This window comes from Dermacentor andersoni, chromosome 2 (assembly GCF_023375885.2).
Source record: "Dermacentor andersoni chromosome 2, qqDerAnde1_hic_scaffold, whole genome shotgun sequence".
Classification (NCBI taxonomy): Eukaryota; Metazoa; Arthropoda; class Arachnida; order Ixodida; family Ixodidae; genus Dermacentor; species Dermacentor andersoni.
The window spans coordinates 142,073,372-142,217,550 of NC_092815.1; the positions used below are offsets into that span (position 1 = coordinate 142,073,372).

General features: G+C 47.1%; 2 protein-coding genes across 2 annotated transcripts in view; one reads left to right on the top strand and one right to left on the bottom strand.

The window, feature by feature from the left end:
* Positions 1-985: 985 nt before the first annotated feature.
* Positions 986-56,088, bottom strand: LOC126540650 (uncharacterized). Its single transcript, XM_055076488.1, has 5 exons — positions 55,747-56,088; positions 39,880-40,134; positions 18,619-18,689; positions 3,523-3,763; positions 986-1,263 (listed from the first exon to the last, which is right to left on the bottom strand). Exons 1-5 carry the CDS (start codon positions 56,033-56,035, stop codon positions 986-988), a joined length of 1,134 nt encoding a protein of 377 aa, XP_054932463.1. The 5' UTR covers positions 56,036-56,088.
* An 85,256-nt stretch (positions 56,089-141,344) lies between these two features.
* LOC129387457 (uncharacterized) overlaps positions 141,345-144,179 on the top strand; it is a 17,791-nt gene continuing 14,956 nt past the window's right edge. Inside the window, exon 1 of the mRNA XM_055076379.2 lies at positions 141,345-141,914. Coding sequence (XP_054932354.1) covers positions 141,786-141,914 — 129 coding nt within the window. The 5' untranslated portion in view covers positions 141,345-141,785. The remainder of the gene's footprint in view (positions 141,915-144,179) is intronic.

Below are 144,179 nucleotides of genomic sequence, written 5' to 3' on the forward strand. Positions count from 1 at the left end.
CATGAATACCCAAGAAGGTGAATGAGAAAACGGCGCCGCGGTAGCTCAGTTGGATAGAGCATCGCACGCGTAATGCGAAGAGGTGAGATTGTTCGCCACTTGCGGCTAGTTGTTTCTTCATCCACTTTCATTGCCAATAATTTATAGCTTCGCTGATTTAATTACTAATTACATGTGATTTCCTCTATGTCGCCTTTGGCGTACTTATTTGTTGGTTTCTTATGATATAAGAAAAATATAGTAATACGAAACAAAACGGAAAGAAATGTGTACTAATAAGAACATATACTAGGAAAAATAGATTTGTATCAATCAGGTGGGGCGCACTCACTCATGTGTCTCGTGTTGCAAGAGGGGCCGCAATAGTTGGCATGAAGGCCACGTCTATTTTTCTGAAGCAATGATACCGCAACTAAATAGTGCCGCGGTGACTAGATGAAACGGTTCACAGAATACTTTCTACTTCGGCGTGTGCGAAGCTTCCGAGATCGTTTTGTTTGCAGTGTTTGATTACGAAAGTGTTAAGCTTCAAACGCGCCCAGCTTGCTGTTTTCATGAAATGTGAAATGCGTTCAAGTCAAAGGCATGTCATGGCACACCGCCATTCAAAAGTAGCATAAGAAAAGTAACAATAGAATATGATATCTTTTTTGAACGTATATTTTAAAGAGAAATAATCCTTTTTATTTTATAATTCTATGTATTAGGCACGCTATTTAAATATTGCGAAGTTGTAGAAATGTATGATGTGAACTGACCTCAGCGAATACAAAATATAAGTGTGTCCCTTCTGCGGAAGTTTGGTCTTCTGGTAAGAAAATCCTTCACGTTGAGCTCATGGCTTGCAAATGAATCGTCCGGTTGAACACAGTACATATTTTATTGTTTTGATGCCAGTAATCAAAATCAATATAACCACATATGTTTAGCACGTTGAAACGCAGGCGATTGCATGTGACCTGCGTTACTTGAAGGAGGCGCCGGTTTAGCAGCTCAAATCCTCAGCATAATTTGTTAAATACCGAGAGGTCAGCAGAGCTTCCAACTTCTTGAAGCCTGAATGTAGTACGCTCTCACCGTGGTAGTCGTCAAAGATCGCAAGAGTTCTCAGCACTGTTGAGCATCCAATCTGTGGGTAGATGCAAAACATCAGCTTCGACCAGCGATCTTGAAACACGAACTTGCTGAGCGACGGTTGATCTGGCGCTGTGAACAGCGGAAGGAAGAAGCCCAAGAATACAGCACCAAACATGGCTCTGTTCCCTGCGACAAAGTCAAGGAGCAAACGTTAGGCGCCATTACAGGGACAGGCTTGCCTATAGCCGTAGTTCACAATTGGCACCTGTCGAAAATTTCCACAAGGGTGTCCTGAGTGCAGCGTGCGTGTAATAGGTTGCACTGGATGAAATAATGCTAAGTCCAAGCGGCCCGTCTCTTGTTATTTTGCTCCAGGTTTGAACGTTTTGTAACCTTACGTACCGATGCACCCGCGCAGGCGCACGATCGTTCTTGACAGAACACAACTCTTCTTGAACATCTGAGTTCTGCAAGTCCACAGTACAGCCAAGAAAACAACAATAAAAAAAGATGTCGCCAGGTATGGTGTACTAGTGCTGAATATCGCTAGCATTTCATGCTGTGTATCACCGCTAATTACGGTCCCACATCAAAAACGAAATAAATAAAAGATGTCACGGGCTAGAGCTTCAGCATCCTCTCACCGCCGGCGCTTTCTTCCGAAGAACAACTGCTCCTTCAAAACGCACACGTTTTCTTCGTCTGCGACTCCATTGCTTACTGTAGTCTCCAATATGCGCACACAGGAGCCAATACTATTCGTGTATACATAGATGTACATCGTGCATTGTGGTCTCATGCATTGTAGGCTGACCACAATGCTCGAATAGACGCTTGAGTTTATCGCTTACCCATGGACACCACCCAGTATCAATCGCAGGTTGCATTTAAAGCTGAATTTACGCATATTCGGAGAGTCGGAACTAGATGGGGCAATATCGAAGCCATCTTAACCTACCATCACCCATCGCAACAGCCCTATGCAGCGCAGATTGTCGCCCGTTAAGAACGTTTTGTTGTCTTTGCAGGTTGGTGATTTATTTTCATTTCGATGGGGGCGAAATGCGAAAACACCCGTGTACTTAGATTTAGGTGCACGTTAAAGAACCTCAGCTGGTCAAATTTCCGGAGTCCTCCACTACGGCGTGCCTCATAATCAGAAAGTGGTTTTGGCACGTAAAACCCCATAATTTTTTTAATTCTTATTTATTTTAAAAGTTTCGTGCAAAGGCAACGCTGATACTCCCACTGCTGCTTGCGGAGGTGTAGTGTGCTCTGCTGTGGCATTTACCTTAGTCTAGATATATTTGTAACTGAACTTGTTTAAGGTGGAGAGAAGATATGGTGTACTGGATGATGTACTAAAATTTTCCACTGAATAGACACCACTCAACATGATCACCCAGCATGTATTCTTGCAAATAACATTGATATGATACATATACATGACTGACTAATTAAATAAATAATTAATTACGTTTGAATGGGAGCGGTTGTTCTGCGCCCAGCGCTAAACATTAGGAATGCTTCTGTACGCATTCACTGAATGCGATAAATTTTGCTAGTCACCCGCCGTGGTTGCTCAGTGGCTATGATGCTGGGCTGCAGAGCACGAGGTCGCGGGATTGAATCCTGGCCACGACTGCCGCATTTTGATGAGGGCGAAATGCGACAACACCCGTGTACTTAGATTTAGATGAACGTTAAGGAACTCCAGGTGGTCGAAATTTCCAAAGTCCTCCACTACGGCGTGCCTCATAATCAGAAAGTTATTTTTTTTTTGCATTTCATTTTATTTAAGCATTCCTTTTTTTACAGCAAAAAAAGAACGCTAGGGCAAGAACAAAAAGCTGCAAAACAGCAGCTTGACTAGGTCCTTGCCCCTTTTCTTGGCAACAGGCACACATTCATACATACATTCAGAGTGCATATAATATACATATACACATACGCATACCAGAAAACTTCCTGTTAGTTTGTCAATGAGAGAGAGAAAAAAAGAAAAAAGAAGAAGTGCGCACATATTCACCAATAGAAAAAAAGGACATAAGTACATTTATAGCATTTTCTTGAAACGTTGTTCTTTAAACACTGTCACAGCATTCATATTTCGGAAACTTGCCATTGTAACTCATACAGCCACTCATAAGGGTATAATTTAGTACAGTAACATGCTTTCGTACGAAGGATATTCATCAAGAAAATTGCCACGTAAAACCCCATAATCTAATTAATTAATTTTGCTAGCCCAATGCATGTAAACAGAGGTTACGCAATAAAAGTCTGCCAAACACTACGCTATGACAGAAAAGTGGGAACGACACTCATCTCTCGATGTGGACTTATTTCTGACATGCAGTACTGCGTGTTGCAAGATAAGTGCTCTGTTCGCACATCACCTAGGATCGTGTATTTTGCTGACGACTAAACTTCAGCGCAACTTACCCTTTTTGAGTACAGCAGCGACAACCATGGCCAACAGTATATGTTCTGTATTGAAGAGAATCATGACGAATATGAGCAAGCTGACGTCAACATGCCGGTAGAAAGTTGTGTACGCATGGCTTTCCGCGAAAAACATAATGCCGATGATAATGGCGCTCTCGACCATCTGGACCGAAAAAGCCGAGAGGAAGTGGCCCAGCCAGAATGCCGGCGCTGGTAAGCCGTTGATTTGCTGCTGGTCCTACAAAAACACAAACAACGGCTCGTAACCAATAGTTCGGTTTCTATTATTAATGTTAATGCATTACATGACTAATGAGGCGGAAAATCCGACGTTGTCGGCTTTCGTGTGACTATCGATGGTCTAAAAAGTGAGCCAATCGAGGCAGCTGGTTACGCCAATTAAAAGAAAGTTAATGAAGGCAAAATTAACGCCGAGTGAGTTAAGGCAGAGTGAATTACTGTAATTTTAATAAAGGCCAATGTAATTAGGATAGAGTTGATTACGGCACTCGAAGCCACTACAATTGATAGGAGCCAAACACATGACCGCTGGTTTCAATCAAGGAGAAGGTAATTAATTTAAAGTCAATTAAGATATAGTTAATTAAGGCACCGGCACCCACGACCTCTGGTGGGAATCAAAACTTCGACCTATGGTGCTAAATAAAGCAAAGTTAAATTAACACGACTGAAAGAGCATGGGCATCGCTCGGTGGCCTGAATGCTTTCGCATTCATCTATGTAGGGATAACTAAGTGCCCCTTCAAATTTTCGGGTACTATATGTTCATGTTCTTTACGGATTTACAGAGGGATGATAGGCTGCAATATTAGCTCCTCATTTTATCATCATGTGGCACGTTTATTTCGAATGAACGAGAAGAAAAAGGGTTAACGGAAGGGCCCCATTTTTATTAATCATATCGTGAGAAGCCAACAAACAAAGACACCAAGGACAACATAGTGACATTACTTATACTTCCTAGTTGAGTTAGAGGAATGATAAATTAATGGCAGAAAAAGTGGATGAAAAAACAACTTGTCGCAGGGGGAAAACGACCTCACGTCTTCGAATTACGCGGGCGATGCTCTGCTAATGGAGCTACCGCGGCGCCGTCTTCTTATCCACTTTCTGGGGTATCTATGTTTTACTATTAGAACTAACCCTGGGAGTGTTAACCAGCACGACCACTCAGAAACCTTGGCGGGCGATGTGGAATATCCTTTTTGCCGCAGGCGTCACAAGTACGTGATGTTATTAAGTGAATGCATTTGTGAAATGCTTGCTGGAGAGTTTGCTGCCAGTGACGCCTGGAACAGTTCAGTGCCAGTGACGTTTCACATAGGAGGTCCACAAGAAGTTAAAGGGCAATATCTTTCGATCACAATTTAGGCTGTACATGTATCCTGAGTCTCGGGACCTGTCTCGAGGCAGGATGGAGGAATTATATTTGAACTTATATCCGCATATTTTGCGCTGTCAAAGGATATCATTCGTGTTAGAGGGCGTTCGTTATCACATGTGGTTGCTGGTTGGGTGCATCATTTAGTTAAAGCTATGAAGGGCTTCTGCGTCCCGTGGCCTATGTGCGAACCCTATTTTCCACGAGCGGCTGCACAGCAAACAACCAGCGAGGTCCGAAACCAACTTTACTGGGAGCCGCGCGGGCGGCAATTTAGTGAGAAAGGTCGCAACTTTTCCTTGCTGAAAAACGGTATGTATGCCGTCATGGCACTAGTTGCTGTCCCCAGCACATTTAGTAGTAGGTTGCTCATAGAAATCTCAAGGCGTTCTTGTTTGCAGTCAGGACGCTTGCAACTTTGAAACTCTTACAGGTGTAATAAGGGTGTTTGTTTTTCCCCCTTGTAAGCACCCTTGTGCCGGTCTTTTTTCGAGAAAACGGTGTTAAATTAGAAGACACCCTTGGAACACCCGAGTCCTAATTTACACCCTGATTTTATGGGTGTCAATGAGCAAGGCTGTAGTCTATGATAAATCAACGTTGGCAGGTTAGGCATTTATACTGGCGACACATGAAACGCGCGGTAGCTGCACTCGAATCAGGCAGCTCGAACGGTTAGGCCCGGGTATCTAAGCAGGAGCGCAGTAACTCCGAACAGCGCTTCATAAGCAAGTTTCCCGCGAATGGTTATTTCCAACGGCAGAGAGTAACGCACCGACTTCGCATAGCGAGATGTCTGCGAAATGATTCGAATGATCAAATGACACAATCGCTCCAATGCTATCACTGCACGCTTAAAAGTATTCAAGCAGTTAGACTAGAAGGGTTAGGAGTGAAGTTGAACGGTAAATAGCTAACCAACCTGCGGTTTGCAGATGCCATTACCATGGTCGGCAAAGCTGGAAACTATTTGCAACAAACCATTGAGCACCTTAGCCGATAAAATGTAAGAGTCTGGTTGAACGCTAATATGCAGAAGACAAATGTGATGTTCAATAGCCTGGCGAAACAACGATATTTCATGATGGGCAGTTAGCCTCTAGAACTTGCGGATGAATACCTTTATCTAGATAAATTACTCCCGGATCCCTTTGACCAAGAAAATTTACAAAAATAAAAATTAGTTGGAAAGCTTACGGCAGGCATTACCAAATTATGACAGGGAGCTTACCGCTGTTCTTGCAAAGGAAATCGTACAATGATTGCATTCTACCATCACTAGCATATGGGGCAGAAAATTGGAGGTTAACAAAGAAGCTTGCGCAGAATTTGAGGATCGCGCAACAAGCGATGCGACGAAAAATGTTAAACGTGACGTTATTGCACGGAAAAACAATGGTGTGAACTAAAAAGCGAACGGAGATAGCTGATATTCTGGTCGACATTGGGAGGAAACTTCACGCAGATATTCCTCTGGTTGTTGTCAAGGCATGCGCAAGCATTGTGCCACTTGCTCATCTTCACGCAGCACGCTGTCATTGTCAGTGTTATGTAACTTGATCCGATCAGTTGTACGACAGCGCTCCGTCGACACAAACTGCTGCGGACGGTGGCGCAAGGTGAATTGATCAAGCAAGCAAACTACTGAAGGTGGCGGCGCCAAATGCACGGATAATGTTTCCTGATCATCGCAAGCCGTTAGCGCTCTTTAGCGCATTATCCATTCCCGTCGAACGAATATCAACCGTGTTCAACCGTAGTCCGGCGTCGCCGGCGTATCACGCGACCGGGCGGGACCTATCTCGAAAGCGATCTGCGATGGGGATGGAGTGCGCCGAGCGCTGATACCTTCGTGCGCGCTGTGTTCTCGCCGCTTTCTTCTTCTATGACAGACAGACGTACGGGTTTCCTCGTTGGTTGGGCATAGAAATGCTTATGCATTTCAAAATTATACAGCCGCCGCACACGCCACCAGAACCGGCATAATTAACGTAGGAGCGAACAGTTGGCAACCTTGGTAATCCCGCTACCGCGTGTACTTCGGCTCCGCGACCAGCCGTCACCCCTATTGTTTGTTCTTCCGAAAGTTAGCGCACGACGCTCGGCGGTAGATGCATGGCTGCACGGCGTTGTATTGCAACCAGTGTCACTTCTTCGCGTTCCCACAGTCGGTGTGAGACAAGCCGCATGTGAAATGTTTGCTAGGAGTGCCTCACGTCAAGTCAAGCGGTCGTACACGTTAAGCGATGGCTCTTTCGAGGGCCTGTAAAGGGTCTTGAGCTTCCCCTCGGGCTTCGTGAAAAAAGTCGCAGATTCCCCCAAAAGGCCAAGCATCGATCGCGATAGCAAATTAGCGGACAGCTATACTAAGTAAAAATGGTAGTTTTCTCGACCCGTATAGACGTGCACACATAGGCTTGCTACCTAAATTAACAAGTATAGTGTAACGCGCGCACAAGCAACTACGAACACATATCTCACTCGATGACCGCGTAAACTGCATGTCAAAACGCTTGGGTGAGTAAGCGCGGCAGCCGCAGCGAGCGAATCAACCTTCGTGCTGCCGTTCGCATCATCGCGAACTAAGAGAATACAAAGCGCGCAGCGGACTCTACAAGTCGCAGATCGCTTTCAATACACAACTGCCCGTGCGAGTGCGCGCGACCGACTGCGCCGCCTCGAGTAGAACACCTCGCCACACCCGGCGGACCTTGTCACCGTCGCAGACGGCTTTCAAGACGCAGCGGCGCGGGTGAGTGCGTGCTAACGCACCCCCCTCCATGCACTGGCCCCGCAGTCTTGCGCGTGGCGGAAGACGGCGCGCTTCCTCCCTTTCGAGCGCGAGATTGAGTCCCTATCGCCAGCTCGCCCCTCGCACGCTTTCATTCGCGCATACAATACACGGCGCGCGGCGAAGATTTTATCGCCCTTGGACTTTGTACGGGACCTCACGGGTGACGGCGACGCCGACGGCAGATATGTGCTTGCAGTGTCTTTAAATTGCTACCTCAAAAAAAAAAAAACAATCCACGGATATCATAGGCTGCTGTGAATATCTCAACCAAGTTTTCAATGCGTGCGCGATGCGTAGAGCTAGCAGGCGGAGCGCGAAGTCACCTTTCTTTCAAACGCTCTCTCTTTAACGGAAGCCTGCGCCCCACTCTTATGTGGACGCTTTATTACTGCGATAGCAATTATATGGGCACTCCAGTCGCATTTCTGCCGTCGGCGTGATGTTCCGTGTAAAGTCCAAAGACTACAACATCGTCGGCGCGCGCCGTATGCTGCATGTGTGGGCTGTTCGGACATACAACCAGCGGCAGTGTGCTGTAAAAATTACCATTACTACGAGTACTCTAAATTACCATTAATCTAAAGCAATAAAGCATTGCATACCCCCCTCAGCCCTTGTGTGGTGGTTTTCCACAACTTGGCTGGACATCGACTTTCGTAGGGCCGGGATGGTGAGTCAATATTTTACTGCTCACATAGCAAAAATCATAATGCACATAAAAATTGCCCGGCTATGTTCTTCTCGTTTATCGTAGAGCGAATGCCTTGACTCCTGCGCTATGTTGATACCTTCAGGTAGCATACAAATTTTTGTTTGTGGCCTGGCTACTCTTAAATTTCACATGCCACGTGACTCCAGTAGTCAAAAGATGGTGCTACATTCACTGCCATGACCACGAGTGGCATCGGATAGTGCTCGCAAGGCTTGACCTTATACATATGCATAGCTACCGAATAATGCAGATATAGGAACGACCATCACCATAGCTCAATTTATGGAATAATGTGGGTTTGGCTGCCACCAGCGCCAGGTTTCTTTCTTTTTTTTTCATTTTCGCGGGACATTGTACTTGGTGTCCCACGTAACTTGCACCAAACTTTAAATATATGCAAATGCCATTGTAGCTGGACAAAACTAAGGGAATGCTATTTGCCGTCACTTGGAGCAAGTCAAACCGATTTTTCATTTCGCCTAATTCAATAATTAGGTAATTATAAACGATTATTCCACTGTTGAAATATTGTATTCCAAGCAATAGTGTCAATGAGGAAATTGTAGAGCATCCTCCAAATTTTGAATTCAGCTTTCTTTTGCTCAATACGAGTTATACAAAATTTCTTTTTTCCGAGCCCCGAGGAAGTCTGAACACACGCACATAGTACCGTGCAACTAACCGCTCGTGCACCTGAACACCCTTTGGCTGCTTCTTTCTGGCTTGAAAAAACACTTCTTGGGAAGAATATTTAAGAGTAGATTATTAGTAACTAGTTATTATGTTCTGCTAGTTATTATTACTTATTATTAGTCAAGTGAAGTTTTTCTTAAACTGAGGTATAACATGGCTTCCAAAAATAGCCTCTGTTCCCCGATATACGATTTAGTGCAATTAACAGGATAATTTGAAGAAGCAATTCTAACATAGTCTTATGGGTTTAAAAAACATTGGTTTAACCTAATTTCAGGCATAACTATTGGTGTTGGCATTGTTTTTACAGAGCACCAATATTTGTTTGATGAAAGTAGCCTCGTGTCATATGAAGCATGGCTTTTTGTTGAGTCGCGGAAATCTTCTAACCATGAGGTGCATGTGTCATATCCTCAGATGCTGTTTAAAGGCTGCTAACAAGAAAATTGCTTTGCTAGCCTTGCAGGGATTGCTGAGATTGCTTCAGCAGTATATGCTATACGATCATTACCAATTTAGCCAAAATGAAGTTTCATCGCAATTGGCATCGAAATTATTTTTATTTATTTATTTATTTTGAATACCCTAAAGGCCCCGAAAGGCATTACATAGGGGGGGGGATACAATTCACACATGATAAGTCAACGCAATAAAAACGACTGAAAACAACAATCAAGCACAGATTTCGGTAAAAGATACAGTAAATAGAAGAAAAAGAACGAAAGGAAATTAGGGTGAGAGTACAGGGTACATATCATATTTGCTATACGTGGCACGCTTCAATAAGACACACGCGGCAGGTTGGTGTTCGAAAAGTGCACATTTACAAAACACACACACACACACACACACACACACACACACACACACACACACACACACACACACACACACATATATATATATATATATATATATATATATATATATATATATATATATATATATATATATAACGTAACACAGGTCAGACAAGGAGTGGCAGCTGAACATTTTATACCTTTCAATATGTTTGCAAGGCAGGTTGGACGGCAGACGGGTCAGTGATTGTTACAATATGTTGGGGTCGGGCGTTCCATTCGTTCACTGATAACACCAAAGGGGAATTTTGGAATTTCTTTGTCCTAGCAAATATGGGAGACACTTTGCATACATGGTCATTGCGGTTGGACAGATAATGGGCGGGCAAGATGGGAGCAGATTAAAAAGATGAACCGCTATGGTAAAGGAAGTGAAAAAAATACAGACGGAAATATTTAAGTCGTGTGCCAAGATCCGAAAGATTAAGGGTCTGCTTTAACGCCGACACACTATGGTACGGAGAGTAGGAGTGCAAAATAAAGCGGGCAGCCTTATTTTGAATTGATTCGATGCAATCAGAAAGGTTAGCTGTGTGAGGGTTCCAAATAATTGAGGCGTAGTCGAGGGTTGCTCTTATAAGGGAAATGTATGCACGAAGTCTTGTGTCACTGTTTGCAAGGTACAAACGGCGCTTTAAAAAGCGATGTTTTTTTTGGGGGCCTTCTTAGTAATATGCTCAACATGCATGGCCCAGCTTATATCAGATGTAAAAATAACGCCCAGGTATTTAAAAGATGTTCATTCGAGTATGCAATTGCGTAGAGTGTATACGTTGGACGGAAAGCTTAGTGTTGAAGAAAATGTCATGACCTTAGTTTTATCTGAATTAATTTACATCTTCCGTACGCGACACCACTCAACTAATGTGGTTAACTCTTTTTATAATATGGTAACGTCATCAGGGGTGGTTATCTGTCTATAAATTACACAATCATCGGCAAACAGCCGCATTGTTGAATTTATATTCATAGCTCTGTCATTAATATATATTAGGAAAAATAACGGACCTAACACTCACTCTTGAGGCACCCCTGACCTAACGCGGCAGAAAGTAGATTGGTTGCTATTAATAGTTACTGATTGAGAGCGACCAGATAAATACTCGTTAATCCACTGGGTAGTTTTTTTCACCTAGCTTAAGGCTGTTTATTTTCATGATTAGACGTTTATGGGGAACAAGATCAAAGGCTTTCGAGAAGTCACTAATATTGCGTCAGTATAAAGCAAATTGTACAGTCATGTATGTCAGTGATTAGTTCGAACAACTGCGTTTGGCAAGACCGCTGGTTTTTGAATAACAGAATATTTGCATTAAGATGACCCATAATGTGGGAGTAAATTATGTGTTCAAGGAGCTTACAACAAACTGATGCCAGTGAAATTGGGCGGTAATTACATGAGGGCTCACGGGATATAAATATGGGTATGATACGGCCTGACTTCCAATCATCTGGAACACAGCCGGTATCCAGTGAATGTTAGAAAATTAAACACTGTAAAGACGATGATACGTGGGAAGTTAGTTTTAGTAGTTTTGAGCTGATGCCATCCGGTTCAGGACTGGAGCTAAGTGGAAGCCTGTCAATAGCCTGTGATACACCTGCTGCAGTAACGGTGATCGGCTCGCTTGGGTGAGTTATTGTAGAAAAAGAGACGGTGCAAAACTGGTCCAGTGGCGGTTCGTCGGTAAAAGCTTGACCGAAAGTAATCTTCAAGAGGTCACCACATGCTTCATTGGGCACCATGCAGCCATCTGCGTCCTTTAGTGTTATTACAGTGTCCGTATCTTTAGGGTTAATTACACGCCAAAACATTTTTGGATCAGATTTTAACAAAGTGGGCAAGGTATAATTGAAATAATGATCTTTAGCTTCTTCAATTGTTCTTTTGCGATTCACGAGCTAATTCGTTATATTTTTTCCACGCGTAGTCAGTTGTGGTTTGCGAGGACTTATTATACGCCCTTTTCTTTTTATTCAGGCAATGTTTGACTTTTTTTGTAAACCAGCGAGCATTTGTTCTTATGTGAATGGAATCTCAGGGTAGCACGTATTTTCGATTTTTTTAAGGAAGTCACGGAACGCTATCCAATTGTAATTAGTTGTACGATTTATAAATTCGTTTGAAAAGGAGCTTGCGAACTCGGTTAGTATGCTATTCATTATTCCACAATCTGCCGTTTTGTAATTAAGTACGCTTTGTAATTGTTGGCTTATTAGGAAGTGGGAGTGAGTGCAAACAATGTCCTACTCTATGGTCACTAATTTAGTCAAGAACGGGAACTACAGCATTAGTTGAATTGTTCGTTAGGAGTGAATCAAGGGTGCGTTCGCCTCGTGTCGGTTCCTTTTACCAATTGAGTTAAGTGAAACAGGTTCAATGTTTGAAGGAAGCGAAATACCTCGAGCAGGGCCGGTGTTAATGACGGTGATGGCGATGACCAGTTAATTAAAGTCGCCGCCAAGCATCAAAGCACACTGAGGAAATTTATTCTAAATAAATTCAAGCACACTGGTCATGTGATCAACAAAATCGGGTTTGCTGTCAGAAGGCCGAAAACATACGCCGATAATGCACGTGCGGCCTTCAAATTGGGTTTTTACAAAGAGCCACTCAAGAAGGGTATGAATTACTACAAGAGAAGGTTGATAAACGGTCCTTATTGCTATCAAGACACCACCTCCTCTGACAAAGTTCTATCTTTACGAAATATTGCGAAGTAATCAGGAAGCAATAACTCGCAATTGCGTATGTCACCCCGGAGCCAAATTTCTGTGTCTAGTACAATATCAGCAGAGCACGTGTGAACTATTGAAAGTAATGAATCAACATTATTTATAATGCTGCGAAAGTTAGCCAGAAGAATAGATAAGTTATGTACCCTTCTTCTAACAGGCTCGATTCGTAGAGTTTGTCAATCTGAGGTGCGTGGTTGCGGTGTGTCTGCTTGAATTACACGGGCCGAAACCGCGTCATAGCAGTAGTTGTGCCCTTTAAGCTTCAGTTTGTGGTATCGTATCGTGTAGCGGTCATCCTTCCCTTTATTTTGTTTAGCGCAGTCACGCAGCACTACAGGCATAAAAAAACAAATTGCACTTGCATTTCAGTGGACAAAGTGTCCAGCATGTCTGTCACGGAACGTGTTTCAGAGGCAACTTTGACTCTACAGGTAATTAATTGCACACTGGATGCTCTTCGCATGATGTAGAGTCAGTGCATTTGTCTGGTGAGCTTGAATGCTGTGCTTCGGACTGTACTTGAACTTGTCTACTGATGATACATGGTTACATAAAGCTAGCAACATAGCATGTGCCGCCACACTGAAGGAACTGCCCTAATTTGTTTTGTCAATGTGGTCGAGGCTTTAGCGGCTGCAATGAACAAATGTGGGCGTCATAGCATTGCCGAGCTAGAGCACAAATTACACACCTCGAGTCTCGCAATGCACTCTGAAAGTTCTGCTACGTGGTATACCTGTTTTTGCTACCTGATCGTGTGGCACCTTTACAAGCAGTCACAGGTTATCGCAGCTGCTGAAGCTTTCGTAATTGGCAAGGTGAAAAACAATAATGTTATGCCATCATTCTGGCTGCACATGCTAAGATACAAAATATCTTGAACCAGTAATAATAAATATGGGGTTTTACGTGCCAAAACCACTTTCTGATTATGAGGCACGCCGTAGTGGAGGGCTCCGGAAATTTCGACCACCTGGGGTTCTTTAACGTGCACTTAAATCTAAGTACACGGGTGTTTTCGCATTTCGCCCCTATCGAAATGCGACCGCCGTGGCCGGGATTCGATCCCGCGACCTCGTGCTCAGCAGCCCAACACCATAGCCACTGAGTAACCACGGCGGGTATCTTGAACCAGGTGTTCGGTAAATGGCACCTGTGCAGCCAAAACATGGTGTTCGAGCACTATGACGAGTACGTTGACAACTGCACACAATTGTGCTATCACTACAGAAAGTTGAAAACAAGCAGCATTTTTACCGGTTTTTCTTCAAAACATCGGTACTTCATTTTCCACCAAAGCTGATTATCATGCATAGGCATTGGTGGGCATTGTAGGCGTTGCATAGGCATCATGTGTATGTTTTGGGAACAGGGCATTCGTGACGCATAAGGGGTCGTCATGTGTGTAAAGTTCAATTAGAACCAGCACTCTAGGATACGGATTGATAAAAGCTGTACTTTGTTGTTTCCCAGCGGTTTCTCTTGCACAGGTATGTCAATGTTTCAGGTACTTTAATTATAACTTGTTTTATTTGCCTATTTTTCATGTGTACATTGCAAATATGACTGGTATTCAGTACTGTTTCCTGCCAAGATTTTATGCTGTTTTGGGGATATTTGCAATGTTTTGCAATTAATTCAGTTGAGCCAAGTATATGACTATTATTGCTAGCTTTCATGTTCAAGTTGTGCAGTGCTCACTAGTGATTACTAGTAAAGTTTTGCTCTCACAGACACAGTCAGACTTGTATGTCTTATGTGGTAGTTTAGTTTTGTACTTTACGTCATAAGATGCGGTGTTACTATAATGAAAATGTTCTGTGACCAGTTTGTAGTGAGGTTATTTAAATAGAAATCGTCTTCTGCTTAAAATTTAATTCAACAAGCCTGCGCCGATTTCGCTATGTAAGGAACAATATCATTCTTCTTTCTCCTCTTCCCGTTTTTTGACCCCTTGCATGGTACCTGTGTTAATATTTAAACTAAATATGTAATGCACTTTAGAATTGCATACGTGTAGCGTCATTGCACGCCAGTGCAGTGCTTTTCAAAGACTTGTAGAATCGCTGGTAATCAGCGTTTTTATTCCAAGAACTACCCTAAGGACTATCACTTGACTTCTGTCGCTCCACCTGCAGATCTGCAGTGATTTCTTTACCGCAACTTTACTCTCGCAGAAAGCAATGGAAATACAAGTAGCGGCCTTGCCGTCAGTGGCCGCTAAGGCCTGTAGTAGTCGTGGCGTAAGCAGCGTAGTGACAGCCTGTCCGAAGACGGCTTTATAACCATAGGCGGTCACGATATGGCATCGGCCTATTACAGACTTCTAGGGAAAATCCAAACAATGAATGACTCACCTTCATTCCCGAAGCCAGCTCGGCTGCTATGGCGGATACTCGACGCAGAAAAGGGATACAGAAGATCACGAGCGTGACCGCAACAATGCTCTTTCGAAAGCTTTTTTGATCTCGGAAGGGTGGCGCATCGGGCAGTCGTCGGAGCAACACCTTCGGCAGCTAAAAAAAAATGTGTAAGGTGATAACTAAATTTGATGTGAAGTCTTGTTGGTCGTGCTATCGAGAGCCACGTCAAGTGGCTCGAGACTTTCGCGAAGCGTTTGTAAGGAAGCGCCTGACATCTCGGCCTCGTCTTTGTAAGGAAGCTACAAACAGATTGGTCTCCGAGAACTGGCAAGATGCTGCTCTCGAATGCCGTTTTTAGAAATTTCCCACTTTCGGCGCCTGTCACTGGGCCAAAATGTATTGACGGCCCGTCCGATAGGCTCGGAAGACAGTATCTCTGGTGGTATTTTTACACTGTACGAAAAGCACTCCTTTCGCAGCCTATGTACAGGTGGCCGATTCTTAAATGGTGGAGCTTTGTGGTGTACCTAGATCAGGGCTCCAATTAGCAGCCCCATCCAGTAGCCCGGAAGGAGCATTGGGCGAACTTTACTCGGAGAAACAATAATAATTTCCAGCATCTCTTCACGGAAGCAACGGAATAACTCAAGGAAAAGAAACTCAACGCATGAAAGCTTTCATCACGCATATTTTTTGTCGGTAAACACGACCTTAATTTAAAAATCGGAGCCACCTGAAGCTATCCATACTCGGGCGAACTTTTGCGCAGTAACGACGATTGGTGACGAAAGTAACCCGTGATCTGTGGAATTCTGTCGCGATACTCCGATCAAAACAACGACGTTGACCGTTGTGAGGGAGCTGGCAAAAGGAAGCTTTGAGGATAGACTGTGCGCTCTCTTCACTATATTGCCACACTCTGTAAATACTCTCTATATTTACGTTTATATTTCTACCCTTAACAATGTTGTGTAGCTCCAGGCTTTAGTGCAAGACGGAACTCCGCCCCAGACGTATCTTGGCCCGCTAATTCCGCCATGCCGACAGAAAGGGATACTGCTTCTACCACGACGCCAGCATAGCCTTACCCTTACCCATGCAGCGCGACCCTGGCTCCTCCTCTGGCACTGACGGCATCGATGAGTACTGTCGGTGGGGCCCCAACAGCGATGCGCTCTAATGCCATTTTCTGGCTAAATGAAACAGCACGCTGTAAGAGTTGGGGTCGGGCATGAAATAGGTGGCAGCTGGCCAATGCCGTCGTCCGACTCATCCACGCTAAGGACGTTGTTCAAGGGATCGACTTTTTCTCGTCGAGAACGAGGACTATGGGATTTATTTACGATATCTACATGAAGGGTGGAGAACGTTACATTTCATCAGTCTAGCATGACTGAAAAAGAATGCACACCGAAAAGCCAGAAATGGCTGCTTAAAAACACTCTGTCCTCCCTAGATCCCTTAGTGAGGGAAAACTGCTGTTCAACCTTCGACCAATTACAGCGTCCAAAGTCATCGTCATCGACCCGCCTTTGAGGGAGAGAGTTCACACACTCACTTCGGCACTTTGGTTTCACTGAACACACCGACGTGAGAGGGTTCTCGTAGACAGAGGCCTTCACCCGAGCAGGCGCCTCTTGATCCCAGAGCTGACCCCGCAGTCAGTCAGTAGCCGCCGCGTCTGTCCATTGCCTGTGACGACCTCTGGGGCCCGTAGGAAAGCAACGCAAAACATCCCCTTCCAGGAGTTCCTCCGCTCCAAGCAAACCGTGAAGCCGACAGCGAATCGACTAACAATACTCGGCCCACCGAACGTGGCGAGACAGGCCGGCGCCGTCGGGCTGTTGAGTCGGCGCATTGTTATCTTTAAAAAGCGAGTCGTCGCAGTGGGCTGGGAAGGGTTCGGAGGTCGCTTGTCCGAAGATCGTCAGCCCCCGCAGGCAGGTCGTAACAACGCACCTTTTTTTAGACTTACAAGGAAGACCTGATCAGCTTGCATGTATGTAAGCGGAAACTTCGTGCCCTATTTGGCAAACCGGCTGGTTGCCGGCACGCCGCTTCGAAAGAACTCCCCTGTCGGTTGCAAACTTTCACAAAGTCGCAGGTGATCCGGCGCAGTGGAAAACGCGGGACGGCAAGCCCATCTGTTATAACAGCAACTGTGAGGGATACATTTCCCGCTAGTACCCGCCATCATCTCCTCGCCCTGTTTTTGACTACCGACATGACAGCAACCGGCCCGCACAGTTTGCCGATCGTAGTATCCCACCGTTCCATGATGTTGCTGCGTTAACGCGGCGCTAACGCCGTGCGCTTTTCCCGCACGATATTCATTCCCCATAGCCTCTGTCCCGCTGTGTTTCATCGGCGCAGCGCTCCTGACGCTCTTCCTTGGGTACCTGAACAATTCAAATCCTCTCCTATGCTTGCCGATGCGGCAGAAACAATCATTCTTGCACTTCAAATAAAAGAAAAAATAACTTCCCTATGCTTTCTTTGGCTTCATTATCTATTGAACTCATGTAAAATTCGGGCCCATCGGTTCCGCTCCTTCTCGTTTATTGCATAGCAAGGGTCTCGTTTCTGCCAGCGTTGATACCTTCAGGTAGCATACGGGGGTTTATTGATCAGCTGCTTGCTTTTATAGTTTGCGTACAATGTGGCGCCACCGGTAAAATGATGTTCCACATCTGCCGCCATGATCATGAGTGCCGCTAACTGCTGATCTACGGGTTAGATTTTGTACGCCTACATAAATAACCAAGAATGTTGACGTGGTATTAGTCGCCGCCATCGTTCGATTGGTATAACCACGCACGCATAACGGTTAAGGTGTGGGTTCGGCTCCCACCAGCGATAACTTGTTTTTCACTCCACTTTCATTTCCGCTTAGGTTATCATACCTAAACTTTAATTAACGCAACAGATAATTTCCCGTTTGCTTTACATGGTTTCATTATCTGTTGATCTCAATTGGTTGTGACAAGAAATAAGTAGGAGTTTATCAGTATCATTCACAAGAACCACTATCCCGTATTCACTTGCTTACCAGGCATGCCAGCTGGTATTCTTGGTTAACATAGTAAGAACTATTTGAAAGCTTGTAAGAAATACAGATGCGCTTCATTAACGATGATTTAGCGTTACACTCAACTCGTGAGCACCCACTAACTTAGCATATATGACAAGCAACACAAGTAGAACCAGAAATACGTTTTTAGATCACAGTGGCTTTTTCAGTTACTTTGCTGTTGCCGATTTTCCCTGTTTCCGGGATTTCTCTGTATAAACTTGCTCGAAACAAATGATTCACGCGTTCTTTCATCATTAGAAGACTTGCAACGGAACCTTCGGTGATAGAAGAGCGAATATGGGCGAACAAAAGTGTTTTTCTTTTCTTTCGTAAAACTTGACACAACATTATTAAAATCGTAAAATGAGCCCAAATTCGGAAACATTACGAAACATTCGGGAGAATTTGCTGGCACGCTTTACGCATCCGCGAAGACAACAAACTGTTGCCCTCTTACCTGAGCCGTAGTCTTCTTCGACTTTTTCAGGAAGTGATGGTCAATCTTTGCCTGCTCCACCAAAATTAAGTCTGCGAACAGATTGCCGGTGTTTAAAGGAGAACTAGTATCCTCAGTGACGCAAAACTTTTGCGGTACGACACAATCAAGGAAACAGCTTTTTTTTTCTACTACACAGATTACACGCACTGATGGAATCGATGTTACGCGAAGCACGTTGCAGATAACTGCCTATCCTGCATTGTTTCGTGTTCCGCATATCGTTGCCAGACCAACGTTTTTGTGTAAGCTGAGCAATTGTGTATGTGAAGCGAGCGACTCTATGATGACAGAAGAAAGGGGATGACATCAGTTGCGCTGACGACGGTGATAAAATGGCCGCTGATTTAATGTAATTAAGCAAAGAAACCTTAGAACATGTTGTTGTTACGACTTGAACCGACCCCTGAAGGTGGTACAATTAATATGGGGAAAAACTGTAGCGCTCTTTGCGAGGAGCTTGTTTCTATATGCGACGCGTCGAACGCGGCAATTATGCAGGCGTCCCAACCGTATGGCTTCGAGGCACGCGCGCACGTTCTCTCGCTTTCTTAAAGAAATTCTCGCTTTCACACATGAAAGTACGCATCTATCCCCCCAGAGGTTTAGTTAGCGTTGGCACGAAACAAGTAGGCATGCACCTTTTGACATATTCGGGAGAGCATTGAGCTTTTGTGTGGGGGAGCCCGTTTCGGTCCCGCCCATCGATGTGTAATATTAAAGCAAAACTTTCTTCGTGTTTCTTCCTGCCTTGCCTCCGCCGTTTCTCCCGCCTTTCGCATGGCCGCTTGGTGGGTCGAAATTAAGAGGCCCTGAACCACTTTTTATCGAAGCGTAGAAACGCATTTGAAGCGAAAATAGGCTATTTCAGAAATGCTTTGCCGCTAAAAGAATATCAGTACGTTCAGCAAAAGCGGAGTTACTGTCAATGAAATACCCCCTTCACGCTACTTCGGCTCCTTTTCTTGAATGCCTGGCACTGCGAAGGCTACAGCGGAAAGAGGCGTGCCCCCAACGCTCCGCCTTACTTACCGTCACCAATGCGCGCAGCTCAAGTTTGATTTTCGATGTTCACGTAGACGCCACTACTTCCCGATTTCGGTGCCGACGACTCCCTAGCGTTAAAACCTGACGCGACTCAAACGTGGTTGTCGTCACCGAGCCGCAGTGCGCTCTGCCAGCGGATTGGTCACGGCACCCCGCGGTGGCTGTAGTATCTATACGCTACGTATACGCTACGTAGCAGACCGCTAATACATGCAACTGCAGCGTTTGCTTTCTGCACGACAGGGCTAGAGTGCGCGCTCGCGCTTATGTGCTCCTGTCTGGCTGTGCTACGCGATGCGAACCGGCTTTGACCTGCACCAGTTTGACTGACGGATCCACCTTGCGCATTTTTGAAGCGCTATCAACAGCTCGATCTGCCAAGTATGCCAACGCGTCTTACTCGGAGCGGCCAGGAGTGAGCGCGCGCTAGCTCGAGGTCTGCTATCTAAATAGATGGGAAAGGAGAAATCGTTTTTCTCGGCAACTACAGCACCAAATTGGATGACGCTTGTTGCATTTAAAAGAAAAGTTAAACCTATTTACTGTGGGTAGCGAATTTTTATTTAGGTCGTCAATTATTTTCATAAAAAGTGACAAAAATCGCAAATTTTCGGGAAACGAAACTAATAAGTTTGCAATTCTAACTCATCAATGAAAAACGATATCACCATTCTCTTAATTGCACCTACTAGTACACCTAAAGCGCACAAAATTGATATATTATACTTGGCTCTCAAATAGACCTCTAAATTGTGAATAGCACTCTTGCAAAACCCTTTTAAACAATGTAACAAATTCACATAAGACATAAATTGGCCTATCAAATTTGTCCTCTTTGGATACTGTAATGGATGCAGTTTACAGAAATGCGGTATCTGTTCTAGGTGCAGGGCTATGAATTTGTAAACATCGTGCTGCTATTGTTTTCAAACTTAGAAATTTTTGAATATGCCATTAAAAAGTTCATGCCCTGAGTCAAAATTATGCTTGCAACAGTCTCTAGAATTTACCTTTCTCTCTCAAATGCAACAAATTTTATTTCAGAGGTTATCTCAGAAAAGCGTTTCTGTGTTTTACATGTGTTTGAATCGGCAGCATCGGAGTTGAGCCAAAGCAAAAGCTTCGTCTTAGTTTAAAGTGGTTCGAGACTAGTTGAGTTCTCATTACTAATCGAAATCAGCGAGACCCGACGGTTACGACACCAACAACAAGGGTGGCGAAAGTTTAATTCCTGCGCGGGTTGCCGCGGCCGAGCGTGAGCAGAGGATAGTTGGCTTCGACCTGAAGCAATTATTATCGAAATTGGAAAGCGGATTTTCACTTACTTCATCCTGTTTAATAAACTTCGTCAATAAATACACACAGTAACAATAGGAAGAAGTGGACTGGTCGAAACATCCTAATTTTTGATGTCAGTTATTGGCCGATAGCAGCCGCGTATCGAAATCGGCTTCATTACACAAGAAAGCGTCCAGAAGAGCTTGAGGAGCACGCTTCTGTTGACAACAGAGCGTTAGAAAGGTGACTTCGCGTTCCGCTTGCGAGCTCCACGCAGCGGGCATGAAAGCAAAACTTGCTGAGATATCCACGACACCGTACGCTACCCGCGGACTATACTTTTACAGCGATGCTGTATACGGCCAGGGTTCCGTGTATTCTTTCGTGTGCGTCAGCAAAATTTATCATCATCAGCAATGGCTCGTACCTCCCTAAGCAAGCAAATATGCGGTGTTTTATCCCCCTCGCAATGGAGAGGCTACAGGCACTCAGCAAAGTGAAGCGAGCAGTGCATGCAGTCATTGGAATCACGCGTACAACGTAGCGAGCAGCGCACGTTTCATTAAAGAACATCCTCAAAACAAGCATCTACAATTATCAGCAATGGCTCATACCTCCGTAAGGCAGGGGCTACCACCGATCAGCAAGCAAGGCTACAAGCGCTCCTACAACTTGCAAAAGTAATTGTGATATATTGGGTCCAAATAGAATCCGCATCACATATTAAGCTAGGAACACATGCTACACTGTAACCAGCATCGGTCATGTCTACGTTCGCACTGCCCTCTGTTTGTCGGCGTTGTAAGCGCTTGCGTGTCTATTTGTCTTTTCTTTCGCTGTCCCGTGGTGGCGGTCCCATCGAAACATCACGTGTGTCTAGTTTCCTCCGGCTCCTCGGGGCGGCGGTCGCGTCGTCAACGCGAATGTATTAAAATCGGGGTAAATGAGTTCGTACCTTTGTTCAATATTCTGTGTCTACTCTGTGTCGTGTGCTAAACAGCTTCGCTGGCCATCCAGCTTCACAGAGTGGAATAGCTCATGATTCTTTTACCAAGCCTGAGGGGTGGTTCAGCACCCTTTAAAGTGCGTCGTCCCACGGATCTCCTGCCTCCAAAATTTGTCGAATCATTCCACAAGTGCAGTTATCGCACAGATACCCGGCTTTCTCTCTATTTTCGTCTTCGCTAGTGCGCAGGAAGCTACAGAGCAAAGCCAAGAGGGCAAAGCCCTGGCCAAAAGTTGAGCGTCGCGGTGGCGGAAGGGCCCGTCGCGGCCCCCAGTGGCGGCCGCGATAGACTATGCTACGCAGCATGCATCTCGGAGGCCACGCACAGCGTAAACAATAGATGATTTTTCTGTATTTTTAACGTGGTAGTGTTGAGGATCCCGTGTCGCAGAAAACCTGGCGTCGGCGGCGGTGCCCCGCGTCGGCGTGATGTCTCGCATGTCGTTTCGGCAAGGTAATTCTCGAACCACACATAGCCAGGCCGTTCATGTGACGCAAGCCATTCGCTGAACTAATTGAATTTTTCAAGCTAAAATACGTGGAAAAATCGTAAACTATGACTTACACACAACCTGCAGACATGATAGCTCTCGGATTGCAATTTGAATATACGAGAAAACATAATTCTGTTACGCGAAAACTCAAACAAACCGTTTTTCCAGCGTCTCTACAATGCACAGACCGGAGACGGCGTCCGCCATTTGCGCACGCCAGCGCGTAACTTTCTCACAGTCCATGGAGCGGCGCGCCCGCTTCCTTGAAACACTTCCAGATGGCGCTCGCCTCCACCGCATCGCGGCCCATGGAAGAGGCCGCATTTCGACTAGAAAGCCCGCCTTCGTGCATAGCGTTCGACGCGAACGTTTCGCCTAAACATTACGGTTAGATACGCTGCAGTTGTCGGGAAGCGTGAGAAGCACTCAGGGATCTCTGAATGTCATTGCGTTCCACCCTTAAAAGCCAGCTTAAGCGTCCTCCAATTTCTTTTTCTTTTTTTTTTTTTTTTTTTGAGATAGCAAACGTCTTCACCTGCTCTACTTCTATACTGTACTTATTCTACATTCTCTTGTATTCTACTCTACGTTCACTATATCGTCTGCTCTAGGTTCCCTCTCTATATTAGGTGTGCGAGTTAACCTTTGTCAAGCTGCCTAACGGGAGAGAAAATAAAAGAAATTCGCAGTTCCGCACGAAAGGCGAAGCACCTTTTACGGCAGCAAATGAGCTGATAGTTTTATCGGCCGTATAAACTTGTAAACGTTCGCTTACTAACTAAATTAACAATGATAGAAGAAACAGACACACAGAGACAGCGCTGTCTTTGTGTGTCTGCCTTTTTCTACGTCCTCAATTCTTGAGTCTCACACCTGCTATCATGCATTCAAACCAACCGCCCAATCAACTTGTCTTAACTAAATTAACCAGCACGGCGTCAGGCGCGCAAAGGTAAACGTGAAGGCATATCACTCGATGACAGCGGAAACTGTCAGTGAAAACGCTGGAGTTAGAAATTACGCCAGCAGCCGCGAGCCAATTGAGCTCCGTGCATCTGTCGCTTCAACGTGAACGAAACGTCGAAAGCAAAGTGCATACGAAGTTACCGGCACTTCGCGCACTCTACAAACATCGAAGATTGCTTTTAAGATGAGGCCGGCGTGGGCGCGCACTTTGGCCACGTCGCAGATCTCTTTCAGGATACGCAAGCGCCGGCAAAGTCTACTACGGCGTCCGCCAGTCGCGTGGTCAACGCCATAGAAGACGCCGCGGTTGTCTCCACTCTGTACGTAGCGGCGGGGGAGCAGGACATCGAGCCACTCTAGCAGCCGCCGGAGGCGTAGTCCCTTCCGCCCTCGCCTGACCTTCCTGCCAGAGAGTGTTGCTCCTGTTCCGCGCACGACCGGAGAGGGCACGCATCCAGGCCTCGTTCTTCGCTCGCGCACGCGATATTGAAACGCATTCGCCAGCTCACCCTCAAAGCTTTCACTGATACAGAACCTCACGGTGACAAAGACGCCGATAGCAGAAATTCGCATGGAGTGTCATTGCTATCGCAATAAAATCACGGTGCAAGATGTGATCTGAAGACCTACGTAAGTTGGGTCCGCAGACTTCTGGCAACCTAACACCGTAAGTTTTATCATGGTATCCAGCGCCATCCTTTTTTTACCTTTTGTTTCTTTGAGCACCTTAGCTAACGTTAGCTTGGAAGTGCGGTATATTTTTATTTATTTATCTCAAAATTAGTAATTATGTATTCTTGAGAATGTTCTCGCGATCACGAAATCAGCCAATAGCGTATGGTGGGTCAAGTGCTTTCGACAACGACATTGCGGATGCTTTTGACAGGAGCCTGTAAATTCCCTGTGGCATGCAGTGGGGAAAATTTACCATCACTTAAATATCCTCACGTGATTTGAATGCGAAAGCATTGTGACTTCTCTAAGTAATTGGTCACGTCGATAATTAAAATTATAAATTAAATTAGGGGGTTTTGCGTGCCTAAGCAACTTTCTAATCATGAGGCATGCCGTAGTGGGGGACTCCGGAAATTTTGACCACCTGGGGTTCTTTAACGTGCACCTAGATCTAAGGTTGAGGACTGGGCGTGTTGGTATAGCATATTAGAGGCTCGATTTCGCAACATTTGGATGACACACACAGAAGAGAAACACACACCACTAGAGCACTACTTGCAACTATCGTTTTATTCCCTTGTCAATGGGATAAATACTGGAAGATACTCGGGGGAGGGGGGAGGAGGGCAGCAACAAAAACAAAAAGATTTTTACAAACATAGCCATCCACCAATGCCAAGCCAGCTTTGCCATCTTTGTCAACAAAACACAGAAAAAAGTTCGTCGACTGCACTAAGCGAGTGGTATATTCTATTCCACTTCAGTGCGGCAGAAACTATATCGGACAGACTGGACGATGTTTGAATGAAATATTAAAGAAGCCTGACTTTAACGTTTCAAAAGCAGTCGCCGGACACCTTGGGATACTTCAGCACAATGCGTTGGCGGGCTAGTTGGTGCGAATCCATGGATACTTTGTTTACCGCAAAACGACAGACACAAGAAAGAAAGTTTTGCGCTAAACAAGGTATGCATGGTAACCTTGGGAAACATTGTAGAGATTGCGGATGTCAGCCGTTCTTTAAGAAATGCAAGATTCGGAGCAAAGATGGCTGCCAAATGACGCGAGAAATAATCAAAGCCGCTGAGATTGCATGTTTGGAAAGTATGTGCGTGAGCATGCTATCAGTCTCCCTTAGTGCAAAGAAAATAGATTTCCTCACGCGCTAATCTGGAATTTTGTATCGTGGTTCTTTTTTTGCGATGCCAAAAATGATCGCATGACAAAGCTGGCTTGGCATTGGTGGATGGCCATGTTTGTAAAAATCTTTTTGTTTTTGTTGTTACCCTCCTCCCCCTCCCCCGAGTATCTTCCAGTATTTATTCCATTAACAAGGGAATAAAACGATAGTTGCAAGTAGCGCTCTGTGTTGTGTGTTTCTCTTCTGTGTGTGTCGTTGAAATGTTACGCAATCGAGCCTCTAATACACCTATATATCTATGTACACAGGCGTCTTCGCATTTCACCTTCATCGAAATACGGCCGCCGCACGTCTATGATACGTGGCGTCATACATTGTCACGTGTCCTCCACAACTCTAATCCACCTTGCTCTAATACGTACCAACCTTAATCCACATTATTCCACCTTTGTTCACCTTGCTCTAATTTGTACCAACCTTAACTGACCTTCGCCCCATCATGAGCATATTTTATTTACACTGCAGGAAGAAGTCCTCTCACTGCGATCTCCAATTACCTCTGTTCTGCGCAAACCAATTCCAACTTGCGCCTGCGAATTTCCTAATTTCATCACCCCACCTAGTCTTCTACCATCCTCGACTGCGCTTCGCTTCTCTTGGCAACCATTCTGTCCCCCTAATGGTCCAACGGTTATCGAATCTGTGTATTACATGGCCTGCCCAGCTCGACTTTTTTCTCTTAATGTCAATTAGAATATCGGCTATCCCCGTTTGCTCTCTGGTCCCCACAGCTCTATTCCTGGCTCTTATCATTACGCCTATTATTCTTCGTTCTATCGCTCTTTGCGCGGTGCTTAACTTGCTCTCGAGCTTCTTTGTCAATCTCCGTTTGTGTCCCATATGTTAGCACCGGTAGAATGCATTTATTACACCTTTCTTTTCAATGATAGTGGTAAGCTGCTGTAAGTACTCCAACTCATTTTTAATCTTCTGTAAATTTCCTTCTTGTGATTACGGTCCCCTGTGACAAATTGACCTAGATAAACTTACTCCTTCACAGACTCTAGATGACTGACGATCTTGTTCCTTTGACAGAGTATTGATCCTTATCTTTGTCTTCTGCATATCAACCCTGCTGTTACACTCTCTCTTCTAAGGTCCTCAATCATTTGTTTTAACTCGTCACCAGTGTTGCTGAACAGGACAATGTCATCTGCAAACCGAAGGGTGCTAAGCTATTCGCCGTTGATACTCACTCCCGAGCTTTCCCACTTTAATAGCTTGAATACTTCTTCCAAGCATGCAGTGAATAGCATTGGAGAGATTGTGTCTCCTTGCCTGACCCATTTCTTTATAGGTATCTTTCTACTTTTCTTGCGGAGAATCAAGGTCGCTGCGGAATGTTTGTTTATATTTTCCAGGATATTTACGTAAGCCTCCTGCACTCCTTGAATACGTAATGCTTCTATGACTGCTGCTATCTCTACTGAATCAAATGCCTTTTCGTAATCTATGAATCTATGAAAGCCATATAGAGCAGCTGATTGTACTTTGCAGATTTCTCGATTACCTGATTGATGACATGGATGTGATCCATTGTTGAGCCTCCCTGTCTAAAGCCAGTCTGTTCTCTTGGTTGATTGAAGTCAAGTGTTGCCCTTATTCTGTTGGAAATTGTTTTGGTGAATATTTTATAACCTACTGGAAGTAAGCTAATGGGTTTATAATTTTTCAATTCATTACCGTCTCTCTTTTTGTGGATTAGTATAATGTTAGCATTCTTCTAGTTCTCTGGGACGCCTGAAGTCGTGAGACATTCCGTATAAAGCGCCGCAAGCAAGCATGATGTCTCCTTCATCTTTGATTAAATCGACCGTTATTCCATCTTCTCCTGTCACTTTTCGACGTTTCATGTGTTGCAAGATCCTTCTTACTCCTACTCTAGATATAGAAGGAGCCTCTGTAACATGTTCATTACTACTTCGAATGGAGGCATTGTGGCTGCTCTGGGCAATCTATAGGTCAGTATAGAATTCTGCTGCTTTTACTATATCTTCGAAATTGCTGATGATATTACCTTTCTTGTCTTTAAGTGCACACATCTTGGCGTATCCTATGCCCAGTTTTCTTTTTGTAGATTTCATGCTGTGTCCATTTTTTACTGCTTTCTTAGTCTTTCTTATGTTATAATTTCTAATATTCCTTACTTTCTCCTTGTTGATCAGTTTTGACAGTTGCGCGAATTCTGATATATTGAGTTGTATACTTCCAATATTAGTCGTTTCTTTGCGAGGCCTTTGGTTACTTGGGATTGCTTACCTACTAGTTGGCTTGACGCCTTACCTTTTACAATTGCTGCTCCTGAAGAAACTGTAGTTACGCTTTCGTTCATTGCCTCTGTCATCTTCATCCCTCTATTCTAAGGCTGAATATTTGTTATTCCCTAATCCACTTAATCACCTTAATGCACATTAATCCGTCTTGTCGTAATTCGTACCAACCTTAATCTAACTTAATTGACCTTAATTCACCTTCATTCCCTTTACTTCACCTTAATTCCCTTTACTCTAACTTGTTCCAACTTTAATTCTGTATTACTACTGACGTGATACAAGACGCTGATGACGTCACTGATGATGATGATCTTTGGTACCATTCTTTGCCTACAAGGCCGGCGTTTGTGCCTTATAGGACATGTAATGCTTTGGCATTAATATTTGGCATACATGTACACAGGAGCCTCATTAACAGGCCGGCAACGTTTTTATAGAGAAAGCCTTACATGCTCACATGAAGCGAAGATCAGGCGTCAGTCTTGCGTTGCCATCCTATGGCGCCAAAACACACACGATCAAGTGATCACGTCATTTTCCCGGCGCTGGATCTGCTGCAGCTCGCACTGCGGAATTGCACGGTGAACAGCCGTGACCCACACCCCAAAAAAGCCGACCTGGCCAAATATCAAAATAGTATTAAGGTGGATTAGGACGGATTTAGGTGGATTAAGGTTGGTACAAATTATAGCAAGGTGGATAAAGGTGGAATTTTAATTTAAGGTGATAACTTAGACAACTACTCATCTTTTTGCCTTGAAATCAAGTAAGCGTACTTAAGTGACTGTCAACCCCCCCCCCCCCCACACACACACACATGATGTTCAAAAAATTTAATCATCTAAGTATCCTTAAGTGATTTGATTGCGATATCATTATGACTTTTCTAATGGCTTACGCCCGTGATATATGACGTCATACATTGCCACGTGTCCTCCACAACTCTACCTCAATCCGCCATAATCCAGCTTGCTCTAATTTGTATCGCCAACGCTCGGCTCGCGCTGCTGGTCGCTGGTGTGTTTCGAGACGGTGTGTCTCACTGCATCGCCGCTCTTTGAACTCGTAGCTCCCTTGAAGGACACCTCCAATGAATCACTTATCTATTGGTGGAGGCTGTTGGAATCGCCCCGTCGCTTGCACCCTGGAACTTCTAACCCAAGCTCTACCGCCCATCATCGCCACCAGAGACCCGCCGACGCCTTCGGCCCGGTCCGTCGTCTGCATCAGGGTTCCTTGGCAACGCTATCCGAAGGTCTTCAGCGGTTCAGATGACACCGACATGGATGAGTGGTTTACGTCGTACGAAAGGGTGAGCGCACATCACAAGTGGGACGACGCCGCGAAGTTCACCAACGTCATGTTTCATCTCACTGGCGTTGCCCAACTCTGGCACCATAACCACGAAAGCGACATCCCGACCTGGTGAATTTTCAAGACGTCATTCACTTAAGTGTTTAGGTGACCTGCTGTCCGCCGACTACGCGCTGAATTGTGCTTGCGAGCCCTTGCACAGCAGACTTGTGAAACTTTCACGAGCCACATTGAAGAAGTCGTCGACCTTTGTAAACATGTCGACGCCGCCATGGCCGAAGCTGATAAAATTCAGCACATCCCCAAAAGCATCGATGACGGCACATTCCAGGTGCACCTGGCCAGGAATCCGCGCACCGTTTCTGAAGTCATCACCTTATGTCAGAGCTACGATGAGTTGAAGCAACGCACCCAGACTCGGCAGCCTCAGTCAACCGCAGATCGCTGTCGAGTGTCGTTACCGTTTCCGAACACCCTCTACTGCTTCAGCAGATTAAAGATCTTGTGCGCGAGGAAGTTGCCCGTCAACTTTCCTTGATCCCCTTGACTAAGAAGCCGTCCTGTCGTCTGCCTCCAATTATCAGCCCTGTCATTAACGATGAGGTCGCACAAGCTGTTCCCGCCGCTCACCAGCAGCCATCTGTGGCCGCGCCTCCTACCTACACGCGGGCAGTACAGCCTGTAGCTATGCCTCATCCCTATGCGCAGATAGTGCGCAGGCCTCACCAGCGGCCTTTCTCGACCCTACAACAGTTAGCTACACCTCTCCCTCCTACTGCATATTGGGCAGAGCCGAGAGTAAGCAATATTTGGCGCACGCCTGACAATCGTCCCATTTGTTACGCCTGCTGCACTCCTGGTCACGTCGCTCGCTATTGCCGCCGTCGCCTTCAAACTTCCAGCAACGCTTCCCGGCCGTTCCAGTATGGCAGTTAGCACATGCGCCAATCAGTCACGGGTCCATCCCAGTGGTATGTTTGTGCTGACCTCACTGAATTTCCGTCGCGCCGCTCACCATCTCATCAAATATCGCTCACCGCAATGCGTCACCGAACCGCACCGTCCGACCAGGAAAACTAAGTGCCGCAGTTTAAGAAGCAAGATTGCGCCGTCTTCGAACTGCCCTAGGAGGATATCAAAAAAATATACTGGAGTGGACGCCACCGATACCTACTCATAGACGACAGTGAAAGCGCCCGCAGCCATTGTGCGGTGGGCAGGATCGAAACCGGCCAGGTAGCATAGCGTGCGCCTTCGTTGCCGTTTTTCCCGGCAAATGATCACTACTACTAAAATGAAATTTGGGCGTGGGCCAACGTGACCATTCCGGGTGGACTAAGTAAATTAGGGGGTGGCCCATCTTGACAATTGTGGGTGGGCCAACTTGAAATTTAGGGGTGTGCTAACTGAAATTTGGGTATGGGCCAACTTGAAATTTGGAGATGGGCCAACTGAAATTCGGGAGTGGCCCAACTTCGCAATTGAGGGTGGGCCAACTTAAATTTTGTGCTGGCGAGCATAGTGCATCCAACACGCAGGATTAAACCATGCTCGTTGCAATCGGGCTGCACGCATACGAAGGTGCTGCAGAGGCACCTTTGTCCAGGAAACATCCCCGTGTACTGCCGTCGCTGCGCCCGATCCGGCGACCGCCGAGCTTTCTGCCCATTACAATATGGCGGCGCTGGCTTCACTTGAAGAGCATCCCTTCCACTCCAGCAAACTTTTTTTATATCCTCCTAGGAACTGCCCAAGTCCTCGCTCCTCTCCTGCTAACATGGTGGCAATATTTGTAGAAGGCGTTTCTACTTTTTGCGTGTCGACACCAGCGCCTCCATTCCTGTTATAGCCGCCAAGCTCTGCCGCTCGCTGCAGAAGGTGACGACGACGCTCTCTCGACTGTCGCTTCACACGGCCAGCACGCAGGAAGTTACACCTCGTGCAGCCCGTACTGCCTGTGTGCTTATACAAGCAATTCTGTTCACTGTCGAGTTTATTGTGTGTTTTTTCTGTCTGATCACATGACGTCATCCTTGGGTGGGACCACCTATCCCGTCATAATGCCGTCATTGACTGCGCGAGGGCTGAAGAATTTTCGCCGCTGTGTGACGCACCATTCCACGACGCTCTTGATGAGCCGCCTAAACTGGTCGTGCGCGAGGACACCGACATTCCGCCTGGCTCTTTTGCCCTTGTACCAGTCTTCAGTGCCGCCATCACCGATGCTACGGTCTTCTTTACACCGTCTGCCATCATTATGAGTCGCAAAGCCATTCCACTGCCTTTGGAAACGCTTCACATCGCCGCCGGCCTCAGCAATATTTTTGTATACAATCCCGTTTCTGCGTCTGTTACGTCGCGCTGCTTATCGACGAATGTCTCGGCCGCGTGAAACACCTTGACTCTTCGTGCTTGGTTACCGTGCCAGACGAATCTTGCCATATTGATTCCACCGAACTACATGCGCTTTCAACCTTTGAAGAGTCGTCGAGTGACATGTTCTCGAGTTCCATCGCCATTACACTAACCTTTGTCGAACATTCCGAGTTTTTCAACTTCTACACCACTTTAGAAATTATTTCGATATCTCTCAGCCGCAACGGGGCCGAACGTTGGAAGGGCAGGACTACATTGACACCGGTTTACATCAGCCGTTGCGTCAAAGACCGTACCCCGTCTCTGCCGAACAACGACGCGTCATTAACAACCAAGTCTACGATATGATGCTCCATGCCGTTATTCAACCATCCTCCACTTCCTGGGCATCTCCTATTGTTCTCGATCGCAAAAGGGGCGGGTCTATTCGCTTTTGCGTTGACTTCCGTAGATTAAATAAGGTAACGCTCAAAGACGTCTATCCCTTGCCGCGCATCGACGACACCCTTGTCAGCCTTCAAGGAGGATAATTATTTTCGTCTATAGACTTGCGTTCTGAATACTTACAGGTTCCGATGGCCGAAGCCAATCGCGAAAAAACTGCATTTATAACACTTGACAACCTATATGAATTCAACGTGATGCCCTTTGGACTTTGCAACGCGCCTGCCACGTTTGAACAGCTCATAGATAATACGCTGCGTGTCCTCAAGTGGCCTGTGTGTCTGCGTTACCTCGACGATGTCGTGGTTATCTCTCCTCATTTTCCGACCCACCTAATTTGCCTTAGACATGGTTTGACGTGTCTAACCAACGCTGCCTTGCAATTCAAACTCAAAAACTGCCGCTTCTCTGCGAGGGAGCTGACTGCGAAACTTCGTGCAGTCGTTGAGTTCCCGAAGCCTACTAACATCAAAGGACTTCGCAGTTTTGTGGACATCTGCTCATATTTCCAGCTCTTTGTACACAATTTCGCATCGATCATGGCACCCTTGACCCATCGCCTACGCGGTGGCGCAGACCTCTCCTTCTGGTCCCCTGCATGCGACGACGTGTTTCCTACGCTGCGTCGTCTTGCCTCTCAATCTATTCTGCGCCATTTCCACCTAACAACTGGCGCCATCCTCGCGCAACAAAGCCCGGCTACTTCGAATACGTTGTCGCCTATGCTAGTCGTACGCTGACAAAAGCAGAAGCCAAATACATTGTGATTGAAAAAGGGCACTTGGCTATCGTTTGGGCACCTGACAAGTTCCGCCCATATTTATACGGCCGCCCATTTAACGTAGTAACGGATCACCACGCGCTTTGTCGGCTGGCCACGTTGAAAGATCCATCTGGCTGCCTAGCACGCTGGGCACTCCGAATCCAGCAGTACGATATTCGCGTCGTCTACCGCTGTGGACGCAAGCACACTGACGCAGACGCCTTGTCCCGTTCGCTTCTACCTACTGATTTGGCCAGCGGCATCACTTTCACACACTCTATGTCATCTCGTTTCAACTGTTGTATGTCAACTCAATTGGCACCGAACAAAGCCGTGACCCGTGGATTGCTTCTCTTTTTGCCTATCTTTGTGCATCATCGACCATCCCTGTATCCCGATCCCTTCGACGCCAAGCTGTTCTTTTCGGCATTCGTGAGCGGGTGCTCCACTGACACAACTACGCTTCTTAAGGCCATAGACGCCTACTCGTCATTCCCCGCTGTTTAAGATCACAAATTTCTGCCTCCTTTCACGACGATCCGCAATGTGGCCGCGCCGGAGTATTTAAGACACACGAATGGATTCGCCATCGCTACTAGTGGCGAGGAATGTACATTTTTGTACGAACGTTGGCCAGGTGCTGGCTTGATCCTCAGTGTCGCAAATCACCTCCTTTACGTGAGTCTGGCGCCTTGCAGCCGCTTCCGTGTCATGCCAAACCCTTCGATCATGTCGGCGTTGACCTCTATGGCCTCCTTCCAATGACACCGGAGGGCAATCGATGGATCATGGTTCATGCAGACCATTTGACACGCTACGCCGAAACTGCTGCTTTACCAAATGCTGCAGCGCGGGATGTAGCCTCTTTCGTCTTACATCGCTTCATCCTTCGACATGACGCACCTCAAGAGCTCCTTAGTGATAGAAATCGCGCCTTCCTGTGCGAAGTTGTCGAAGCTCTGCTTTCGGAATGTCACATCATTCTACCAGCAGGCACGGCATACCTTCCGCCGACTAACAGGCTCACAGAACGGTTTAACCGAACTCTCGGTATTATGCTCGCGATGTACTGCGTGGCACCTGATCATGGTGACTGGGACCGCGTACTTCCTTTTGATACGTTCGCATACAGCACCGCGATACAAGCTATACTACGAGATTTTCACCTTTCTTCCTCCTGTGCGAACGGGAGCCTTCGCATACCATCGACACTCTTGTTCCATACATTCCTGACGCTTCCGAGTGTCCACCTGTGTGCGAAGCAGCCCGACAAGCCCAAGAGTGCCACCAGCTCACGCGCATGTTTACATCACAGGAACAACAGCGCCGGAAGGAAGGCCGCGCCGACTCATCTCCGAAGCCCACGTATGCCCCAGGGTCTTTTGCATGGCTGGCTGTTCCTGGCCAAACTCCCGGCCTTTCCTCGTAACTTGTCTCAAAGTACGAAGGGCTTTACCGTGTCCAGACCACAGACTACCTAGTGACCCAGGAATGCAGAAAGGTTAGATGCAAACATAGATAGATAGATAGATAGATAGATAGATAGATAGATAGATAGATAGATAGATAGATAGATAGATAGATAGATAGATAGATAGATAGATAGATAGATAGATAGATAGATAGATAGATAGATATAGATAGACCCAGAAAGTGCATGAAGTACCCTAAGAATGCTAACGCATTAAAAAGAGTGACGGTCCATGCTTCCTACGTCCCCTCTGGTGGGTGCCCCTTGCAGGTGCCTGGAACTCCCATAGTTCCAGAACGGCAAGCCGGTAGTGGCGCGCTTGTACCTACTTTACTAGTAGGTATCCTCCTACAGCCGTGGCGGATGCACTACTATTAATGCGATAGCATTCTTAGGGTATTTCACGCATTTTCTGGGGAACTATGTATGTATGTATGTATGTATGTATGTATGTATGTATGTATGTATGTATGTATGTATGTATGTATGTATGTATGTATGTATGTATGTATGTATGTATGTATGTATGTATGTAGCCGCCGTGGTTGCTCAGTGGCTATGGTTTTGGGTTGCTGAGTACGAGGTAGCGGGATCGAATCCCGGCCATGGCGGCCCCATTTCGATGGGGGCGGAATGCGAAAAGAAACCGTGTACTTAGATTTAGGTGCACGTTGAAGTACCCCAGTTTGTCGAAATTTCCGGAGTCATCCGCTATGGCGTGCCTCATAATCAGAAAGTGGTTTCGGCACGTAAAACCCCATAATTTATGTATGTATGTATGTATGTATGTATGTATGTATGTATGTATGTATGTATGTATGTATGTATGTATGTATGTAACCGTCTTCCCGCCTACCTGGGTCACTGAGTAGTGCGTAGTCGCGAACCTTTAATGAACCTCTTCGATGACAATTTAGATCACTGTGTATGTGCAGTAGGCACGTGCCGCTGTTCAATTAATATCTTGGACGCCAGTTTGGGTAACTAGGTATGTGCCACTGGGAATGTGCCCCTCGACAATAACGAAAAAGATCCCGTAAACTTATCCGACGTTGAGCGGTATCGCACCAACGTCGCAAGGGTTCCTCAAGGAAAGAAACCCGACGCATTAGCAGGCTCCGCCACAAGTGTAGTCGGTCTGTGCTACTTTTCAATGAACGCCTTTTACCCCAACGCTTTGGCGAGCTGCGCCAATGCACTAGGTATGACCCGCTCTTGAATGACCCTTTCGCCAATATGGGTCACTGAATGTGTCACTGAGTGAGCGGCAAGCATAGAGGAAGGAAAAAACTGAGAAGCCCTACCCCCTCCGCGCGCTAGGAGGAACGTGAGGCGAAAGTGACGTGTATTTACCTTTTTTTCCTTTACTTTGTTTTCGCTGCTGCGGCCATGTTCTGGGACCACAATCGCGGCTTTGTTATGGTTTTGTGCGCTCACACGTGTTACTTCGTGGGTTTAGTACGGTGGCCAAGGCGTCGTGTGTGCTGGATTGCGTTAGTCTCCGTGTTTTGTACCACTGTATTATGTAGATTGTTCTCTCCCAGCTATTTGTTGTGGCCAGGTAGGACTGGAAGAAGTAAAACGCGTGAAATGAGTGTGCGTGCAATGCCGTACACCACGCCACGAACGAAGGACGACGTGGGTATATATTAAGGCGGAAGCCTTCAATGGCTCATTGTCAAGGTCATGTGCCGTTAGCAAAACTGTCACAGCTTTCCGGCCTCCTTATTGGTCTCCTCTGTGCCATGACGTCACTGTCGCTAGGCGCAGGTGCCCGCCTCCTGATTGGCTCGCGTGCGTGACGTCACTGTCGTCAAGTGCGAGTGTCGGGGTGGTTCGGCGCCGCGCAGGATGGCTTATCATATCAGCACGCGTGGCGGCCGTGCGTTCGACGGTGCGCCCTGAAGTCACTGTCGTAAGGCGCTTGAGGTGGCCTCCCCATTGGGCGCTGTTTGCCCTGACGTCACTGTCGCGAGGAGCGCGTGGCGACCGTCTGCTTGGGTGTGGCGTGGCAACGGCGGTGGCGGCAGTTTACTTTGCGGTATCGTGTGGGAAGAATGCCTCGTCTCGCCAAACAAGTGTTTCCCAACACGCGACGTGCGGCAGCCGCTGAACGCAAGCGGCGCTCAAGAGAGGCTGAGCGTATGCGTCGCATGCATCAGGGCGGCGGGGCGCGTCCGACATCACAGAGTCCAGGGACGCAACGGGCCAATGCAAGAGGGGCAATACGTTTGAAGCGACTCGCTCCATCTCCGGGTACCAAGGCAAATTAAGCTCAGAAGCGCCGTGACCGCCATCTTGCCGCGGCAAGCCGAGCAAGTATACAAGTCAATCGAGCGAAGTTGATGATGAGGATGGCCAACTACACCCAGACAACGCCATGGAAGACGCGTCTCCTCCTGATCCACAAACGGCGCTACAACAGTTCGGCGCTGCTAAGCAGCCATCCTGGATGTGGACCCACTAAAGCACAACGAGTTCACCGGCCATGAGTTGCAAGCCGACATCCTCCCAGATGACAGCTTTGAAATGATGGACTCAGAAGACATCGAAACGATAGGCATAGGCGTAAACGACGTTGCAGGCATTTAATAAACAAACAAACATTCCCATAACAGTGTACGAGTTGTGTGCCACCGTGGTGTTTCCGGCGCAACAAATTGCCATTGGCAAAGGTGTCAGGCTTCCGCCGTTTCACACTTTAGCCTCGACAAAGTATCTTCCGTTTCTTGTTTCCCATCTTCGGTGGATTCATTCTAACGTATCATTACAGTTTGAAACCGCTGTGCTTCAGATTATGTACGATAAACACCTTGCACGTCAGCGACAGCTGTGCAGTGTTCCTGCTTTTGACAACGGACGATGCATTTGTTGCACGTAAAACAGCCATGTGGAAGGATGGGAATGAAGCGGCTGCTGTGAGTAATAAAGGGACGAACGCCCTTCACTGCAGTAATCCTATAAGTGTGCTCGGGGGGTGCAGGGAAGTGAAGGTTGGCGGATGCGGTGCAAGAGTGAACAGGGCACGACAGAAGAGCCCACGCCTGCACGCACGTATGTATGATCAACGCGCTAGCCACACGCATACGCGCTTACTTTTCGGCACCGCAGAACTTTCGTTTTCGTGAAGCTTCACTTACCGTGGGAACAACATACATCAGGCCACAATTGGTGTACTTAAACGCGTAACGACGTTCTCCTCTGTCGGATTGTTCGTGGGCGCGCTGTGGCTCATGACACTTCCGCTGTGAGTGACCGCGCGAAACGTGTTCAATACAGCAAAACGATTCCGATGAAGCCACTACCAGCATATGCGTTAGTTCTCATAAACTGCAGATGGGCTTGCCATAGGCGCTATCGCAACGGACACACACCGCGCTTGGTCAGATCGCTACGGCGCGCAGCCCGGTGTGGTTGCGCCTGTGATAGCGCGCCGAAGGCGAGAAATGTAAACAAAAGAGGAGAATCTGGCCCTGCACGATGGCGGAGTAACGCCGACTACGCCCACTTCCGGCGTCACTTTGCTTCACAAAAAAAAAGTGACGTCAGGGCCCCTCCAGTTTTCCTTCCTCCAGGGCGGCAAGCCAGGAAACGATTCTCAGCGCTTGCGAGCACCGGCGCGCCACGCTTCTCGTCTCAGAAGTCACGCGTGGACTTCTTCGGCAGTGGCACCAGATGGCGCAGCGAAACCAGAAGGGTGCGCGAAAGAGGAACCCGATTGCCGCATAAAGAGTTCGCACGCACACCCGCACCATACATTTCGGGGAACACGCGCGTTTCTCGCGGCGCCAGAGCCAGATGGCGCCAAGGGTTCTGAGGGAAGCGCGTAAGAGGAATCCCGCCTGACGTTCACGCGTCGTACATAACTCGTTTCGACGGTGTCAACTCTTTGTGCCGATATACTGATTCAGTCTAAGCGCACTACCGTCGACAGGTATCGTGCGATGGGCTCCGTGAAATTTTTACCACTTAAGATGTGATGGGAAATGCCGTTGTTGGAAATGCTGCGGTACCAAATGCAGTTGTGGGACATAGATGAAGAACGGACATACTTCCTTCCGTTGGTATGTCCGTAGGTCTGTCTTTCTGTTTAGCCACCTACGCCGACTCATTGAGCCAAGTTACCTACTACCACGAGTCACTAGGTATTATGTTTGGCCCATTCGTTTCCACTGAGTCAACGTGGATACTGAGATGCTGACAAATTCAACACTCCTACAAGAGGGCGCGTATCGCACCTAAGAAAATTTCCCGTGACGTTACTGTGAAGCCATCTTCGGAAGCACGTGTTATTGCTGGTGTGGATCAATTGCCGAAAAAGTGCGCGTGCGTAATGAGCAAGCAGCCCAAGCCGACCGCATCAGAGGCTGCTTATTACCAAAGCCAAGGGCGCTATAACGTAACACTATTCCAAACGTTTCTATCCCAATTCTGCAATCAGCCCTCCGCGGTTGGTCAAAAACTTTTTGAACCACCCCCACCATACCTGTTTGTCACGCGACGTCACAAAAACCGCGATGGCTCCCCATCTGATATGACATATATACACTGATTATGCATGATTTGACTGAACAAAAGAAAAGCAGTTATTTCTGATTCGGCGCCTTCTCGCTATTAGCCCTCGGTTATTGGTCAAAAGTTTTTGCGCTGCACCTACTTCACCTTCCTGTCAGCGACGCCACAAAACCGTAATAATTCACCGCGTCAAAGTGACGTGTATGCGTTAAAGATGCATTAATATGCCGAACAAAAGTGAACTTCCTTCTGAATATCCGCAGGCTGCCCCATTCCGAAAGGAATAAAAGATGTCTGCCGCCGATCGCTCAGGCACTGGCTACTCGCACCTGCCGGATACCATGGATTTATTTGTTTTCGAGCACTTTCCGCACGTTTGCAACATCGTTCTGGCAACTATTCTTTGATGAGGATCCGTTTTAGCGCCATTCTTAAGCTTCCTTTGCACGCCGCCGCGATTTTCGACCAGCCAGCGCAAGCTAAGTAAAGGAAAGCCGACCAATCGCAGACACCCGCACCACCCTCTTCATCTTGTTATCAATTTTCAGTGCAGTGGCTCGGCCCATCGAATCCCTCTCCACTTCAGCGTGCTCCTCAACTCTTGTCAGCCAATTGGATAAGGCAAGCCGCTCAGTGTAGGCTTGCCTACACTGAGCGACTTCGTTTTTGAAGCCAACAAAAGTTACCTACTATGAACGAGGTGAGCGTTTGATTGGTCTGTTCAGACAACCTTGCGGGTGACCACCCGATGCTTGCGTCGGCTGTTACGCAAATTTGACGTCAGGAGATTGGAATAAAAACATATTGGAATAGTTTTACGTTATAGGGCCCCAACTGTCGAACGTGATACCGACCTATCAAGCCAGTCAAAAACAGTTTGGTAATATTGGGGAGCGGCTTTCCTTCTGGCTGTTTGTGTTGTTCCCCTCTCCTGGCCATCGCTAGTATAGCATGATATATGGTGTACTGGTATCCCTCTTACCACGATCTTAAAGGGGTGCTGAACCACCCCTCGGGCTTGGTGGAATAACATGCTCCGCGGATAGCACAGACTGCTGTGAACATCTCAGCCAAATTTTGCACTCGTGCGTGGTACGTTTGGCTCACAAGCAGACAGCGCAGTCCCCTTTTTCTCGACCACTCTCTTTTCAACAAAGGCCTTCTCCTCCCACGTTTCGGGGTGGTCGAAGGCTGCCCCTTGACGTCAGCGGGCAGATTCCCATAGGGCAATGCCGTTGGCCGACGTCTCATATCAGTCAAGAAGCGCGTTTCAATCAGTGCGCTTCTTCCTGCTGTTACTGCTTGTATTCATTAGGACAGTTTAGGAAACAGGCAGAAGTAACCAAAATCTGCGTCTCGAATTTCTATAAGAAATAATGACACAGCTGCGCCACTTACCGAAGTAGTTCTTAAGGCTGTCTGTCGCCTCCAGACTGAAGCTCTTCGGACCGGTAAGTGGGAAGTGGTCTGGCACTACTTGTGGCGCCGCCTGCAGCAACTCGTAATCCAGGCTGCCGCCACCGGTGACGCCGAACACGTCCGCGAACTCGACGCAAACGACCTGACCACGCGTCCCGTACTTGGCCCACTCCTCACGGCACTTGGGCTCCACCTCAGGCTTCTTCGTCAAGGGTGTCACGGTTGTTGAGCGGCCTGCATTGTCCAGTCGCATGCGCTAAAGCGTGGAACCTCTCCGCCTCGTCTATACAAGCGCCTTGGTCGACGCAGGCCGCTTGCTGCTTCCTGAATCACTTGCTACGCCTGCTTTTCATGCTTCCGCGCTTCAGTAAACTAGTTCTTCCGTAAACAGTTTCGCACACTAAGAGGAGACGACCTAGAGGATCAGCGACAACTAACACACATCTCTGGCTCACCGCACACACGGATAGCCAAAATCTACAAGTGCGGAGCAGCAAATACGGCTCGCACCGTAAACACACAGAGTATTTTGGGAACACTAAACATAGATTAGAAGGTTTCTGTCTCTCCTTACCTTCCATCCAAGGGCATCCTCACGCGCAGTTTGGTAAACTGCATTACAGAAGTAACCCTCCTCTAAACAGTGACCTGGGGCTCTGTAACGTAAAACTATTCCGATATATTTTATTCCAATCTCCTGACGTCAAATTTGCGTCACCGCCGACGCAAGCATCGGGCGGTTACCCGCAGGGTTGTCTGAACAGACCAATCAAACGCTCTCCTCGTTCATAGGACGTCCCTTTTGTTTGCTTGAACAACGAATAACATTGCTTACAATGAGCGGCGTGTCTTATCTAATTGGCTGACAAGAGGCGAGGAAAACGCTAAGTGGAGAGGGATTCGATGGGGCCGGGCCACTGCACTGAAAATCGATAACCGGATGAAGAGCGTGGTACCGGCGTCTGCGGTTGGTCCGCTTTCCCTTACTTAGCTTGCGGTGGCTGGTCGAAAATCGCGGCGGCATGCAACGGAAGCTTAAGAATGACGCTAAAACGGATCCTCATCAAAGAATAGTTGCCAGAACGATGTTGCAAACGTGGCGAAACTGCTCGAATACGTTACACGTCCGCGCAAAAAGTTTTATTATACACAAATAAATCCATGGTATACAGCAGGTACGAGTAGCCTGTGTATGAGTGATCGGCGGCAGCCATCTTTTATTCCTTTCGGAAAGGGGCAGCCTGCGGTTATTCAGTAGAAAATTCAGTTTTGTTCGGCATATTCATCATCAGCCTGGTTACGCCCACTGCAGGGCAAAGGCCTCTCCCATACTTATCCAACTACCCCGGTCATGTACTAATTGTGGCCATGTTGTCCCTGCGAACTTCTTAATCTTATCCGCCCACCTAACTTTCTGCCGCCCCCTGCTATGCTTCCCTTCCCTTGGAATCCAGTCCGCCACTTTAAATGACCTTCGTTATTTTCCCTCCTCATTACATGTCCGGCCCAGGCCCATTTCTTTTTCTTGATTTCAACTAAGATGTCATTAACACGCGTTTTTTCCTCACCCAATCTGCTCTCTTCTTATCCCTTAACATTACACCCATCATTGTTCTTTCCATAGCTCGTTGCGTCGTTCTCAATTGAAGTAGAACCCTTTTCGTAAGTCTCCAGGTTCCTGCCTCGTAGGTGAGTACTGGTAAGACACAGCTGTTATACACTTTTCTCTTGAGGAATAATGGCAACCTGCTGTTCATGATCTGAGAATGCCTGCCAAACGCACCTCAGCCCATTCTTCTTATTCTGATTATTGCAGTCTCATGATCCGGATCCGCGGTCACTACCTGCCTTAAGTAGATGTATTTCCTTACCACTTCCAGTGCCTCACTACCTATCGTAAATTGTTGTTCTCTTCCTAGACGGTTAAAGATTACTTTAGTTTTCTGCAGATTAATTTTTAGACCCACCCTTCTCCTTTGCCTCTCCAGGTCAATGAGCATGCATTGCAATTGCTCCGCTGAGTTACTAAGCAAGGCAATATCGTCAGCGAATTGCAAGTTACTAAGGTATTCTCCATTAACTCTTATCCCCAATTCTTCCCAGTCCAAGTCTCTGAATACCTCCTGTAAACACGCTGTGAATAACATTGGAGAGATCGTATCTCCCTGTCTTTGCCTTCCTTTATTGGGATTTTTGATTTTCTTTATGGAGGACTACGGTGTCTGCGGAGCCGCTACAGATATCTTTCAGTATTTTTACAGACGGCTCTTCTACACCCTGATTCCATAATGACTCCATGACTGCCGAGGTTTCGACTGATTCAAACACTTTCTCCTAATCAATGAAAGCTATATATAAGGGTTGCTTATATTCCGCACATTTCTCTATCACCTGATTGATAGTGTGAATATGGTCTATTGTTGAGTAGCCTTTACGGAATCCTGCCTGGTCCTTTGGTTGACAGAAGTCTCAGGTGTTCCTGATTATATTTGCGATTACCTTAGTAAATACTTTGTAGGCAACGGACAGTAAGCTGATCGGTCTATAATTTTTCAAGTCTTTGGCGTCCCCTTTCTTATGGATGAGGATTACGTTAGCGTTCTTCCAAGATTCCGGTACGCTCGAGGTCATGAGGCATTGCCTATACAGGGTGACCAGTTTTTCTAGAACAATCTGCCTACCATCCTTCAACAAATCTGCTGTTACCTGATCCTCCCCAGCTGCCTTCCCCTTTGGATAGCTCCCAAGGCTTTCTTTATCTCTTCCGGCGTGACTTGTGGGATTTCAAACTCCTCTAGACTATTCTTTCTTCCATTATCGTCGTGGGTGCCACTGCTACTGTACAAATCTCTATAGGACTCCTCAGCTACTTGAACTATCTCATCCATATTAGTAATGATATTGCCGGCTTTGTCTCTTAACGCATGCATCTGATTCTTGCCAATTCTTAGTTTCTTCTTTGCTTTTAGGTTTCCTCCGTTCTTGAGAGCATGTTTAATTCTATCCATGTTATACTTCCTTATGTCAGCTGTCTTGCGCTTGTTGATTAACTCCGAAAGTTCTGCCAGTTCTATTCTATCTGTAGGGTTACGGGCTTTCATACATTGGCGTTTCTTGATGAGATCTCTCGTCTCCTTCGATAGCTTACTGGTATGCTGTCTAACGGAGTTACCGCCGACTTCTATTGCATAGTCTTTAACGGTACCCATAAAACTGTCGTTCATTATTTCGACACTAAGGTCCTCTTCCTGAGTTAAAGCCGAATACCTGCTCTGTAGCTTGATCCAGAATTCTTCTATTCTCTCTCTTACCGTCAACTCATTGATCGGCTTCTTATGTACCAGTTTCTTCCGTTCCCTCCTCAAGTCTACGCTAATTCGAGTTCTTCCCATCCTATGGTCACTGCAGCACATCTGTCCACATCTTTTATGATGCGAGGGTTAGCTCAGAGTATAAAGTCGATTTCATTTCTAGTGTCGCCATACGGGCTCATCCACGTCCACTTTCGTCTATCCCGCTTGCGGAAGAAGGTATTCATTATCCGCATATTATTCTGTTCTGCAAACTCTACTAATACCTCTCCCCAGCTATTCCTGGAACATATGCCGTATTTCCCCATTGACTTGTCTCCAGCCTGCTTTTTGCCTACCCTGGCATTGAAGTCACCCATCAGTATAGTGTATTTTGTTTTAACTTTACCCCTCGCCGATTCCACGTCTTCATAGAAGCTTTCGACTTCCTGGTCATCATGACTGGATGTAGGGGCATAGACCTGTACGACCTTCAATTGGTACCTCTTATTACGTTTCACGACAAGACCTGCCACCCTCTCGTTAATGCTATAGAATTGCTGTATGTTACCAGCTATATCCTTATTAATCAGGAATCCGACTCCTAGTTCTCGTCTCTCCGCTAAGCCTCGGTAGCACAGGACGTGCCCGCTTTTTACACTGTATATGCTTCTTTTGTCCTCCTAACTTCAGTGAGGCCTATTATATCCCATTTACTGCCATCTAATTCCTCCAATAGCACTGCTAGACTCTCCTCACTAGATGACGTTCTAGCGTTAAACGTTGCGAGGTTCAGATTCCAATTGCGGCCTGTTCGGACCCAGGTATTCTTAGCACCCTCTGCTGCGTCACAGGTCTGACCGCCGCCGTGGTCAGTTGCTTCGCAGCTACTGGGGACTGAGGGCTGGGGTTTTATTGTATTCATATAAGAGGTTGTGGCCATGTACTGCACCAGGGTGACCACTCCTGCTCTGGTGAGGGAGTGCGTTACCGGTTCTGGTCACCGGGATCAGGTCGCACTCCAGGCTTGTTTATGCAACTTTATCAACACACGTATTTTTAGTCCGTTTGTTTATATTTTTTTCGGCATATTAATGCATCTTTAACGCGTACACGTCACTTTTATGCGGTGAGTTTTCACGGTTTTGTGACGTCGCGTGAAAGGCAGGTGAAGTGAGTGCAGCCCGAAAACTTATGACCAATAGCCGAAGGCTAATGGCGGGAAGCCGTGGAATTAGAAACGACTATTTTTCGTTTGCTCAGTCAAATCATGCATAATAAGTGTGTACGCTTCATATGAGGTGGGGCGCCATCGCTGTTTTCGTGACGTCACGTGACAGACAGGTGAAGTGGGGGTGATTCAAAGACGTTTTAGCCCAATAGCGAAGGCCTGATTGCAGAATTGGAATAGAAAAGTTTGGAATAGTTTTACGTTATAGCGCCCATGGTTTGTATCTCACGAGAACAATTCATACTCCAGCTGTAAGGACACGGCACCTTCTAAGATGCGAGGACGTGATCCCAAGAAACGTTGAGGAAAGGGATAATCAGAGGATGTGCTTCGCTGGCGCATGCGTACACTCTACCTCTGAAAGTCGAGCGTGGGCTTCTGCTGCAATCCTGGCCTGGCTGTCACTAGCTACACTTACATGAATGCCACAAAATCAGGTCGGGTCGCGTTGTCATGGCGAATCCTGTCACCGGGGCCGCTATAACGTAAAACTATTCCAAACGTTCCTATTCCAATTCTGCTATCAGCCCTCCGCGATTGGTCAAAAACTTTTTTCGACCACCCCCCCACTTCACCTGTCTGTCACGCGACGTCACGAAAACCGCAATACCTCCCCAACTGATATGATTTGTACACACTGATTATGCATGACTTGATAGTAAAAAAGAACAACAGTTATTTCTGATTCGACCCCTTTTCGCCATTAGCCCTCGGCTATTGGTAAAAATTTTTCGGGCTGCACCCACTTCATCTGCCTGTCACGCGACGTCACAAAACCGCACGAACTCACCGCGTCAAAGTGACGTGTACGCGATAAAGATGCATTAATATGCCGAACAAAACTGAATTTTTTTCAGAATAGCCACAGGCTGCCCTGTTCCGAAAGGAATAAAAGATGGCTGCCGCCTATCGCTGAGACGCTGGCTACTCGCACCTGCCGGAGAGCATGAGTGTATTTGCGTATAACAAAACTTCTTGCGTGACTGTGTAACGTTTTCAAGCACTTTCGGCACATTTACTACCTCATTCTGCCAACTCTTCTTTGTTGAGGGTCAGTTTTAGCGTTATTCTTAAGCTTCCGTTGCATACCGCCGCGATTTTCGACCAGCCACCACAAGCTAAGTAAGGGAAAGCCGACCAATTGCAGACGCCGGCACCACCCTCTTCATCCGGTTACCGATTTTTAGTGCACTGGCTCTGCCCCAGTGAATCCCTCTCCACTTGAGCGTTCTCCTCGCCTCTTGTCAGCCAATTAGATATGACAAGTCGCTCAGTGTAGGCAATGTTATTCGTTTTTCAAGCAAACAAAAGTGATCTCCTAAGAACGAGGATATGGTTTGATTGGTCTGTTCAGACAACCCTGTGGGTGACCGCCCGGTGCTTGCGTCGGTGGTTACGCAAATTTGACGTCAGGAAATTGGAATAGAAACATATTGGAATAGTTTTACGTTACAGGGCCCCGGGTTTGTGTGGCCGTTATAGGCGTCGTGAGCTGGTATGGTGATGCTGCCCCACAACACCGAACGTCACCTCCCGGGGACAACGCTTCTATTCCCTTCGCAACGTGACGCGCCTTTAGCGCAGCCACGTCAGCCCGCGATTCTAGATAACATACAGCCGGGTAATTCGGGTAACATACAGCCAGTAACTTCGGGTAATCGAAGACATTGCCCAACATTTTAGAATATTGCAGTATGCTACGGGACGAAGCTCTGTCTGCGGGCAGGCAATATCTGAGACTTGAAAAAAAAAAAAAAAACATTTATTGCGTCAGTTATGGTCGCTGACGCTGGCTACTGCTGCGCGCTCGACTGCTTATTATATTCTTCCTGTCACAGCCCCTAGGGCGTGAGCAACGTTACGTTTCCGATGACTGCTGCTGTTGTGTAAATTTTGTAATTATCGCCGTCCCAACGAGATATTTTTCGGAGGCCACTCCCTTCGCCGTCTACATCTATGGTCACCTGTGGCGCGCACTGTATCCTTTCGTGTACCTCTGGGAGCCCGAATATTTTCTCCTCACTGAATGAAATCTAGTATGATCTCTCTTTTTTTCAATGCGGAACCTTTCTTGGCGAACATTTACAACTTTCGCAGTACCTGTTCATTTATCTAGCCGCCTACCTCTTGGTGCTCTTATGTTCGTTTCGTTAACTTGGCACGTATCAAAATTGGCATAATATGACCAAGGGTGTATGACGGACATAAACGATCGGTCATGACACGAATATCATGACACGAATATCATGACACGAATATCATGACATGTGTGTCATGTAGGTCAGGAAAAAGAGCCGCCTACGTCTTGGTATACACCAAAATTGGCATAAAAGATTAAATTATAGGGTTTTACGTGCTAAAACGACATTCTGATTATAGGGCACGCCATAGTGGAGGACTCCGGAAACTTCGACCACCTGGGGTTCGTTAACGTGCACCTAAATCTATGTACACGGGTGTTTTCGCATTTCGCCCCCATCGAAATGCGGCCGCTGTGGCCAGGATTCGATCCCGCGACCTCGTGCTCAGCAGCCCAACACCATAGCCACTGAGCAACCACGGCGGGTCAAAATTGGCATAGTATGACAAGAGTGCAATACGAACATAAACGACAGGTCATGACATGAATGTCATGACATGGCTGTTATGTAGGTACTCTCATGGTCATTTCCTTCATTTGGCAGGCACCCCGCCCACTGCTTCCCATAACATTGATTCTCACAGGGCATGGGATCTGCCGTTACGTCTTTGAGATCTATTTTAAAAATCCTCGAAATATTCTTAAAAGACTCAGGTTATAAAACTGCCCCACGGATATTGTACAATGCTAAGCTTTTCGGGGTGCAGGCGATGCGCATTTCTGTTAATGTCTTCAGCGGCAAAGTTCTTTAAAGTCTCTTCGACTGCCGTTCTTGCTGAGCTTATAAAGAAAATTTGTGAACACGTCTTATTCTAAGCCAGAATCATCTGTTTCGTTGCAGCATTGTTCTCCCAAGTAGCGATGTCAAGTCCAAGTGGCAGATTATACGATCGGGTTTAGATAATCAGATAATGAGTATTATCGCACGGAAAACTATTACGATAGGTGAAGAAAATGAAGCAGAGGCAAGAAAACTGCTCGATCTATTTTGCGGCTAATGCGGTGATTAGAATTTCGAGAGATCTATTTTTCACAGCTCTCAGCTAAGCTTGTATCCACGTCTAAGCAGCAAACATATGTCTTTGAAAGGTACTGCTACGACAGAAGTCATTTACAATAACATGGTAAGCCTCGAAATCGCCCGTACTCCTGTCATCTTATCAAGAAAGTTTTAACCGTAGGGCCAAGCTCTTTTCGAGGAAGTGATAACACATCGTTAAATCTCTGTAAATAAATGAGAAACACTGGGCCATAGATTTTAATCCTTGGAACAGCATAACATTAGCACGAGAACTATTTTTTATTTATTACGTACGTCCGTCGCTCAAGTTTAGTTCTCGCTTCGATGTTTTTGCTGCGACTTCTGGGGAGTTTTAATCGTGGTCGCACCTTCTGAATGTTCTTTCAGCTGTTTTTCGAGGCATTAATGTGAGAACAACGTGGCGCCGCACATTTTTGCCCGGGGGAACACGTCGGGAGCGTCGACGAGGGCGGACGTGCTTCCATGCGCTCCGTCAATATTTCATATTTTTGTGCTGGAACGTCTTTATGGTACCGATATTCTGAACTGTAATGGATCCGTGAAGTGCTCTTGCATCGGGAAAGATAACTCTCAGCCATGAGTGACTGATTTTTCTCTTTCCCCGGACTTACATAATATAGCGATGGGCAAAGCCTATAATTAATTAGCCCTAGCGAGTCGCTAGACGTGGTCAGGCCTCAGCCACCAGGACCTCAATCAGGGGCCACTAATGGCCCCAACGAGTAAATCGTTGGGAACAACACCCAACCAAATGGATTACGAGGATATTCCATCTCGGTATTCAACGTACGGAGGCAACAACGCAGACGCGACAGGCGGCCAGAACGCACGCACGTCCCGGAGGATGGCTGGCGGGCGGTCCTTTCCCAACGCCAGAAGAAAGAACACATGCGGCAGGAAAAAGAGGAAAAATGTGGCCGCCCAACGCGACACCACTACCAATACGTTGAGAAGTACATTGCCGCAGAAGACCCAGCAGAACAGTACACATCATTCGCGAAGACGACCGCTCCACTCCCTGCCTAGGGACGATATCAAAGTTGTGATGAGGTCGTTCAAAGGCCTAGCTGCGAAAGACTTACTCTGTCTGGAACTGTCTACGGCCGTGATCGACGTCTGCCTACGGCAATTCGACAAAATATATTTTCTACTGCGCATTTGTTCCGGCTCCAACGTGGCTGAAGAGATGAGGAAGATCACCCACACTAATATTCCGATCCAACCGCATCGATTTAACGTGCATGTGGAGTACCCAGAGGATTCCATCCGAGGTATCGTACATGGCATCCCGCCCAATATCACGCCTGCAGAAACCGTGGCCAACGTACGACTACGTACCCAGTGGGTAGTGATCGAGCTGGCGCGAATGCTTGGTTTGTCCAAAACGGCTGTCGTCACCTTCATGGGCCGTGTTCTGGCCAGGAGTGTTTACTTCATAGGGGTGGAATCCCTGTGCTACCCCTACAAACCAATGAACCAAGTGTACAAAGTTTGAAACCAAACCGAGCATCGTACGGACATGTGCCCAACATCGAGCGTTGCAGTGCGCCACACGTGCGGAACGCGAGACCCGACCGAAGGACACAAACGTGCCCCCAAGTGTGTGGCGTGTGATGGAATCCACGTTACCGGGGACAGACAGTGTAAAAAACAACTGAAACTGGTTCCCCCCAAGAAGACGACCTAGCAAGGAGGCGCAGTCGAAGAAAACATCTGCCGCACTGGTTAAGGTCTAAGAGGGAATCGTCGGTGGAGCCGCGCTCGTGATCGAGGTCGAGATCGCGAGCAAGGTCAAGGGAGAGGACTCCGTCCATAATCCGCGTGACCAAACAGCAGAAGCACGTTTGTGGACAGAGGCATACCTCTAAATAGAAGACGACAGCCGCCCACCCGGCTACCAGTCAGATGAGCTGGACTGGTGTTGTCGCGTCCGCTGCTCCGATAACAGCTAATCCAGATTACCAAAGAATTGTTGATGAATACAAGTAATTTTCCTTGACAATAAGCAACTTGAAGAAGCGTTTAATGAGTCTGAAAACGAAATTGCAGCCCTAAAAGCTAGACTTGCGCCCTGGAGAGGTCCAAAATTGGTGTCGGCCCTAACGCCACGCCAGCGGCAACTCTTTCCTCAATAGAGGCAGAGGAACAAAGCGGCATGACGCAGGGCATTATGCACCAACAACAATTTCAGTTCTAGCCGCTGCAGTTGCAGAGGCAAATGCAACAGACGGCCTCTGAGCTTCAGCAACGGAGAAAGTGTGTAGACGAGACGCTCGCGAATATGAGGAGGCCGATTCATAAGCGTACTCAACGCTTCCGCGGTTGGTTCGCGGCCAACGGCCTTCCGCCGCCGCGGGGACAAATCCGATACAACTGACAACGAGAGAGGCCGAAATGGCGCAAACTAAACTAACACCAAATTCCCAACGACGAGAAATCTGACAGTGGAACAGCCGCACGTGTCGCTCTCGAGTGGCATGACTCCAAAATTATATTCATTCGGCACTCATTCCACCAGATATATGCTTGCAGAAAGTTGGAAGCGACATGTTAGACTGCTAAAATATTACACCCTTTGCAATTCAAACTACCTTCGCGCGGCAACGCTGGTAGCCAAGTCTATAACTGTGACTGATAGATATCACAACCAACTAGAGATCAATCACCACATTATTAGCATCTTCCCCCAAAAGAGGAAGAAGACACGTACTCACATCATAAGCATATATGTCCCGCCAAAAAGCAAACGTGAATATTTCGCCGAGCTTTTCTCGGAAGCGAAATCGTCAGCGGGCGCCAAGGATCAACTTGTGACGTGGGTAATTTCAATGGTCCCAACGCCTACTGGATATATGCCGGAGACTCCCCCAAGGGCACTTTACTAGAGCACATGACAGACCAGCTGGGCTTTCGACTGGTGACTCTGCCAACGGCACCCACAAATTTGGGAAACAGCGTAAGCAGGGATACATTCCCAGACCTAACTTTCACTTATAACATTAAGAATGTGACGTGGACGAACATCGAAGAAAATTTAGGAAGCGACCACTTCATTACATGCACCTCAGTTACTTCGGCGAAGCTGCGGAGGACCGCGGGTGATGTATTTACAAACTGGGAGACCTTTCGGAAGTGCCCCCTGCCGGAGGAGATACCGAATCACGTCAACGGCTGAGTGACGTTCATCCTAGAGACGCACGAGCAATATTCTGAGAAGGTCGCGCGCCCGACGGAAACCCTCGCGAACGATCAACCTGCTGCACTTGTGGGACAGTAAGCGGAGCCTGTTGAAAAGATGGAAGAGGTCGAGCCTCAAAAGAAAATTTTATAGCTGCGCAGCTGCCCTGTCGGAGGAGGCAAATGGTTACCTAGCGCAGCTGGCCACCGACGGTTGGACTCAATTCTGTAGCGCTTCTAATGAGCTAAAGAAGTGAATCTGGCGTGGACGGTGCTCAGGGGTTTGCTGGAGCCGGATAAGTCCAACTTCGCGGTAAACTGTACACCACACAGACTAGCTGGTCAATTCCCGAAAAAAGACCAGGAATTAATCAAGGCCCTAATCGAATGATATCTAGGATATCGTTTGATTGTATCACAGATATCATACCACCGTGCCACATGAGGTTTGAGGATACCGACAACCCTGAACTAGATGCACCACTAACCAAGGCGGAGGCGTTTGCGGTGGCCCAAGCTGCCCACAGAAACTCCGCCCCGGGGTCGGTTAAGATCACCTGCTCGATGGTCCGGAATCTCCACGACGAGGTCCGAGAACACCTAACTCTGTTCGTTAACGAACAGTGCTGAGAGACGGGTAAAGTTCCTCCGGAATGGAAGTAAGCCAATATTATAACTATCCCTAAACCAGGCAAACCACCCACCCTAGGAGCATTAAGACCCATATCACTAATATCATGGGCAGGCAAACTCTGCGAGCGGGTTAGTCAAACTCGGCTTCAAAATTACATTGAGAGAGAAAACTTTTTTCCCGGTTACCATGATATGCTTTCACGCCGGACTCTCGACTCAGGGCGCTTTCTCCTACTTAGGGTGGAGGTCCTCGATTGCGTGCCCAAAGGCGGGAAAGTCTAATACTTGGCCCACGTATTAAAGATGCTTTTGATTCCATCACTCACCAGGAAATTCTTTCGGAGCTCAACGCAATTGGCTACGGAGAGCGTACTTTTAGAATCCTTTCTTTCTGGTAGAACGGCGACCATCGGGTTAGGCCAGAGAAAATCGCATCAACTTAACATGCCAAGTAAGGGTACAGCGAAAGATGCCATAATCTCTCCGCTACTCTTCAGCATTGGCATGCGCAGACTCGCTCACGCCCTAGAGAATACCTTGCACCTTGGTTGTACCCTTTATCCGGACGACATCACAATGTGGGCGAAGATGGGTTCGCTGGCGCAGAAAGAACAGACACTACAGGAGGCCGCGACGGCCGTGGCAGAGTTCGCTAGAAATATAGGACTTAGAGGTGCACCACATAAGTCTTAACGCTTCAGAATACGTGAAAAACATAAATGTAACTGCGATATTGCGCTTGCGGTGGACGGCCACGTCATCGCTGAGATCACCCGCGCCAGAGTTCTGGGTTTGTGGTTACAGAACAACGACAAGGCAAAACACACCATCACCACCTAAAGACCACCGTGAAGCAAATAGCCTGAACTATACGTCGTATCACGAAATACAGAAAGGGTATGCGCGAAAAATATACTATAAGGATCGTCCAGGCCCTAGTCCTGAGTAGAATGAAGTATGGCCTGCCGTGCTACTCGCTCGACAAGGGCGAAGAAGACCTAGATGACACCTTACATAGAAGCGCCTACAAATCGGCCCTCGGGCTACCACCCAGTACACTAACGAAAAGGCTCCTAGCGTTAGGTCTTCATGACAACTACGCAGAGCTTCGCGTAGCGGTACTCATCTCAGAGCATCCATCTAAAGTAATACCCAAGCGGGTAGAGAAATCCTCACCAGGTTAAGAGCCCCGCCACACCCCCAGCATCTAGACGAAGTGTTGGAAGCCCGACGCTCGGCTGCACCGGTGCCCCAAAACATGCACTACGACCACCACGAGGCCAGACGTACAGCGAGAGTCAAATGCCACCGTAAACAATTTGAAACCGCCTCCAGTGTCGTGTACGTCGACGCAGCCAGCTACTATAGGCAACGCCACCTAATCACGGCCGCAAACAAGGATTTACAATCAATCACTATCGTTTCCTTACGCCCCAGCTCGACTACGACGGCATAGGTGACGGCTATAGCCCGAGCCGTACGGTTTCAGGAGTTTGAGGGTGTGTCGTCCGTAACATTATCGGACTCGCAAAAAGCCTGCCAGCTCTTCATGGCCGGTAGAATACCCGCCTTAAGGCTACTCGATACCCGCACCCACCAACGGCCGCAGGTTGATCTGGCGCTCGGGCCACGCCGGGCTCGAGGGTAACGAGAGGGCGGACGCGTTACATCGCGAGAGACCGAGCGGCGCTCTCTGATCCCCGGTCGTCGTCCGTTCCATTTCTAGCCATAGATATTCTTGCTCACCAGGGTTTCGTGCGCCAAAAGTCCCTATGCGTAGAAGAGTCCCTAACACAAACACAAGTCCCTAAGCGCAGAAGAGGCGACCGACCTAAGAAGGATACATACGGACGTGTATCGCATCTCTTAACATTACACGCTATACACCCAGCGCTCTACCCGGCCAAATGTCCGTGGTGTGGAGGTATAGTTTGACACTCTATAACGTTTCGTGAGGATGCACTCCGAAGCCCAGAGAACTGAACTCTAGTTAATGCAATCAGACGATAATTAGTACAGATCAGTGGAAGGCACAGCTCGCCCGTTCGGACCTCGTAGTGCAACTAGCACTTCTGGATCAAGTCCGGCGGGCGGCGGAAGCCAGTGCAGTGAATAAAGTATTTCATTCATTCTTATCTGCCCTCTCTTCGGCGCAGACCCTGCGAAGTGTTATGCTTTTCCCGTACGAGAACTTGCTTTGAGATAACTGCGGATTTCTCACTCCCCGCCGGCAGTGGCGTCAGTTGGTTCGTTCAAAACTGCAGCGAACGAGGCTGATATCGGTCGGCCTGAGGGAGCGTCGGATCAATTTGGATAACCTCGACTTCTGGCTAGACCCGCTTGTGTCAAGTTCATGTAAATGAAGCTGCTGATTAGAGATGGATTCGAAATTCGCAGAATGCTCGTTTTGACTCTTTTGTTGCAGCAGTTCAACCAAAGTCAATTCAAAAGACATTTACAGAAATATATCTTACGTGTGGTGTGTTATAGCGGCGTCTTATCAGCGGTTAATGAAATGCTATAAAACTGTTTATCTTTTGCAACGCCTTGTCCAGCATAGCGACTTCTTACTTGCCCGGCAGATAAGATACACATGGAAAGAACTATCGCGTTACCCACGTGATGCATGCACCAATGCACTACACTTTGTGGAGGATCGAACAACTTCTCATCAGTTTTCCTCCTCTCCAGAATCTGGCCATTTTACTATTGCACTATCTCCATAACTGGCCCACTTTACTCGGCAAGAAGCCGACTGAGGAGGCGCGTCGAACTCCGAGAAAGCAGGAGGTAGAAAGTTTCGCTCATTAAAGGAATAATGTGTTACACTAAGGATATGTAGGTGCCATTAGCTATTTTAGCGTGGAACATACCTGTTCTGGAGTGGCACGTACCAGCTCTGGAGGATTAGCCAACAATGGGCACACATCCAGTGGCACGTCCTTAATGGCCAAATGAGGGAAAAAAGGTTGGTGAATTTAATGGGCTATACTGCAAAGAGGTCGGCGTGCTTTAGAGTTTCATATGAGCCAAATATTACGTGTTCAGGTTTTATATCGGAATTCATTTCTTCGCTATGTATAAGAGAGTTGAGCTGATACGCGCTAGTAGTCGCTAACAGGACATGGTGTATATTAGCCCGTTCGCTGGCAATTGCATTCGGAGCACATGTAAGCTTGATATATATATATATATATATATATATATATATATATATATATATATATATATATATATATATATATATCGGCGTCTTCCGGCTCCCGCCGGAAGGCGGCGAAAATGCATGCTGCTCGCCGAGCGCTCCTGCTGAGATAAAGAACGCCCTGCCGCTTCCTCATCCCCAGTCACGACACAGCCGACCTTGTTCAGCGAACGCACGCTTGAGAGCAGCACAATACCACTGCGCAAACGCTCGGTCACGTGCTTTTTTTTTTTTCATATTTCGTAGGCTTTCTTTGCAACCCGGAAAAAATGACTATGTGAAACGTATCGTAAAGGAAACAACCCGATCGGTGGTTTCTGAAGGTGCTCTACAAATAGTTGGGGTCCTCAGCCAATAATTAAATGTTGGGTAATTGAACTTATTTGAAGGGAAAGCAAAAAATTGTCTGATTCACTATAGGCTATTGCGAATAGCGTTCGTTCGGTTCAATTTGCTTCCTACGCACCTTTCATTTTTGAATGCGTGGCTCAGGTTATGTGGGACACCCTATATGCATGCATGTATGTATGTATGTATGTATGTGTGTATGTATGTATGTATGTATGTGTGTATGTATGTATGTACGTGATATATATATAGATATATATATATATATATATATATATATATATATATATATATATATATATATATATATATATATATATATATATATATATATGCGCACAAGCATTTCTGGCGCTAAATGAACGCATGCGAAATAACGGCGAGGAGGCGAAGGAAGCTATCCTTCAAAGCGCGAACTGTGGAAAGCTGGTGAAATTGACAGCTTTCTGTGTTTTTATGATAAATTCTGGAAAGCCAGTAGATATAGTTTTTTTTTCCTCTCTTTTCCGTCTCGCACTTGCACTGAAATAAAGGCAGCATATCTAAAGTGATTCGATCCAGCGCCATTTAGTTTGATTTTTGATGAGGTGGCATACTCAGTATGCCCTTTCCCAGATTGTTCACTCACGCCTAAGTCATCGTCATTTATTGCTCTCTCATTTTCCTTTGCCCCCACTCAGTCGCACTGCTCTAATAATTACGAGCAGCTAGTCTTCGCGACTCCTGGTGGAATCTGTCCGCTGAGGAAGCAGCGAGCCACCGTATCAAAAGCTGGCCTACCCTGGCCGAAGGCCTTCTGGATGAGATTGTCGGTCTCGGTATTCTTCGGCCTGTACACCACGGCCAACACGTGCAGGATTTGCTTGTCCGCTTCGTAGGCGTCGTAGATTATGGGTTCTGGTCGCGCCGTCAGCCTTTGCGGGTCCACTCCAGGTGTGTCAGAGGGAATTATGATTCGGGACAGCCCGGCCACGCTGATCACCTCCAGCACCAGGGCAAAGTAGTGGCGCTGCACTGACTGCAGCCACAGCCGACGCCTGACGACGTGGAACACCTTCGTCAGAGTCATGTCCGGCACAGGTAACGAACGAGTCGGCGCTCGATGCTCCTTGTCACCGGGAGGGTGGACGGTAGATAACTGTTGGCAGTGTATTGCAAAAAAAATCTTGGGCTTATGCACTGCTACGCAAAGCCCAAGTCGCGGTTTGTGTTAAACGCTCCATTAATGCGTTCTTTACATTATAGACAAGAGCGCAGAAAGGCAAAGCATCCTACTTTATGTCCAGTGCCATACACTTAGAGTAGAGTGATTTGCCTTTCAATTCAATTGAGTTGAAGTTTATGTTATCTTGTTGACAACAAGGCACTAACGCTAAAGGCACTAAACAGCTTGACGGAGGCTGCAGCCCCTGTGTCTGGCAGCAATGAACAGCTTTTACATCAGACGTGAATCACACAGGAACCTTATAACAAAAACGAAAAGGGACATACTTTTGAAGGACTTACCTTTCTTTGTTTAAAAATCTTGAAGGCTGTGCTGAAATAGAAACCGTTAAGTGTTTCGACGAATTGTGATGAATGCACGGTTGACCAAGAATTCATCATCTGCGCCAAACATAGATATTCTAGAACCTACATCTTAATGTTATGACGCCACAGCCTTAGGACGAAGCGGCAACCATAAGGAACATGTCCTGCCTAGCATGTTATTTCAGCATTAATGAACTTATTCAGCTCAGCAAAGTGCTCGATATTAGGACAGACCTGTGTCCTGCCACCAGAGGTGCGAAGAGATCTACGAGAGCATTAGAGTAGTGCAATGTTACAATATGGGACAGTATTGTTAGAGATATGCTTGTATTCTGTGAATAGCCTGGTCATTTAGCCGGTTGAGCAAACGTAATTCAATCTAATCATTTAAACAGCTCTTTGCACCGAGTACAAGCCACAAGCTGAACTAGTCGCTCTATTTACGAATGATGAAAAAAAAAACGACCGCTACACCTGTATCCGCATTTACCACGTCATTAGCAACTTCTCACAAACTCGCAAATGAATCTGCAAGCTGTGGCACGCACGTGTCAACTGCGCACTTACCAAGAATCCTGTGATAGGATGATCAACAGGAAGAAGCGTGTCTTGCTGCGGCCGGCGTATCGCTTTCTGTCGAATGGCGAGCAAAGCACATTGAAAAAAAAAGAAAAAAAAAGTAAGTGATCACATAGTCATGAAGAACTCGTTTACGAACTACCTGGTACGCATGAGTAGTGATTCAGACTCGAGCAGCTCCATCAGCAACGGTTAATGATGCATCAATTACTGAAAATATAGGTTGCAGCACAATTATTTAATGCCGGTACGTCGAGTTATTAGTGATTGCCAGATAATGGTACCGGCGCTGAATTCTTGTTCACAATGCTTTCCACACTACACACAGGGTACGCAAGCTTGACGGCAAGTGTTGCACAGTCGGAGGACGTATTAGATATCCTATTGAAAAACTAGTGAGATGAAAAAGGCTTCAAGTAGTCTCTTCTCGGGTCATTAGACAAATACAAAGCTCTCAACGAACTCAGTAATCAGTAATTCCGTAGAAAGCCCATATCGTAACTTCGCGTACGTTTAATCATCGGAACACTCCTCTTTCTTCGCGGGGTTTCGTCAAGGCTATACCGCATCCCATACGAAAAATGGAACAGTTTGCGGCCTGGATTTATTGACGTCTATCTGTACAAGATTGTGGTAACAGAAGTTCGAAGAACGTTCTGGTGGGGGCAACAACGCTATTTGATTTATGCGAGTGAACGTAGGCAACTAGGATGTCCGGGATACTTTAGGATACATGCAGGTCGTACAATAGTAGTTAATACGGCAAAGGGTTAACACACGGAATTCACGCACCTCCAAATTACAACTACCTTTAGCGCTGTGTCTTATTTATATTACATTCCTACAATTTCCAGCAGTTTCTAGTCAATTCTGTTTCATAGAAGTTGTGGTGATAATACTTTATTAAAATTATTTTTCTCAGGAAAAAATCCTATTTAGATGTATTGCTGAAACTAAAACAAAAATATGTGCCAATTTAGCGGTAAATGCGAGAGAAATGCGCTAGTTAGCATTACGTCGCATCTCCATTGGGTCCCAGATCCATTATTTAAATCGCATCCACCACATTGTAAAATGTTACTCAAGAGCTCACTAGACACGCCTCCTGCGTCTACGAGGATCAAAGTGCAACTGGCGGTGGTGAAGAGCGGACCACTATCATACGCAGTATACACATAAGTATATATTATAATGAGCGAGGGTGGAATAGCCAAACTAACTGCACTTCCGTTTCATCAAGGTGTTGCCAACGCTCGCAGTATCATCAGCCTAATCAGTGGACGTACAGAAGTACTGCTGACGAATTTTACCAATGACCGCCGGCATATCAGTAGAGGCACCGCTGTAGCCTTCTTTGACGAAGTTTACCACGTTCAGTACTGATTTGCTGTACAAGAGGAAAGAACAACCGATACAATGCCACGTCCACCCGTCGTTAGCGTGGTTGGGCACAGTTATGGATGTGGATATATATATATATATATATATATATATATATATATATATAGATAGATAGATAGATAGATAGATAGATAGATAGATAGATAGATAGATAGATAGATAGATAGATAGATAGATAGATAATAGATAGATAGTTAGATAGATAGATAGATAGATAGATCACGTTAAGGGTTAAGGCGTCACGTTAAGGGGGAGGAAGAGGGCGGTGCGTATCGGAGAGCAAACAGCGATCGCGGATATTCTAGTTGACATTATGGTAAAAATCAATGCAGCTGACCAGGCCATGTAACGCGTAGAGCAGATAACCGGTGGACCATTAGAGTTTCAGAATGGGTGCCAAATGAAGGAAAGCGCAGTCAAGGACGGTACAAAATTAGGTGGGGTGATGAAATCAGGAATAGACATAAATGTATGCTGACTATGATTATGATGATGATAATGTGTACAGACATACACACACGCTGTTCTAAGCTCTCCCCTCCCCTCTCCACCTCTACCACGCTACCGACTTCCCACACCTCACACACACACACTTTTTTCCACTTTGACATTCCTAATGCTAACGTTTTCAAAAAGTGGCGTTAACGTTGTAGTGCACGACCAGTAAGTTGATCAAAGAGACGAGAGAATATAAATTTAAGATAAATGTGAGAATCCCATGCAAATAGTAATTGGATTAATAAGCGAAGCTTTCCATTTCTGCTTGCGAAGAACGCGCTTCTTGTTTAGGGATCATTTGCAAGCTTCAACTGGACACATTTTCACAGGAGAACGCCACGCTAAACGAACCTGTGCTCCTCAAACATGCAGATCTCACGGATGACGACAAAGGAATGACGGCAAATAATGACGATGATGGAATGACAACGACGGTATGGTGACGACGTGGCCACAATGGGATGGCAGAGACGGAGTTACGACAATGAAAGTACACAACGCCATGACGGCTACAGCACGACGACGATGGAATTAGACGACGGTATGACAAAAATGAGACGACGACGACGATACGACGACGGCAGCTTGACGACAATGAGATGACGCTGCTTGGAATGATGACGGTATGACAACAACGGTGCGATGACGACGACACAAGGGGATGACGATGGCTGTATGACGACGGCATGGCTACAAAGGCATGACGAAGCTGGAATGATGACTCTATGAAGACGACAGCATCAGTATGATAGCAGGATGACGACAACAGTGACGACGACTGTACGAATACGACGGTGTGGTGACAACAGCGAGATCGTGTTGAAGCTCACGTCCACACTGAAGCACATCACCTGTCACCCTAGGCAACCTCGGCTGGCACTGTATTCGGCGCCGATTACCACTATGTGCGGTGCGGACCAGTCGTGCAAGACGGCAGCAGCAAGCACCCGTAACGCGGGCGAAGTGCGAAAGAAAGCTTCGTTCAAACATTTATCAGCCACTTGACCCTGTGCCCACATGACTGTACTCTTAAAACACCAACCGCATCGAGCGCATAATTGAGATATTTCCTGTGCGCCGTCGCATGGCAACATTGGGCACAACTTGCACTGCGCAGTAACAACACTAATGCCGGATGGCGTGTGTTCTCTGCGGTGACTAACCGAAGCGAGTAACCGGTGATATATACTCAACCATCATGTATGGCATGATTAGTCAAATCCGCGTATTATCGGTGCGCCTGCGCTGGGAAGCGGCAAGCCGAAAAATTTGCTGGAATCCATTACGTTTAAAAAAAAAACAGTAAAGCTGCAGCCGCAGACAAGAACTCCGAGTAAAGTTATAGCTACGCTGGTTAGTTGTGCCTGGCGTGCGGTGGTGCTACTATACCCGGATGTTTTCTTATCGATGATGTTCGGTAAGACAGACGACTCTCAGAGCGTGATGCTGCCTAATAACTGCAGACAAAAGCGACACGAGTTGCTCACTGCGAACCACTGCCCTGACCAGGCTTCAATTGCGAGTGTTTGCGTACGCGCCTTGTCAAGCGAGCGAGTCACGTGAAACCAGCCAACCAACGAGGAAACAGCTTGTAACTAGTGGCTCTTCTCAACTCAACCTAGTACAGCTCAACGCCTTGTTTCACGTAAGCAGCATCCACTACACAACTACAACGCTCCTCTGTAATTTATGCTATCAGTTATAGTTGTTTGAGACCTACTCCATGTAACTGCCAATAGGTGTTGACGGGATCTACATAACTTGACGTGACGAACTGTTGAGAAGGCGTCACGGACGCTTAACGAAAAGCTCCAGTTTTACGGGAACCCGACAGTCAAATTTCATCAGCCGAATGGTTTCAATTTAGTGGGGTTCGTACAAGTGCTGCGCGTATTTGCATGACGCAAGCTTTATCACGCATTACTAGAAACAGATAACCAGGCACGTTTTATCCCTTAAAGAAGATATCAGTGAAAACACCAGTTTGCATCCCGTTTCATGAAGCAAACAAAGGTGATGTTCCCACATGTAGAAGCATTGCGCGTGCTAACGTTGCAATTGCTTTTAGCCGCTTAGCATACAGGTCCTGTATTATCGTAAGTACTTCTGAAAACGATTGTTATCACTGATTTAAAATGTGAAGCACAATAAAATGCTATGCTAGGAACGCCGTGCTGAAAGAAGTTGTTTCAGGTCTTGCTCGCTAATGTGAAAACTTGCTCGCCGTGGTTGCTCACTGGCTATGGTGTTGGACTGCTGCGCATGAAGTCGCGGGATCGAATCCCGGCCACGGCGGCCGCATTTCTATGGGGGCGAAATGCGAAAACACCCGTGGTACTTAGATTTAGGTGCACGTTAAAGAACCCCCGGTGGCCGGAATTTCCCGAGTCCTCCACTACGGCCTACCTCGTAATCAGAAAGTGGTTTTAGCACGTAAAAGCCCATAATTTAATTAATTTTATTGTTGAAACTTGCGCTTGTTGTCAAAGTAGCTTGCCGAGGGATACCGGCCACAACCAGAAAACGCAAAACGAGCGCTAGAAACACGACGCCCCAACTTCTAACTGAAGATACGGTATGCGCGGTGGTGCGTAGTCAACGTTTCGTCATTATTTCCAGTTCGTCGTTTACAGTATGTACTTCCGAGGGCTTCAGTTGTAAGCTCGCGCTTGCTGTATGTGTACCTATAGTTTCTGTGTTTTGGACTATCCTTTGGCAAGACATTTTGCTGCACTTGAAAACGCTATCCTATAGCGACACGACACGAGGAAGAATGCTCCAGTTCGTGGAGCCATACTCACCGTTGCCCAGTATCTAGTAAATATTTTTGTAATCTAACGACGAGTACACAGCTCAGGAAGGCGGTCGATAGCCCATCTCAAGAACAGTAATTCCGCTGTCATTATAGAACTGCCACTCATATATCGCTTTGTAGGCATCTTTCCTGACTGTAGCTATCCTTTAGTTGACGCTTTCGGATATAAGTATCGCTTGAGAAAAGCAGGAGAGCGGCGCATAGAAATGTAGGAGCTCACCAAGAACACTAGGCATCAGCGTCCGCGGAACGTTCTTCTTCCAGTGCGCGCACAGAACGTGACTCGTGGACAGCAGCAAGAAATCTTCGTCTTTATTCATTTATGCTTTGTGCGTGCTCGTGGACAGCGCTACGTTATGCTGCTGATGATGATTATGAATAAACATTTATTTAGCATACGATTGTTTTCGTCCTATAGTGGGGTGCATCCCTTAGTCCAAGAAGCTTTGACGCCGGTCTCTTCGCCCTGTCCACCAGCTTGTGCTGGTGTCCTCCGGGTGGGTGGTGGTCAGCTGGCGCTCCCACTGCTCGATGGAAGCTTGGGAGTTGGGTGTTATGGGTATGGCATGTGGGCATTCCCACGTCATATATCGTAGTGTCCAGGGTGCTGTGCAGAGTTTGTGTTTGCCGTAATATTGCGTGGGGTATATAGCGTGTAGGAGCCTTTCGTTTCGTTGCGGCACTGTTTCTCGCTTAAGGATTGGGCATCAAAACGGTTACTGTCTGCGGTTTAGACGGTACTGACTTAGAATGTCTGTGTAACGCTGTGAAATAACGTCTAATGGATTCACTGGAACACGATAGCCTGAGCATAAGGCTGCCCGGTGTGCGACATCGCGTGCCGAGGTGTGTGCCTCATGTTGCCCTACCGTTATGCGTGTCCTGGGGGTCCAGACCAGGTGTATGTCTAGAAATTCAAGGGTTACTTAGTTTTCCCTACGTGGATGGATGCGAAAGCATTGCGACCGCCGCGCGATGCTTAGACATTATGTCACAACGCATTACGCCGCGGCGTGCCCCACAATCAGATCGTGGTTTTGGCACGTAAAACCCCGCATTTTAATTTTTTTTTAACCAAAAGGGCTCGACTCCCAACAATGCTCGTGAATTCAAGGGCCTTAGTGAACTGTACCTTAATCCTATGCGCCTTAATTAACACCTAAGGTCGGGGGTTCGACTCCCACCAAAGGTCGTGTGTACGGGTGCCTTAAATCACTATATCTTAAAGGGCCCCTGAAACGCTTCAGACAAATTTTGTAGACGCGTGGGGTACAGCTTAAGTAGAACATTCGCACCCCAATTTAAGTGAAGCGTTACGTATTAATGGAGCGACAAGCTATTACAAGTTGCCCTCCTCCCTAGCCATGCTTTTCTTCCTCAGCTCGTTCGCCGAGCGATCGCGGCCAAGCTCCGCCTTCACTAGTTCTGCGTCACGATGCGACGTCACATTGTCCACTACCGGTTGTTTTGGAGCCCTTCCCCGCCCGCGCGAAACCTCTCCGCTAGTCGCTTGGCCGTCGACCCCAAGCGAGAGCTATCGAAGAAGCGTGCGTTGCGAGCATTCTGTCACAGCTCCGAACATGTCTGTATTCCGTTAAGCTGAACGTTTTGACCCAACGGTGGAGGCATAAACTCAAGCTGTTGAAGGAAATTTAGCGTAGACGTACGTGAGCCAAATATACGTGAGCTAATGTACGTGAGCTGCCTGATCGGTCTCCACGGTCCAGCCACCCGTTGGCGTAGAGCTTAACCAGCCAAAGAAAGAGCTAATATTGCTCTAACCAAGTGTAATACATTTTAAACATTTACAAGAACAACGTCTTAACGATTACACTCCTGCGAAAATTTTACACCAGCAGCAAAGAAGAGTACATTTTGTTGCTGCTACTGTGTGTGGTTGAGCTCTATGCCGCCAGGTGGCTGCACCGTGCAGACCATTCACCTTTGCGCTTCTGTTCGTCCCGTGAAACGACACGCAAGGGGACACGGCCAGTCCCTGTCCCCTTGCCCTTGCGTTTACCCTAATACCGGACTCGCGAAGCGCTATTGCATTAGTAATCTTCCGGTGTAAAGTGACGGCCGCAATCACACAAATCCTGGCGCCGATCGGGTAGCGGCAGTCCGATGCGCTGCAGCCAGTCCGCTCGTCTACTGGCTTGCAGAGGGACACGATGCCGCAGCTTCACGTATTGCCAGTCGCTACGTTTTCAGTCCACAACGCAAAAAAGTCGAATCATAGCACGCGCGAAAAGACAGACCGACGCCGACAGCGGAGCTCTCGTCAAAGACGGAGCACATTGTAACACACGCAGACGGCACTTGCTGTGTGCCGCAAGTGCTTAAGTGTACTGAAAAATTGTTCTTGTGAATTCTTTTTATGTTACTTTCTCTTTACAAAAACAAATTAACTAACATTCCAACTATTACGAACATCATTTGTTTACCATAAAGTTGAAAAAATTATCAATCACGCGCCCTGGTCAGCCAATCGGATAGCTCGCCCCACAGACGTCATATGGGTGATTTCCGTCATATGGGTAGGGGCTGCTTAAAATTGCGCCGAGCAGTGTGCTGCGATCGGCAGCGATGTGCATTTTTAAAACCTTATAATAAATTACACGCTTTACGCGGAGCACTTAGATGCGTTAATTAATGATCACAAAGACCTACTCTAACGACGCAGTACGTTTGTAGAAAATCGTCAAAATCGTTTCAGGGTCCCTTTAATTAAGCATACCTTCATTAACCTCGCCTTAATTAACAACAGAGGTCGTGGGTTCGACTCCCAACAAAGGTCGTCGGTACGCGTGCCTAAAATAAGTCGATCTTAATTAAAGGTACCTTCATTAACCTCGCTTTAATTAACACCAAAGGTCGTGAGTTCGACTCGAACCAAAGGTGGTGGGTTCCAGTGCCATAACTCTGTCTTAAGTGTGCCTTAATTAACCTCACTTTAATTAACACCAAATGTCGTGGGTACCAGTGCTTTAATTAACTCTATCTTGACTACATGCGCCTTCATTAACTTCGCCTTAGATAACACGAAAGGTCGTGGGTTGGACTTCCACCAAAGGTCGTGGGCGCGACTCCAACCAAAGGTTGAACGAGAAGAAAGGGGGTTAACCGAGGGGCCCGATTGTTATTAATCGTATCATAAGGAGACAACAAAGACACCAAGGACAACACAGGGGAAATTACTTGCACTTACTAATTGCAATAACGAAATTATAAATTAATGGAATTGAAAGTGGGTGAAAGTACAACCTGCCGCAGGTGGGGAACAATCCCACGTCTTTCGAATTACCCATGCGATGCTCTACCAATTGAGCTACCGTGGCACCGTCTTACCATCCACTTTCCGGGGTATTCACATGGAGAAAGTAAAAGACTAAGAGCGGACACTCCGAGAAATCTGGCCTCAGGAACTACGTCACGGCTACGTAACGAACTAGTACTCTCACCAAACGCCAGATGACGCAGGCGCAAAAAAGAAAATGTTGTAATGAATTCTGCTCAATCGTTTTACAAAATAATAATTTACGCAATGCAAGAGTGAGAATGATAATTGTATATGTAAGATTTAAGATGTTTGTTTCTGAATGCAGTTCTTATCATTTGTGAATAAAGTATGTTATGTGTCTTCAATATGCAGTTTTCCTCCTTGTTTCTTTCCGTCTAAAAATAAAGTGACTAAGCAGCATGCAGTTTGCTTGTCTTAGCCCCGACCAAACATCACAAGGACAATAAGGCAGGTCATGTTGCGACACACGCAAAAAACAATGTCTCCAGTCAAGTAATCTAAGGAAGGTATGAAAGAATGTTGCTTTCTATGGTGGTGTTGACTGCAGTGAGCCGGCGGCTCCCCTTTATTTGTTGCGTCAGCTAAACGTGTCTTGCTTTGGAACCGAAGCATATGCATTTACAGGTTGCTGTCACTTTAAGGACAGCACTAATTTTCCGAAGCCATAGTATCCACGACGCGCAAAGAGACACCCTGCAAGCGCAACGAACCTAGGCGTGGAGACGCCGACGGCGTCGGCTGTCCGGCCCATCCGACTAGCATGACGTCACACCGGCGTGCGGAGGCCTTATATTTTTTCTAGGTGGCTTTGACCATAGAGTTTCCTACAAAATTACTAGAGGGAACTCTGGCCCTGCAGTCGTTGTCCTACCATGGGAATGATGGGAAGTACATGGATTTGTCTAATCTTCGTGCTTGTGGATTCAGACGTTCTTGTGGCTTTGTATATTACGCTATATAAATATTATTGTCGTATATTTCGGCGCAATCTATATTCTTCGAAGTGCAGAAGACGCCGGGAACGCGTACAGTTTCTAATAATTGCAACGATTGAGCTTGTCCACGTGGCCAAATCGAAACGCGCCAAGCGTTTCAAGGCACTGGCATGCCAGCGATGAATTCATAAGGGCGTTTCATTCGCTTGTCGATACGTTTGTCCGTGGCTTAATGGTTTCAATATCAGGCTTCTGTGCTAGAGTCCCTGTGTTTGAATCTTGCCGTCGGGCACTTTTAATGAGGTATATTTCAATTATTTCTTCCGCAATATACTGTTGAAAATGACGAGTTAACAAAGTCACAATGCCGTTTGAAGCCAAAAGGGCGAAGTTTAGGCAAATCCATGTACTTCCCATAATTCCCATGCTGGGACAACCGCGCCCATTGCAGCTCCCGTAGACACTAGCGCCAGAGTTCCCTCTAGTAATTCTTGTAGGAAACTCTATGGCTTTGACCGAGCCGCACCGGCCATGCATCCCAGCATATCTCGCGCGGAGAGGGCAGAATGACGCAACGCCGGGAGCGCACGAAAGCGCGCTCGCCGCTGCGGCTCAGTGCGCATGCGCGACGCATTCGCATCGCATCGCGAAACGCCGGCGCGGTTGCCGCCGATTGTTGTATAGAGTGTCCAACTTTTGCCCAGCTCACCATCGCCGACGCGACATAGCTAGCTTCGGCCAACGTGGTGCGCTTTAGGCGCCCGTTCCTGCGGCGAGCGTCGGTGTCGGCGCAACCGAGCGAACGAGCACAGTGAAAGTTGAAAGCGAACGTGGAGCGCAGCGGGGGATGAAAGACGCGAGGAGGAAAGCGGAGGAGGAGGGTATGGCGAAAGGATGAGAAGAAAAGCGTGGTGGGGCGACGATGACTACGAGATGGCGCCAGAGTATCGCGCGTAGTTTTAGAAGTCTGCCGGGGGCGGCAGCTGTGAATCGCACCCACGCGTAACTGCACGGGCTGTCTCTCACAATCTCCAGATTAGCGAGGCAGTAGCGCCACACTTCGCCCCGTTTGCAGCGTGCCGCACGAAACAGACTGTCCGCGCCAGACAATATATCATGAAATGAAAACACGCCAGGAGCTTCGCTCAGATTTCGTATTAGGGAATACCGTAATCATCGATGAATTTTTAGCTCCATATTGCGCGTTATTGCCTATGCCAGCAGAACCTTGTCGGCTGCTGAAAAAAACTACTCAGCAACTGAAATAGAATGTCTGGCAGTCATATGGGCTATTCAGAAATTCCGCCCATACCTATACGGACGCCCCTTCCGTGTCGTCAGCGACCACCACTCTCTCTGCTGGCTGGCGAATCTCAACGATCCTTCAGGCCGTCTCGCAAGATGGAGCCTTCGGTTGCAGGAATTTGATGTGACCATCGTCTATAAGTCTGGCCAGAAACACACTGACGCCGACTGTCTCTCCCGCGCCCCCGTCGAACCCGCACCACTAGATACTGATTACGATTCTGGTTTTCTTTGTACTCTTCCGTCTTTAAACCTTGCTCAACAGCAACGCCAAGATTCCGAGCTCGAGCCCTTGATTGAATACCTTGAAGGAAGCCGCTCACAACCCCCCCGGCAGTTCGCGCGTCACTTGTCCTCTTTCTGCCTACGTGGCGACATCCTATACAAGCGCAACTTTCACCCTACGGCAACCGTTTTCCTGCTCGTTGTTCCCGCTACTCTCCGCGACGACGTTCTACGTGCATGCCACGACGAACCAACGTCCGGGCATCTTGGTTTCACGTGTACTTTCGCGAGGATCAAGCAGAAGTACTATTGGCGAAAACTCGCAAAAACCGTGAAGCAGTACGTCAGAAGTTGTCGAGATTGCCAGCGTCGCAAAGTTCCACCACTGAAGCCAGCCGGTCTGCTTCAGCCTGTCCGACCTCCTTGTTCACCTTTTGAACAAGTCGGGATGGATTTACTCGGCCCCTTTCCCAAGTCTTCGGCTGATAATCGCTGGATCGTTGTCGCCACCGATTACCTCACTCGATACTCGAAGTCGAGGAAGAAGAAGTGCACGTGGTAGCTGCTGCAAAAACGAACTGTAAACGGCCGTTCGCTTAGAACTGACTGACTTGCTTTTCCTCTCGTGACAATATTTAGGCATTATAGCTACAGCTATATCTTGCATGCTGTATAAATTTTTTTTGAACATATATATTATTTAGCCTGTTATATATTTCCTTTCGTGTGCTTGTTATCGTCCTTCCAAATTGATAATTATAATCTTTCATTGAAGCTTCACTTTCTTTTAAATCTCCCCTTGACGCAAAGGTACCGGCTAGGCTAGTTGGTTAATCATTTTTATGTGGGAAAGCGTTAACAAAAAGCATGAGGTGAAGGGACGTAAGAGGCAATCAGCCACTGATCTCTACAAATATATAGTAGAGATCAGTGCAACCAGTCGTATTTTCACATATTCTGTATCCACGTGGTTTTATAACTCAGCTACACACTATTATTTTTCTCCGTTCATTCATTCTCTCCAACCTTTCAAGATATTTCTTATTTTAGCTCTTGTTCCTACCACCCGACTGATGTCCGGTCCCCTACAGTGGGTACGCGTATTATTCGAGGCTCAAGAAGAACAAGAAAACGAAGCATGGACCCCTACGTTCCTGGTAAGACCCAATCCACCTATTGCTGTTTGTTTATAGCGCAGAGTCCCTGTAGCCTCAGCGATTTTTCACAACTACCAATAAAAGAAGGAGCAGTGGGCGTTGAAGTTAACTCACAGGACGGTTAAACGTGTGTAACGCGAATGTTTAGGCGTTAGGCTGTGGTGTTGGCTAGGCATTTCCGCTCCCGGTCTCTAGCTCAATGAATCGCTCTGGGGTTTGAAATTCCTGCTTCTTCTACGGAATTTAAGCATAAAGGATGGTTATAGAGTTCTCGTTTAAACTGCAATGCCCCTCTCCTATTCTGGAACACTCGCCGGCTTTGCAGGCATACACTGACGCAGCAGACGGCTCTATGACGACGACGACAGCATCACAATCAAATGACGATCGATTCTTATTATCCATCTATGAAATAGTATCACGACAACAGCGAGATGACGGCGGCATGAGGACAAAAGGATGACGGTCGACGAGTATACGATGGCGATGGCGTAACGACTACAGTATGGCAACGACTGTATGACGACGATGGCGTCACCGCGATGGTACGACAACCATTGCATAACAATGACTGTATGACGACGACGTAATGACGACGATGGTATGAGAAAGCCGGAATAATCGCAGTTGCATGACGACAGCATGACTGCGATGGAATGAAGAATGAATGACCTCAACGGAGGAACGAAGGCGGTATGACGACGATGGCTAATACCCAGTGGCCTGAAGACGCATACCCAGTGCCATGATGAAGCGAAGGTAGCGCGGAAGAACAAGGAAAGAGAAGCAGAATAATTCACGAAGTTTTTCGTTCGTACATGCTGTTTGCCATTAGCCGACCACCTTCGCCAACATATTGGATTCACGACTGGCTGGCCTCTATTCTTACAAACAGCCTCTCGTCCGCTGCTTGGTGCACTACTTCCTTATTGTCTGTGGCGCGCGCCGTGGTCCAAGCTCTGGTGCGCGCGCTCCGAAAACCCAGCTGTTAGAGGAGCCTGGCTCCGCTAAAAAAAATAGCCTTGGCTGTTTGCGGTCTCACTCCCGTTCGTTAGGACAATGGCCGAGTCTAACCCCCGTGTTAAGCACCCACGACCCCACAGTACCATCCGACGTGGGACTGCGAAAGAATGCATTGACTGTCGTGTGACCTTTCGGCTCGGTATAGCGAAACGGTAGATGCACATCTTCCTCAAGTGTTGAGGAGCAGCTGAAATTAAAAGCCGGGCTACCATGACTGTCGAACTCTTTCTGGGTGGCACCTTGCGCGGGCATTCGGCCGCTAAGGCTTCACATGCGTTGAGGTCTACGCCCTGGCAGCCCCTCAGGTTAAGGACCTCGGTGCACCTGGAAGACCTGGCAAGGACCACATCTGACTGAGTATACCAATGAGCATCAAGCCAGGCTGTGAGGTGTCGGGACACAGGCGTCTGTCAGAAACCAGCGGCGTCTTCGAAGAGGGAGGGGCAGTATGGGAGCTCGGCTCCATTCAGAACAGTAACAGGAACATCACCACCAAAGAAGGAAGAATCTGGGACCGTACTCAATCACATAATGTTTTTACGCTAAAAGCGTTCGTGCGAGCCAATAGTGATGTAGGACATATTATAAGCGAACGCGATCAGCCAATGAAAAACAGCACTTAAGAGCGAAAAGCTTTGCGAATTCGGCCCCTGAAGCATAGCGCATGGCTGGCCGCGACCAGCTAGCCTGGCTTCAGACGCGGGGCTTGCCCACGAGTTATCTTGGGATAACGTTTTCAACACGAAAGTGTTCTACGCTGAACCCCACCGAAAATATATTCGGTGTAAGTAGGGCGATCATTATCAGACAATTCCATGAGATGTCAATACTTTGGATGCCTAATGGTAAAGATGGTAGGCATAGAAATATTAGAAAGGTTTGGTTTATTAAAGAAATTGTGCCCTTCAGGACGTGCATTTGGTTCAGGGATGATATTCAGCTATCATTTAGTTTATCCCCAAGTAATTTCGCAGACAATATGCCCGGCAGCCTGAAAACCTATGAAAGTAGTGAAGATGGTAGAGCTTAAAAGTGTATATATAGTCGTACTTTGCCGTTTTGTGCGTACCTAATGGTTAGAAAAGGATGCATATACGCATAAAAATGCTACATAGTTTCGCTTTATTAAAAACATTGTCGTCTTGACGACGTTCATTTGTTGCAATTAGGATATTTAGACGCACTCTCGCATCACACGGGCTGACCGTCGCGCGTCGTATGACGCCTGGTAGCCGCCGGGCTGCTCTTTACGCTGGGTAGCACCACATGCCGCGCGTGCTTGCTACCGGTGTATGTGCTTCGCCCCTGGAGCGTAACTTAATATAATCAAAGACCGCATAATTGTGGATTTGTATTTGTTTCACTATGCACGTTTCACTCTTGTGTTATGACCAATACTGTTCGAAGAGGCATGAACCAATGTTTTTGTGAAAATGGACCCCGGTTACCCAGATTATGACAGCGGGCCCCTGTCGAAACAAGTCAATGTGATGTCGCCGCCGCATAGAACGTTGCCTCTTCTTTAGCCCGCCGTAGCAACGGCTGTGCTATAAATAAGTACTGAAATCAACGCTCCACCAGTTTTGAGTGCGTGGATGGCACTGGCATGCTTCACGAGTCGAATTCACAAAACTCCTCAGTTTATCAGTCCTGCTCACCTGTGAGCTTTCGCTGACAATACATGTCCAGCATCACAATCAGCTCGGCTAACATTAGCCAGGACATCGTGTGTATATATGGCTACGCCTGTCACTTCCTCGCGTCTTCGTTCACTTTCCTGGGCGTGTAAACCGTGCAGGGTGAACATTTGTAAGTTTTACGGAATCTTTAAAACTCGCCTGCTGCCGATAACATGATTCTAGTCCTTGAGCTGTATTATTCAGAGAGCCGTAGACTACTGGCACGGGAAATTGAAACAAACATTGAAAGAATTGCCAAAATGCTCACTAATGAACTACTTAATTACTTTTCGGCACATCTGGCAATTTAAGAATTACAACCAGTGAGCTTGCAAACCGTATCCTCTTGAAATGAATTTCTGGAGCCTTACGCAAAGTGTCTCGAGCGGCCAGTCGCGTGGCAGTTCTGCGTGCATTCGCGGGCTTCTTTCACGCTCGGAAAAACACTTTCATGTAGCACGTATTGATCAATAGAAAGCTTCATCGGGAATCTTTCACGTTGCTATACAATTTTCTCCCTTACACCTTTCATCTAATTATAATATTTTAGAAGTTGATTAAATAATTAAGACCAATTAGGTAATAAGACGGTAATAAGACAATGCAAAAAATAATCTGCTTATCTCCAAGCGACGGCAAACAGCATTACCTTGGCTCTGTCCAGCTACGTGGCATTCGCATATTTTTAAATTTTGGTGCATGATAATTGAGGCACCCGGTATATAGTTTATGTATACATATCTATAATCTTTTATATAGTTTCCATAGTGTTGTATAGTAGTAGAGTAAACTGGTTTTTTTTTTCAGTATACTTGCTTGCTGATTTTTATCTCCATGCGATCATTGCATGCTTCTGCTCGTCGACCTGCGTGTTGAACAGCGTTAGGAGCAAACGCTTTCGTGAGGCTATATAGCCTTTAGCTTCTGCTCCCGCTGTTGTAAGTGACCAGAACAAGATCAACTGAAACTGAGTAGCATTTTCTTCGGGTGCATTGAACAAGTGACGTTTCTCCACGGACTGAGAATGTCCCGCAGCTGTACGCACGAGTCGTGGTGAAAGTGTAGCACGACATCCAAAGATTTTCGGTCGTTATTAGACGTGTACATTACCAGAAATCGCATGTAAAGCGTTACAAATATTCAGGAATACTGTTTTTTAGGCCACTGAAACGTGCGTGCGATATACCTCCAATATATTGCGGACTATATCAAAAAGCCACATCTGTGTTACGTCTATACACTCTTAAACAAAATTACACCCTTTGGGTCGTATCTTGCCACAAAATAATCGTCTTCTTCCTTGCTTGCATTTCCTTTTTTGAAAACGCTGCGCCGGCTACTTTGCTGTCGAGAATGCTGTGTCATGCTGATAACATACATGCCGTTCGTGACTTGGAAGTACCGGGCTCACGGCGTTAAAGAAATGAAAAATCAGACGAAACAGATGACGATTATCGTTGTGTAGCAAGATAAAACCCAAAGGGTGTAGTTTTGCTTAAGAGGGCATACACTCTAAAAAAAGTTTACACCCTTTCGGGGTGTATATCTCCCGCGCAACGATAACCGTCATCTGCCTTGCTTGCATTTCCTGTCTTGAAAATGCCGCGCCCGCCACTTTCCTGTCGGCAATGCTATGTCATGCTGATAACGCGCATGCCGTTCGTTACTGGAAAGTACCGGGATCGCAGCATTAAAGAAAGGAAATGCGGACGAGACAGATGACGTTTATTGTTGTGTGGCAAGATACGACTCAAAGGGTGTAAACTTTTCTTAGAATGTAAGCTCAACAATTCACATCCGCTAGGACTTCGTTCCACAACAAAAAATCGTCAGCCATCTTGCGTGTCATTCCTTTCGTTTAACGCTGCGCGCCCGGTACATTTAGGTCACGAACTGCATGAGTGTTATCAGTGCGATAACAGGAAGGCAGCGAGCACAGAGTTTACGCAGCTGTTTGCTGTTTTTAGATTTTATCAAAGGGACATCATAGGACTTTGATTTCACATCTGCATAAAGCCCATGCATGCTATCGAGATGGAGTGCAGAATGTATTGCTGAGATTAGAGTTAAGGCCCGTTTATAGTCCGGTACCGGCATACACCAAATTCGTTGCCTGTACGCCTTAGACTAAAATTTTGGCTGCTGTAGCAAGAACCCCCAAGTTGGCTGATAATTAATGTGCGCGAATCTGGATGAAATGGAGACCACAGAGCCCTGGAACCCGGTTATTAGAATGGACTCGTGTACTATAGGCTTTGCAATGTAAATGCCTAACATGTCAGTGGGCCACGTCATCATCCCTTTAATGACCTGCTGCTCACGTAGGAGAAGCCCACACACCAGCTTAGTCTTAGCGCCTTTCTCTGAAGGTTCATTTGAAGTAGTGGCCACCGGCAAGATCTGAAACCCGGTGGTTGCTTTATGGATAATGTTTCTGAATGTTTATCAACCGAATGTTGAAACTGCTTTTACCGTTGTGCATCCTTCTTTCTATCCCATCATCATCCCCCATGACACCTTTGTCCCCGTTCCCCCTGCCCCTGTGCAGAGTAACAGGTTAGATCGCGCTACCTCACGCCGACCTCACTGCCTTCTTTCAGATAAGTGCTCTCTATTTTTGTTCTAAGTACACGGGAGTTCTCCATCTTTCCCCAGGTGCAATTCGGTCGCAGATTGAACCCGAGTGACCTTGGCTATGCAACAAAACGCCGCAGCCACTGAGTCACAGTGACGCGTGCTTAATACTAGTTGTAATAAACAGCCGAAATTTAACTTGGGCGGCTTCCTTAACAAATGTTCTGAGCGTGAGAATAGTGTGCAGATAAGAAACACAGCCAGATTTCTTTATAACGACGTGCTCGGGACTTCCACAATACTTCGGTGTACATGTCACTTTGTTGTAAAGGTCGCGCACCTTACCACTCACGGCAGAGCAGGCTAAGCACGTACAACTAAAGAAAACCTTTCTGTAGCATGATTTGCAGCATTAAAAAGACTGAGTGAAAAAAAAAATTTTTTTGTGCCCACTTTATCTGACAAAGTGCGACTACAGCCAAAACCACAGCACCGAGGTTCACAGCATGTTCCGTGGTGGAAGACAGGAGCTACTCATAAAGCTGCAGATCGTCGAATGCCTCTATGGCCTCCCTGCCGTAGCAGTCTTTGGCACGCTTGCAGCATCTTCATCAATGTAGCCTTCGTCGACATTCGCGTACTTTGCGCCTTAGTTGGCTCTGAAGACGTCGTCGGTCGTAGGTTACGATTACATTATCGCGTGGTCATGAACTGCGACGTATTCGTCAGTCGTCGTACCCACTGATGCGTCACAAGTGACGTGCGAATTGGAAGACTCCTACAGCAGTGCAGCAGGGCTACTTCTGATATCGGCATGCTCGCCAACTGCGCCGCCAGAGTTGCCGATGACGCAAGCATATAGCGCCGCCCCCTTGGTGACGTCTGCGGAGGGCAGTAGCTCCACCGCACCGGTATACGTGGTCTTCATTATAAAGCAGCAAACCGGCCATCGGGGAAGCCGAATTTTCTTCTTGGTACAGGCTGCAAGTTCTTTGTAATGGTTTTCGCTGTAGCGCCGTTCACAATACATCTGAATAATAGGGATTCGGCCCAGGACATAATCAACCCTTCGCTATACAGGTCATTACACTGTGGATGCGGTAGACTGTATTCAAGCGAAGATGCAATATTATAATTTATTTTTTTGCTTAATAGTCATGTGGCTTTGTGTCTCGATCTTCACCTGTGTTGCCATATTGTGAACTGCTGGAATAAACGACTGCGGATGCTCTTTTCAATGTGGTTACCATCAGGTTAATGCTCCAGGATTTAGGCAGGAACGTTACCCGTTTACAAGCGCGTGCGTTTTGTAAAAGTGCAAGGCACGACCTGTCTACGTGTCGGCCTTTTGATGTTGCGTAACGGGTTCGTCGAGTCTCCGAGCCATCTTAGCAGAAAAGATTTTCTGGCCCCTTTTTCAGGCAACGCAAAAAAGTGATATTCGATTAATTAAACTATTTAGATTCGGGGGTGCTACGCGTCAAAACCACGATTTGATTATGAGGCGCACGCCGCAGAGGGCGGCTCCGGAATAATTTTCACTGCTTGGTCTTCTTTTTCCCGTGCACCCATTGTACGGTACGCAAGCATTTTTTGCATTCCGTCCTTATTGGAATGCGGCCGCCGCGGCCGGATTCGTATCCGCGGCCTCGGAATAAGCAGCGCAACGCCATAGCCGCTGGCTTACCCCGACCGGTATAAATATCGAATGACTATTCCTACGGGTGTCCGACCCTTGCCCTCAGTTCCTTTTTGGTCCCACAGAGGGATGCATATGCTTCTTTAGTTTAAATCAGGAAGCAGACAAACCTAAATACCCCACTTTGGTTATGAATAACCCATGCGTAAGGGTCCTGTGCTAGACTGAAGGCGTTCCGTCTTCGTTTATTTTGTTAATCGTGTTTAATTACGTATTGAATTGAATGGCAGGCATTCTCAGATCATAAACAGCAGGTTGCCACTATCCCTCAAGAGAAAAGTGTATAACAGCTGTGTCTTACCGGTACTCACGTACGGGGCAGAAACCTCGAGGCTTACGAAAAGGGTTCTACTTAAATTGAGGACGACGCAACGAGCTATGGAAAGAAGAGTGATAGGTGTAACGCTAAGGGATAAGAAAAGAGCAGATTGGGTGAGGGAACAAACGCGAGTTAATGACATCTTAGCTGAAATCAAGAAAAAGAAATGGGCATGGGCAGGACATGTAATGAGGAGGGAAGATAACCGATGGTCATTGAGGGTTACGGAATGGATTCGAAGGGAAGGGAAGCGTAGCAGGTGACGGCAGAAAGTTTGGTGTGCGGATGAGATTAAGAAGTTTGCAGGGACAACACGACCACAATTAGTACATGACCGGGGTAGTTGGAGAAGTATGGGAGAGGCCTTTGCCCTGCAGTAGGCATAACCAGGCTGATGATGATGATGATGATGATGATGATAATGCTGATGATGATGAATTAATCGTATTGAATTGATATAGAAATTTATTTCTCTTCGCAGTTTTCGGAGCAGACCTAGGACATGAAGAGGAGTTTGCACCTTCTGAAATCGAGTACGGGGATTACTTCAATTCATTCACCTAAGCTAGTCTTTTAGACTTACTAGTTTGGGCTAAGTGCATAGACTTATTTTTAGTGAGGCGTCACATGACACTAAGTTCCATCTTTTAAGAAATAACGGTTGAGGTTAATTGTCGCAGATAGCGTTATGAATAATGAAGTGGTTGTCATCGATGAATAATTTAACACTATTAGCCATTTCGCTAACCGCAAGTTGAGGCAAAATCTGTGTTCAGCGGAATATATCCAGTACAATGTATATTCAATACATCGTATATCAAGCAGTTATGACCGCGACAGAGCTTGATTTCATCACAATTGCTTTTTTTAGCGCGCCTCTTGGCGTCATCTCTCGACCATTCGCAGCTGGATGCCACGGCACATTAATAGCGAAGATGGAGAATACAAACGAATAGTTAACTCGGCGTGAAAGACGACTTCAATTGCCCTGTAGAAAATCGCTGCGAACTTATTGTGCCCTTTTATACCCTACAATTCAATGCAATGCAATCGCTGGTGCCAGCGCTTTGGTACAGAATTTCTCGTTGTTTTAGGGGCTTAATGCACGGCCTTCGAAAATGTGCTAGAAACTACGGGTGTTATGGCGTCTAACTATTCCAAACTGTTTCTATTCTGGTTCTGGAATCAGCGCTTCGCGATTGGTCAAACATTTTTCGGGCCACGCCCACTTCGCCTGCCTGCCACGCGACGTCAGGAAAACCGCGAAAACTCCCCATCGGATCAATGTGCACACACTGCATGATTAGACTGGACAAAAGAAAGCTAATTATTTCCTATTCTACACCTTTTTTGCCGTTAGCACTCCGCTATTGGTCAAAAGTTATGGAGCCGCACCAACTTCGCCTGCCTGTCTCACGCGACGTCCCAAAAACTGCGAGAACTCGCCACGTCAAAGTGACGTGTAGGCACTAAAAATCCATTAATGCGCCGAACAAAATTGGTCTTTTTCTTCGTGATTGCCGGAGGCTGACCCGTTCCGAAAAGAATAGAATATGTGTGCCCACCGATCGTTCGGGCACTGGCTACTCGGAGCTGCCAGGGACCATGAATTTATTTGCGTACAATAAACATTTCAGCATGGCAATATAACGCTGTTAAACCCTTTCGTCACGTTTACGACATTGCTCTGCCAACTCTTCTTCGCTGAGGATCCGTTTTAGCGGCGTTTTCAGCCTTCCGTTCGACGCTGCCGCGACTTTCGACCATACGCCGCAAGCTAAAGATGGGGGAAGCTGGCCAATCACAGACGCCGTCAACACCCTTCTCATCCAGTTATCTACTTTCGAAGCTCTAGCTCAGCCCTACCGAAACCTTCGCCAACACTGCGTACTCCTCGCCTCTTGTCAGCCAATTACATAAGAAAAACCTGTCAAGATAGGCAATGCTATTTGTTTTGCAAGCAAACAAAAGTGACCTCCTATAAGCGAGGATAGCGTTTGGTTGGTTGGTTCAAGCGACCCTGCGGGCCACCGCCCGATGTTTGCGTCGGCGGTTACGTAAATTTGAGGTCAGCAGTTTTGGAATAAAAACAGATTGTAATAGTTTTACGTTACAGGGCCCTACATCTGCTGTCGCAAAATGTTGGACGGGTTTTGTTTTTTGTTTATGTTTATTTTTTGGAGCAAGGTCTTGTGCATGCTGGCAGGCAGCGCAATGACTTACAGGGACACTAAACAAAGAAGCAAACGCCAAAAGCTCTAACCAAGTGAAATTGAATGCATGCATATAGGCCATGAAGACGGAAAAAAAGACGCGAAGCAAAGTTGTCACGTGCCATGCCAAGTGCGCCACCTATCCTACACTATCATTCACACCTGCTAGATATCTTATTTCTTTCCTTGTGAGCAAACTTGACGGTGCACTCAAGCAGACTAAATCATCACGCTGAATTTCCTCTGTCTCTACTATCAAGACTCATCTGTGTTACGATACCTATACATGTGCTATCGAAACAGTGCGTACAATCACACTCACGACAGTGAATCACTCAGTGCCCACCTGAGCACTTCTTCACCTTGCTGTCATGCTCTCTTAGACGCTCATTAACGCACCGCTTAATCTGCCCAAAGTAGACTAGACCACAGGATAGCGGAATTTTATGCACTACGCCCTGTGTACAAGCTACAAACTTATTGGGGTGTCTAGCGCTACACGCCTTTTTTTAACGCGATGGCGTTAAGGGCCATGTGTGGCAGAAAATCCGGTGTCGGCGTCGGCGGAGTTCTCCGTGAGCGAAAGTTGCCGTAAATATTTAGGTATACGCATATGCCACGCCTTGCTATATAACATGTGGTATGTGCGGGTTATATCGCCGCACCATTCTGTCATTAAAGGTGCTCATATACCTTGTCTTAAATTCTTGACAAAGTTATTCGTCGGAATTTTCAGAATGACAGCCCGCAAACGAATGTCACGACAGAAAATACCGACAGCGCACGTTCTCACGTTAAATCTCCTCAGACTCACATATTAAAAGTGCGAAACAATGACAAAAACCTCAAAATGATGTGGTTTTTATGGCGCGGTTGTGCGCTGCCTCCGGGATCAGCCCACGCAAGACGCCACGTTTCTGCCAGAAAGCTCGCCTTCGAGCACAGCGTTCGCCGCCAGCGTTTCTCGGCAAACATTACGGTTACATACGCTTCAGTTGTCGGGAAGCGTGCGAAGCAGTCAGGTATCTTTGAATTCTATCGCGTTTCACTGAAAGGCGAAGCTTAAGCGTTCTCAAATTTATTTTCCTTCGGAACTGGACGCGTTCTTCTGCATAGACAGGGCCACTATTTTGTAGCGATGCCTTATGCCTTATTCTATGCTATTCTTATCACCCACCACACACGGCCGCCTGATCCCGTTGATAATGTGGGCAGACCGTCGCTCTGACCACTGGCCAAGCGCGAAAAGCCTGAAAAAGCATAGAATCGGAAAAGGCATCGCTACAAAATACCGGCCCTGGACAGCTTTTCAGGCGCCGACATTACTACTTCAACGCCAGCTTTGTTGTTCCTAATCTACTTGACATTGTGCGCGACACCATGATTCTAAGGATTACAACAGTTTTTTTTTTTCTGTTGCGGGGAACGTTCGTCAATACATGAGCTCCTTCCCTTTCGGGTGTCCCTGTGCACCGCTTCAACCATAGCTTTGATGAGCCTCTGTGCGTAGCCCGCTTCCGCTAACCTGTAAGTCCCTGTAGGTGATTGCGCTGCCTACCAGCATGAATCTGTGCCAACTAGCCGGATCCAGTTGCTTGTTAAGGGACTGTGCTTCCAAACTTTTCAACCAGTTGGCGCCAGCACGAACCTTTCCCCTCAAAATAAGCAGGAGGAAAGACAGGAGGACCCCTCAAACTGTGCGGAACGAGGCTGCAGACTCGAGAGCCAAATGCGTACAAGCATAGCCGCCAAAATCGGGGGCAGCGTCCGCAACCTCTTGGACGCCAAGGCTTGAGTCGAAATTCTGGCCTGCAGGTTGAACACACACCGTGGGGAATTCGTTTATATTACCAGAAATCTTGCGTTTCGGATGTTAACATTGGTTAAATTGCTTAGGGAGGCACTGAAGAGCAGTACTAAATGATAGTCGGTGACAACCTAAGAATTACACGGTTATATGTACCTGCCCAACTCTAAATCAATTTGCGCAGATGGGCCAGCCAGTTAGGCTCGCTTATTTGCCCGATGTCAAGTGGTTTGACGTGTTTAAATAAGTACAGATCAGTCTTTGTGTAACTGGTTTCTGGATGAAACCTCAAGGTCTAGGGCAACTTTTATGGGCGATGTTGATATCACTTCCGAGCCATAGGTAGCATTTTAGCTTGCAACAGATAAGTTTTATTTTAGGATTAGCCTAGCACATCCATTAGCAGAGCAGGATCACCAAGCTGTGAGCGAACTCCTGCCTGCTCGGCTCTCTTTCAGAGGTGAAGGGCAGGTGCGCAACGCTTTTCTGGGAGGAACTTGTTTGTAATCCTTAGGTTGTCACCGACTATATAGTTTAGATGAGTAAAGCACTGCCTGTCAACAGTTTTCACCCATTTGACAGGAAAGGGCGTCGGTAATATATGCGGAACAAACAAATACCGGACTTCCACTCGCGAACCGCAGCATCAGTACAACAGTTAGACATCATATATTTAACAGTATCATTTTACACTTCATTTGGTTTATTGGCAGGAAATGGTTTCAAATCTTCCTGCAGGTTGAGTTGCTGATTTACTCTGAATGTAATACAGACCCCTCTTTGCCGACAAGAAATCAACCAGGTAGCAGGAGACGTGCCCGCAATCGAAGCAGCCTTTTAACCTAGGACACCTTTCTGATTTTTTATCTGGAAAAAATAGTGATTTGATGAAGCCACGGAAGGCTGGTGCGAGAACTTCAGTATCTCTAATACATTTCTGTATTTTAGATGCCACCTAAGTTATGAGCGCAAAGTTAGCTATAATGGAATCGTCCATTTTGCATTTGTAGCATAACGTTCATCATTAAAAAGGTAATTGGCGAAGCTTAGTTAGTCAGCATGCTGAATAATCCAACAGTAAGTTTTCTTTTGTCCAACCTTGTCGCGAATCTTTTCATTCAAGAAGTGTTATTGTTTCTTGGATACCCAATTTTTAATAATTACAAACAGCTACTGCTGAAACACCTGCTGTAGCCTTTACTGACAGTAAGAGTGAACGTTTCTATAGTCTAGAAACGTAATAAACAGCTTGACTTAGCAAGTCCTCTGGGTTTCGTTATATTTCAGTATGGTCCAATGTTTTAACAATTGGGCTTCATCCCGGAAGCGAGGATAATATCACCATTAGGCGGCGGTGTGGCCCACCTGCTATGGGTTTCGGGCAACCTAGACCCCATCCGTGGCATTCCTTCTTGATGTCCCGGTTGATACTACAGAAAAGAACTTTTCATCGCGGCAGGTACCACAGACGCCTCGGAGAATTTGAGCCACTTAAATCTGCCCGTTGCTAATCGGACGTTTCCACGCCCACCGGACATGAAGTTCCTGCAATTATACCTTGTTCAGTTATTTTTACCAATATAAACTTAAGAAAAAGGCCTACGAGTACCCAGGAACAGTGCTGAATAGTGTCTCTGTGGCGAAAAAAAATGGCCAGGCTTAGCTTGGTTAAGCCAAGAATGCGTTGCATATTGTGTTGGGGCCCAGCTTTTCCTCCGGCTGTCGTGACGGCACGTCACGTGGTTGCGCTAAAGGTCGATGGTGGCTGCCCGGCCGCGCCCAAGGGCTGAACTGAGTGTTGCAATATGCAACGCATAAAACTCTAGTGTAGGGGTATGAGCCACTATGGTGGCTCATACCCCCAATGGTGGCTGTCCGGCCGCGCCCAAGGGCTGAACTGAGTGATTGCAATATGCAACGCATAAAAGGTTTGAATAAAGATCCACAGTTCCTAGTAGCGCCCCGTCTAATGCGCATTCTCTTCCCTGTGATCCCGTGTTTGACGCTTCAACCTTTCCCAAACGTTCCTGACCAAATGGCCCAAAAGAATACTCTTCGACAGGATTCATCGTCCCACATTTGTCGTGTCAGCGAAGCGATGAGAAAACACCAGCGAATGCAGAGCATCTGCTATGGGAACTGGAAAATTAGAAGTCGCCCGAGTATGACGTCTTTGCGACGCTTTACCGCCACCGTTACATCTGAGCCCGCCAACGCACGTGAAGCCGATCTAGCCGAGAAAGGGGCCTGATCATGCGAGGGTAATATTTCGGAGCCTTAATTGCCTACTTCGTAATCAGCGAGGGGTTTGAGGAGTATTATCCATATTCTCAGACCACCCTCAATTCGAAGCTCTTCCGCCACTCTACCGAGTTGAGCTCAGCGCCATCTCTTGATTCAAGAAGGCGCTACGGTTATCCATAATTGACCGCGGACTGTCAATGAAGTGCAGCGACCACTCCTGCCGAGAAACGGCGCTGTGACCAACTTTCTTTGAGTCGAAGGGGAGAGTTGAGTGGAGGAACGTTCTGGAATCATCATCATCATCATCAGCCTACTTTATGTCCACTGCGCCAGGACGAAGGCCTCTCCCTGTGATCTCCAATTACCCCTGCCCTTCGCCAACCGATTCCAACTAGGACCCGCGAATTTTCTAATTTCATCGCTCCACCTTGTCTTCTGCCATCCTCGACTGCACTTCCCTTCTCTTGGTACCCATTCTATAACCCTAATGGTCCAGCGGTTATTTAACCTGTGCATTGCATGACCTGTCCAGCTCCAATTTTTTCTCTTAATGTCAATTAGAATATCGGGTATCCCTGTTTGCTCTCTGATCCACCCCGCTCTTTTCCTGTCTCTTAACGTTATGCCAAACATTCTTCGTTCCATCGCTCTTTGTGCGATCCTTAACTTGTTCTCAAGCTTATTTGTCAATCTCCAAGTCTCTGCCCCATATGTCAGCACCGGTAAAATTCGCTGATTGTATAAGTTCCTTTCCAATGATAACGGTAAGCTCCGAGTCAATAGCTCACGATGGCTGCCGTATGCGATCCAACCCAATTTTATTCTGTGAATTTCCTTCTCATGGTCAGGGTTCCCTGTTATTAGTTGACCTGGGTAAACGTACTCCTTCACAGACTCTAGAGGTTGACTTGCGATCTTGAACTCTTTTTCCCTTGCCCGGTTATTTATCATTATCCTTGTCTTCTGCATATTAATCATCAACCCCACTCTTACACTCTCTGTGTTAAGGTCCTCAATCATTTCTTGCAACTTGTCCCCAGTGTTGCTGAACAGGACAATGTCATCTGCAAATCGAAGGTTGCTGAGATAATCGCCGTTGATCCTTACTCCTAAGCCTTCCCAGTTGAATAGCTCGAATACTTCTTTCAAGCACGCAGTGAATAGCATTGGAGAGATTGTGTCTCCTTCTCTGACCCTTTTCTTTATAGGTATCTTGTTACTTTTAGGGAGTATAATCAAGGTAGCTGTGGAATCTCTGTAGACATTTTCCAAGATTTTTACGTAAGCGTTCTGTACCCCTTGATTACGCAATGCCTCTATGACTGCTAGTGTCTCTACTGAATCAAATGCCTTTTCGTAATCTATGAAACCGTATAGAAAGGCTGATTGTACTCTGCAGATTTTTCGATTACCTGGCTGGTGACATGGATGTCTTCCATTCTACACTATTCATTCTTAAGCCAGCCTGTTCTCTTCCTTGACTGAAGTCAAGTGTTGCGCTTATTCTATTAGAAAACATTTTGTCGCATAATTTATACAATAGTAGAAGTAAGGTAATCGCCCTCTAATTTTGGAACTCTTTAACGCCTGCATTTTGTGGATTAGTACATCTTTGGCATTCTTCCAGTTCTCTGGGACCCTTGAAGTCGATAGGCACTTCGTATAGAGAACCACCAGTTTCCGAGCATTGTCTCCTCCATCTTTGAATAAATTGACTGTCTCCTCATCACAAGTTATAGGAGGATTTTCTGTATGCTGTTCGTTACTGCTTCGAATGGAGGTATCCTGACTCCTCTGGGCGCTATACAGGTCAGTATAGAACTCTTACGCTGCTTTTACTATGCCTTCGAGATTGCTGATGATATTGTTACGTGTAGCTGAAGCTGAATGCAATTTACAATTTATGTACAAGGAAGCTAACGGAGGCCGAAATGGCGACGCTATATCAAGCCGGCACATACGTCGTCTTCTTTCTCCTCAGTGCAGCCACACTGTGGCGGCTGTTCCGTAGCATCACCCCCGGCTGTAGAAGCAACGTCCCGGTGCTTAATCTACACATCCGCGGTGAAATGTGCGTGGTATGGTTTTAGTCTCGCCACGTGAACGATGTCACTTGCAGCTGATGATGACGCTGAGAGGTCGGCGGGGATGATTTCATACGTGACATCGGTCACTTGTCGCACCACACGGTAAGGGCCAGTGTAGCGCGACAGCAGCTTTTCAGAAAGGCCCACACGTCGAATGGGTGACCAGAGAGGCACCAGAGAAACCGGAGAAAAGTGCACGCCGCGATGGTGGCAATCATAGAGGCGTCTCTGATGCTCCTGTGAGGCCTCGAGACGGGTGCGGGCGAGCTGGCGCGCGTGGTCGGCGTGTGCGATCGCGTCGCGGGCGTATTCAGTGGCTGAACGTGTGGCCGAGGGCGGCAAAGTGTCCAAGGGCAAGGCGGGTTCTCAGCCATATAGGAGATAGAATGGTGAATAGCCGGCGGTTTCGTGACGCGAGGAATTATACGCGAACGTCACATATGGTAAGTGAGGATCCCAGTCGTGGTGGTCGGTCGCAACGTACTTCGAAAGCATGTCGGTGATGGTCCGGTTGAGGCGCTCCGTGAGGCCGTTGGTCTGTGGGTGGTAGGACGTGCTGAAGTTGTGCTTTGTCGAGCAGGAGCGGAGGATGTCCTCGACGACTGCCGAGAGAAAGCTGCGGCCACGGTCAGTGAGTAATTGGCGCATGAATTGGCGCAAGCTGCATGGAGTAATCCATTCAGCCAAATGGCTTGGAGGCGGGTCCACAGGGTCGGCAAGAGGAGGCAAGTCAAGGCGAAGTGAACCGGCCGAACAGTCAATGAGGGCAGAATAATTGGCAAGAAAATCCAGACCGAGAATGATTTAGTGAGGACAATGCTCGATGACGGTGAAGAGAACGACGGTGTGTCTCTCAGCAGTGGTGAGTCGGGCAGAACGCATGCCAACAATAGCGACAGTCCCTCCGTCGGCGACTTGCACAACTCGGTTCGGGGCAGGCATCAGAACTTTCTTGAGCCGACGGCGAAGAGCAGCACTCATAATTGACACATGCGCTCCGGTGTCAATCAACGCGCACAAAGGAACACTGTCGACGAGAACCTCCAAAAGATTATTGTTCGTGGGTAAGGTGAAGCGAGGATTTCGTGCCAATGGCGTCATTGCAGCTGCACCTCCAGAAGCTGCCCTGTCTCGTTTTCCGGTCGGGGGTGCGGCGAGTAGGTCGGAGAAGGAACACGGCGTGACGGGGGCGAGCGAGATTGGCGGCGGGAGGGAGAAGGCGAGCGGGAGTAGCGGGGTCGTTTCAAAGATGCCGCAGGGTCAGATGATGGGGCGGGCATAGCAGGAGCGAAGGAAAAGGACGCGCTGGAGCGGCGAGGGTGGTAATCAGGAGATAGCGCGTCGGAGAAGTCCAGCGGCTGCGGCAGTGACGAGCGACATGTCCAATGCGTCGGCAGTTAAAACAGATCGGCTTGTCTCTGTTACGCAGTCCATAAAAGGAGTAAGAAGAGCGGGGTGGGGACGGGCGTGGAGAAGGAGGTTCTGAGCGTACGGGACGAATGGATTGCAGGCCGACGTTGAACAACTCTTGACGGACGACGGCCTGGATCAGAGAGATTGTCACCGGAGAATGATCAGGTAACGGGAATGAAGGGGCCGCCGGTTGTGCCGCTTCGACCTCACGACGAATGATGCTGGTCAACTTGTCACATCGCGACGGCTGGTGGAAGAGGTCGTCACAGGATGACGTAGCGGCTGTGTTGGGAAGTCGCGTGATGTGCTGGGATACCCGGCGGCTTTTAGCATGCTCGAGACGGCGGCACTCCTTGAGGATGGTATCGATGCTGGTGACGTTCGCAAACACCAGTAAATTGAAGGCATCGTCAGTAATGCCTTTGAGGACGTGATTAACCTTATCGTCCTGAGACATATTCGGGTCAGCCTTGGCACAAAGGGCCAAGACGTCGAGAATGTACGACACGTAGGACTCGGTCGACGTCTGTACACGTGTGGCAAGGGCTTTCTTGGCATTGACTTGTCGACCAAGCGGATTGCCAAAAAGATCGCGGAGCTCGTCTTTGAAGAGATCCCAGCTCGAAATCTCCTCTTCGTGAGTCTGGAACCACGCCAGTGGAGCTCCGTCGAGGTAGGAAAGAACGTTCGCAAGCATAATAGTCGGATCCCACCTATGACTGGTGCTGACACGTTCGTATACGCGGAGCCAGTCGTCAACATCAGGACTGCCGACTCCGTTGAAAACACCAGGATCCCGAGGTGGGGAAACGGCGACGTAGGTCGGGGCTGCAGGCGGAGACGCTTGCGTAGATGAAGTGCCGCCAGCAGGAGCCGAAGTTGTATTGTCGCCGTTGCGACCACTACGAAGCTCCATGATGGGTACGGGGAACGTCCACCTCCACCAAATTAATGTTACGTGTAGCTGAAGCTGAATGGTATTTACAATTTATTTACAAGGAAGCTAACGGAGGCCGAAATGGCGACGCTGTATCAAGCCAGCACACACGTCGTCTTCTTTCTCCTCAGTGCAGCCACACTGTGGTGGCTGTTCCGTAGCATCATTACCATGCTTATCTTTCAGTGCATACATCTTGGTTTGTCTTATGCCAAGTTTCCTTCTCACTGATTTCAGGCTGCGTCCATTTTTTACGGCTTTCTCGGTCTTTCTCACGTTATAATTTCAAATATACCTTAAATGTGCCTTGTTGATCAGTTTTGACAGTTCCGTGAATTCTATCTGATCTCTTGAGTTGGACACTTTCATTCTTTGTCATTTCTTTACTAGGTCCATTGTTACTTAGGAGAGCTTGCCTACTGGTCGACTAGGTGCCTTGCCTCCCACTTCAACTGCTGCCTCTGAAGCCGGCCTAGTTACGGTTTCATTCAATACCCCAATGTCAACTTCATCTCTTTGTTCTAAGGCTGCATATTTGTTTGCAAGTACCAGCCTGAATTTGTCTTTTACCCTTCCTTCCTCTAGGTTGGCCTGTCTCTTCTTGACCAATTTTACTCTTTCTCTCCTCAAAGTGAGGTGGATCCTAGCCCTCACTATTCAATGATCCCTGAACTTTACCTACATCTTGCACTATGCTGGGATCGGCAAAAAGTATGAAATCAATTTCATTTTTTTGTTTCACCATTAGCACTTTTCCAGGGGCACTTTCTGTCGCTACGCTTCCTGAAAAAGGCGTTCATTATTCGCAGCTTATTCCTTTCTGCAAATTCTACCAGCATTTCTCCTCTACCGTTCCTAGAATCGACGCCGTAGTTGCCAATTTGTTGTTCACCAGCCTGCCTTTCCCCCACTTTTGCATTGAAGTCACCCATCCCTACAGTACACTGAGTCTGCAATTTTCTCATCGATTATTCAACATCTTCATAAAACTGATCTACTTCATCATCGTGACTGGATGTTGAAGTGTAGGCTTGTACTACCTTTAATGTATACCTCTTGTTAAGTTTGATTACGACTACTGCTACCCTCTCATTAATGCTGTATAATTCGTCAATGTTGCCCGCTATGTCCTTATGGATTACAGAATGGATACATTTAAAACACGAGCCTCGTCTTCGCATACCGTCCCCTCACTTTATCCCCTCTGCCTCCAGACGCTATACAAGGGCGTGGCATCGCATTTCTTTCTAACGTATTTACCAAAAACGTGATATTTTTTTTTACCTAAAGCATAACTGCGAGTTGGCCTAGTTGGAACAGATTCATCATTTAAAAACGTTTTGTGCGCAAACAGACAGGGACAAAGAAAAGGGTAACACAAGGGCAAGCGCTTTTTACCTCTCTCTCTCCCCCCTGGCTCTGGTCAAGGGTCAAAGAAATCGACCTCGAGGCTACGCCTGTGGAGGAAGACGATGGCTGGGAGTGTCCGCGCATGATCACGGTGAGCTTCGTGTACCTCATCTTCCTGGTGCTGCTCGTCCTCATGTTGGGCCTCATGCTGTCTGTCGGTGAGTACAGTCCTAAATGGAGAACCCTCAACGTCCGCCGCCGTGGGCCTGTGTGCTTCCCTTATCGAAGAGTGTTTTCTCATTGGCTGGCGTTCCGGGGCCCGACACCCACGATAGCTGTGTCACATCGCACGCCGCGCATGCCACATGTCCATGGTGCGCATGCTCACTTTCACCTTCCTGTATATACATATATAAGAGTCACAATAAACTATAGGCAGTTCCTTCTGTGCACCCGTTGCTTCAGGCCACGCGTTCAACGCGGCAGGATACATGGAATCGGAAGTGCGGAATAGCGCTGCCACGCCATTTCAGCGACTTCAAAGCAACCCGAACGTACGAGCCAAATTGCTTTCGTGAGTCCGCCGGGACCTTGAACAACAGCTGAGGAAATTAGCCAGAATTAGCAGTCGATCGATCAGAGTTTTAAACACTGCGGCACCGCATGAAGGGTACACGTGAAGTTTCGCCCAGAATCGACGAAATGGCTTTGCTAAGCGTCGCAGGTGAACAGGCCGTCGACATTTTCAACACGTTCGACTTCCCGACGGGTGATATAACGGGATGACCGCGGCGTCAATAGCCAATAGCAGACGAGCGTTACTTAAAAGAAGCTTTGTGATTACAAGCCGTTCAGTTCGTGAGAGATATATACCTGCCACTCACGTTCGCTAATATTATGTTCAATATCCTAATCGGTTGGTGCATGCTCCTACGATGCACACTGTCGTACTTCCTGCTTGTGTCGCTTCTACTTATTCAGGTTGAACAATCGAAAATGCAACATTAAGTAATGCAAAGGGTCAGTGTATGTTAGAGAAGTGCTAAACGATGTTGTATGTAGCTGTGATTAAAAGAAAAGGCGAAGTCTGCGTGCTTGGGAAGAATAATTTCCGTGGTCAACTGTATGGTAATACGTATTACTTGTCACCGACGGTCAACCAGGGTAATGGAACGGACAGCGCCATTGCTACCGCGGCCTGTTAAGGAAAATCTGTGTGAAATAAACACTGTGTTTTGATTTCGCATCCCACTTGAAAGCTTTACGTATTTCAGCGCTCCCGGCATCTGTAGTTCGGCGTCACAGCATGACACTGCATTGTTTTGCAGGGTGTTATTGCGCACGATTACAAGCCACAAGGATTAAGCGTTCGCTTTTCATTTGAAACTTTACTTCTATCGAAATTTGAACCCGTTGAATTCGCTTAGCATGGGATTCCATGCGACTGCCATGTTACAGTTCACAGGCTTGCTAAACATCTCATTTCTTTTGCGTATTTTTTAGAGATGAACTTTGTGCCGAGTAAGTATTTAAAATATATCATTCGCAGCTTTGCAGTCAATGCACAAGTTCAAATGGCGATTGATTTCGGAGGGGAGCGGGGGGCGGATCAGCAGCACTATGTTGGCATTAAATAACAAATAATAATGATAATCACACAAATATATAAAGCGGTGGCGGCGTAAAAAATTGTTTCATCGTTGCTGTACATTATGGAGGGCATCATGGCGAATTCCTTAAGTGTCTTCGTGGGGTCACCATACGCCAACTTTAGAAACTTCGTGCGAAAAGCTAAGAACATAAGATCGAAAAGCTGGCTTCATAATTCTGCACCACTCATTCGCTGATCGTTGTACAAATGTGACCCACTATTACGCGTTCTCTCTACAGATACCATGGATAACGTGGAAACGACCACTAGCTTTGGTACGTCCTCGTGCTTTTTTATTTAATTGAACATACTTTTGGTAGTGGATATTTCCTTCTAATCAACATTCGAATCATCAGGAAGGTAGTTTCATATCAGTGACATGAGAGAGAGGTGAAATTACCAACTGCAACTATTGGGTCTTCTTATAAAGGATTTCGTTTAGTCGATACATTTCCTTTAAGACTATGTGCGTAGCGAATCTGGCGTTCTGCAAGCGGGTTGGTAGAGGAGGCAGGTATACTACGTCGATATTAACGCAAGCTTGAAACAGGTAATTATAAAAAAATGTGGTACGTTTTTTTATTCGAACCTTGGGGGAAGTTATTTACATGGTAAACTTTGAGGCATTCACATCTTGATGCAACCTCTTTTCTTGTGTATTCGAAATCGTTCTTGTTTGGAGACACTCATTCATCAAATTTCAACTCTCCATTCAGTCAATATCAAAACCGAGGTCCCGGGAAGTTCAAAAGAGCTAGGCGGCTCTGCTACTGCGTCCTTCGGAAGCGCCCCGCGACGATGAAAATCGCGACGAAGTTAGAATTTCTGCGCTCTGCGGCAGACAGTGGTACGGCGCGACAGATATTGGTTCGGCAACTACTGCTTGGCAAGCATCTCCCGCGACCTGCCGTATCGGTATCTGTTGCGACTTGCCATAATTCAAACTTCGTCACGCATTTTCTCAGCGGAGGTTTCCGTCTGCACTAATATAGTGAGACTGCAGTAACACGGAGGCTGTTAAGTTACAGTATTTCCTGTATGGAGAGTTCAAATTCAGTGATGAATGTCTCAAATAAAGCGCGATTATGAAGTACTTTTTTTTAAACGAGGTAAGTTAAAACGATAATGCCTCAAAATTCGCCCAATAAACAGGTGCCCGCAAGGTTCTCATCAGAAAGTTAAGAACATGATAACGACCCATATGACAGCCACACAAGTATAATGCCCACTAGTAGGGTCAATTCTCAATGTGTGTAGCGCTGTGAATTCACATGCAAATCGGTGTTATTCAGTTGGGTAACTGCCACAAAATAACTTACTGAGCATGTTACGACCTTGCGGACGTATCAAACTCAGTTAATGGCGCACTTAGCAACAGTAATAGAGTCCAATTAAAATGTATTGAGGCGCAGCGAAATTAACAAATTCTCATTCATTATCGCATCGAAGGTTTGTTCATGTAAAGCCTGATAAAAAGTTACGGCTATTCATGTATTTAGTGCATCACCGTCGTGCAAATAGTCGCTGTATGATGGTGTTAGAAGTAACCACGTCTCCATTTTAAATAAATACCCGTATATTCTTTTTTCAATGTTGGGTTTAACAATTTCATGTTTGTTGCCGTTACTTTTAGCGTTCTGTACTTAAAGTGCAGCACATTGTAATATTACTTGCGTGGAATATCGGAGCAAACATTCAAGAACTGTGTTTTATTTCATGTGGCAAAGTTATCGTTTTTGTTGCTGTTGTCCTTTTTGTCGTCATCCTCGTGATACTAATTCACTCTTGTACCTATCTGCGGCTTCTCGAGCAGAGCTAGCATCTTTTTGTCATTTGTTTTACTCTGTGAGAGATTATCGCCAGTAACAAAAGTGGTATTAAAAGTCAGCCACATATGTCAGCCACTGCGTAAAGAAACACGCTTTAATGCGCCTGAATAGTATGAGAGAGTTCAAACGCACACATTACATTTAAAAAAAGCAGGACCATATATTGATTATATCGACTTAATACGTATGGCTGCTTTTGGTGCGGCAACAGATTGAGCGCTTTGTGATCTATGGTGCTGGCGTTATTATTTATATACATCACAGCGAGTTTCAGGCGGTACAACGCATCTTTACTGAAAATAACGATGTGAAGGTAACCGGCTTTATCGAAGAGGCTGAAGTTGATGCTACTATAATGGCGACGCCATAATTTAAATGTTTCACGCAACCAATATTTCTTCAAGTTCAAAGCAAGAGTAATTGGAGGACGATTCAGGTGAATAATATTACAAACAGGGACAACTTGATTTGGACGAGTAGGTTAGTCTGACTGCCGACTGAAGTTTATTCCGTTGGCAGTCCGCGCTGGCGTTGTCATAGTTGTTTTCTTGTTTATGTTCTCGTTTCTTCGGGCTGCTTCAACTTATATTCATTACAAATAGTAATGACTATCTTGTAATCACCAAGAAATATTATCATAATGACTGAATTCCGTTAACACATGTTTAAATTTATTTGTGCTGATGTCGAACATTAAACTATGGACAACTAAACTATCTGAACACTGTAAGGTCTCACGTACTCCAATTGAGACCGGCTATGGTTGAGTTTGTGAAAATAGTTTGCATTCGAGATTAAAATGCCAGTTTAACGCAATACGGTAGGGTTATTTACTAAAAACTACTGTGTCTTTCTTTCCCATTTTTAATAACCCGCTCACTCTGGCAAGACTTCCGTATGCCCGACGTTGGAGGGAGTAAGTACCCTTATTTCTTTCTGATGCACGTTACAGCGACACCGTGACATACAGTACTACCGGGCTCAATATGATCAACGCGATAGGACGTGGCAGAGCGCTCGTACGTTAGAGCTCGCACGGAGCGGGATAGTACAGTGCAAGATGTCATTACAAAAAAATTGACGTATATAATACTGCGCACAACGTACCTTATTCCGCCTCACCCGGTTAGGGATAAATTCGTAGGTCGAATGAAATGCTCTAGATAATACAAAATATCACGGTGCCACAACCCTGTTTAATGCGATTAGCATTCTTAACCTATTTCCTGCACATTGCAGTTTGTACATTGTGTTTGTACACTGTTTACTCCAACGGCCTTTCTCGTAGCTGAATTGAATATAATTATTGATTTCTTTCTGCACATCAACAGAAATCGAAGCAAAAGCTTAAGGATATACAGCCTGACGGAGGATTTTGCTCCGAGATCCATTTCGGCACGCAGACATATATTTACAAGTAGGCGAACCGCAACAATGTGCAGTACTTAGAATCAGCTAATCAGTTAACAATCTCAATTGTCTTTATAGATATAAAAATATCAACATAAAATATTAACGCCGAGCAAAGAAAAGAATAAATCGGCATACATATATTGTCACGAGCAGGCCGAAATGCTTAAACAGTTATTAGAGCGGTAGGATGCTCTTCGAAACGAAATCCAAGAACTGCAAACGAATTTATTGAAAACTGAGAAGCTGGTTTTGGAACTCATTATCATCATCATCAGCCTGTTTTATGTCCCCTCCAGGACGAAGGCCTCTCCCTCCGATCTCCAATTACCCCTGTCCTGCGCCAACCGATTCCAAAAGCGCCCACAAATTTCCTATAGAAAATTTAATCGCCCCACCTAGGCTTCTGTCGTGCTCGATTGCGTTTTCCTTCTCTTGGTACCCATTCTGTCATCCTAATGGTCCAACGGTTATCTAACCGGCGCATTACATGACCTGCCCAACTTCATTTTTTTCTCTTGATGTCAATTAGAATATCGTATATACCAGTTTGCTCTCTGATCCAAACCGCTCCCTTTCTGTCTCGACAGCATATTTATTAAAATGCAGATAGAGATCACTCAAACCATAAATACCCATAGTTTACAGTCTACTAAACATATTGCTACGGAACAGTATTTGCAATGAAGAAGAGGCGAGCAGTGAGAAGACGACGACGACGATTGGAGGCTAGCGCGGGCTGTTGCCTCTTGGCCAAGTGCGACGTATTCCCTTGTAAATATACTTGTATATAGCTTTTCGCCTAAGTCTTCTTACATAACATATCTGGTGGAGGTGGACGTTACCTGTACCTCGTCACGGATCTTCGCAGTGGATGGTACGTCGAGCCTTGCTTCATGGCTCCCGGCGATGATAACTCGACTCAGCCGCCTCCGACACCTGCTGCCACTTCGACGACCTACATCACTCTCCCCGCTCCCCGTGATCATGGCGTATTCTCAGGCAAAAATGGGGAAGACGTCGAGGACTGGATCAGCCTGTACGAACACGTCATCCACAATAACCGACGGGACCCTACTATCATGCTCGCCAACGTAGTCTTTTACCTCGGTGGCACACCTCGAGTTTGGTTTCGGACGCACGAAAATGAGCTCACCAGTTGAGATTCGCTTAAGCAAAAGCTCCGAGACTTGTTCGGCAACCCATACGGTCACCAACTTGCCGCGCAGAGAGTGTTATCCAGCCGTGTGCAGACGTCAACGGAGCCCTACGTCACGTAAATTCAGGACGTCTTGGCTCTGTGCCGCAAAGTTGACGCATATATGACTGAGTCCGACAAGGTTTCCCACATCCTCAAAGGCATTGCCGATGACGCCTTCAACTTGCTCGTTTTCAACAACGTGGCGACGGTGGATGCAGTTATAAAAGAGTGCCGCCGCCTGGAAGTCACTAAAAGACGACGTATCAACCAGCAGTTTGCCCGACTGCCCAACACCCCAGCGACATCTTCATGTGCCGACGCTCCTCATCCCAACAACACTGGCGTTGTTACCAGGATCGTCCGGCGTGAGATCGAGGTCGCCTATCCGGCTGCCTTCGACTTCAGCCCCACCAACGCACCTGCAATCACGGTTTCCCTGATCCAGGCCGTTGTCCGCCAGGAGTTCGAAAACATGGGCCTTCACACCATCTGCTCGGCCCATCGACATGATACCCACCCGGCTTCTTCGATTCCGCCCCGTCCCGCATCTTCTTACCCATCACGTTTCCGCAACCCACCTGAATGGCGCACTGCTGATGACAAGCCGATTTGTTTTCACTCCCATCGAATCGGGCACATTTTTCGGCACTGTCGCAGTCGCTCGAGTTCCCCGACCCGGTCTACTTATACTGCCTACTCTCGTCCCCCACGTGGCCCTTCTCGTCCCTATGCCGCACGCTCCCATAATGCCGCCACTGATTCTCCTTCGCCGAACCGCCCCTATTCTCGTTCGCCTTCGCCCCAATGACGACAATCTCGCTCTCCCCAGCGCCGTCGCTCCTATTCGCCGACTCCCTTCGGACGCCGCTTCCAGCCGGAAAATTAGAGGATGCAGCGCCTCGAGGTGACGCTGCATTGCTCCCTACGCCGCCAAATGCCCACTCATCTGAACCTTCTTGACGTGCAAGTGGACGATGTTTCTGTATCTGCTCTTATAGACACTGGGCCGCATTCGTCGGTAATGAGCGCTGGCCTTCGTAACCGCCTGAAGAAAATCACGCCCGCCACGATGCCTGTTGTCCGTGTCGCCCATGGCGCAACAGCCCCCGTAATTGGTATGTGTACCGCCCGGGTCTCCTTCACCGATCGCTCAACAATCGTGCTATTCACAGTCATCGCCCACTGTCCCCATGACATCATCCTCGGCTTAGACTTCCTCTCCGCACATTCTGCTCTCATCGATTGTTCCGCCAGTACTCTCCGCCTTGACCTGCCTGTTCTGGATCCTGCTGAACCACACCCCAGTCGCCTCAGTTCCGTCGACTTCGTTCGCTTGCCACCTTCGGCACTGACCGACGTTGACCTAGTGTCTTCCCCACCAGTCCCCGACGGTCACTACATCGCGGCTCCTATGCAAGACGTCCTCCTTACACACGGGATCACAGTACCTCATACAGTTTTATCTATTACGGCGAATTGCGTCTGCCTGCCAGTGGTCAGTTTTGGCTTGACGACACAAGTGCTGCCACACGGGATGTCTCTGGCCCAGCTTTGCTCATTCGAGGATCACTCAGTAGCATCTATTGCAGTAGACGACAATTCAGCCGATCCTCCTTTACCATCGTAGTCGGCAACTTGTACCATCGCCGACTTACAGAAAATGATTGCGCCCGACATGCCGTCCGAGCACGCTCGTGAACTCTACCGCGTTCTGTTTTCCTACCACGATATTTTTGACTTGAACAATCGTTTTTTGGCCCAAACTACAGCTGTTAAACATCGCATTAATACCGGCGATGCCCCGCCTATTCATCGCCGCCCGTATCGAGTGTCACCGGCTGAGCGTTAAGTTATTCACGCAGAAGTTCACAAAATGCTTGCCAAGAACATTATTGAACCGTCATGTAGTCCACGGGCGTCACCTGTTGTACTGGTAAAAAAGAAGGATGGATCATGGCACTTTTGCGTGGATTATCGGCACCTTAACAGGATTACCAAAAAGGACGCGTATCCCCTACCTAGGATTGATGACGCCCTTGACTGCCTTCACGGTGCTCGCTATTTCTCCTCTATCGACCTTCGCTCCGGCTACTGGCAGATTGCCGTGGACGATCTCGACCGCGAGAAAACTGCCTTTGTAACACCCGACGGTCTTTATCAATTCATAGTGATGCCGTTCGGTCTATGTAACGCTCCTGCCACTTTTGAACGCATGATGGACTGCCTTCTTCACGGTTTCAAATGGTCCACGTGCCTGTGCTACTTGGATGACGTTATAGTATTCTCCCCAACGTTCGCTACGCACCTCGAGCACCTCTCAGCAGTCCTGGACGTTTTTCGGCGAGCCGGTCTGCAACTCAACGCATCAGAGTGCCAATTCGGCCGTCGCCAGATTACCGTCCTTGCACATCTCGTTGACGCGAACGGAGTGCACCCAGACCCAGGCAAGACCGATGCTGTTACGCACTTCCCTGTTCCAAAGTGTATCAAGGATGTGCGCAGCTTCATCGGCCTTTGCTCGCACTTCCGCCGTCTCGTGAGAAATTTCGCGGCCATAGCACAACCACTAACCGAGCTTTTGAAGAAAGACGCCCCTTTCCAGTGGGGCGATAACGAGGCCTCTGCATTCTCGCATCTAATTGACCTTCTCACAACGCCTCCCGTTCTGGCTCATTTCGATCCTTCTGCGCCTACCGAAGTCCGTACTGACGCCAGTGGTCACGCAATTGGCGCAGTACTGGCACAACGCCAGCGCGGCAACGACCGTGTTATCGCTTACACCAGCAGGCTCCTCTCACCCTCGGAGCGCAACTATTCCATCACTGAGCGTGTGTCTGGCCCTAGTTTGCGCGGTTGCGAAATTCTGCCCATACTTATATGGCCGACCCTTTTCCGTTGTCACAGACCATCACGCACTTTGCTGGTTATGCTCACTGAAAGATCCTGCAGGAAGACTTGATCGCTGGGCCTTACGCCTCCAAGAATATTCGTACACTGTCACCTACAAATCTCGCCGACTACACAAAGACGCTGACTGTCGTCTCGCTACCCGGTAGACGAGCCTGAGGACGCCAACAGTAGTACCGCCAACGGCATTTTCTCTGTGTCTGCCTTCGCTAACATCGCCGATGAGCAGTACCGAGGCCTATCACTGCGAGCACTCATCGAGCGTCTGCTCTCTACACCTACCGACGCATCCGTTCGCCGATATGTCCTCCAGGGCGGCATTCTGTACCGAAGGAATTTCCTCCCTGACGGATCTGCTCTTCTTCTTGTCGTGCCAAAACATCTACGACAGACTGTGCTCTTTGAGATGCACGACGCACCCACTGCAGGGCATTTTGTGGTAACCCGCACGTACGACCGCGTCCGCCGCCGCTTCTATTGGCCTGGTCTCGCTCGCTCCGTCCGATGCTATGTTGCTGCCTGTGATCCCTGCCAGTGTCGGAAAACACCTCAGGTGCTACCTGCCGGTCATCTCCAGCCGATCACCGTCCCTGTCGAACCGTTCTTTCGTGTTGGATTAGGCCTCCTCGGTCCCTTTCCCACGTCGTCCTCTGGGAACAAATGGGTAGCCGTCGCAAGTGATTACGCCACCCGATACGCTATCCCGCGAGCTCTCCCTACCAGTTGGGCCACTGACGTCGCGGACTTTCTCTCGCGTGACATTATCTTACTTCATGGCGCCCCGCGACAGCTGCTTACTGACCGAGGTCGTAACTTCCTCTCGAAAGTTATTGCCGACATTGTGCGTTCCTGCTCCACTCAACACAAGCTGACTACCTCATACCATCCTCAAACCAATGGCCTGACAGAGCGCTTAAACCGTACTCTTAGCGATATGCTGTCCAAGTACGTTTCCAAGGACCACCACGACTAGGACATTGCCCTTCCTTACGTCACATTTGCGTATAATTCTTCCCGGCACGACACAGCCGGATTTTCTCTCTTTTACCTTCTGTACGGTCGCGAACCGACCTTGCCCCTTGACACGGCACTTCCTCCTGCTGCGATCTCAACAAGCGAGTATGCGCGCGACACCATCGCCCTCGCCGACCATGCACGCCAGCTTGCCCGTGCTCGACTGACGGACTCGCAAACCACTCAGCAGCGTCAGCACAACGCCCGCCACCCTGACGTACAGTTTTCGCCTGGTGCGCTCGTGCTCCTGTGGTCGCCCTCTCGCTACGTCGGACTTTCAGAAAAGCTCCTTTCGCGATACACAGGGCCCTACCGCGTGCTGCGCCAGGTGACACCTGTGACGTGCGAAATTGCTCTTGTGAGTTCAACCTCGTCCTCTACTCTGGCATCTAGTGATGTCGTGCACGTCAGTAGGCTCAAGGCCTACTACACTGCTTCCGAGTCCAGCCTTTAGTCGCTCCGGGACGGCGCTTTTGCCGCCGGGGGTAGTGCTACCGAACAGTATTTGCAATGACGAAGAGGCGAGCAGTGAGAAGATGACGACGACGATTGGACGCTAGCACGGGCTGTTGCCTCTTGGCCAAGTGCGGCGTATTCCCTTGTAAATATACTTGTATACAGCTTTTCGCCTTCGTCTTCCTACGGAACAATATGATTAACTTCGTATGGTATGGACGGTATAGTCTTTATGGACGAGAGCGCGGCTTGCAGTCACTGCGGTGGCGAGGAGACTATAGAACATGTACTTTGCCACTGTCCTCGATATAGCGCGCACCGGCTGTCACTAGCGACCGCGTTGGCACGCCTTGACGACAGGCCACTTTAAGAACAGTCTTGGAATGCCTACATGAAATGTCGTCGCACCGAAAGTCGGTCAAGGCTTTGTTGACCATATTACGTAGCAGTGGCCTATTAGAAAGACTATAATGATCCCATTCCGTCCGTTCTCATTTTTTTTTAAAGCTTTTATTTTTGTCACCACTCTTCTTTTTGTCTTTACTTCCCCTTTCCCTTCCCTTATTGCAGGGTAACAAACTGGAGGTTTTAACTCTGGTTAACCTCCCTACCTTTCTCTCATTTCCATCTCTCTCACTCTCTGTCAAGGCTAAAGAGCTAACAGACCTTGAGGATCGAGGCCGCAGTTCAAATGTACAGTGCTCACGGAATGAAACGCGTCAATTTAGGGCTAAGTAATGCGCATACTTTCGCTTCAACCGGCTGCAGTTCGTGTCACATCGACGTAATTCTGGCGCGTACACTTACATCGGAGTCCTCGTCACCTTTGGTGACCAAATTCCTAGCGACATGACATTGTGCTCTCGCGTACTTTGCACATATGTAGGGTTGTACTAAATGCTCCGTGTCCTATTTCAATCCGTGAGCACTGTACATTCATGGGATACCTGAAATGCCAAACAAGGCAGAAGAAATGCTCAAAGATGAACTTGTTAAGGATCTGTTTAATGAAAAATTGAATGTGCAGTGCGATTTTGTCGATCGTATTCACAGATTAAGAATGCAAGGTGACAAGCGACCGGTAATTCTGTATATTCAGAATTTTGATGACAAAAGAAATGCTGAAGAATGAGAAAAAAAAACCTGAGAGAAACTAGTATTTTTATCCAGAATGCCTGCTCGCAATCTACCTTAAAGAACCGCAAGCTTCTGTAAGAAAGTGCAAGAAACGATGAACTTAAAGGAAAGAAGGTGCCACTTATACGCGACAAACTCAAGGTAGACAGGGATGTGCTCTTTTGAGACGAATCCCAAAACAATTAAGTACAGGTCGCAGCTAGTCGCCCTTGGCAAATACAATCGTGAACCAATGAACCGTCACGGAAAAAGCAACTACGATTAATTAATGTTAATGCTAGAAATATTGTAAATAAAGCAGATTCCCTAGAAATACGGTTGGTTCAACACAGCCCTCACTATAATCTTATTATCGAAACTGGGCTTCGCGAGGATATTAACAAACAAGACACCTTTCATGACGCCTAAAATGTTTATCGCGTGGATGGGTCTTCTAGGGGAGGAGGTGTGGCGGTGCTAATTAAAAGGCACATAGAAGCTGTCGTTTTAGACATAATACCTACGTTGGAACGTTCGTGTATTAAGGTATCTCTTTGGGGTTATACCCCCTTCTATTCGCAGCCTACAGGCTTCCTGACACCCCTCCTGAATTTTTGCATCAATTACGATCTTGTATGAACAAATATTTAAACAGTAATATTATTGTTGTAGGTGATCTTAAGTTGCCCGGAGTAGACTGTGCCTTCAGCCTGGGCCAAATCATAGTCTGGATAATAATGTACTTTTTGATATCATGCTAACACATGATCTCTGACAAGTTGTTTCTTACCCGATAAGTGTACAAGGTTCTTCATCTTCAGTTTCGGACTTTGTTTTCTTTGCTCGCAAATTCGCTGAATTCACGGTGGTGATCGAACAGGAGCTATTTGACAATTATCTTATTTGTGTTTTCTTACTACTTGTTTCCTGTGCTAAAGCTAAAAAAATCATCTTTCCATTTTACCAAAAATTATTCTGGCGCTAACAACGCATGCGTGATTGATTACCTGGAAAATTGTCTGAGTTCAACGAAAATAATGTTAACTTACTTTGGACCCGCTTTAAGGACGCATGTCATTTTTGTCTTGATAAGTTCCTACCAAATAACAAAAAACAAGTTCACAAGCAAACACCATGGATCGATCGCGACATCATTCATATGAAACGCAAGATTAAGATATTAAAGAAAGCCTGAAAAGAGCCAAACTCGATGTCTGAAGTGGAAGGCAAGCTTGCACTTGCTTTCAACTCATCACTGCCTGACTTTATGACCAACGATCTAAGTAAATTTTGTAATTACATTGCCGAGAAGAAACCAATATCCCAAATTGCAATAAATGGACAGATGGTTCCGGAGAAGGTAGAAATTGCTCATCACTTTAATACGCTTTTTGCACACTGCCTTCTCGAATCCCAGTGATTCTTCCTGTAACTGCACAGTGTACCAACCGTCTGATGTCAATGTTATATCATATGCTGGCGTACTCTCTATGGTGTTGAACCTAAAACCCAAATGTTCAGGTGGGCCTAACAACATCAATAACTTGTTTCTGCGTAGATATGCTCTAACCTTATCAAAGTTCCTTGTTATAATAAGCAATGCTCCATATTGTCTGAATTACCGAGTGATTGAAGGACAGCCCTAATTGCACCAATTCATAAAAAAATGAGTCTGTGTACTCGTAGAAAATTACCATTCGATTTCGTTAACGTCATCATGCTGCGAACTCGTCGAACATGTTGTCACAGTCGGTAATGTGTGAAGAAGAGGACTATGATGGTGGCCTGAGAGACGACGAGGAAGAGGGTAGTTTTTTATCGCTGCTCTACGCTTGTTGGCCCAGACATCAAAAAGCCATCTGTAAATAGACGCACGCTTCTTCCTTTCCGTAACATCATTGGTGGAGGTGCTGGGTAATCACTTGCGCAAGACGGAGCTCCGCAGCGGACGTAACCTGGCCACCATGTCATCCGAAGGAGAGAGTTCGACCACGGTCCCGTCGTCGCCACCGACGGTCATCCTGGCCCAGCCTCGCGACCCTGGCATGTTTTCCGGGATCGACAACGTTGACGTCGATGACTGGTTGCAGAATTACGAACGGGTCAGCGCACACAACAGGTGGGACAACACGCTTATGCTGGCCAATATAATATTCTACCTCAAGAAAACGGCACGGGTGTGGTTCGAAACACACGAAGAAGAGATTACGAGTTGGGACCAGTGCCAGCAGAAGCTTAGAGATTTGCTCGGCAAGCCAGTCGGCCGCCAACGTGCTGCGAAGAAGGACCTTGCGACCCGTGTACAGACGTCCACTGAATCTTACGTGGCGTATATCCAGGACGTCCTCGCTTTTTGCCGCAAAGTAGATAACAATATGGCAGAGGCAGACAAGGTCAGCCACGTCTTAAAAGGCATCGCGGACGACGCGTTTAACCTGCTTGTTTATAGGAACGTAACAACCGTCAATGAAATCATTAACGAATGTCGCCGCTTTGAAGACGCGAAGAGTCGCCGCATAGTTCAACAGTTTACGCGTCTACCTAATACCGCAGCTTCATCGACGTGCGAAGACGTTTGTCCGCCGCGTGAGCCCACCTCCTGCGAGAACGTCGTACGTATCGTTCGGCGAGAAATCGAAGCAGCGTCTCCCTCCTGCCACGCCAGTGACGCAGTGCTTTGACGATTCCCGGCCGCTTGTGTCTCTCATTCAGCCGGTAATTCGCCAAGAGCTTGCCAATGTGGGCCTTCCGTCCATCTGCTCCGCCAGCCGTCCTGACTTTTCTTCGTCTGCTGCCTCTGCCCCTGTTCACCGGAGCCAATACGGTCCATATCCGGGCTATCGCAACCCGGCCGAATGGCGCACCCATGATGATAGACCCATCTGCTTTTACTGCGGACGTGTGGGCCACATCTCTCGCCACTGTCGAAGCTCCTGGCCATCCCACTCTCGAACAAGCTTTCCCGCCTACCACCGCTCCCCACTCAATCCCCGCCCGCCATCCCTCTCCACCGAGGTTGAAGACGCACCTGACAACGCTCGAGCCACCGCGCCCAGCCGATCACCATCACCCCATAGTCGCCGCTCCCGTTCGCCCCAACTGCGTCGCTTACCGTCGCCCGCTCCCCCGCTTACCGTCGCCGCTCTCCGACGGGAAACTAACTGGGGCAGCTCCTGGAGGTGACGCTGCTCTAGAAAACCGGCCTGAAATTCCTTTGCGGACCCTGCCTACTAATCGGAACCTTCTGGACGTGGACGTGGATGGTTTGCCCGTTACAGCACTCATCGACACTGCAGCCCAAATTTCCATTATGAGTGCGCAGCTTCGAACGCGCTTGAAGAAAGTACTGACTCCTGCTCCGACTCGACTGCTCCAGGTCGCCGACGGTGGAACTCCGGTTGTGCTTGGAATGTGTACTGCTCGTGTCAGTGTCGCCGGTCGCCACACGTCCGTTTTGTTTAGTGTGCTCGAACGTTGCCCTCACAATCTGATCCTCGGACTCGACGTTCTGGCCGCCCATTCTGCTCTGATTGACTGTTCCACCGGCGTTGCACAACTTGACCTACCCCTACTAGTTCCCGTTGACCTTCCTGCTCACGCTCCAACTCAGCTTTGTTCCGCGGATTTTATACGCCTGCCATCTCTTGCAGCAACCTGCATCCCTGTCTTAGCCTGCCCACCTGTACCTGACGGAGACTACGTCATTACTCCCGCGACTTCAGTCCTGCTTTCTCACAATGTCTCCTTCCCACACACCATCGTTTCTGTTGCGGACAATCAGACATGTCTTCCCATCCTAAATTTCGGACAGTGCCCACAAGTAGTTCCTCGAGGCATGTCTCTTGCCACGTTGTCACCGACGCACGAGTGCCACATTTCCGCTCTATCTGTTGCGCCGTCTTCGACCAATGCTCAATCTCCGCCGTCTACATCAGCCCCGACCGACGACTTTACAAAGATGATTGCACCGGACCTCTCGACCCAACAAGCCGCAGAGCTCCGTAGCCTCCTCGAGTCCTACTCCGACATTTTCGACCTGAACGATCGCCCTCCGTGTCAAACTACGGTCGTGAAGCATCGTATAAATACCGGCGATGCAGCACCTGTTCGCCGACGCCCATACCTGGTGTCGCCTTCTGAGCGACACGTTATCCAGAGCGAGGTTGACAAGATGCTTGCCAAAGGGATTATTGAACACTCTTCCAGCCCGTGGGCGTCCCCTGTTGTTCTCGCCAAAAAGAAGGATAACAGCTGGCGATTCTGCGTTGACTATCGTCATGTAAACACGATCACCAAGAAATATGTATATCCACTTCCCCGCATTGACGATGCTCTGGATTGTCTCCACGGTGCCACTTATTTTTCATCTATAGACCTCCGCTCTGGATATTGGCAAATTGCCGTGGATGAAATGGACCGTGAAAAGACCGTATTCGACACACCAGACGGCCTATATCAGTTCCGTGTAATGCATTTTGGCTTGTGCAATGCCCCGGCGACCTTTGAACGGATGATGGACATGCTCTTGCGTGGTTTGAAATGGTCCATCTGTTTGTGCTACTTGGATGACGTCATCGTATTCACTTCAACTTTTGCGACTCATCTTGAAAGACTTTCATCTGTTCTTGCTGTTTTTCGCACCGCTGGCGCTTGCAGCTCAACTCGTCCAAGTGCCACTTCGGTCACCGCCAAATAACCATGCTCGGACACCTCGTCGATTCGTCAGGCATTCGCCCCGACCCCGCTAAAGTTCATGCTGTGCAGAATTTCCCCGTACCAACTTGTGCCAAAGATGTTCGCAGCTTTATTGGCCTTTGCTCGTATTTCGCAGGTTTGTGGACAATTTCGCCCATGTTGCCCGTCCCCTGACTGACCTCCTGAAGAAAGACGTTCCTTTCTGTTGGGGCTCTGAACAAGCGTCTGCTTTCTCGCAGCTCATCACGCTGCTCACCACACCTCCTGTTCTCGCCCATTTTGACCCCTCCGCTCCGACAGAAATCCGCACTGACGCTAGTGGCTACGGCATCGGCGCAGTTTTAGCTCAAAGCCAATGTGGGCACGACCGCGTCATCGCCTGCACCAGCCGCCTCCTCTCTCCCGCAGAGCGCAATTACTCGATTACTGAGCGCGAGTGTCTCGCCCTCGTTTGGGCGGTGGGCAAGTTCAGACCCTATATATATGGTCGGCCATTTACAGTTACAACCGACCACCACGCCCTTTGTTGGCTTTCCTCCCTTAAGGATCCCACCGGACGCCTCGGTCGCTGGGCCCTACGGCTGCAGGAATACACATACACTGTGGTCTACAAGTCGGGTCGTCTTCATCAGGACGCCGACTGCCTGTCTCGTCATCCAGTCGATGTACCGGACGGCTTAGTGGATGTCGCACCGATCTGCGTTCTTTCGCTCTCTGCCTTGCAAGACACTGGCGCTGAACAACGACGCGATGAGTCGTTACGCCCCATTATCGAACGCCTGCTCTCTGATCCGTCTGACCCATCCCTTCACATGTTCGTGCTACAATATGGCATCCTGTATCACCGCAACATGCACCTCGACGGGCCCGAGCTCTTAACCGTCATTCCCTCTCATCTGCGACAGACTGTACTGCAGCAACTGCACGACGTTCCCACCGCTGGACACCTTGGCGTTACGCGGACCTATGACCGAATTCGGCGACGGTTTTTCTGGCCCCGTCTCAACCGGTCCGTCCGGCGCTATGTTGCCGCGTGTGAGTCGTGTCAACGCCGGAAAAGACCAGCTGTGCCTCCTGCCGGACTGCTGCAGCCTTTGGATATACCGGCCGACCCTTTTTTTCGCGTTGGCGTTGATCTTCTCGGACCATTCCCTATATCGAATGACGGAAATATATAGGTGGATTGCGGTCGCTATGGACTATACAACTCGCTATGCCATTACTAGAGCCCTACCGACCAGCTGCGCTACAGACGTCGCTGATTTCTTGCTTCACGACGTTATCTTGCACCACGGTGCACCTCGTCAACTTCTCACCGATCGCGGCAGATACTTTCTTTCCAAAGTCATAGACGACCTACTTCGATCATGTGCTACTAAACACAAGCTTACTACCGCTTACCATCCTCAAGCTAACGGTCTTACAGAACGCCTGAACCGCACATTAACTGACATGCTAGCAATGTATGTTTCCTCCGATCATCGCGACTGGGACATTGCTCTACCATTTGTCACGTTCGCCTACAATTCCTCGCGCCACGACACAGCTGGCTATTCCCCCTTCTATCTCCTCTTCGGCCGTGAGCCAACTTTGCCTTTCGAGACACTCCTCTCGACCACGCTCGACTGGCCGACAGAGTACACTCGGGATGTCATAACCACAGCGACCCAAGCACGCCAGATTGCCCGCATTCGTCTTTCTGCTTCACAGACACGCCAGAAGTGCCGTTACGACCAGCGCCATCACGACGTGCATTACGAACCAGGTGCTCTTGTGCTAGTGTGGTATCCAACTCGGCGTGTTGGTCTTTCGGAGAAATTCCTCTCGCGATACTATGGCCCTTACCGCATCCTTCGCCAGGTGACCCCTGTCACATATGAAGTGTCTCCGCTGGATGCCACGGTGCCTTCACCTCTCTCTGACATCATCCACGTCAGCCGTCTCAAACCTTACCTTTCTCGGACAGATGAGCCGCACCAATAAGGTGCTTTTTCCGACGGGGGTGATGCCACAGTCGGTAATGTGTGAAGAAGAGGACTATGATGGTGGCCTGAGAGACGACGAGGAAGAGGGTAGTTTTTTTATCGCTGCTCTACGCTTGTTGGCCCAGCCATTAAAAAGCCATCTGTAAATAGACGCACGCTTCCTCCTTTCCGTAACAATATCATAGCAAAAACCATAGCCAAATATCCAGAAAAGCATTCATTCTGACTAACTTTCAGCATGGGCTCAGAAGAGGATATTCGACTGTCACACAGCTGGTCACTGCAGTTCTTTTTTTTTTGCATCAAGCCTTGACAAGAACGGACAAATAGACATGATTTTCCCTTGACTTCCGTAAGGCATTCGATACGGTCACGCATAATGAATTAATTTTAAAACTTGAAAATTCAGGAATCTCTCAGATTTTTTATCTTTTGGGTATCTGCTTATTTGTCTAACCAGAAATAATTCGTTGAGATAAATGACAAGAAATAGGGGAGCCTTCCGGTCACATCGGGGCTTGCCCAGGGCAGTGTCTTGGGTCCTCTTGTTTTTTTGTTATTTTTTGTTCTATGTGTTAATAATATTGTTAGCATGGTTGAAGGTGAGGTACAGATTCGATTATTTGCCGATGATTTGTGCTCCTTAAAGATATTTCTATCCATGATCAAACTAGCTTATGTTGTAGTTTTAGTAATATTTTTTGCATGGTGCAGGTGCTATAGGGAATGACACTGAACACAGATAACAGCGTACTTCTGCGATTGACACATAAGAAATCACCCTTGCTTTATACCTATAAGTTAGATTCGTCACCTTTTCATGAAGTCACTAGTTATAAAAACCCAAGAGTGACCCTTAGCAATACACTACCATGGAACGATCACATAACTAGCACTTATGCTTCAGCCTTCAGAAAACTATGCCTTTTGAGGCGCAAGCTTAAGAAAGCCCCTTCTAACGTTAAAATATTATGCTAACTCTCCCTAATTAGACCTAAGCTGGCATATGCATATATAGTTTGATCTCCGTAGGCAAGAGCTAATATCAGTAATCTTGAGAGAATTCAGAGAAGCGGTCAGATTTATATTTAACAAATTTTCAAGATCCGATTCCCCCACCGCACTTATGGGAATTAACATTGAACCACTCGAGCTTGGAACGAAGAAACAGAGACTTGAATTCCTTAAACTACTTCACACTAACAATTTATCCCTCGACCCATCTGAATATTTATCGCAGTTATCAACCAGAACTTCACGTCACCGCAGACAAGATGCATTAACTCCTTACTTTGCAAGAACGAACACCTATCCATTTAGTTTTTTTCCTCGGACCTTAACTGAATGGAATTGTACAATTGAATCCACATCCTAATCTTATTTTTTATGGGTTTGTTTGTTTTCTCAATCTTATTTTCATTGTATGTAAAATATGTCGCCCTCCCTGCTTGGACCACGCATCCGCAGTATTTAATAAATAAATAAATAAATAGAAATAATGTGCATTCAGCAGTAAAAGTAAAACACACTGTGAACATCATCATCATCATCATCAGCCTAGTTACGCCCACTGCAGGGCAAAGGCCTCTCCCATACTTCTCCAATTACCCCGGTCATGTACTAATTGTGGCCATGTTGTCCCTGCAAACGTCTTGATGTCATCCGCCCACCTAACTTTCTGCCGCCCCCTGCTACGCTTCCCTTCCCTTGGAATCCAGTCCGTAACTCTTAGTGACCATCGGTTATCTTCCCTCCTCATTACATGTCCGGCCCATGCCCATTTCTTTTTCTTGATTTCAACTAAGATGTCGTTTACCCGCGTTTGTTGCCTCACCCAATCTGCTCTTTTCTTATCCCTTAACGTTACACCCATCATTCTTCTTTCCATAGCTCGCTGCGTCGTCCTCAATTTCAGCAGAACCCTTTTCGTAAGCCTCCAGGTTTCTGCCCCATATGTGAGTACTGGTAACACACAGCTGTTGTACACTTTCCTTTTGAGGGATAGTGGCAACCTGCTGTTCATGATTTGAGAATGCCTGCCAAACGCACCCCAACCCATTCTTATTCTTCTGGTTATTTCAGTCTCATGATCCGGATCCGTGGTCACTACCTGCCCTAAGTAGATGTATTCCCTTACCACTTCCAGTGCTTCGCTACCTATCGTAAACTGCTGTTCTCTTCCGAGACTGTTAAACAATACTTTAGTTTTCTGCAGATTAATTTTCAGACCCACCCTTCTGCTTTACCTCTCCAGGTCAGTGAGCATGCATTGCAATTGGTCTCCTGAGTTACTAAGCAAGGCAATATCATCAGCGAATCGCAAGTTGCTAAGGTATTCTCCATCAACTTTTATCCCCAATTCTTCCCACTCCAGGCCTCTGAATATCTCCTGTAAACATGCTGTGAATAGCATAGGAGATATCGTATCTCCCTGTCTGACGCCTTTCTTTATAGGGATTTTGTTGCTTTCTTTGTGGAGGACTACGGTGGCTGTGGAGCCGCTATAGATATCTTCCAGTATTTTTACATATGGCTCATCTACACCCTGATTCCGTAATGCCTCCATGACTGCTGAGGTTTCGACTGAATCAAACGCTTTCTCGTAATCAATGAAAGCTATATATAAGGGTTGGTTATATTCTGCACATTTCTCTATCACTTGATTGATAGTGTGAATATGGTCTATTGTTGAGTAGCCTTTACGGAATCCTGCCTGGTCCTTTGGTTGACAGGAGTCTAAGGTGTTCCTGATTCTATTTGCGATTACCTTAGTAAATACTTTGTAGACAACGGACAGTAAGCTGATCGGCCTATAATTTTTCAAGTCTTTGGCGTCCCCTTTCTTATGGATTAGGATTATGTTAGCGTTCTTCCAAGATTCCGGTACGCTCGAGGTTATGAGGCATTGCGTATACAGGGTGGCCAGTTTCTCTAGAACAATCTGACCACCATCCTTCAACAAATCTGCTGTTACCTGATCCTCCCCAGCTGCCTTCCCTCTTTGCATAGCTCCTAAGGCTTTCTTTACTTCTTCTGGCGTTACCTGTGGGATTTCGAATTCCTCTAGGCTATTTTCTCTTCCACTATTGTCGTGGGTGCCACTGGTACTGTATAAATCTCTATAGAACTCCTCAGCCACTTGAACTACCTCATCCATATTAGTAACGATATTGCCGGCTTTGTCTCTTAACGCACACATCTGATTCTTGCCTATTCCTAGTTTCTTCTTCACTGTTTTTAGGCTTCCTCCGTTCCTGAGAGCCTGTTCAATTCTATCCATATTATAGTTCCTGATGTCCGCTGTCTTACGCTTGTTGATTAACTTAGAAAGTTCTGCCAGTTCTATTCTAGCTGTAGGATTAGAGGCTTTCATACATTGGCGTTTCTTGATCAGATCTTTCGTCTCCTGCGATAGCTTACTGGTTTCCTGTCTAACGGCGTTACCACCGACTTCTATTGCACACTCCTTAATGATGCCCATGAGATTGTCGTTCATTGCTTCAACACTAAGGTCCTCTTCCTGAGTTAAAGCCGAATACCTGTTCTGTAGTTTGATCCGGAATTCCTCTAGTTTCCCTCTTACCGCTAACTCATTGATTGGCTTCTTGTGTACCAGTTTCTTTCGTTCCCTCCTCAAGTCTAGGCTAATTCGAGTTCTTACCATCCTGTGGTCACTGCAGCGTACCTTGCCGAGCACGTCTACATCTTGAATGATGCCAGGGTTCGCGCAGAGTATGAAGTCGATTTCATTTCTAGTCTCACCATTCGGGCTCCTCCACGTCCACTTTCGACTAACCCGCTTGCGGAAAAAGGTATTCATTATCCGCATATTATTCTGTTCTGCAAACTCTACTAATAATTCTCCTCTGCTATTCCTAGAGCCTATGCCATATTCCCCCACTGACTTGTCTCCAGCCTGCTTCTTGCCTACCCTGGCATTGAAGTCGCCCATCAGTAGTGTATTTTGTTTTGACTTTACCCATCGCCGATTCTACGTCTTCATAAAAGCTTTCGACTTCCTGGTCATCATGACTAGATGTAGGAGCGTAGACCTGTACAACCTTCATTTTGTACCTCTTATTAAGTTTCACAACAAGACATGCCACCCTCTCGTTAATGCTATAGAATTCCTGTATGTTACCAGCTATTTCCTTATTAATCAGGAATCCGACTCCTAGTTCTCGTCTCTCCGCTAAGCCCCGATAACACAGTACATGCCCGCTTTTTAGCACTGTATATGCTTCTTTTGTCCTCCTAACCTCACTGAGCCCTATTATATCCCATTTACTACCCTCTAATTCCTCCAATAACGCTGCTAGACTCGCCTCACTAGATAGCGTTCTAACGTTAAACGTTGCCAGGTTCAGATTCCAATGGCGGCCTGTCCGGAGCCAGGTATTCTTAGCACCCTCTGCAGCGTCACAGATCTGACCGCCGCCGTGGTCAGTTGCTTCGCGGCTGCTGGGGACTGAGGGCCGGGGTTCGATTGTTGTATTCATATAGGAGGTTGTGGCCAAGTACTGCACCAGGGTGGCCAATCCTGCTCTGGTGAGAGAGTGCGTTACCGGTTCTGGTCACCGGGATCAGGCCGCACTCCAGGCCTGTTTGTGCAATTTTCTCAACACACGGTTTTTTTTTGTATTTTCCGGTGGAGAATTGCGCGGCACCGGGCTTTGAATCACGGTCCTCTTGCACTGGAGACGGATACTCTACCGTCCCCGTAGGAGTTACCCTGTGAACATAGAGCAAGACAAAAAGGCACATGGAAGTTTTATTCAACCCTAAAACTTTACTTAAACATATCCGATACAGTTTTCTACAAGAATTTGTTTCAACCTATCTTGGGGATTTTTTTTATTTAGGTCTAAAATTTTGTCAAGTTTACTGAACTTGAAAAAATTGAAAAAAGGGGTACCAGCGAAACACAAAGGACGCGCACACAAAGAAAAGGGGTTAGACACGGACGGACGCTGGACTTTCAACTGTACTTTATTGAAATTTACATTGCCGCTCATTACCTCTGATGCATGCGCATCTTCAACTTCTCCCAAGACATGTGCATAGGTAACACCTCGAACATACATTACCGGGTGAAAGTTTATTGAGCAGACTGGCTATTTGGTGTTGAATGTGCTGCCGACCATAGATAGTTATAATTCTTGGTATTCTTGTGCTTAGTGTATGGAGGCAGTATTAAACACATCGAAAAGAACTGTACATGAGGTATAGCTACTTGTTTTAGATATAAAAGCGATCTTGAAATAATAGATTAGGTTAGTTTACAATATGAAATGTTTTGAAGATTGCGCACACGTGCTGCGACCTTGCGGGTCAGCATATCCCTCAAATATTCGCAGTACCTTCTTTTGTAATGTCAGTAATGTTATATAATTCTGTGCTCTCGTTGTGCCCCAGATCAACGCGCAGTAACTGAGCCGGAAATAGTGTATAATACAAGCGCATTCTCGAGCCATAGTGGAAATAATGGACCTAATTTGTACATACATCCAACACTTTTGCTTAATTAAACAGCTAATTTATTTATATGTTCATTCCAGGTCAGGTCTTCCTAGAGTCATACGCCAAGACTGAACCTTAACTTGCTTTAGCGTCTGGCTCTTAAAGGAAAGATTTAAGTTATTATTTCGTGGCTTATTGATATCTGCAAACAACATGGATTTAGGTTTACTAGCCTTGAGCCCCAACTTGTTTATTTTAAGCCAAGAAAGCTTAATTTGATATGTATTTACGCTCCCTTCGAGGTCAGCAATTGAAGCGCCAACAAAAAAAAAATATTAGTGTCATCAGTACACATAATTAATTTAGGAGAATCCTGAATGCAACACAGGTCGTTTACGTAAATTATGAATACCAGTAAATCAAGTATAGATCCTTGTGGGGCATCTTTGTTAACCTTGGCACGCGAGGATGTCTCCTGATTAATAACGACAGCTTATGGTGACGATCTGTCAAGTAATTCTGTGTTGGCAATACTACGGGCACCATAATAATCAAGTATTTCTAGAAGACCGCTATGACACACGGTACCCAATGCGTTACGGAAATCTACAAACAGTCCAAGCGTGTATAGCTTTCCCTCAAAATGATTTAGTATCTCATTTTTATACCGAGTAATGCAAGCTCGGTGGATTTGCCTTTATGAAAGCCAAACTCCGCGTCACTTATGACATTGCACTTATGGAAAAAAAATTATAATCTGATAATAATAGCGCTTTGAAACACTTTTGACGGAATCGGAAGTAAGGATATTGGTCGGTAATTAGCACTTTCTTGGTTATTACCACCTTTCAAGACCGCATGCAGTTTGTAGATGTCCGCGAGCACTTACTTCACGTGGAGTACACTGCGAATCGAGCGTTACCGCTGGTCTCTGAAGCATGGTCGTGCCGGAAAACATTAAAACTTCGTTCCAGGTTGGCAGCTGTTGTGGCTATTAGCACAGTTTACGACGCAGCAGTTCATACGTGACATTGCAAAGCTCCACTCAAGACCTGACACGGCTTGATTCACGGGCCGGCTGCTGCACTGCGGCACCACCGACTCATTGCACGTTCACCACAGTGGCTCATATTCGATGACACCGCACGCACGGCCGCTCGATGCAAAAGCACAGGGTGCGGCCCGCTGCGTCGCGCCTCAACGGCGTCTCGGGCCTAGTTCTCCGTGCGCCCGCTGCGGCGCCACTGCTCGGGGACGGCTGCTGATAGAGAGTGCCTTCACAGCCGCGTCGTCACGTGCGATCTCCACTGCAATCAAGGCGCAAATAACGCGTTTTGTATTTAGAAATTGCAGATAAAATCTTTAAGTCGCCATTAGAAGTGCTGATTACGCCACAGACGCCAACAGATTGTTACTGGGGTGGAAATCTGTTCTGGCATATGCCTGAACGCTATCCGTGACGGTTGCCCGTACGATACACGAGCAGGTAACGCACTTCCATCGAGAGGTTCTGCTTGAAGCAATCTGTCAGTATTTTTATTTACTTTTCGTGAACACGTACGCAAAGTAAAAACTTTAGATACGGAGAACTTGTACCGAGTTTCCCAAGTAATGGAAACTAATTTAGATGAAATGAAAACGCTTATCATTGCAAATAATCATCAGTAAATTTGTTCTCATCAAGACGAAGCATATTGAATGATGCTGGAGCTTATCTAAGGAGTGCGCCCCTTTTAACGAAGTTTAACTTTTCCTCTCTCTTGCCAGTATTCCTGAAAGTACGACTTTTGCATCGAGCAGCCGTGAATCGCCCAACAGCGCCCCCCCCCCCCCCCCTCCACTTCCTGCTTGGCGTCAAAATCACTTCATGCCCTGTCCAAAAAGAAAAAGAACATTTGGCTACATTCCTGGATGTCCACATTTAAGTCATTAATTAAACCAAACAATTCAATACAGGTGAAGTTGTCGGAAGTGTACAAGTGCAGCTGGAGCCAAGGAAAGTATCAGCCAGCAGCTTGATACATTTATTGCATTGTCATAAGCAAGGAATAATATATTCACTGGTATTCACAACCTGAGAACTTTCTTTGAAAGAGGTTGATGCGACAACCTCAAAGGTCGCTCCACTGTTGAATTAACATTCCCAGCCCAGTTGGCTAAGAGGGGCCGCAGCAACTTCCTCAAGAATATTTTGCAAAGCTCCCCAGTGTGAGCATGCTTCTTTATCCCACACATTAACTGCCGACACTGTGTGAATTGTGGAAGTAATGCAAACATCAACAGGTGGCACAGATTGCTGCATTTTCGAATCCCGTCTGTCTTCATGACCCGCTGAATAAAGATGCAAGTCAGCTGGCAAAGCTTAACAACTTCCATTTTAAGGTATGTCAAGCCTCCGTTGTCCATATTTGCTATCAGCCCGTAGAATGGCCCGGTTGGCTCTGGTGCGTCCAGCAGGGTCTTGCACAATTCGCATGGTACATGAAAACCTGTGTCACATGATTCATAAAGCAACAACTTGATCGTCGTGAGGAAGGGTTCTGCTCAAAGAGTCGTAACAGTATAAATAAAGTTATGCAGCGCTAAGTTATGCACAGGCTGTGGAACTTCCAAAACACACGCATTAAGATCAATTAAAAGGTCAAAACATTAAGGTCACAATCATTAAGCTCAATTTAAAACAAGATTTGTGTCCGCTACAAAAAAAACTGTTAATACCTTTTCTTCACTAGCTCGTACAATTAAATTGTGGGGTTTTACGTGCCAAAACCACTTTCTGATTATGAAGCACGCCGTAGTGGGGGACTCCGCAAATTTCGACCACCATGGGCTCTTTAACGTGCACCTAAATCTGAGTACACGGGTGTTTTCGCATTTCGCCCCCATCGAAATGCTGCCGCCATGGCCGGGATTCGATCCCGCGACCTCGTGCTCAGCAGCCTAACACCATAGCCACTGAGCAACCACGGCAGGTGGCTCGTACAATGCACTCAGCCAGAAAAGCTACTGGTGCTAGTTCAAGATCTGCTTCTGCATCAGACCATAGCGTTCGAAATTCTGTGATACTGTGGATATTTGGGGAAAGATACTGGGGATATTTGCAAAACACGGTCGGTACTGCAGTCGGAAGCAGGAGCCTAAGCTACGTGTTCTTTTTATAGTCAATTTCTGTGAAGTGCCGGGAACATACCAGAGATTTGTCGCTCGGTTCGCACTTGCTTCCTTTTCCCGACACTCCTTGGCGAGATATTTTTTCAGCCACGCTTCTCGACGCTCCAAGTCGCAGGGGAACTCGTCATATCTCACAGTCGGGTTCTTTTTGGCATTTGTGTCGCAGAGTGGCACACAACAGTTGCGCGGCATCGCGCTACATGAACGAGGCTGGCTACGGCACACACGGACACCGAAGAGTCTTAACGAAACACAGCAAGCACAGGCAAACTTGCTCACACACACGCACCCGAAAAAGCACGAGATGAATGAGCATCGCACGATGCAAACACGTTCTGACGCGAACCGACGTGCTCACACACACGCACGCGAAAAATCACGAGATGAATGCGTAGAACACGAGGCAAACACGTTCTCACGCGAGAACCAACGCCCGCTTAGCCCCGGCGGGAAGTCACGAAAGTATCCCCGAGCAGTGGCGCCCTCACCAAGAAAACGGTTGCAACTTTGAACTCGGCCGAGACGCGCCCGCCTATTGTCCTCGGCGCGACGTAGCTGGCCGCACCTTGCTTCTTTATCGAGCGGCCGTGCCTTAGGGTTCGCATGACGTCACAGTAATTAGAATACCCGTATAATCGCATAAGTTTTGATCGGATAGTAAAAGGTGCAAAATCAACACAGTATTTGTTTCGTTCTCATGGCCGCACTACAATAACAAAAGACTTGAGTACTCTATAGGCTCCAGTAAAAGCTTCTACAACACTTCATGAATGCAAAAGGATCGAAAGTTGGGCAAGTTGGTACGGTAACATGATCTTGGGTTGTAGCGCGAAGTGACACGGACCTGTTTGTCTGCTTGTCCTGTCTGCTTCTAGTCTGTGTCCGTGTCACTTCGCGCTACAACCCAAGATCATGTTACTTCATGAATGCACAGTGCCCTTATTCACTAAAGTTGAAGTAATAATAATTCCAGTAATAATTATGCTATGCTATACAGCAATACTAATATAGTATCAGACTCATAGGCCATAGGATAAAGTTGGTGTTATTTAAGAAGACCCCAGAGGGAGACGCCAAGTGCGTAAGATCAGAAGCTAAGTATCAGTTCTTTACTCCATTCCTGTCCTACAAATTCGCAGAGACGACTCCACGGATGGTTCCTCACAGTCGGGATCACCCCACGACAAGTCCATCAGAACGTGCCGGTCAGTAAACTTCTTGATCGCCTACGGTCCATATTTTATGCTTATTTCCGCAGTAGTGACAATTTTCAGATGGGGAGGGGAGGGTAACTGAGAAGTGAAGAATCGACTAAATGTTAAAAGCAGCGTTACTATTAATTGTGATCCTTTGAGCCGCGTAACCGTTTCCAGTTATATAGTTTCCTCCTTCTGAATAAATGACATCCTTTCGGCCGCCAAAACACAATGAAAAACATTGCCTTTCCGCTTACTGAGTTCTTAATTGGCGAATTAAGTTTTACAAGCCCGTTATGCAAAAAGTAGGCGTTCTCTTTTTTTTTTTATGCGTTAGCTTCAGAAGTGTCTAAGTTCAAAAAATTGTATGTGTGTGAAGTTCGGCAAGCCCAGTCACGTAGTAAAGGTAGAGAGGGGACGGGAGAAAAGAGCGTGTATGTTGTATGTGTGTTACAGGGTGTCCCAACTATCATTCATCAAGATTTAAAGGTATTGAAATGCCACGTAGCTAGACTGAACCAAGGCAATGCTGTTTGCCGTCTCTTGGAAATATTTAGATTATCTTTTGCCTTACGCCTAATTAAATGCTTACGCCTAGTTAAATCAAGAGTATGAAGAATCTCGTTTCGTCGGGAAGTAAGGGCATAATGGTAAAAAAAAAGAACGCCGACCAAAATCTCCCCGTTTTGGTCGGCGTTCTGTTTTTTTCCCCTATTGTTAGGCTTTACTATAAGACTATTATTAGTCACATACAAGTCACATACGGCCTTGTATGTGACTTGCGCGGTCGGTGTGGTGTACAAAAGTCCACTTAATTGCGGCAGGGTGTGTACCAGCCAGACAGGCCTTTGTGTCAACGATAGGACAAGGGAACACGAGTTGTCTGTCAAGAATAAGATTAATGTACATTTGTTTTCACTGCGATTCCTGCACGTGTGAGCCAGATCTTTTCCATATCCACATTCTTGGTAAAAGAAAAGATTCCCTGGCCCGGGAATTGTAGAAGACTTATTTCTATAAACGTGACCTCTGTGTTAGCGATGCATCTGTGGCTTTACGTAGCACTGGACGACAGTTTCTGAACTGTATGATTGGATAGCGATGCAAACTTTGAGCATTGTGCGCAAGCGTATGTGCGCACATGGACACCTTCGCCTATAGATACAGGGTGCTTCAGCGAACACTTCCACAAATCTTTAAGAGTTGCCTGTGGCAGATATCACAATTCTAGTTCATGAGCTGATCAATTCGAAGCGGCGGACGATGCTTGTACAAAAATTTGAGATGCAAAATCGGCGAATTATTAAGAATGTACTAATTAAGTTCTTAACTAATTACATTATGGCCCATATTGCAATTTACAAATTCTAGCCGTGGAGTTCCCAAGGCGGATCCACTTGAAAGGAATTTTCAAAATGACATCAGTTTCGAGATATAAATTCCGAAACTTTGCGGAGAAATGCATTGGCGTTCCAGTTAATTTGTTAACAAAACGTCCTTTCATGGACTGAAGCACACCAGTACCCAGCGCCTCCCAGTATGCCGCGCCTGCCCAGCACCCCAGCATCCAGCGCGCGACACTGGGCCCATAATTCGGCATGGCCCTGCACACTGCAGATACTAGGTTTCGCAATAGGATTATGATGTCGCAATGTATTAAACCTTTCGTGTAACGATCTGAACTATGGAAGGAGTGGTCAAGATAAATAGAAGCCGAGCCATAAGAAAACTCAATGGAGATCTCAAGGAGATAAGCACTGCAGTGTAGAGGCTTCTCACAACGCTGAAGAGTTAGCTTAATTCCTTTGCATATTCACGTTTTTCCCTCATGTGCTTCGCCAATGCTCAGCCAACTTATAAGCATCGACTCGGGGGGAGCTAAGGATGCAGCCTTAACGAAGTGCACGCGTACTCCGTTATTTGAACAACTCGCACTGATAAATTTAAGCTTGGTAGCGTCCAGAAAACATTTTTTTTTATATATTTGCAGGTATCAGCTGGTCAGCAGATTCATCAGGTGAAGTTACAAGGAGTGAACCGCGGATGACCGCAGTCAGGATGACGGAAGCTAGGGATTTGACCACACCGAAAGCCGAGATAGAAGAAACGACTAAAAGATGGCGAATAACGACGGCAGACTCACAATCTATCGCTACTACTGCCACCAGTAGTACTAGAACTACTACTACTACTACTACGACTAGCACTACAACCACAAGTACGACGACGACTTCTACTACAACGACTACAACGAGTACGACGACGACGCCGACTTCTACTACTACTACGACTAGCACTACAACCACAAGTACGACGACGACTTCTACTACAACGACTACAACGAGTACGACGACGACGTCGACTTCTACTACTACCACGACTTCCACGACTACTAGTACGACAACGACCACGACTACCACGACTACCACGACTACAACTACTACTACTACGACCACTACGACCACAAGCACAACGACGACCTCTACCACTACCACGACGACTACTACTACTTCTACTACTACTACTAGTACTACTACGACGACGACGACGACCACAAGTACTACGACAACGACAACTACGACGACGACTACAACGACTACTACGTCAACAACCACAACCTGTAAGAGCCCTCCACTTTCTCAATTGCTATGCACAAATTTCCCACAAAAAGTATCTTACGCTGCTCTTGCGACACAGCTTGGTGCGGTATATCCAGTGGAACGTAGAACGACGCATAGCATACCATCGTTTAAAACTTGAGAACTATAATAGAAGTAGTTCTCCACATTAAATGACGCTAAAGTTTCCTCGTGGTCACTATCATGCTGACAAAAAAGGAAAAATTAATTCCCTCGGATGCAAGCACAAATAAAAAAAAAGGGTACGCAGCCGGTGAGATATCTCTTGATAAATTAGCACTAGGTGGCAGACTACGCAAACTCCAGTATTGTGTACTTGCTATGGCAACGACTCTCCCCCGTGCCCATAGTAGAGAGCACTAGCCCGTAGGGGCGCGTGGGGGAAAATGCAGAAGGAACCGCTGAACATGCGCATCTCTCAAAGTCGACCAAAACTCCCATGCACTTAAGAAGAGAAACTGTAGCAGGTATTCCGAGTTCCGAGACTGGCAGTGGCTGTGACCTGTGCCTCCCCAAACTGCGCGACTACGTGCCCATTGCATTACACTTAAAGCTGACTGGCACTCTGTAGAACAGCGCGATGCTGAGCAAGTAAAGGGCATGAGAGGGCAATCTGCCGAAACTTTGATGGTACTTATGTCTACACTGGATATTTAAAATCGATTCTTACTAGGCGCGTCTTGAGAGAACTCACCGGATCCACACTGCAAGTTGCAATATGAGTTATAAATTGATTAGTTCAAAAGGTAATTTCTGTTAATTTAGGAATCATAAATTTTTTGGGTTTCAATTTCTCGTGCAAGTACTGCTCGCCTCGCCCGTGGCGGCCACATTTAAATGAGAACGGACTGCAATAACATCTGTGTACCGAGCATTGGGTGCACGTTAAAGCACCCCAGATAGTCAAAATTGACACGGCTTGCCTCATATATTCATATCATGGATTTGGCACGTACAACCACAGAACTTCATTTTTCACTGATCGCCTATTTGCGCAAGCCAGCTGAAGGAGTATCACTGCGCAATATGCTACAAGCTATCTTAAAGAACTATGTTAGTATTCGCATTAAACTATGGGGTTTAACGTACCAAAACCACTTTCTGATTATGAGGCACGCCGTAGTGGAGGACTCCGGATATTTCGACCTCCTGGGGTTCTTTAACGTGCACCTAAATATAATTACACGGGTGTTTTCGCAATTCGCCCCCATCGAAATGCGGCCGCCGCGGCCGGGACTCGATCCCGCGACCTCGTGCTCCGCAGCCCAACACCATAGCCACTGAGCAACCACGGCGGATTCATTCAAATGAACCACCTGCTACTTAAAGTTACTGACCAAATCAATGTACGTCGCGTATGCTCAGACGCACGCGACGCAACGTATACGCGACTAATTTTCCATGAACATTCCATGAAACATTCCATGAAACAAAGCAAAGATCACAACATGGTCCGCTGTGCACTCATTAAACAGTGGGCGCAACTTTGATATTACACAGCATACTATCTAGTGTGTGTGTGTGTGTGCGTGCGTGCGTGCGTGCGTGCGTGCGTGCGTGCGTGCGTATGTGTGTGTGTGTGTGTGTGTGTGTGTATGTGTGTGTGTGTGTGTGTGTGTGTGTGTGTGTGTGTGTGTGTGTGTGTGTGTGTGTGTGTGTGTGTGTGTGTGTGTGTGTGTGTGTGTGTGTGTGTGTGTGTGTGTGTGTGTGTGTGTGTGTGTGTGTGTGTGTGCGTGCGTGCGTGCGTGCGTGCGTGCGTGCGTGCGTGCGTGTGTGCGCGTGCGTGTGTGTGTGTGTGGCTGTACGCAATAGTACAACTGTAGTAGAAATCAACGATCACTGTTCACGTCCCAAACAAGTATGTATGTTGACATCGCCAGTGATTGCAGCGGTCAGCTTTCTTTCTTGGCCGGATCTACTCCAGATGACATAGTTCGCATACGTAGACGTATCGAAACAATGGGGTAGGTCGCAGCGCCGATATAGCTAAAGAAACGTAGCAGCACGACCACCACAAGTGGTAGTTCGATCATCCTACAGAGTTTCCCAAATATATTAACACGGGGAAATCTGTCCGTATATAGTGTCTACAGAAGCTGCGAGCACGCTGTGGTTTAGTCAGCATGATAATGATAGCTAGCACATAAATTTGCGTAAACTTCGTGCCTCTGGATACAAATGACTTTGCGACTTCGGTAATTTATTTATTTATTTATTTATTTTATTAATACTGTAAGCCTTTACAGGCTCTTACAGGAGTGGGAACAACAAAGAAAAACAATTGTTGAAATATTGTTGAAAGTAATTGATTACTTTCAACAATACGTTCCGTTATAAATGGAGAAATTCCCAATGACTGCGCATGTGCGCAGTGCCACTTTGCTTTGAGCGTTTAGCACAACAGGATTGCCTGGGAATTTATTCCGGTGAAGGCGGATAGTAAACAAATGTATTAAATATAAACATCGCGGCTTTACAGTAAGTAAAGCCGTAAAAACGCCTGAAGCCACAAACAAGAATATCACACAAATCTCACGTACTAATTATCATTGCCATGGTCGTCGAATAATCGTAGCGCCGGGCTTCCCTGTATAGTAATAATAGTAGAAAGCTCTGTGGTTCACGTGACTAAAAGGCATTTCTAACATATCTTACCGCGTAATCTGCAGCGTGCCGTAGCATTCTTGGCGACTTTCACAATATAGTGAAGGCTAATGTCCCCACGCAATTCTCGTTTTCTTTTTTTTTTCAGACAGACCAATGAATCCAAACTACGTTCGAAGGGGTAAGTCACGTTCTGTGAAGTGTTCATGCTGTACTAAACGCGTAAGTTCATGGGGCACGGTAATAGCAGATATGCGATGCTGAAGCGATAAAAAAACGAACTCTAACCTACGTTACAACGTCTTCACGGTAAATTCCTATTCCAGTGTTCATCTGTCGTTAATCGGCTCCTAAACCATCAAATGACCTGTCTACCGATATTGTCATGCAGCTACAACAATCAGAAAGAGGAAGGGTGAAAGTGATTGAGAAGAGGAAGAGGCGCTATTATCTGCAGCCCTTTAGGGAGTATATGGTTCAATGCCAGCAAAATAGGATGGCGCGCGAATTCTTTTTTCCATAGATATCAAGCCAACCTCCATAATTCATATCACGAAGCAAGACGAACAGGAGTCCAACTAGTAAAGAGCTTTAGTTCTTCTGAACACGTAATACGTTACAGTGATACTTTGGACCATCTGCACATGCGCCGTGTTTCCACGGTAGACATACAGAGAGATCAACGTTTTGTCTTGCCGTCTTCGCGTACCGCGCCAGAGCTTAACTCAAATTAATATGCTGTAAAGAATTATGCTTTTAGAGTGTTCGCAATTGCCTGCGCATCATGAACACTAACGCATGTGGTGGGATAATGACGTTCGATAGGTTGAAATCAAAACACTTCCCCAGCTCGGTGCCGTCTCTCTAGCAGCCTGAAAATAAGCAGCTGATATCAGTATCACTGGTAAAACCTCAGTATCGTATCCTCCGCTTAAACGGAACTCGATAAGGTAGAAAAAAAATGTGTTCTGTTTATCCGAAGTTTTATTTGGGCGAATGGCATAAGTATGAACAACAATCCTTTTATCCGAAAAGCGTCCGAGTGTTTCCATTGCTGTGGGAAAACGAAGACTTATGCACTCTGGTTCTCATTTGCGAGGTCTTATTGTCGTGCGCGAAGGATTCCCAATTATTCTCTGCTGTCTAAGAGCAAGTCACAAGCATAACCTGAGATCTCTCTTCAAGGCGGTGTGGACGAAGCAAGGGCACTATAACGTAAAGCTATTCCAAAGTTTTCTGTTCCAATTCTGCTACCAGCGCTTCACGATTGGTTAAAAATTTTTCGGACCACAGCCACTTCACATGTGCGTTATGCGACGTCACAAAAACCGCGAAACCGCACTATCAGATATGATATGTGCACACTGATTATACATGGTTAGGCCAAACAAAAGAAAAATTATTCTTTCTGATTCGACGCATTTGCCATTAACCATCTGCTATTGGTCAGAAGATTTCGGGCTGCGCCCACTTCGCCTGTCTGTCACGCGACCTCACAACACCCCGAAAACTGACCGCGTCAAAGTGATGTATGTGTACGCGTTAAAGATGCATTAATATGCCGAACAGAAATGAATATTTTTCTGAATAGCCAGACACTTCCCCGTTCCGAAAGGAATAGAAGATGGCTGCCAACCGATCGCTCAGGCACTGGTTACTCGCACCTGCCGGAGGGCATGGATTTATTTGCGTATAATAAGACTTTTTGCGTGGCAGTATAACGTTATCGAGTCCTTTCAGCACAGCACGTATACCACCTCGTTCTGCCAACTCTTCTTTGCTGAGGATCCGTTCTAGCCGCATTCCTAACCTCCCGTTGCACGCCGCCGCGATTTTCAACCAGACACCGCAAGCAAAGTAAGAGATGGCGGACCAATGGAAGACGTCGGCAGCACCCTCCTCATCCTGTCATCTATTTTTACTACGCTGGCTCGACCCCATCGAAACACTCTTCACTTCAGCGTACTCCTCGCCTCTTGCCAGCCAATTAGATAAGAGAAGCCACTCAGTGTAGGCAATGTTATTCGTTTTAAAGCAAACAAAAGTGACCTCCTATAAGCGAGGAGAGCGTTTGATTGGTCTGTTCAGCCAACCCTGCGGGTCACAGCCCGATGCTTGCGTTGGCGGTTACGCAAATTTGACGTCAGGAGATTGGAATAAAAAGATATTGGAATCGTTTTACGTTATAGGGCTCGGCATACGTGATGCGTATTGTAGTAGATGGATATTGCAGAGGAGGAGGGCAGCACACAAAAACGCGGCACAAAGAAGAGAGCGGATGACACACAGGCTGCGCTCGCAAATTTTGTCAAATATTTCTTGAGCTTAAGTCACTAGCACCGTTCTACTTGCGATTGCAGCGTTTGTGTCGTATGCTCCCTGCTTTGTGTCGTGTTCTTCTTTTTTCTTTCTGCGCTGCCCTCCTCCTATTTAGTATGATCGTATGATCAGTATGATTCAGTACGATCGGATACCAACTTACCCTAATTATCAACTTTAGTAGAATAGATAAGCGGAGCAAGTATCCCAAGATCTCTTCTCAAACATCATTACATACAAAGTAAAATGTTTTGCACTCTTAAGGGTGTTGGTTGTTCTCATAATCTACCTTACCCTTAAGGCTGACAGAAAATAGGCAGAAACCATTGACGGTGATTGTCAATGCAAGCGAATAACGCGAAAGAACGTGCGAGAAAGAGCCAGAGAGAGAACGCGCTAACGAACGTTCTTTTCTTCCCCCTTTTCTTTTTGCCGAGTTCGACGATCGACTATCAAATACAAAAGTGGACGAAAGAACCGAAGAAAGCTCATACGCTTTAAAAATTCACCGGCAGTTACGATACTCTCTAATGCGAAATTTGAGCGCAGGTGTATACGTGTTTTCATTTAGCGTTATGTTGGCTGACGCAGACAATCTTTCTCGTGCAACACGTTGCAAATGGAGTGAAAGGTGGCGCGAGTGCCTCGCCAATCTAGAGATCGCGAGAGGCAGCGCGTCGATGACGCGTGGGCGCGATTCGCAGCAGCCACCGCAGCCAGACCTCGCAGACGACGCGCGCTACTCTGGCGCCATCTCTTAGCCATCGTCGCCACACTACGCTTTTCTTCTTACAATTTCGCCATACCCTCCTCCTTCGCTTTCCTCCTCGCGTCTTTCATTTCCCGCTACGCTCCTCGTTCCCTCGTTCATCTTTTGCTGCGCTCGTTCGCTCGGTTACGCCGACGCCGACGCGCGCCGTGGGAACTGGTGCCTGAGAGCTGCGCTCCAAAATTATTGTGCATGATGGCGACTGTAACCTACGCCTGCGATAAGAGAAGTCGTAGTTAGGTAATCAAGTTAGCTAATATAGCTAATGAAGTTTATTAACTGCAGTTTGCCGGTCTGGTGTCAAAGCTATCATCACGTCTACTTGCTACAAAATGTCGCTAAACAAGAACACTTCGTTTGTCCCCATCAGCAAGTCTATATGTTACACCTTATAGGTAAGGATGTTTAGCTATGGGACAAACTATGCACCCTGAGGGCACAACACTCTTTACTACGGGGGCACAACACTTTTTGCTACGTATAGTACAATATATTTACAACTTATCGTACTTTGTATATAGCTCAAACGTCACAACTTTGTTCTCTGCTTCTCACTTAACCCTCATATGCCCTGCAGATCTGCGTGGTCTTGTGTGCCACACGGACGCTGATGCCTTCCTGGGGTCTGCTCCACCGGACAGCTGTGACTTTGTCATGGTCGACTTGGAGGTGTCGTCGCCTCAGCCACATCCTACGTACTCGTACATGGCAACCATCAGAACCAATCCAGGTATTCACGACCCAGCGCCGTGTTACCGGAATGCACCACATCGGTGGCATTACCATGGAACGTCCTCCTTAAAACGCGGAGGGGTGACGCGGAGGGGTTTGTGTGTGTGTGTGTGTGTGTGTGTGTGTGTGTGTGTGTGTGTGTGTGTGTGTGTGTGTGTGTGTGTGTGTGTGTGTGTGTGTGTGTGTGTGTGTGTGTGTGTGTGTGTGTGTGTGTGTGTGTGTGTGTGTGTGTGTGTGTGTGTGTGTGTGTGTGTGTGTGTGTGTGTGTGTGTGTGTGTGTGTGTGTGTGTGTGTGTGTGTGTGTGTGTGTGTGTGTGTGTGTGTGTGTGTGTGTGTGTGTGTGTGTGTGTGTGTGTGTGTGTGTGTGTGTGTGTGTGTGTGTGTGTGTGTTTTAATGCGAAGTGTTCTTCGGCTCACCACACGCACTTTGCGACAGGAAGGTTCCTGTATCCCCTCGTTTCAAGTGTCTTCAATAACAGGCAAATTCAAGTGCCTGACGATGGCATCGAACCTATAAGCGCAGCAGCCCGATGCTAACGCTAACCCACGATCATTTTTTTTTCTCTGTTGTTTAGTTCACGATGCACGTATGGTTTTCTCGTGCCAATGCCAGCGAGCTCTTTCAGTTGACTGGCACGTGCGTAACGTCAGCACGAGCGGGAGAAAGGGCGCCCAGTTTATACTCGGCCACAGACTTGCCACTGTGCTTTTCATGCGTCATGAGTGCACGGGAGCGTGCAAGTTTTTCCCATTCCTGCCTCGTGACAACAAACGCTTTCAGAAGCTGCGTGAAGGCTCATTCACACCGGCGGCTGACAGCGGTCGTGAGACCAAGTTGGTCGCAAAGCGACCAGTCGCAAATGGTCGCAAATGGTCGCTTTTCGCAAAAAGCGACTATTTTGCGCCAATCACTCACTGCTCAATTTTTCAGTCGCGCAATCGTGGTCGCAAAACTGCAAAACCAATCAGCGGCGCGCTGAAAGTTATGTTAGCGTGTGTTTTCATTCAGCGTCCTCCTGCGCCGCATAAGCTACAAAGTCCACGCCACGATGGCAGACTATACATGAATGCGATTACAAAGTACGCGCCACCATGGCAGATTACAGACATGTAAGCGGTGTCTTGCCTCGTCATGCTAGGGCGCAGCTGTTCCAGCAACGTGTCGAATGTCGGCGGTAACATTCACAGGCAGCTAAATAGCAGCAAAATAATGCACAAAAAGTAAGCGCCGATTACCAGGCAAGGCGAACTAGAAATTACAACTTACTTTCGATAATACTCCTCGTCATGCGTGCGGAGTTCGGGCAGGAGGCGGCTAGCGTGGCCGGCCACTTATCGCAAATGGAGGCACGGGCGCATGCACTAGCGTCGTTTTTCTTCGGAAGCTTCCTCACTGCCACAGCTGACACCGCGGTAGAGCACGTCAGCACACTGACGAAGTCTTCCTCTATGCTCGAATCAAAATCCATGGCTTTTGCCGGAACGCGAAACCAGCGAAGTGCGCACGAACTGCGTAGATCTCTATAGAGTTCTCGCTGTGAACGATAATCTCCGGGAATGCGGCTTGCAGGTCGCGCTTGCAGGTCATCGGCGGATGGATGGACGGATACCGGAATTTCTCTGAGCCCGCCGGAGGCAGCTTCTAGGCTATGCGAAATTATTTTTAACAGCGACGCTGTTCTTTCTCGGCGTAAAATGGACCGCGTATCACAAAATTCCACCGACGGAGACACTGCGCGCAGCCGGTTTAGCCGCCGCGCTGAGATCTGCGCATGCGCCGTAATAACGGGTAGGAATGCGCAAGCGCTTGCCCTTGAAAATGGTATGAAAGCGTGTGCTCGACGGCGCTCGATCAGTTAACTCCACGGGGCGGCCCAGGAAAGTTCGTAATGCTGGAGAAGATGCTGCGCATAGCCAAGCTAGACTTGTTGCGATGCAGGAGAAACAACGACGACGACGGGCCTTTCCGACCTACTTGGCCAGAGAGGCCGAAGCCAAAAGGTGGAGACTACGCGAAGACTCAGAATACGCTAGTAGAGAGAGAGCCAGGATCGCTGCGAAGCATCGACGATTAGGCAAAGACCCTGCAGTGCGGGAGGTCGAGTAGGAGCGATGCCGAGCTCGCGCTTCAACCGGGGGTGCCAACGCTCGGTTTCAACGAGAGTTCCTCTCGTTGGAGTTTGGACGTTCCTGAGGAGCGTGCGATCGACTGTGGTTTGACTCGAACCTATCCACGCTCAACGCGGTTCGGTCTGTCGAGAAACGTGCACAAGACATGTGTATGCTGCGAAACATCTTCCCAGAGGCCAACGACCACGACAAGATGTGACTGTGTAGGGCCTGTCGAGAAACTGTCTTACGAGGGAAGGTGTAGCAGTTCAGCGTAGCAAACGGCTTCAAGTATCGACCCAAACCAGCAGGACTAGCGAGTTTGAACGAGGTGTAAGAACGAAGTTCATCCCTTCGAATACCGTTCATGAACATTCGACGACTAACGCATGGCTAGATGGCTGTGTGATGTGGTCAATACGGCATATGGGGACAGGTGACAAACGTTCCCATGAACGTTCAAGAAACACTGGAGTTGCTGCCTCGGAGTGTACCCGAAGATGCTGCAGTTCACGTTCACTTCAAGAGCAGGTTGATCGCCAAACCTGTGTGCAAGTCTGGCCTGGTTTGTAAGAAGATTTACGCCTGCCGGGTTGGAGTTTCTGGTCGAAACTACGCTATACAAATTCTACGACGTAAACATAGACTGGGAGAAGCTTGATCGTGTCCCGGATGTTTCGGGCGAACCATTCAAGGAGGAAGAAATAGAGAGCGGCGAGTCACTCGAGGACATGTGCGATCCTTTTCAACTGGCCTGCGCACTGAACTCTTCCAGTAAGACGATGGTCTATGATGCCGTCGGTATGCGACTACTAAACGGGAGGCAATACCTGGACATCACCCCTGGTGAAAACAAAGCACCAATTTCTATACTCTACGATAGTAACGCCTTGGAGCTGTCATTTCCTCATATTTACCTGGGGGAGTCAAGAAAGATCACATCACTACACCCAACACCATTTGCCATGGCTAGCAGTAACATACGGCGAACCGGCCATCCCGGGGTCGAGCCGAATCACGTGCTATACATCGCAGTGAAGGTCATGCGCTACAACTTGATGGAGCGATCTATGACATTTCGAGGTTCTGAGGCAACGCGGGTGCCAACAAAGGAACAGTTGGAAAGCAAAGAATTTCTGAGAGAGGCTATGGAGCGAGATTTGACATTCATGCGAGGTGTGCCCAATACGATTCAGTACTGGCAGGACCGCAAAAGAGAGGTCTTGGCCATGTTCAGACAATTGGGCGAGCCTCATGCCTTCCTGACGATGTCCGCTGCCGCAGTTCACTGGGAGCGACTGAATGAACTCCCAGAGCGACTTCGAGCTGGCACGGCGGGCAAGGCTGCTCGTGAGATAGATGCACTGACCAGTATGGATCGAGTTTACTTGGTCAATGACGATCCGGTCGTCTGTGCGATATAATGTGTCAAAATCTTTAGCGTAATCCTGAACACCCTGAAGGATGGCAGACTCTCGCCGTTTTGACCGTACTGAGGACTACTTCAAACGTGTCGAATGTCAGCGGAGAGGTAGCCCCCACGTTCATCTGTTTATGTGGCTAAAGAATGGCCCCAATGAAGAGTTGACCGAACACATGCCCGAGACGATGTAACTGATCGAGACATTGACGTCGCTGGACGTGAGTGTGCCGAGTCGTGTGCGAACACAGATTCACAGCCACTCACACGTGCTATAAACAAGGACGGATCGAGTGTCGCTTCGGTGCACCATTTATGCCTTACAACAGGACCTGCGTTGTCCTGCCGTATCGCACCGTCGAAGACGAGACAGAACACAAACGCATCGAAAGCCTGAAGATGACGTACGAGAGTATGCACGAGACACTCGAACATACCACGTTTGACACCATTCAACACTTCTGGCTTCGCTTCGCGGTTCGTGACGAGGACCATTGTATGGATATCTTGCGGGCCGGTATATCTTGCGGGCCGGTTATACCAGGCCAGCCGTTCTCTACAAGCGAGAGCCGAGCAAGAGGTGGGTCAACTCGTGAATCTCGTCAGTTATCAACTCTAACATGGGCATACAGGCCATTCTCCATTATTACGCCTGTCGTGCTGCCTATGTTGTAGACTACGTGAACAAGGCGGATCGAGGGATGTCAAATATACAGAAGGTGGTCAACGAGATGGTCAAGGAAGACGACACGCCCGGCTACGCAGAGGTCTTGAAGCGGCTTAGACTTAGCCTGCTGAAGGCCGTCCAAATGTATGCGCAGGAGACTGCCTGGTTTCTGCTCAGACAGAGCACGTCGGAAAAGAGCCGCCTCGTAGCCTATATACCCACTTGCTTTCCCGAAGAGCGAATACGTGTGCGAAAGCCAAAGAGTGAAATTGCAGACCTATCACCGTCATCAACCGATACCTGGTGCGAAAACGTGGTCGAGCAGTATGAGAAGAAACCCGAGGACCTTTCAGATGTCTGCCTTGCCGACTTTGTCAGCAAGTATAGCAATAGACACGGGCAACAACGACAGTATACCAGCAGAGAAAGGTACCGTGTGTGATACAGTATCACCATTATAACCCGGAGGACGTTCTCAACTATCAGCGTGAGCAAGTCTTACTTTATGTGCCGTTCAGGAGCGAGCACGTCGAAGTGCTTGACAACAACGTTGCCGTAAAGACTTACAAGGAGCAGATGGAAGCAATCGTGAAGAAGCAGAAAAAGAACGTCTTCGATAAGGACTGTGACGCCTTGATGGAACTGGAACGTAGCATAGCGGACGCGGAACGAGCCCCTACGAAGGAGGCTGTCACCAGCGCTACCCATGTACGTATCGAGGCGGGGGACGAGGACATTCTCGGCGACGAAGCGGTGAACAAGGAGCTGGTTAGCCAATCCAGCTGCTCGGCCGTGAGTAAATGTGAAGACATCATGGAGACTGCGCAGTTCTATAGTCTAATGCGGCTCACTAACGTCGAGCAACACGAGTCTCTACGAGAGTTGATAAACTCCGGGATCTGCGCCGCTACGGGCCTTCTTCACTGGACCCCATGGCTGCGGAAAAACCTTCGTGCTTAAGCTGGCGATGGATATTTACAACCGGTACTGTCCGGATCCACCCTATAACGCCTACATGATATGCGCAAGCACTGGCAAGGTTGCGGTGGCCATGGGTGGAATGACCCTTCACTCCACATTTAAGCTTTCCCGAAGCAGGACCCAGGATGGTGAGCGCAGATATAGCGATGTGAACACCTTAACGGTGGCATTTCGAAGCGTCCGGTATGTCATCATTGACGAAATAAGCATGATATTTGCCGATTAGCTGGATGCAGTCGACATGAGGCTGCAGTACATCACCCAGAAGTACAGTGAGGACTTTGGGGAACTGGATGTAATTCTCTGTGGTGACTTGCGGCAACTTCCCCCCGTCAGGACCAGCGTGGTTTACAAGCGTCCGAAGAACGGAAACCGCATGTTCGCGTCTCAGATAAAGGGGCATGCGATGTCATACGTCTCCCTTGTTCAGGTAGTTAGGCAGAAGGATCTTCGATTCTCGACCATCGTCACCAAGATCAGAGACGGTACTGCCCTTAACGCCGAAGAGTTGGCTCTGATCGAGAGTCGATTCGTGACCGCCGAAGAAGCTGCGCGCTTGGCACCCGATGCTGTCAGGCTCTTCTACTCTAACGAAGCCGTCAACAACTACGACGTCAACCTGGCCAAGAACGACCCGGGACCGAGGGAGATTCAGGCGCAAGACGAGCTGCGTGGCTGGAAGACAGAAGCCTATAGAGTTTGGATGACCTTCATGGTCTTTGCAATGACCAGAACTGAGATGGGTAACATTCCCAGCAAAACTGTGCTGTCACTGGGAAGGCGGTACATGCTGACCACCAACATTGATGTGCTCGATGGGTTGGTGGATGGCTTGGTCGGAATACTAATACTTTGCGAGTGGGAGCGGAGGTCCACTTTCCGTTGCTAGTTTGGCTAAAGTTTGAAGCGCCCGGAATAGGCTGGATCACCGCCATCAAGGCCAAGGCGATAGCCGAAGATGCTCGGAGGCGAGGGCACAGGATCGAGTCAAACTGGGTACCAATTGAACCTAGGATTGCATCGATCAACTTGAGTCGGAAAAAGGAGGTAGACAAGTCCCAGGGAGCGACTTATGGGGGCGTCGTCTACTATTACGATAAGAAACATACGCAGAAGTTGGTCTACGTGGGACTTAGCTGATGCACGAACCTCGAGAAGCTATGCTTGACTAACGTGGACCGCGAGTTCAAGTTTCATCACGGGGTTGACAATGCCGACCCTCCTTCAGCTATGGAGTTTCAGCGGCATGACGAGTACAGGCTGTAAACGATTACACCTACGTGCAGAGAGTCCCCGGCTGGGGTTGCAGCTGGTGAAATATCTTTGGCACTGCTTAACGTAAGGTCGTTGCTGTGTCATGCTGCGGACGTCAACCTCGACGACTTGATCCGGTCCGTTTCTCTGATCTGCTTCACCGAGAAGTGGGGCAGCCGGATGCAAATCGATGGTTACACTTGAAGCTAAACATTCCGGCAGAATCGCCTGTCTGGTTGGGAAATTGATTAGCACTTTCAGACCAACTCCAACCAAATAACTGAGTTTTAGTAGCCCTACGTTTCGGAGCCCATTCGGCTCCTCCTTCAGGGGCTGTTCTTCGGGGGTGGCGGTGTGCAGCTTCTAAAGGGTCGTTTGTAAAGAAAGGAGGGGAGAGTACAGAAGGTGTGGAGACACTTCACAGACGGGAATGGGGGGGGGGGGGACGAAAGGGTGAGACGACTGCCGCGGTGCTGGGCAGCTGGGATGACCGGTGCTAGGGGAGCTTGACCCTCGAGAGTGCCGCTGAAGGGAGGGGGGGGGGGGCTAATAAAATTCAGTTATTTGGTTGGAGTCAGTCTGAAAGTGCTGATGGTTACACTTGCATTGCCAATCAGGATAACGTTGACAGGAGGTGCTGGTGGAGTCAGCGTGTATGCCAAAGCCGCGGTCGACCTGAATGTGACGCAAGTCAACCTACCTAAGATCGCGGGGTTCAAGCGAGGAGAGGCCTTGGCACTAAAGTTGAATTGGACTTTCAAGCTGGTTCTGCTGTACATGGTACCCAATGCCAATCAGAACGAAGTTAAACGGATTCTTTCAGCAAAGATTGGAGAGTTGAGTGAGAGTGGCCCGACTCTGGTCGTGGGTGACTTCAATGTGAACATCAAGCAGAAGAAGTACCTTTAGAATTACATGTTCGCCTCATTTTGCATGGTTTGCCTAAGCGAGACATGGGGACCTCTAGCTACGATCGTTAGAGGGACTTGCATTGATTTAGTCTTTGCTAGCTTTGACGTTGAATGCCTGAAGGAGATGTGCCGGCCGTTACCGGTTTACCATAGTGATCACAAGGCCTTGATGATCAAGACATCAATCAGTCCAGAGTGCAAAGGCCAACGGAGTAAAGACGACTCACTAGATACTATCGTCGAGAATTGGTAGCAGGGCTTCGTTTGCACTACACCTTGTCAGGACAATCTCCATGTGACTGTACAGACACAAAGACAGAGTCAAGAAGAGATGGTCGAAGTCTTCGATGGCGAGAACGATCTTCCGGAAGAGTTTCCGCGGCTGCGTGGCTGGCAAGACGAAGCGGAGTGTGATGACGACTTCTGCTAGACATTTCTGGTTTGGCTGAATAAAGGGCTTCTGGCATTCACGTTTACGAGTCTACGTCGCTCAATGAACGGGCAAGCTCGCACTCGGTCGCACGAGCTGGTTGATCACAGGGGCGAAAACAACTTGAATCCAAGTTTCAATCTAGCAACAGCCAAGTTACAACCTAGCAGTAGCCGGAATAGCCTCGGAATAAATTCGCTGTTTCAAACCTCGCACGAACAAGTGCGAGCTTGCCCATTTTTTCACGATGTACTGACAACGTCTGCAAGGTATTGCGTAAACGAAAGTACGAGTGTGCATGTTCTTGTAACACGTATTTCACTGTGTGTTTTTTTTTCTGCTCATCTCAATTTCAGGGACGTTTAAAGCGCAGATAGCGCAGCACATTCAGAGCTTTCCGGACAAGGCGCTCCTACTGGCGTTCAAGCGAAGCATACTGCACGGCAGTTCTCTTCCACCAAGCGCCGTGGCCAGAGGCGTCGTCCAGATGGTCGTCGATATGGATGCTCATGGCGTCACGCTCAGTGACGAGCAGATTACAGAGGCGGACACAAGCTTCATCTCTCGAGATGCCCAGGTACACGCTAGCAGCGCACCGAAATTCCGAGGGGCTTATGAAGCCGCATGTCCTTCTGACTCCGCTCAACTCTTGTAGTTGGCTTCTGTTGATGGTAATCAGTTGCGATCACTCGTTTTGTAACAGGCCTGTATATCCAAGAGACGAAATATTCAACGGTGCGTATTGAAGCTCGCTGAACAATGAGGTACAATTGGATATTCCGTCTGGTTGAATATACCATCCCGCCTGTGGCCATGGGGCATTTGATTTCATACGTTTGCTAAAATGAAAGCTCTTGGTATGTGATAGTATTTAACGGTGAGATATATTGGATTTGCTATTTATAAAACGAATTCAAGAAGAGTGCTAGGCCATTGTGTACGCTTCTGTATCCCTCCTCTGCATGGGAAGGTACAAAGGTTGGAGCCGCTATGCACATGGAATTCATTTCATTCAGTCAGAATGAAGCCCGCTGCCATGAAATAGCGACAAAGATGAGCAGGACATGACACAGTATTTCAAAAAATAATTTCCGATGAGTACTAGCCCGCCAAGAATGAGAAGTTATTGCAAATTTTCTGCAGTTCACGCGTTCAAAAAGCTGGAAGACGCTTAAGCTTCGCCTTTAAGAGCAGAACGCGATAGCATTCAAATATCGTTGAGTGCTTCTCACGCTTCCAGGCAACTGAAACTTATGCAAGCTTAATGTTTACCGGAAAACGCTGGCGGCGAACGCTATGCACGAAGGCGAGCCTTCTGGTAGAAACACGGCCTCTTGGGTGAGCAGCGATGCGACGGAGCCGAACGCCACCTGGAGTTGTTGCAAGGAACACTCAGGGATCATGGTTCCCTGTGAGCAGTTCACCTAGGTAAACGTACTCCTCCTTCACAGACTCTAGAGGCTGACGAGCGATCCCGAACTGTTGTTCCCTTGCCCGACAACTGATCATTATCTTTGTCTTCTGCAGATTAATCTTCAACCTCACCTTTACACTCTCTGTGTTAAGGTCCTCAATCATTTGTTGTAACACGTCTCTAGTGTTGGTGAACAGGACAATGTCATCTGCAAACGGAAGGTTGCTTAGATGTTTGCCGTTGATCCTTACTTCTAAGCCTTCCCTGTTTAATAGCTTGAATACTTCTTACAGGCACGCAGTGAATAGCATTGGAGAGATTGTGTCTCCTTGTCTGACTTTTCTGACAATCTGACTTTTCTTTCTAGGTACCTTCCTACATTTCTTGTGGAATATTAAGGTAGCTGCGGAATCTCTGTAGATGTCTTCCAAGATATTTACGTAAATGGCCTGTACTCCTTGATTACGTTATGCCTCTATGACTGCTGGGCTGCTGGTATATCTACTGAATCAAATGTCTTTTCGTAATCTATAAAAGCCATATAGAGAGGCTTATTGTACTCTGCTGATTTCTCGATAACCTGATTAATGACATGAATGTCATCCATTGTAGAGTATCCCTTTCTGAAGCCAGCCTGTTCCCTTGGTTGGCTAAAGTCAGGTGTTGATCTTATTTTATTAGAAATTGTCTTACTAAATATTTTCTATAATATTGGAAGTAAGCTAATGGGCCTATAGTTTTTCAATTCTTTAACGTCTCCCTTTTTGTTTATCAGTATAATGTTTGCATTCCTCCAGTTCCCTGGAACCCTTGAAATCTATAGACACTTCGTACAGAGAGCCACCAGTGTTTCAACCATTATGGCTCCTCCATCTTTGATTAAATCGACTGTTATTCCATCTTCTGCCGCTCTTCCTCGTTTCATGTCTTGCAAGGCCCATCTGACCTCATCACTAGTTATAGAAGGAATCTCTGCAACGTGTTCATTATTGCTTCGAATGGAGGTATCGTGGCTCCTCTCGGTACTGTGCAAGTCAGTATAGAATTCTCCCGCTACTTTTGCTATACCTCCAAGGATGCTGATGATATTACTCTGCTTATCTTTCAGTGCATACACCTTGGTTTGTCCTATGCGAAGTTTCCTTCTCGCTGATTTCATGCTGCATCCATTTTTTACGGCTTCCTCAGTCTTTCACACGCTATAACTTCGAATATCCCTTATTTTCTATTTGTTCATAATTTTTGACAGTTCCGGAAATTCTATCTTATCTCTTGAGTTGGACACTTTCGTTCTTTGTCGTCTAGCATAGCAAGTGCCGAAACTGGAATCATACCGTGGGAACAACGGAGCACAATAGTACGAGAGACGAGATAGCGGCACGACACCACTTCAAACTGCCAACAGACGTTTATTGGCAGAACAAGAGGAGCATCGTAAAGATAGTTGAGCATGCACTTCTCACAGCTACATCATCATCAAGAGCACATAAACGTAAGCACGCGTGAAAAATAAATTCTGGGATTTTACGTGTCAAAACCACGATCTGATTATAAGGCACGCCATAGTGCGGGACTCCAGAAATTTGAACGTGGGTGTACTCGCACATCGCCCCCATTGAAGTGCGGCCGCCGTGGCCGGGATTCGATCCCACGATCTCGTGCTTAGCAGCCCGATACCACAGCCACTAAGCAACCATGGCGGGTCACTCACACTCACCAGGCACTCACACGATTGACTAAGCATTCGTTATTATGCAACAAAACGACAGACTGGCCTAGGTAAATGTATTCCTTTTAGGCAATCTTAAGCGGCCTTTGTACCGTCATACACCTGTCTTGAATGCCGCAGACGCCCTCCATATTCAGAGCAACTGAATGAAGAACCTAAATTACAAAAAAGCGCGACAACCTCTGTTGACAGAAACAATGCTCTTACAACAATCATGGTTGGTTTTCTTGCTGGAAGCAGCTTTCAAACAGTGTGGCAAGTTTTTATTGCGAAGAATTATTGACTAGTTCAACCAAGCCTTCCGTAACGAGTATCTGGATGTTTCGCGGGCAAGTCCTGAAAAGAGTGCAGTTAGACATGCGGGCCGTTCCCGTGGGTGTGTGCTGCTCTTTTGTGAACATCTGTGACGCCAGCTTCAGTCACTGGGTGTCGCAGGAACAACAAACAACACCTACGTGGCGACATTTTGCGTAATGCAACTACGTAGATGTGAACGGGAGTTGAATATGCATATTTTTTATATTTTTGTTAGAAAATAACCTAGTTGGATACTCGGTCTCTCTGGATATAGAGGTACGGTTGGAGATTTCGTCTCGCTGAATATTTAGTGTCGTCTCTCACGTGACAAAATGAACATTTAGTCACGTTCGATACTCAGGCCATAGACGAATACGTTGCCGTTTGCCGTGTAGCCACCTATATTGGAAGAGAACTTTCCGCGGCAATGAAGGCAAAGCTATCGAGGCAAAGTGCGCACAAGAAAGAGTGCTTCTGGAAAAAGTCTCACATTTTCATCTGCGTTGGTTTAAGCTGGGGAAGAGAAAACACAATCACCTAATTTACTACAGCTAAATAAGATAGAAGGCAGCGCTGAGTGTTAAATTGGACTTATTCTTCTGCTTTCCTATTCCGACCTCGGGCAAATGCGAAACCTTCGCACGTGCGAGATGCCCCGATTCAGCATCTGTTCCAAGAAACCAGAATCGCCGTCGTACGCTGCCAGAATAGTTGGCGCTGTAACACACCTGCAAAAGCTCCGCCCCGCAGCTTTCCCTTCATTGCTACAGAAATTTTTGTGCGAGATAGTTTACATGTCACCGTGTGTATCCAATGCAAAACACAAGCTCACCCTTACCCATCACCCCCCCCCCGAAAAAAAAAGAAATAGAACATTTTCATTGCGTCTATTTCGCTTCTCATGCGACGCGTTACTTACATTACCATTACACGCGTAGTTCCTTCGCCCACAATAAGCCTATTTCCTTCCCCAATACTTTGGTAATTAGTAATCGTACTGATGATCGTTGCGTCAACTATGTCCACTGCTGCTACGAACTATTGTCAGGAAAATTGCGGTTTTATCGGAATATCTTACTTCTAATTATCAGAGACAGTTGTCGATGAAACACCTAGCTGGCGCGACAAGGAATATTAATTCGGGAATTCCAGTAAATTCCACCGCTTCTTTGCTGTCTACAGTAGATTCCGAGAGCTAGCTGGCTGGCAAGATGTGCGACACGTGAGCTATATGTCCACGGCATTTACGCATTTAGAATTTCTTCCTTTTGCACGATTAGACGCTAAGAATTTTGGCATTAGGTTGTGCATACAATGTATTTATGAGAATACCTTTTTCTTCTATCACAGGTCCTGTCTGATGAAGTTCAGTCATACCACGGCCTCATCAGATACGACGTGTTCCGTGGAAACCGTTTAGCCTTAAGGTCTCTTATGCTGGATGTTATGAGGTATGAAAACACGTGTTCGCTAATTCTCTTCGATTATGTGTACTTAAAGTTGAACAAATAATGTCTGGCGACAGTGCGTTGACAGACATCATACCCACGTCAATTTGTTTTAGCCATTTATATTTATTTTATTTCATCCATACTGTAGGCATAAGTGCCAAAACAGGAGTTGCTGATTTGTGCACAGTACAAATGAAGGGAGAAAAAAAAAGAATAAAAACAGACTGGCACTCTTTACAAAATACTCTTTAGAAAAAAGCACTCTTTTAGAAGTATTCATGCAAGCTTCCAGCTTTTTTGTGTGTAACTGTAGCCGCTCATGCTGGCAGATGGCAGAATTTATGAGAGACATCCTCAACCTGCCATTTACGAAAAAGAATTGTACATATTCCTAATTTAATTAATATACATATCAGCGTCCAACGCTGTGAAATCGGAGTGAACCGGAAGTTTTCATAGAAGCTGCAAGCGCATTACAGAATGAAGAATTGCGTTTTTTGTTTGTTTCGTTCTGCTACGCGTAACAAACGTTAGTGAACGGTATATCCTAAACCCACTTTCATAGATTTGTGTAACCCGCCGTGGTTGCTCAGTGGCGTTGGTGTTGGGCTGCTCAGCACGAGGTCGCGGGATCGAATTTCGGCCACGGCGGCCGCATTTCGATGGGAGCGAAATGCGTAAACACCCGTGTACTTAGATTTAAGTGCACGTTAAAGAACCCCAGGTGGTCGAAATTTCCGGAGTCCTCCACTACGGCGTGCCTCATAATCAGAAAGTGGTTTTGGCATGCAAAACCCCATAATTAAAAAAAGATTTGTGTTGCCAAGCGCTCGCGCCAAATGACGCCATCCAAAGCACGTACCGCCTTCTTGGAACGCGTAACAATTGCAGGCGAGCGCTTACCGCTGGAAAGACTGGCGCTGCAGTCGGCGTGACGTGACATCAGGGATCACGTCGGCACAGCTGCCGCGTCGGCCACATCGGAAGTATGCGAAAGCAGGTTGAGAACAAAAGTCTTAGCAGCCGCAGAAGAACCTTAGCCGCGCTGTTTGCAGCTTGCGTATGATAATGACACAGGAAAAAGAATTGAGAGAAACACACTGAATCCTTGCGAAGGGTTATTAACATGTCCCAGTAGGCGACAGAGTCGCTAGCTGCGAAACGAAAGTATTTTTCAACAACTCTGGAACCGTTCGTACAACGCTGTTTGCTTTTGTCCAGTGAAATGCTCATGTGCGCTGACCTCAAGCCCGCAGCACAGAGCAAGCACGAGGGTTCGTTAGGTGGGATTAGCTGGTTCATGACGAAAAGAAGACAGAAAAGAGAACAGGAGAGGACAGAACATCGCCTTGTCTTGTCCGCTCCTTATCGTCCCGATTTCTTCGTTGTTATTCTGTGCACCAAGTTGTATGCCAAACCTAAATTCAGGCACGTTTGCAATATAGCTTGTTTTATCCATTTAGCGTTTTTTTTTTAGTGATGACCTTCTTTTAAAAGATCCCCTTAAACACAATTCGGCCTTTTCAGATAGGTTACCTGAAGAGGCGGACATTGCATGCACGGCAAATAGTAATGTCCAGAAAGAATTTTTGAAAGGATTCACTAATTAATTTTTAATTTTGCCTTTTGTGTTGCATGTTGAAATTGTAAATTGTGCAGTTGAGAAAGTGAAGAAGACTAGCTCCAATTTTGACATCTTCTTGTTCGAAATGTGGTACAAAATATTGGCATTCCCGTTAACAGTTTGATAAACCTCCCTCTAAGTGTTTTGAAAAATAGCAACTGCAGCGCCAATCTCAATTGTAGCATACTTTTGGGGCTGATATCTCGATGATGCTAGTGTCAGAATTTGTACCAAACTGATAAGACTTCGCTACGTCTCGGTTTAAACTTCATAATTTTAACAAGCTTTGGATAAATAAAAACGTTTATTTGTGCATCTTCTTAATTAGCTACACAGCCATTTCAATTGGTCGTGCAAGCATCGTCCGTCTCTTCATATATAATCCACCTGAACAAATTACATTGCCTTATTTCTCACAGACACTCGAAAAAAACCCGCTCCAACACAAAAAACAGAATAAAAATCCAGAGGAGATGTTGCTCGCAGTGAAATGAAAAAAACGCTCAACAAGATGCATGTGCACGTGCAACCACTCGTTGCGAAACCATGTGATCAATGCATTGGTGACGAAATTGGCTGCGGTGTCGCAGAAAGCATACAACACGAATATATTGCTTCTCTCACGAAAAAAAAAAAGAAAACTTGGAGGTCTACATTGCGGTGATCGCACACAATGGCCATGCATTGCACTTTTTTTGTGAAGACATGGCATGCGCGAATTCTTTTTGTTTGTTTGCAGTTTGCTCAGGACCGGTCATTTGACAGCTACCACTTGTGTTGAAGGCGTGCACAGAAATTTTCAGGAGGGCGCCCGCGCAGTGTTTTTTCGAGCGCCGACAGCGAAACCACAAGGAGCGCGCCGTGTTATCCCTCACATCACGTCAGTGGCGCGGTCCTGGAATATGGTGCTGGGGCTGCGTTCGCGCCAACAAATAATTCGATGCTTTTGTTCAGCAATTATGTGCGACTGTTGTTTATTTATATGGAGCATGAAATTTTTAAAAAAAAGGAACAGTACGTGCGACACGGTCGCTAATATGTTGTTTTAGATCGTTTTGCTTTTCGTTGTACTCTTCTTCCAGTTTTTCATTCCCGGCCCGTCGCGACAGCCTCACGCGCAGACTTGAGCGGCACGCGCGAGCATGTGCGTGGTTCTTTTGGTGCGCGGCGAAGCATAGATTGGCAAATCGATGCACTTGCTTTTCAGTGTAGCGTGTAACCTCACATATTAACCCGAAAGCGTTAAGGGCCCCCTGTCGCAAAAATCCGTTGTCGGCGTCGGACGTCGTCTCGCTAAAAATCATTCCTAACCACAAGCACGCAGGCCCTCCGTCTGGCGCAGAGGCGTTACTGAACTAATTGAATTCCTCGAACTAAAATGCATAAGAAAGAATCGTAAAGTACGATATAAACACAAGCTACGGACATGATAGCGTCCGAATTTAATTTGAATGTAGCAGAAAACATAATTCTCGTACGCGGAAACTCAAGCACAAACACCTTTCCCAGAGTTTCTACCATTTATAGAGCGTCGCGGCCCGCTCGGTTCCTTGCAAAAACACCATCCAGATGGCGCTCGCCTCCGCACATCCGCATGAAAGCTGCGGTCGTCGGGAAGCGTGACAAGCAGTCAGGGATCTTTGAATGCTATCGCGTTCCGGTCTTAAAGGCGAAGCTTAAACTTGCTCCAAATTTCTGCCATGACGCTCAAAAAACACCGCGAAAAGTTGACGTGAGGCATATTTTTGCTTGCCCATTAGAAACTTACGAATACTTGATTCAGAGCAGAAATTTGAACCACTGACCACGAAACCCGCGGAGTGATACGTTTCCATGACCGAACTACTTCTTACGTTGCCTCCACAGCACTGCCCGCTAAGTATGAAACGGATTATAGAGCACTATATGTGATCGCTTCTTGATAGATTCTATAGAGTGAGCATTTCTAAGCATTACGTGAGGTCCACTTAGAGGTGCTGCATTGCTGATCCATGAGGCCTGCAAATAAAGAGGTCACCTGTAGACGTGGCAATACACAGACAAGGCCTTTCCATGACCTTGGGCCGGCGAGTTCGCTAATCTGATGTGCTCACTGATCCTGATTAGTGTGTTGTAGCAGACGACGCGTGTTTTTGCTTTCGGCTGCTGCACATAACTAAAATGTAGCTTTAATTGTACCAATTGAACCACACTACGATACGCACAACATGTGTCCTGTAGGTTCTGTTGTTTTTTTTTATTCTTTTTTTTTTTTTGACGCAATAACGCACCCTTTCCGATTTCTTTCATGCACCGCGCTCGAAACGACAGCAAGCCGTCGATCACCTTCGTGTACCGGGTTTCGGGGATCAGCCGCACATTTACGCACCCCTACTTCGACAATTTTTACACGGAAAAATTGAACGAAAGAAATTTGGTGAGCTTGGTGTACCTTTCTCTTCTTTTCTTGCCTCGCGATTTGATTAAGGTACAACTGTAGTCAACGATACGGGGTCAGAAGATGGGCGAGGCGGCTCTGTACATGGGCGAATTCGAGCACGTGTATACAGTGCAGTCCACTGTTAAATCAAACAGATGAATTTTGATTGTGCGCGAATCTTTGCCTCCGGCATGTGTACGATCGCCTAGCTTTTCAGCAGATGACTCGTGGTTGGTGGCGCTGACACATTTATGCACGCCTGTGCAGTCCATTGGCAGCTTCAGTTGGCACTGGCACCTAGATTGCAAGTAAAATGAGAGACGCTCATTTTCTTTAACAGTGGGCAGCACTGTACATAGAATAATATGCAGTCATCTCGCGTGTCAGCGCATTAGTCTACTTACAAAAAAGCGTATTCAGTATCAAAGAATTAGCAATATTGAGCGTGTCAACATTCTAACGACATGCAAAATTTTTCAGGAGTGCAATTTTTCAAAAGGCCCCCTTACAGCCTGTGCTCTGGGACCTCCTCGTGCATTTTCATTTATGTATTACACTGAGTAACTCAGTAAAACATATTTCTGGTTCTTAATGTAGTGTTTTGACTGAAGCATCCAAGATTTGAGGATATTTCCTCGAAGGATATTTAATTCTACGCTGCAAGAAAAGTGCTGCAGGAGCAAGCCGAGATGTTTCAGTTAACGCAGACTCAAGGCGACGAAGTTGCCGAGCACAAAACAAAGACGTTCGAAGCAAAAGAATAAAAAGAGAAACTATAAACTAAATTTTTTCCAATGTTGTGTTGTATTGTGTGAAAGTATCGCACTTGAAATGTTGCTGGGGCCGTATAACGTAAAACTATTCCGATATGTTTTTATTCCTATCTCCTGACGTCAAATTTGCGTAACCGTCGACGCAAGCATCGGGCGGTCACCCGCAGGGTTCTCTGAACAAACCAATAAAATGCTCCCCTCGTTCATAGGAGGTCACATTCGTTTGCTTGAAAAACGAATAACATTGCCTGCACTGAGTGACTTGTCTTATCTAATTGGCTCACAAGAGGTGAGGAGCATGGTCAAGTGGAGAAGGATTCGATGGGGCCTAGCCACTGCACTGAATATCGATAACCGGATGAAGAGGGTGGTGCTGCCGTCTGCGATTGGTCTGCTTTCTCTTACTTTGCTTGCGGTGGCTCGTCGACAATCGCGGCGGCATGCAACAGGAGCTTAAGAATGCCGCTAAACAGATCCTCAGCAAAGGAGAGTTGGCAGAACGAGGTCGTAAACGTGCCAAAAGTTCTTGAAAACGTTACACGGCCACGCAAAAAGTTTTATTACACGCAAATAAACCCATGCTCTCCGGCAGGGGTGAGTAGCCAGTGCCGGAGCGATCGGCGGCAGCCATCTTTTATTCCTTGGGGAACGGGACAGCCTGCAGCTATTCAGAAGAAAATTCATTTTTGTTCGGCATATTAATGCATCTTTAACGCGTACGCGTCACGTTGACGCGGTAAGTTTTTGCGGTTTTGTGACGTCGCGTGAGAGGCAGGTGAAGTGGGTGCAGCCCGAAAACTTTTGACCAATAGCCGAGGGCTAATGGCAAAAAGGCGTCGAGTCAGAAATAACTATTTTTGTTTTGTTAGGTCATATTATGGATAATCAATGTGTACACGTCATTTCAGATGGGGAGCTATCGCGGTTTTCGTGACGTCGCGTGACAGACAGGTGAAGTTGGGGTGGTCCAAAAAGTTTTTAACCAATCGCGGTGGGCTGATTGCAGAATTGGAATAGAAAAGTTTGGAATAGTTTTACGTTATAGCGCCCCTGCTTTGTGAATACTAAACCCAAAATTCAGTTCATTTTATTGGTTTTACTATTATCGGTCACGCACATAGCTACGGCGACCAAAATGAATGTACAGGTGGAGTACATTATGTGCGGTATATCTCTTATGGTGAATTACAATTGCAGATTTGGTGCACTTCCGCTAGTAGTTTTTTCTTCTCAGCAAGTCCATTCCATGGGGAGATTGAGAGTGCCTCTCGTATCTTTCAGTGGCGGATTGGGAGTAGCTCCGGCGCTAGATACACTCCACTGACCAGCGCTCTCCGCAAAAATTAATGGAGTCAACCGGAAGTCGCTAGATGTCAGGCCACCCACAGCCAACGTACCACTACATGCGCGCGCGTCTATGAACGAGAATCGAGGTGTTTCGGATGCAATGAGCGGTGCTTCGCATCGTCATCTTGGGCTATTACTGCCT

Coding starts and splice junctions, on each gene's coding strand:
- LOC126540650 (XM_055076488.1), bottom strand. CDS start 56,035: ATGACTCTGACGAAGGTGTTCCACGTCGTCAGGCGTCGGCTGTGGCTG. Junction 40,135..55,746: donor CCAGAAGGCCTTCGGCCAGG/GTAGGCCAGCTT, acceptor TGGACAATGCAG/GCCGCTCAACAACCGTGACA. Junction 3,764..18,618: donor CGAAGAAGACTACGGCTCAG/GTAAGAGGGCAA, acceptor GTGTTTTTGTAG/GACCAGCAGCAAATCAACGG.